Source organism: Saccopteryx bilineata, chromosome 3 (assembly GCF_036850765.1).
Source record: "Saccopteryx bilineata isolate mSacBil1 chromosome 3, mSacBil1_pri_phased_curated, whole genome shotgun sequence".
NCBI classification, from domain to species: Eukaryota; Metazoa; Chordata; class Mammalia; order Chiroptera; family Emballonuridae; genus Saccopteryx; species Saccopteryx bilineata.
In genome coordinates, this window is record NC_089492.1 from 43,786,295 (window position 1) to 43,930,473 (window position 144,179).

Sequence of the window (144,179 nt, forward strand, 5' to 3'; positions counted from 1 at the left end):
AAAAGGAGAGAGGAGGGAGAAGGAAGGGAAGAGAAGCAGATGTCACTTCTCTTGTGTGACCTGACCAGGAATCAAACCTGGAGCATCCAAATGTTTGCCTGATGCTCTATCCACTGAGCCTATAGGCCAGGGCTATGTTTATAAATTTTTACATATCTATTTGTACCATTTAATACTCTGAAACCATGAATTTTACTTTGCTTAATATTAACATTGCTACATTTATCTGGTATATACTTTTATATCCTTATTTTCTTCTAGTCTATATAATTTTATTTTAGATATATCTCTTACAAACAGCAAAATGCTGGGTTTTATGCTTTATTTGCTTGATTTACCCAAACATTTTTTTTTGAAAAGGTAACATATATGTAATTAAGTTCACATGATGCCAAAGGTACACTAAAAAGAAAGTTTCCATCCTATCCATGACCTCTGGTGTTCCAATTCTTCACTTCAGAGACAGCCAGTGTTATTGGATTTTATTTTTACACATTCTTCAGAAACATTACATGCATATATAAAATGTACATACATGAATCCTCCTCTTCACTTAACACACAAATAAAATGATAGGATATTCTACACACTGTTCTATAGCTTCTGCTTTTTGTTTGCTTAAATATGTGTTGGAGATCATTCAATAGTAGTACATGTGAAGATGCTTCATTCTTTTTTAAGTTCCAATAGTGGTCCTGAAAATGTATTGTTATAACATATTAAGCTTCTCCTTTACTGATGGGAATTTAAGCTGTTTTCAGTCTTTTACTTTAATAAATAATACTTAAACTTAATTTTTAATATATATGTACATTATATCTAGAACTAAAATTTCTAGAAATAAAAATATTAAACTATTATTAATAGATTTTAACTTCTTTTTATGTGAAGTATACATTCAAGAAGGGGGCACAAAAATATGTGTGCTTCTCAGTGAATTATTACTAATGGAATGACTATTAGGCACTGCTTGGGTCAAGAAGGAGTCTCTTGTCATTGTCTCAGAAGACCCCTTCTATTTCTCACATGTGCCCTTCCTTTATTTCCTTAACTTTAGTGCTTTAGTTTAGGTTTTCTTCTTTTGAGCTCTATATAATTGACATATACAGTACTATAGACTAAATATTTGTGTTCTCCCCAAATTCATATGTTGAAATGTGATGGTATTAGGAGGTGATTACTCATGAGGGCAGTGCCTTCATGAGTGGTGTTAGTGCCTTATAAAAGAGACCCCAGAAAGCTTCTTCACCTCTTTGGCCATGTAAGAACACAGTAAGAAGACTACCATCTGTTAACCAGAAAGAGGGCTATCACCAGACACTGAATGTGCCAGTGCCTTGATCTTGAGCAATATTTGTCATTTAAGCCACCCAGTCTATGGTATTCTGTTACAGCACACTGAATGGACTAAAACACAGTGTGCAATTTTTGTCACTGGCTTCTTTGATCATTGTTTGTGATAGTTGTCCATGTTGTTTCATGTAACTGTAAATATATCAGTTTTACTTGTGGATATTATCCATTAAATGGATATACCACCAATTATTTTTTTTTATTCTGCTGCTGGTGGACATTATGTTCTTTTCAAATTTGACTAATTTGAATAATGCTACTATACATATATTATTATTGGGGATATACTCTAAGAGTCAAGTTGTTAGATCATGGATTCTATATATGTTCAATTTGAATATATTCAAATGCCAAATGGTTTTCCAAATAAATGCCCATTTCAGCATGTATAAGAATTTACATTGCTCCACATTCTTACAAATAATTGATAATGTCTCTATTTTTTTTTTTTTGTATTTTTCTGAAGCTGGAAATGGAGAGAGACAGTCAGACTCCCGCATGCGCCCGACCGACCGGGATCCACCCGGCACGCCCACCAGGGGCGATGCTCTGCCCACCAGGGGGCGATGCTCTGCCCCTTTGGGCATCACTCTGCCCCGACCAGAGCCACTCGAGCGCCTGGGGCAGCGGCCAAGGAGCCATCCCCAGCGCCCGGGCCATCTTTGATCCAATGGAGCCTTGTCTGCGGGAGGGGAAGAGAGAGACAGAGAGGAAGGAGGGGGGGTGGAGAAGCAAATGGGCGCTTCTCCTGTATGCCCTGGCCGGGAATCGGACCCAGGTTCCCCGCACGCCAGGCCGACGCTCTACTGCTGAGCCAACCGGCCAGGGCCTCTATTTCTTTTTTTTAGACATTCTTATAACTGCATACTGGTATATCAAGGGGGTTTTAATGCATATTTTTCTAATTATTAAAATTGTTAAGTATGTTTTCTTATTTATTTCTGAGATACCTGTCAAAGTGTCTTGCCCATTTTTTCTTTTGAACTGTAAACGTTCCCAGAGCATTTATTATATTTTTATGCTTTGTAGAGTATGCACATACACATATGTACATATATAAAATATTCTTTTCCTAGTCTATGGTTTTTCTTTTAACTCTCTTAATCTTATCTTTTGATGAAAAAAGTCCTTAGTTTTAAAAAGTATATTTAAAATGAATTGGCATATAATATATTAGTTTCAGATGCAGAATACAGTGATTTTATATTTATATACCTTATGATTTCATCACCACACTAAATCTAGTAACCATTGGTCACAACACAAACTTGTCACAATATTATTTATATTTCCCTTTACCTTTCACCCATCCCCCTGGAAAGTATCAATTTGATCTCTGTTTCTATGAGTCTGTTTTTCTTTTGTTTTATTCATTTGTTTTCTTTCTTTTTTTTTAGATTTCACATATAAATAAAATCATATGGTATTTGTCTTTCTCTGACTTATTTAATTTGTATAATACACTCTAACTGTATTTATGTGGTTGCAAATGGCATGATTAACTTCTTTTTTATAGCTGAGGAGTATGCCATTGTGTGTTTATCACATTTTATAACATATATATCACATATAAATATCATATATCAATATGTACCTACCTATCCTATCTACCTATCATCTATCACATTTCTTTATCTATTCATCAAGTAATGGACACTTAGGTTGCATCTATATCTTTTTTTTTTTTTTAATAAGGTAAATTTTTTTTTTAATTTTTATTTTATTTATTCATTTTAGAGAGGAGAGAGAGAGAGAGAGAGAGAGAGAGAGAGAGAGAGAGAGAGAGACAGGGGGGAGGAGCTGGAAGCATCAACTCCCATATGTGCCTTGACCAGGCAAGCCCAGGGTTTTGAACCGGCGACCTCAGCATTTCCAGGTCGACGCTCTATCCACTGCACCACCACAGGTCAGGCCGGTTGCATCTATATCTTGACTATTGTAAATAAAACTTCAATTAACATAATGGTGCAAATATGTTTTATAAGTAGTGTTTTTATTTTCTTCAGTTAAATACTGAGAAGTGAACTTTCTGGGTCATATGATAGCTCAAATTTTAGTTCTTTGAAAACTCGCACTCCATATTGTTTTCCATAGTGGTTGCACCAATTTACACTCCCACCAACAATACACAAGGTTTCCCTTTTCTTCACATCCTTGACAACACTTATGTGTTGACTTTTTGATAATAGCCATTCTGAGAGATGTGAGGTGGTATCTCATGTAATTCTGATTTGCATTTTCCTGATAATTAGTGATGTTGAGAATCTGTTAATATGTTTGTTGGCCATCTGTATGTTTTCTCTGCAGAGGTGTCAATTGAAGTCCTCTGCCTATTTTTGATAAGATATTTTGTTGTTGTTATTAAGTTGCATAGGTTTTTCTGCACATATTGATATAATCATATAATTTTTTGTCCTGGATTTGTTAATTTTCTGAGTTGTAGAGAATCACCTATCTGATCTTGGACCCTCTATAACTTGGATTAAGAAACTTAAAAAGTCCTGAGTGTGAATGGTGATGTGAATGTAATCCCCTGCTATAAACATAGGGAAATAGGTTTCTTGGATGCAAACACCAAGAAACTGTATGAGTGAGTGACCTTTGTGAAAACACAAAGGAATGCATGTGAACGGTCTTTAGGAAATTAGCCTAGAGGTTTATAGATTGCCCCTCCCTTTGTGCTTGTTAATTAGCAAAAGAAAAAAATATACTGACTCAAACTACCCTTTTTTCAATACCAACAAGAAGTATATTAGTGATTTTTTCCCCCTTATCACCCAATCTCTCTCCCCCACAATCCTGTTCAATAAAAGTTGGGAAGAAGGAGACTCAGGAGATTAATCTCTCTTGACTGCCTCTCTTGACAACAGTTTGTGTTTTGAGCAGTTTTGTAACATGACACTGTTAGTTCCCAGCAGGCTGGAGGACTACACTGAATCATACTAATTATTTTGCAGATATTGAATCATTCAATCAAGGTGTATAATCCCACTTAATGATGTGTAATCCTTTTAATGTAATTTTTAAAATTTATTTTTAATTTATTAAGGTGACATGGCTTGTCAAAACATACAAGTTTCAAGTGTATAACTTGCTAGAGGTTTGTCAATTTTATTGATTCTTTTCATTGATATTTTCTATTGTTTGCTTATATTCTGTCATTAAATTCTACATATAAAAGATCATTTCAGGACATCAGAGTAATGGCAGCATAAGAGATACTCGTGATCTTTCTCCTTGAAATTTCAACAAATTGAACAGCTATAACCAGTGGTGGAATAAAAATAATTTAACAATTGGTTCTCTGCCCTAATAACCCTTTTAAGTATAAAAGATGATATAAAAAAGGTAGTTTATTATTTAATACTTTTAATACTTAAATAAGAACAATAAAAGAGGTACACAGAACTAGATTCTGTTATAAGAAAGGGTTTTAAAGTATTAATGAAAAAATATTAAATAACACTTGACAAAAAAACTATTAAGATATTTTCATATTATTTTTAGATTGGTATCCTCAGTTGAAATTTTCTTCACTTTTATCCAGATATTATTAGCTGTGTGATTTATACTTAACCATCTTTTCACTGTAGGAGTAGAATCCCATTCCCTTACCTATGAATAGAATGAACATTACTACAGGTGCTTAGAATATGCTGTTTTGCAGATGAATATTAAAGAAGAGTAAAGAATGTAAATTTGTCATTTCCACATTGAGTGGCTTCCCAGGCGCCCACCTTAGAGAGAACCCTGATTACAAGTGCCAATTTAACAACCAGTTTACTGAACTCAACAAAAAATTAGGTATCAGTTCTGCTGAACTGATGCGAACTGTCTGAATCCTACCACTGACTATATAATGCAGCTAAGTAAGCCTAGCTGGACTCGCAGGTTTGCCTGAAAGATCCATGCATCAAATAAACTAAAGGTGAAAAGAGTTGAAAAGGGGGGTGAAAGATAAGCATACTGGTTGTTGGCTATGCAGAGGAAGAGGACCAGACTGTTTAGGATTTCATCTGCTGCGGCTCCAGAGAGGAGGAAAGCCCAGAGTGACTAGGTTTTTCTTTTCTGCCAGGGTGATTAAGGGAAGGTAAGCTCAGACTATATGGATTTTTTCTTCCAGGGCTCTGGAGAGAAGTCTGGAGTGACTGGCTGTCCTTCTGCCAAGAGGAACATTGAAATTGTGAAGCAGAGGGGGAGATACTAAGCCAAAACAGTGGCAGAACGTAGGGTCATGGCCAATTTATCTGCAATCTGCTTGCAACCCACAATCAGTGCAGACAGAGAAACCCATGTTCAGCACCCCAGAATCCCAGATCCTGCCTCCATCACCTCATGGAGTACAAAATATGGTAGTGACAGAACCCACAACTAACTCTCCAGAGACCTCTCTCCCCTAAAGAACAGAGCTACTCTGTGTTTGGTCCCTGGCCTGTTGAGATGCAGAGAGAAGCACCCAGGTGCTAGAGATTATCATTGCTAAAGCCATAAAGCCATAAAGCTGTAAAACCCTAACAACATGCCCCACTCACCAACACAACTATGGCCCTGCCTGCAGCATTGTGACAGAAACATTTCTGTGGAGGTGAGCCACAGAAATTTCAAGGAGCAAAAACTTGTAACACAGCGACACCTACTGGAAGCAAACAGATAAGCTTTTCAAAATTGAAATTTTTTTCTTTTTCTTTTGAATTTGTTTTTTTATATGTTTATTCTTAATTTATGAGGGTATTTTATTTGTTTTTGATTCTTTCTTTTGCTTTTGCTCCTTGTTTTTTGTGGTTCTTATTTTTTACTTGCCATAAATTTTTAAATTTTTCACTTTCACCTTTCAATTTTTAGTTGTTTTTTTGGCTAGAGTACTTAACAATATTACACTCAAATGCCATCAAAGAAGAATAAATTTAATACCATAGCTACACAAGATAGAGATGTAGTTTATAAAGAAAATAAAAAATTCTAGAAAAAATCTCAATCATATGGGACCCTTGAAGATAAATGATAAAGAATTCAAAACTGAAATTTTGAAAATACTCAATGATATGTGAGAAAAAACCAATAGGCAACTTAATTAGCACAGGAAATAAAATGAATATCTGACCAAGAAGATTAAAACTTTAAAAAGGGAGATGAAGAACTCAATACATGAATTAAAAACTGAGGTAGCAGGTTTAGCTAACACAGTAGGCCAGATAAAGAAAAGAATCAGTGATATCAAAGACAAGCAAATAGAGATGCTACAAAAAGAACAGAGAGACTAACAAACCTAAAAAATGAGCCCTACAGGAATTGTCTGACTCCATCAGAAAGAGCAATATAAGAATAATGGGTATATCAGAAGAAGAAGAGAGGAAGAAGGAAATGGAGAGCCTATTCAAACAAATAATTAATGGACACTTTTCAAGCCTAAGGAAAGAGTTACAGCCTTGAACCCAAGAAGCAAACAGAACACTGAGTTACCACAACCCAAACGGACCTACTCACAACTCAAACAGACCTACTCACAACCCAAAAAGACCTACTCCAAGGCACATTGTAATAAAATTGTCAAAAATTGATGACAAAGAAAGAATTCTCAAGGCAGCTAGGGAAAAGAAAAACATAACTCATAAAGGAAAGCCCATCAGGTTATCATCAGACTTCTCAGCAGAAACTCTACAAGCCAGAAGAAAGTGGACAAAACATTTACAGTACTAAAAGAGAGAAATTAACAGCAAAGAGTATCCATCAAGTAATTCTTCAAATATAAAGAAGAAATAATAACTTTTACAGACATACAGAAGTTGAGGGAATTTATCACCAGAAATCTCCCACTTCTTAAAATACTCAAGGGGGTTATTTGACCAGACAAGAAACAAAACAAATCAAACCTACAAGTAAAGGCTCCAACAAGGTCACAATAAAAACAAGGATAATCTGTGACAACAATAACATAAAAGGGGAGAGGACATATATCTGCAGCAACAAAGGAGGATAGAGTATAGAAGTGCTCATAAAAGACTCTTGTATATATGAACATTTTTTTCTTAACATAATGGTAACCACCCACAAAAAGCCACCACTGAAACACAAAACGTAAAAAAAGAAGAAACAGGGAAAAAAGTATCGAATACTATCAAACTGACCAAACTGAAAAAGAGATGTACTATACAGGACACAGAGCTACCAGAAAACAAAACATAAAATGGCTATAGGAAATCTTCAAGTGGCAATAATTTCCCTAAATGTAAATGGACTGAACTCAACAATAAAGAAGCACATAGTAACAGATTGTATCAAAAAGCAAAACCCAACTGTATGATGCCTTTAAGAGACATCTAAGTTGTAAGAACAAAAGTAGATTCAAAGTAAAACATTGGAAAATGATTCTACAGGTAAATAATATCCAAAGAAAAGTAGGTATAGCCATACTTACATCTGACAATGCTATAAGGCAACAAAGGTAACCAGAAACAAAGATGGATATTTCATAATGATTTAGGATTATGAATATATCCTAAATATATATATACTGAGTCAGGGAGCACCAAAAAGTTTAAAATATCTACTAACTGATCTAAAAATAGAAGCAAATGAAAACACAATTATACTTGCAGATTTCAACACACTATTGTTGGCTTTAGATAGATCATCCAGACATCTCACAAAGAAATATTGGCCTTAAATGAAACATTGGACCAAGTGGATTTAATAGATATTTACAAGACATTTCATTCCCAAATGTGAGATTATAATCTTCAATGTGTATGAAACATTCTCAAGGATAGACCATATGTTGGATCACAAAACTAACATCAACAAATTCAGGAACATTGAAATTATACCAAGAATATTTCCTTACCATAAGGCTTTGACATTAGAATTCAACTGTAAAAAGGAAGTAAAACCCCCCACAAAAATGTAGAAATTAAACAACATACTTCTAAAACATGATTGTGTCAAAGAAGAAATAAAAGCAGAGATCAAAGTATATATACAGACAAATAAAAATGACAACATGACATGTCAAAATTTATGAGACTCAGTGAAAGTAATAATAAGAGGGAAGTTTACATCATTAGAGGCCTATATCAATAAACAAGAGTGATCCTTAGTAAATAACCTAATACCACACCCTAAGAAACTAGAAAAAGAAGAACAAAGGCAACCCAAAGTCAGCAGAAGAAAGGAAAGAGTAAAAATTATAGCAGAACTAAATAAAATAGAAAACAAAACAAAACAAATAATACAACAAAAAGCTGGTTCTTTGAAAAGATCAATAAAATCAACAAACCATGGCAGACTCACTAAGAAAAAAAGAGGAAGGACTCATGTAAACAAAATCCAAAATGAAAGGAGAGAAATTAACACAGACATTATACATATACAAAGGAGCATAATAGAATATTATGAAAGATTATATGCCACCAAATTTAACAACCTAGAAGAAATGGATAAATTCCCAGAACTATACAATCTTCCTAGACTGAGTCACAAAGAAGTGGAAAACCTAAATAGACCTATAAGCAAGGAGGAAATAGAAACAACTATCAAAAACCTCCCCCAAAACAAAAATCCAGGACCAGATGGCTATACTAGTGAATTCTACCAAACATTTAAAAAATATTTAGTACCTTTCCTTCTCTAAGTCTTCCAAAAAATAGAAGAAGCAATACTCCCCAACATATTTTTTTGTGTGTTTTTCTGAAGTGAGAATTGGGGAGGCAGACAGACAGACTCCTGAATGCACTGGACTGAGACCCACCCAGCATGCCCACTAGGGGATGATGTTCTACCCATCTGGGGCGTTGCTGGCAGGAGATACAGTGATGGAGACTGTAATATTCGAAAAGGCATGTGTTATTTATGGAGACTTGAAGAGGAAAGAACCATCAACCTCAAAAGAGGCAGCAGAATATATTTCTAAGGCAAGTCATGGCTGGTTTGAAAATTTCTAGAAGAGCTCTGGCATCCACTCGGTGGTGAGGCATGGTGAAGCTGCAAGTGCTGATGTTAAGGTAGCTGAGGAAGTACATCGCACGTTTTGCTGCGCTTATCGCAAAGGAAGGCTACATCCCCCAACAAGTGTTCAACTGTGACAAAACAGAATTGTTTTGGAAAAAAAATGCCCTGGAGGACTTTCATCATTGCAGAGGAGAAGAAGCTGCCAGGCCATGAACCCATGAAGAACCATCTGACCCTTGCATTGTGTGCAAATGCTAGCAGTGACTGTAAAGTAAAGCCACTGCAAGTGTATCATTCTGAAAATCCTTGAGCCTTTAAGACTCACAAGATTCTTAAAGAAAAACTGCAGGTTATGTGGTGCGCCAATGCTATGGCATAGGTTACGTGGCAGTTTTTTATTGAATGGGTAAATCTCGTCTTTGGTCCTGCAGTGAAGAAATATCTTCAAGAAAATAAACTCCCAAATGAAAGCATTACTAATCCTTGAAAATGCTCCAGCCCACTCACCTGGTCTTGAAAATGACATTCTCGATGAGTTCAAATTCATGAAAGTCCTCTACCTCCCACCCAACACAACTTCAATCTTGCAACCTATGGATCAGCAGGTCATTTCCAACTTTAAAAAGCTTTACACAAAGCACTTGTTCCACCGCTGCTTTGAGGTGACTGAGAATACAAATCTAACCCTTCGAGAGTTTTGGAAAGATTACTACAACATCGTGATATGTTTATGCATTATTGACTTGGCATGGCAAGAGGTTACAAGAAGAACCTTGAACTTGGCATGGAAAAAGTTATGGCCTGATGTTGTTGCAGACAGGGTCTTTGAAGGATTAAAACCAGAGACCGAGACTGAGGTAGAGAAGCATTGGAGGAGATTGTGTCCCTCGGAAAGTCGATGGGTCTGGAGGTAGAGCTCGTCAAGGAACATGAGGAGGAACTCTCAACTGAGGAGTTGAAGGAGCTACAGATGATGCAAGACACAAAGCTTCTGCAAGAGATTAGTAGTGAGGAGGAGGTAGAGTTCGAGGAAGTGATTTCTACAAGTTAAATTAAAGACATGCTGGTAATGTGGGAGAAGCTTTCAAGTTTCATTGAAAAGAAACACCCAGAAAAAGTTTCAACTGGTCATGATTTAGCACTTTTTAATGATACTTGTTTGTCACATTTCTGTAACATTTTAAAAGGCAGACAAAAGCAAACCTCTTTGGATAGATTTTTATTCAAAAGTCCTGCAAGTGAAAGTGCTGAAAGTGCAGCCCAAAAGGCAAAAACAGGTGATGATTAAATGAAAAATATTTAATGTTACGCTTAGGTTAATTTTAAAGTTAAGAAAGTGCATTTTTTTACAATTAACTTTTGTGGTTTCATTTTAAGTAAAGAAAGTGCAGTTTTAGTTTTGTTTAAAGTAAAGAAAGTGCAGTTTTAGTTTACATTTAGTGTTAAGAAAGTGTGGTTATTTCTACAGTGCCTGCATCCCTTCCTCCCTTCCTCCTCCTCTGCCATTCACTTCTGTTAGCTGTACTTGTCTGTCTCCAAAGTAAGGATACAGTATTAAATAACACTTTTTTCTTTTATTTCATATATTTTGTTATGCATTGGTAAAGTGTACATGTGTGTTTCTTAATTAAAAATGTCTTTTTTTCATAATTTAGGATGGTTTAGGGATGTTTCACAGAGCTGGAATGGATTAAATCTATTTCAGTTATTTTAAATGGGAGAAATTTGTTTGATATACCAGTTGACTGACTTACGAGCTCAGTTACAGAATGAATTAAACTCATATTTCAAGGTACCACTGTGTTGGATTTGGTACTTAGGAGCTCATTGGTGGCTTTTGTAGTAGATAGATTACAAGGTCTCTTCAAAAGGGTTAGCATGCACACAAATACTCTCCCACACCAAAATATATAATATAAATTTGATTTAAGACTATAGAATGCCTAAATTAGCATGTTTACTATACCTTGATCAGTAGGAACATAGTGTGGGTTCTCGGCACAAAGACAAATATGGCAAAAGTTGAAGAAGGGGGATATCTTTCTGTGCTTTGGCTATGATTTTAATCCTAACTCTCATTGTATGCTATAATCTTATACACTTCATCAGATTTTCAGAGCCTCACCTGCATGTCTTGTCAGCAGCTGCTAATGAGTTTGATTAGTCTTCTGTGGGCCTGTGTGATTTTGCTACCTGAAGTTGGCCAGATGCATTCCTGGGATCTCTGAATCCTCCAGCCATATCCAGGCTTGGATGCAGTAAGACTCTAGGGTGGGATTCCTCAGCAGCTGTCAAGAGAATTGTATGACATACTTAGAATTTTGAGGAAGAAACTCCCTGTGTGGTGAACCTGGGACACTGAAGATGGGAAACAGTTATGCAGAAAAATTCCTCTCCTTCCTCCTTAAAGGGACTGCTTTAAGCAGCTTCTCTGAACAGCCCATCTGGAGATATCCCAGGTGCTTGAGTGGCTATACCTGATGAGCAAACAGCTGTTTTTTGATGCTTATGGTAAAGCACTGGTCAGTGCAATGACATGCTGTGACTGTTCAATCTTCCCTGTCACAATTCTATTTTCATTAACTTGCATTGCCTTGGGATTTCACCTATCAAGTAAAGCACTCCTCCTCTGGCTCTGCTTTCAATGGAGCCCAGGCTGAGACATTTATTTATCTTGTATGTCCACTTAGGATGATGGTGACTGTAGCATTACCAACATCAAAGCCCAGACTTTTTCTAATTAATAGCTAACCTGTTTTCTCATTCCTAACTTGATGGCAAATGATAGAGCAAGGATGTCACATGACTTGAATGACATGAATAATTGATCAAGATTAATTTTGACCGACATCCTACCTATTCTTCAAAAGTTAAAAAATTTACTTGAATAAAGAAATTATTGTTTATTTGCAGGGGGGATGAGAACCTAAGATCCTCAAACCAGCTCATCACTAAGGCACCAAGCTTTGACTTTTATTGGCTGCACATGGCAGAAAATGAGGCCATTCAAACATCAGAAAGAAGGTAATTTTGTCAAGACTCCACCAGTCTGCTGAGTCTACCATCAGCTGGACCCCATCTGCACAGATGTGAAATTGTATTCCTAATGAAACAAGTGTCCTTTAGTTAAAAGTAGTAAATATTATCTTACTTAATTGAGAGGGTGTTAGGCTTTTGAAAACCTTCCAAGAGGAAAAGTGAATCCACATATCCTGAATGAGGGAGTAAGTTAAATGCTGGAATCTGGAGTAAATCTTTTAGCAGCTGGACAAGAGTTGGAAAGAGATTCTGAATAGCAATCCTATATAGGGCCATGGATTGGGGGCTGGAAATAAAATCAGAAAGTGCTAAATTCTATTTCTAGAAGTTTGGTTGTGAAAGTTTATATAAGATGATTGCTAGAGGCAGAAGTTAGGTCAAGGTTTTCATCTTTTTGCTTTTTACTTTTTCAATAGTGGGTAGGCATTTGCCTGTTTATACACTGATGTTCAGAATGAGTCATTCTTTGATGCAGAGAGAACCACAAAGAGAAAGAGGGTTTTTTTTTGTTACTCAGATGACTCTTGTGATCTCATGTGAATCCAGGAGTGTTATAGTTACTTTTCTCCTCTTGGCTTCAGTTTCCCTTTTTTTGTGTGAAATGAGGATGATCTCATTGTACTGGGTAATCTCCAAGGATGTGCTGAATGGAAGTTTCATGTCCATTCATTTAGCTGTGTAAAGGCTATGTTATGGAGCCTGTATTGACTTGTTTCAGGTCCCCACAGTTTCCTCTATCTCTGAATGCCAGAGAAAAAGTATGTATACCACTAACCATGTTTATTCGAATGTAAAACTTACCATTCTGAACATATAATATAAGTAGAACATTAGGGTGGAATAATTAACAACAACAACAACAACACACTACTAAAAAATGCTTTGATAGATTGGCTGCACAGATTCTGAAGTCCTCATGTGCCCAAGGAAGAAGGATGAAGTATAGAATGAACTAATGGCTAATCCCATAAAAATAAACAACAGAAAACTCCAGATTCTGTTTCCAGACGGGCCAAGTTACACTAACTCTCAGACCTCCCAGCTGTCTCTAAAGTTAAAATATTGTTATCAAGATCCAAACATTTTGTTATAAATGATCCGATGTCATCATTTCTTATGGCTGAGCAGTATTCCATAGTGTATATGTGTCACATCTTCTTTATCTATTCATCTATTGAAGGGCTTTTTGGTTGTTTCCATGTCTTGATTACTGTGAACAGTGCTTGATAACATTATATGGAGTGAAATAAGTAAATCAGAAAAAACCAAGAACTGCATGATTCCATACATAGGTGGGACATAAAAACGAGACTAAGAGAGATGGACAAGGGTGTAGTGGTTACTGGGGGGGGGGAGAGGGAGGGAGATGGGCACAAAGAAAAATAGATAGAAGGTGACAGAGGACTTTGGGTGATGGGTATGCAACATAATTGAATGACAAGATAACCTGGACATGTTCTCTTTGAACATATGTACCCTGATTTATTGATGTCACCCCATTAAAATTAATAAAAATTTATAAAAAAATAAAATTAAATTAAAATATCACACCTCTGTTTTTGTATCACACCTCTGTTTTGTCTCTCTGAAATTTAGTGGAATAGTTTTGCATAGTCAGACCCTTGTGATTTTTTCTTGGTTATTCTTCTTCATTGTCCTAAACACTTTCTGTGACTGTTAGCTAGCTAAGGTTGCAATAGCTAAGGACACAACTGAGAGGACCTCTCATATGGGGGAAAAGCACCTATGATTTAGATGAAGGGGACGTATAGGTGATAATATTTGCTGACAGCCTACAATATATGAAACATTGTGCTCTAAGCTGGTACACAGCAGTGAACAAGATCAATGGGTTTCCTGTGTTCATGGAGCTTCCATCCCCAGGCTTTCTCTTGAGGGTCTGATAAAATATTCTGTGTAATGTTAAATAAATCCTTTTCATGTTCACAGATAATTTAGAAAATGATGCAGATATTATTCATTCAACAAATGAATATTTATTGAAATATACTACATAGCAATGAATTTCTAGGTGTTGGGGATAAAATGTAGGCCAATGAAGACACTGTCACTACTTCTTTGAAGTTCATACTTTAGAGTGGAAAGCAGAGATTGAACAAAAATTATGTTATGTAAGTTGTACAGAACTACACAACACTGACAGATGCCTACAGTGTTGAATTAGAAGGTCAAAAAGCAGTTTCTGAAGAGGTCATGTTAAAAAAATATTAGCACTCATTCTCAGTGATTTGAGTTGGGAAAATTTAATGCAGGATCAAAATTTAATTTCTCATTTGATTTTCTACCTTTACCTAGTATGGATATGGGTTGTTTCCCTCTGTAAATTAGTGATGCTGCTAGAAAGCTGCACTTTTATTTAAATGTTAATATAAGCAAAACGTTATTAAGAAGGTAACTTTGATGCAGGTAAATACATAAATGGTTCTAAAAGCAAATACTAGTTATTTTTTTAAATACTAGTTATTTTTAAAGTAGCTGTTGTGTTTGATCTGTGCCACTTTTTATGAATATGGATGGTTGAGAACTGACAGTAAAATATTATTTCTAGCAGATAATTGATCTCTTCCACAGATCAATTTGTTTTATTATTTGTGTTTGATTCTTAAAAAACAGTTAATGTTTTTCTAATTATTTTGCTGTATATCAAATTAGCCTTATTGTATGATGTTCTATCAAAACATTTTTGAAATTCTAGCTTGAAATGCTAATGCTTCACTTTTGTGATCTTTAGCTGGCTGTGATCTTTTGCAGTGGCTAGAAACACAATTGAGAGAACCTCTTTAGTGGGGAAAAGCTCCTATGATGTGAGTAGTGGGGGTGGTGGGTCTACTAACCTGGATAAGACCTGATGCTTTGGGCTACCATTACCTTTTAGGCAGCAGCTAGAACAACCCTCACCTAATTCAACTGTGGACAATAAAGAAAGGCCAAGACTTTGGAAGTCCAGTATCCAGGAACTGAACATTAAGAAATCAACTCACTTGCATTACATTCATTTTCTCTTAAAACATAGGTTTAGAAAACATGTTTATCAAAATTCACTGGAAAGAGTTACCTCAATGAGCTACCAAGTTTTAGAAGATGGAAGTTTCTGTGGCCTGCAAAATGACATCTTAAACTTCAAAGTGAATTTCTATCTTTTCCAGACCTAAACCATAAATGTCCTGGAACCATGTTTAAAGGGCTTTTTAGAGCTTAGCACAATCTGTGTCCCACCTCACAGGTCTATTGTAGAATCAACAGGGTACTGACCAATACTACATCTGTAGAAGATATAAACCATTTCTAAAGCCAAACTCTTAAGATTTTTCTTGGTTTCCAGAAGTTTTTGATTTGAGAATAATTGTAACTTCTTTGTGTGTGACTTTGAGAAAAACTGTGTATTCTTTCTCTAGAAAAGGGTATATGTATGCATGTACATAAAATGTTGCTTTTTTTGTAAAGGAGCTGTGGACCTTAGGTTAAGAACTCTTGGCCAAAAGGTGGAATGGAGGCCAATCACTCAAATCATTTGTGGAGAGTTCATGTTCTACTTGATTCCCTTTGAAATGTATGATTTCTAGCCCTTTTTAGGTAATAGACATTTCCATAATCCCATTCAGCCCCAAATAACATAAAATAAATTCACCAAGTCTGGTGTAATAATAATAATAATAATAATAGTAATAATAATAAACCTTTGATCTTGATTTATTGTTCATCTCTTTACCTCAAAATGTAGAACTGGATCCTAGATCCCTTTCAGACTGGAAATCCAAAGTTTATGGTGAAGCAAGAATTTGGCTCTCTTTCTCTTTCCTGTACATATTCATTTATTTTCCATGGTCTTGCCATCTGTGATTTTTGAGCCCTTGAGGGTTGAAGCAAATTGTAAAAGATCTGATTGACAGTTACTATTGTGAGCTAACTATAAGTTTATGATACTATTGCTTCTTTACTTTTTTAAAGAACTTAGTAGACTCCATAAGAGTAAATCCAGATAAATTTTGGACAGCATATGCTCTACTAAAGGTTTGATGAGTTTTTATATACTGTGGTAGAGAATCAATAAGTTCAATGAAAACAAAAAAGAATCTTTACTGATGTCTCTAGTTTGCTTTGATACCAGTGAGACTTAATAATTATGAACATTTTTTAATGTTGCATTGTTTCTTTGAAAGAATGGCCATATTCAGATTTGACTTTTCTCAACATCAGTTTTCAACTCCTCAATTTTAGCCTAATAGTCATTTTCTGTGTCTATGTTAACCTGATATCCTCTCTCTCTTTCTCTCTTTCTCTGTATTTTACTATCTTTCTCTTTTCTCTCTCTGTTTCCATATATATATAAATATATATATCATACATATAAAGTATATTTATTACATATAATAATATTACCTACCTCCTCAGGACTATTGTGAGGAATGTATATATCCCTTGACATATTCCTGGCTACACTCTGCCTACTGAATGAAGGTGAACAAACACAGGGAGCCAATACTTGTAACTTCTAGCATTTGTAGATGGATAGGGAAAAACCTATAATGAGTGGAGGACCATAGTTTTTATATTCAAACTTACCTTTTTTTTCATCAAATGTGGGAACTTGAGACATTTATTATTTCAACAGTTTGCTAATTAGAAAAATGAGCATAATAGTAACCACTTTGTTGCCATATTGTAAAATTATATAATCAGAGATAATGTTTATTAAGTGTCCAACACTTAGTAGTCAGTCAATGAATGGTAGTTATTAAGATTAATTTGAAAATATGCCCTAAGTCTCTTTAGTGCAGAAGTGTATAAGCACAGCACATTCTCATCCTGTCTTGGTCTATATCAAATATGCCTTCAACACATTTACTTTTTTGAGAAGAAAAATAATATTCAACTTAAGGTTATTTTTCTCTTCCACATGTGCTTTCTCATAGTTCTACAGATGTGTGGTTTGATTCTTGGATTCCACTCAGTTATGAAACATTCTTATGTTCCAAAGATGCTGTGATGAAGAAAGAGGTACATTAAAACAGATATGAGTAACACAGAATCGAACCCATGGTGGTGGCAGGAGAAGAACTCCACTAGATGTTCCTCTGTGGACAAGTCCAGCTGGGGGTAAGGACAACAGAGATGCAAAGACCCGACTCCGGGGACCAGGTTCACTGATGCAGATCCACTTTATTCAGGAAGTAAACTAGCTTATATATGTGGGTTCAACCTATAGGGTGTTACAGCGTGTCCTTCATAGCCAGTGGCTGAAAGGATCAGGGAGCTGCGAGGTTGGTGCTAAGTCACTTCCTTATAGCGGGCGAGCTTCCTTCTTGGGTATGCCCAGGAGGCTTCTGGGAGCTGGAGTATTCTCACAGCATTGCATCAGCCGCAGCTGCTAGGAATGCACTCTGCGCTCCACCCACATCTCCCCCTTCTCTTTTAATTAAGGCCAATTGGACTTGATGAATGACAGCTTGCTGTTGTAGCTTTTGAATGCTACACATTATGCAACGGAACCCTAGTAGATCTAAAACAACTACAATACCTATTATACTATATGCTTATAAATTAGCTGGATTAAACAATGATGCAAGCTTCTGTAATGTTTGACTAGTTAGGAAATAGAATGGGGGTCTTAAACAGGGGATTCCTCCTAGGGGTTGGGATGTCATTTCCCTCCCTTTGTGGTACAAAGACCTTCTAGGTGCTGTTAAACACAGTTCCATTTTGATTGTAAAAAATGGACGTAGGTCCATGCACGCCCCCTTCCCACAAAGGTTCCATCATCCAAACACAGAACAGATGGCTTGCCACAGGCTGCATACTGCATATGGTTGCATTCCATCTCTCAGTTTCTGAAACTGGAGGGTTTGCAGATGTTGGAGGAGTTGTTGGTTGGGTTTTCCTGGGATCCAAATTGGATGCAGGCTATTTTCTGGAAAAACATAAGCATAACCTCTCCCTTGTGTTAGAAGGGGGTGCAGTCCCTGCCACTGAGCTGTGGCTGGGTCCTTTCAGCATACTAATGGCAGCAGGGTCGGTTGGCTATGAAGGCCTCCCCAACGTTTATAAGTGGGAGTTACTCCTTCAAAATAAAAAGTTAAATAATTGAGAGTGAATACAGCACTGAGGAGCACTTCTCCGAGTGAGACCCAGGGCATATCTCCCCTTTCTTTTTTGAATTTGAAGCTTAATGTCTCTGTGTTGCCATTCTACAATGGCTTGTCCTTGGGGATTATAAGGAATGCCAAGGTGGTGTGTGATTTGCCATTGGGAACAAAAGGCTTTAACCTTTGAGCTGGAAGGGCATGATTCATGGGAAATATCTCTTTGCTGACACATGGGGCCATATAGGCTGGCCCATGGTGGGGCATTGAGCTCTGGCAGGGAATGCGGAAGTAGCATCTTCTGCTTTTTCAGGTGGCCAAGCTGATGGCGCGGTTTCTAATGTATCTAGTTTTGTTTGTGCACGCTCAGCAGCAAGTCCATCAAACTCGGTGGCCTAACCCTTTTCTTCCTCTACAGAGGGAGGCAAATATGGAGGTAGGGGCTCCTCTGAGAGAGGAGTAGCCTGTAGGACCTTAGGGACTGGCAGAGGGTCCCCAGCAGGAGCACCAGTCAAACAGGCATGTTTTGCCAATAAGGCAGGAGTGAGGCCGAGAGGGAAGGCCCGTCCCTCATGTACCTTGGCCGAACAAACACGTTGGAGAGCTTGGGCCCAAGTATCCAGGTCCCAGAGTGGTGCATCCGCAATCCACGGATTGAGACCATTGAGAATCTCCCAGTAAGTACAGAGATCTTTTTTACAAACTTCAACTTACCTACTCTGCAATACGGCATGCAGGGCTCGAGCCTGCGGGGCTTGAGAGTGGGGGAGAAGGTTTCCCATTGCAGAGGGTCACTCACCCATCCCTTGGATGCTGGTTAGGTCCCTGCCTGACTTTGGGCACCAGTTGTGGGCAAGTCCTGCTGGAGGTGAGGACGACGGAGACGCAAAGACCCGACTCTGGGGGCCAGGTTCAGTGATGCAGATCTACTCTATTCAGGAAGTAAACTAGCTTATATATGTGGGTTCAACCTATAGGGTGTTACAGCATGTACTTCATAGCCAATGGCTGAAAAGATCAGGGAGCTGCGTGGTTGGTGCTAAGTCACTTTCTTATAGTGGGCGAGCTTCCTTCCTGGGTATGCCCAGGAGGCTTCTGGGAGCTGGAGTATTCTCACAGCATTGCATCAGCCACAGCTGCTAGGAATGTGCTCTGTGCTTCACCCACATTCCTCAACTTCCCATAGGCTGTGACTCAGAGGTGTCCCCTGGTGGCATGTGCAGCAGTTTGGGGGTAACCTGTTCTCCCAGCTGAGTTCTCCATCATGGTTAGGTCACAGCCCAGATTTATGAGCCCCTGGCAAGGTGGAGTGCTTAGGAGAAAATTTTAACTTTAGCTTTTGTGAGAAGATTAGGAAATACCTTTAGGAATTGTCAATGCCATGACTTATTAAAAGGTTTTATACTTCTGAACCTTTTCTCTTGTGAAGTTCACCTCTGCCACTATTTCCCATGCTGCCTTGCAATAATCTTTAACTATGCCCATAGATTGAGCCCTTTTTCTTGAAATCTTTAATATTTATTGGAAGCTTCTTTAATCTACTTTTCTGGATGGATTTGAAATTCCACATGGTCAAGTATATTTCTTATTAATGGCAGAACTCAGACGATGATATTGCATGACTCAGAGAACTTGCAAATAGAAGTTATTTTAGCTTTTTTTCCCTCAAAGGTCTTGACCATGGTCTTGTACCAAGTGGATTACACTACTTGGGTGTGCCTTTCAACGCTAATAAAATGTTTCTGGAATTTCTGACTTGCCATGTATTTTCTTTTGTCTTCTCCTCCCTCCCCTCCCCTTCTCTTCTCTTCTCTTCTCTTCTCTTCTCTTCTCTTCTCTTCTCTTCTCTTCTCTTTTTTCCTTTCCTTTCCTTTCCTTTCCTTTCCTTTCCTTTCCTTCCCTTTCCTTTCCTTTCCTTTCCTTTCCTTTCCTTTCCTTTCCTTTCCTTCCCTTTCCTTTCCGCCATGCATTTCTTTACCCTTGGTTTGGAGAAGGGAAGGAAATATAGAGAGAAAAAAATAGAGAATGAGAGAGAGACTTATTTTTAAATGAAAATAAAGTATTCTAAATAGTTTATAGAATGAAAAAAAAGCTCAGATTAGAAAGTAAAACTCACCACAAGATTCTTATACATCCTCTAGAAATGCTAACTTCTTTGGTGTATGACTTCCTAGCCTCTATTCCAGCAGTTGAAAATTTTGCAATGAATCTCCCCTTTAATTAATTAATTAAAATGTACATGGATGAGTTCAGCATATACTGTGTCAAAATTTTGACAAAAGCATGCATGTAAAAAAAATCAAGCATGTATAGAAAAATTAATTTCTTTTTGACTGTATTCAAATAATAATCAGAATGCTGTATATAAGAAACATACCTTTGCATATACAATGAATGTGTCATTTTTTAAGAGGGAGGCATGCTTTGGTTACTAGAATAAACATAACAACACTATAAGATCAAAAATAGAATAATACGTTTTGGGAAGAAGAACACTGTTCATAAATTCAAGAATTGGAATAACAGAGTTATTAGAGACTGAGAATAAGCAGAAACAAAAGCAGAAAATAGGTGCTACTTATATGAGATGGCTTTGCTGACTGAGAATGAGACAGTTGGGGAATAGAGAGAACATAAAGCCCACTTTCTGACATGCTCTAAGGCATGTGAGATGTTGGATAATGAGCACACTTATCTGAAAAGGCAACAAGGATGGTCTAATGAGAGAGCCAGATTTCAATGAAGATAGGCAGGGGAGCTGTGTTCAGTGAGAAAGATGAGGGTAGAAAGGTGTTTGTTAACATGAGTAGAGAGCTTCCAGAGGAAGCAGCTATGGGATACACTTGCTTTATTATTTGTTACATGCCACATGTCAATATATAATACAATATATATGTGAATATATATATGGGCAATATATGTTTGCATGCACATGCACATATGCCATATCATTATTATATTATCACTTTATTAAAAATAATTTCCAAAACCTCAAAATATTTGCAAAAGCTAGAAAATATTTTTATCAAGATAAAGTTTTTATCATAAATACCATTCAGTAGTTGAATTAAAACAAATAAACCAAAAAAGAAAAAAAATAACTGAACATGGTACAAGATACTCTGGAAAAATTTTGTACATGTATAGTTATGTATAAATTATATATATATAAATTTTCATATATGTATGATAATTCTGGACAAAAATTTTTTAAAAAGGTAGTCAGGAAGTAGATGAAACTGTACAACATCAATCTAGATTTTCAAGGTTGGGCAATTACATGCTTTCTACTTTTTCTAATCCTTAGTTTCCTGTGTCAATCAATGCTAATATCAAGGTCTCTCTGGGATATCTTGCTGCTATAAGGAGTTAGGAAGGGAGAAAAGGTGCATATTCCTGCCAGGATATTTAGGGTACAGCCTTGTCAGGTGTTATTTTGTCTTTTTCTTCTGCTTCTTTATATTGTTTTCCCTCGTTGAAAATGACACTGCTGACAGTGTTTCTTCTTGGCAGTCTACATTCTATAGAATATGCTGAAATTGTTGGGAGACTTACAGGATAAGGGTAATCATTCTGCCAGACAGTGGTCCTCCTGCACTTGCACTCGGCTCCAGGGCAGCAGCAGCATGAGTAGTGGCAGAGGCAGTAAGCAGGTCCTCACCCTGGGCTAAGGCTGCCAGTTCTGGACACTCACACTGCTCAGCAGCAAGCTTGGCCATTTACTTCCTACATGGGGGTGGACAGTAAGGATTTGGGAGGAAAATCTGGATACTGAGTCCTTCCTTGCCACTGTGATGTTTCATCCTAATATGCTGGTTCTTGGGAGTACATGAAGGCTTCTTTTATGAAGAGTAATGGGGCTATCTTACTGAGCAAGATGAGAAAATAGACCACTTAGCTCTCCAGCTAGGTAAGAACAGAAACTGAATCAAAACCACATAGTAGGAAGCACCTTTCATGTGTAGCACTAACTTCTATGTCTTGTGGAAGAATTTCAGAAACATAACAAAAATTTATTCCAAACAGGGAATGAAGTTGCTGCTTGAAACAGAGGCAGGTCATTAAATGTAAGAAGTATTTATTGGGTCTATTGAGTACTATCTTCCCAGACACACCTGAAGAAAGACTAGTACCTACTCTGAGAAACTGTCCTTAGAAAATGCACAAGAGACAAGCATTTATTTTCTATAGTTACAAAAATTATTTTCTCTAAGAATGAAGAGGAGGATTTGTTAGCTGAATGACATGAATTGGATGCCAGATCTGGAAGGAAAAGTAGGATTTACCCAGATGCAGAGAATGAAGGATTATGAAGCAGGCAAAGATTTAAAAAATTTCCAGTCTCTGTTAGATGTTTTTTTTCACTTAAGAACCAATGCTAAGTCAATCATGAGTGTTTTTCTCCAAAATAGAATGGGAAGAGGCTAGAGCTAGAAACTTGGGGAAGCATTATTAAATAATACATTTCCATTGACATGAAGGCAACTCAGATGTTAGAAACAAATATAAAATGAGAAAGGAAGGGGAGAATGAGATAGATGAGAGGATGGTGGCAATGAGGGGCTAATTGCTCTGAAAAGAAGAAATGAAGTCTTGTGATTTTGCATTGTTGTTAGAAGGCTTGAGAAAATGTTATACTAGTGTTTAACAGGTCTAATTTCATCTGCTTAATAGCTGGAAAGAATCCTGGCAAAGGAGTACCTGTCTGGACTGCAACTTGAAAGAAAGAAGGTAAAGAAAAGAGAAAATAAGAAAATTAGGTTTATTGTGAATAGTCTCATGGGTCCTTCCTCTTTCTTTCAAAGACTTTTTTTAAACTGCCTGTATATTGCTTTGTATTGGAATTTTCAAGTTATTGGAGCACTTTTTTTATTTTTTTTATTTATACTCATATGATTTTATTGGATAAAATTATTATAATTAGTTGGTTATAGTATTGTATTTTTTTTATTTATACTCATGATTTTATTGGATAAAATTATTATAATTAGTTGGTTATAGTATTGTATTTTTTTTTTTTTATAATTTTATTTTTTTAATGGGGTGACATCAATAAATCAGGATACATATATTCAAAGATAACAAGTCCAGGTTATCTTGTCGTTCAATTATGTTGCATACCCACCACCCAAAGTCAGATTGTCCTCCGTCACCCTCTATCTTGTTCTCTCTGTGCCCCTCCCCCTCCCCCTTTCCCTCCCCCATTCCCCCCTCCCCCCCGTAACCACCACACTCTTATCAATGTCTCTTAGTTTCACTATTATGTCCCACCTACGTATGGAATAATACAGTTCCTGTTTTTTTCTGATTTACTTATTTCGCTTCATATCATATTATCAAGATCCCACCATTTTGCTGTAAATGTTCCGATGTCATCATTTCTTATGGCTGAGTAGTATTCCATAGTGTATATGTGCCACATCTTCTTTATCCAGTCATCTATTGATGGGCTTTTTTGTTGTTTCCATGTCCTGGCCACTGTGAACAATGCTGCAATAAACATGGGGCTGCATGTGTCTTTACGTATCAATGTTTCTGAGTTTTGGGGATATATACCCAGTAGAGGAATTGCTGGGTCATAAGGTAGTTCTATTTTCAGTTTTTTGAGGAACCACCATACTTTCTTCCATAATGGTTGTACTACTTTACATTCCTACCAACAGTGTATGAGGGTTCCTTTTTCTCCACAGCCTCTCCAACATTTGCTATTACCTGACTTGCTAATAACAGCTAATCGAACAGGTGTGAGGTGGTATCTCATTGCCGTTTTGATTTGCATTTCTCTAATAGCTAAAGAAGATGAGCATCTTTTCATATATCTGTTGGCCATTTGTATTTCTTCCTGGGAGAAGTGTCTATTCATATCCTCTTCCCATTTTTTTATTGGATTGTTTGTTTGTTTGTTGTTGAGTTTTATGAGTTCTTTGTATATTTTGGATATTAAGCCCTTATCTGAGCTGTTGTTTGAAAATATCATTTCCCATTTAGTTGGCTTTCTGTTTATTTTGTTATCAGTTTCTCTTGCTGAGCAAAAACTTCTTAGTCTGATGTAGTCCCATTCATTAATTTTTGCCTTCACTTCTCTTGCCATTGGAGTCAAATTCATAAAATGCTCTTTAAAACCCAGGTCCATGAGTTGAGTACCTATGTCTTCTTCTATGTACTTAATTGTTTCAGGTCTTATGTTTAGATCTTTGATCCATTTTGAGTTAATTTTTGTACAGGGGGAGAGACTGTAGTCCAGTTTCATTCTTTTGCATGTGGCTTTCCAGTTTTCCCAGCACCATTTATTGAAGAGGCTTTCTTTTCTCCATTGTGTGTTGTTGGCCCCTTTATCAAAAATTATTTGACTATATATATGTGGTTTTATTTCTGGACTTTCTATTCTGTTCCATTGGTCTGAGTGTCTATTTTTCTGCCAATACCATGCTGTTTTGATTGTCGTGGCCCTATAATATAGTTTGAAGTCAGGTATTGTTATGCCCCCAGCTTCATTCTTTTTCTTTAGGATTGCTTTGGCTATTCGGGGTTTTTTATAGTTCCATATAAATCTGATGATTTTTTGCTCCATTTCTTTAAAAAATGTCATTGGAAGTTTGATGGGAATTGCATTAAATTTGTATATTGCTTTGGGTAATATAGCTATCTTGATTATATTTATTCTTCCTAGCCAAGAACAAGGTATATTCTTCCATCTCATTATATCTTTTTCAATTTCCCTTAACAATGGTTTATAGTTTTCATTATATAAGTCCTTTACATTCTTTGTTATGTTTATTCCTAAGTATTTTTTTTTTTTGTTGCAATCGTGAAGGGGATTATTCTTTTGAGTTCCTTCTCAGTTGTTTCATTGTTGGCATATAGAAAGGCTATTGACTTCTGTATGTTAATTTTGTATCCTGCGACCTTACTGTATTGGCTTATTGTTTCTAGTAGTCTTTTTGTGGATTCTTTGGGGTTTTCGATGTATAGGATCATATCATCTGCAAAAAGTGATACCTTTACTTCTTCTTTTCCGATATGGATGCCTTTTATTTCTTTGTCTTGTCTGATTGCTCTGGCTAGAACCTCTAGTACCACATTAAATAAGAGTGGAGAGAGTGGACAACCCTGTCTTGTTCCTGATTTAATGGGGAAAGCCTTCAGTTTAGTGCCATTTAATATGATGTTAGCTGATGGTTTATCATATATGGCTTTTATCATGTTGAGATATTTTCCTTCTATACCCATTTTGTTGAGAGTCTTAAACATAAAATTGTGTTGTATTTTATCAAAAGCCTTTTCTGCGTCTATTGATAAGATCATGTGGTTTTTGTTCTTTGTTTTGTTGATATGGTGTATTACATTAACCGTTTTACGTATGTTGAACCATCCTTGAGATTCTGGGATGAATCCCACTTGATCATGATGTATTATTTTTTTAATATGTTGTTGTATTCGATTTGCTAGTATTTTGTTTAGTATTTTAGCATCTTTATTCATTAGAGATATTGGTCTGTAGTTTTCTTTTTTTGTGCCATCCTTGCCTGGTTTTGGTATGAGGGTTATGTTGGCCTCATAAAATGTGATTGGAAGTATTGCTTCTTCTTCAATTTTTTGGAAGACTTTGAGTAGGATAGGAACCAAGTCTTCTTTGAATGTTTGATAAAATTCACTGGTATAGCCGTCAGGGCCTGGACTTTTATTTTTGGGGAGGTTTTTAATGGTTTTTTCCATTTCTTCTCTACTGATAGGTCTGTTTAGGCTTTCTGCTTCTTCTTGACTCAGTCTAGGAAGGTTGTATTTTTCTAGGAATTTATCCATTTCTTCTAGGTTGTTGAATTTAGTGGCATAAAGTTTTTCATAGTATTCTACAATAATTCTTTGTATAGCTACGGTGTCCGTGGTGATTTCTCCTCTTTCATTTTGTATTTTGTTTATATGAGTTCTTTCTCTTTTTTCCTTGGTAAGTCTTGCCAAGGGTTTGTCAATTTTGTTGATCTTTTCAAAGAACCAGCTCCTTGTTCTATTAATTTTTTCTATAGTTTTTCTGTTCTCTAATTCATTTATTTCTGCTCTGATTTTTATTATCTCCTTTCTTCGGCTGGTTTTGGGTTGTCTTTGTTCTTCTTTTTCTAGTTCCTTAAGGTGAGAAGTTAAGTGGTTCACTTGGGCTCTCTCTTGTTTGTTCATATATGCCTGAAGCGATATGAACTTCCCTCTTATCACTGCTTTTGCTGCATCCCATAGATTCTGATATGTCGTATTGTCATTTTCATTAGTCTGTATATATCTTTTGATCTCTGCACTTATTTCTTCTTTGACCCATTCATTTTTTAAAAGTATGTTGTTTAGTTTCCACATTTTTGTGGGATTTTTTCCCTCTTTTTTGCAGTTGAATTCTAGTTTCAAGGCTTTATGATCAGAAAATATGCTTGGTACAACTTCAATTTTTCTGAATTTGCTGATGTTGTTTTTGTGGCCCAACATATGGTCAATTCTTGAGAATGATCCATGTACACTGGAGAAAAATGTATACTCAGTCACTTTGGGATGAAATGTCCTGTAGATGTCTATCATATCCAGGTGCTCTAGTGTTTTGTTTAAGGCCACTATGTCTTTGTTGATTCTCTGTTTGGATGACCGATCTAGAGCCGTCAGCGGTGTATTGAGGTCTCCAAGTATGATTGTATTTTTGTCAGTTTTTGTTTTAAGATCAATAAGTAGCTGTCTTATATATTTTGGCGCTCCTTGGTTTGGTGCATATATATTAAGAATTGTTATGTCTTCTTGATTCAGTGTCCCCTTAGCCATTATGAAATGGCCATTTTTGTCTCTGAGTACTTTTCCTGTCTTGTAGTCAGCATTATCCGATATGAGTATTGCTACACCTGCTTTTTTTTGGATGTTATTTGCTTGGAGTATTGTTTTCCAGCCTTTCACTTTGAATTTGTTTTTATCCTTGTTACTTAGATGAGTTTCCTGTAGGCAGCATACAGTTGGATTTTCTTTTTTAATCCATTCTGCTACTCTGTGCCTTTTTATTGGTGAGTTTAATCCGTTTACATTTAGTGTAATTATTGATACTTGTGAGTTCCCTATTGCCATTTTATATCTTGCTTTCTGTTAGTTTTGTGTCTTGTTTGATCCTTCTCTTTCGTTTTTCTATCTTTTGTTTTTATTTGGTTGTATTCCATACATCTTTCCTCTGTTGCTATCTTTTTTATCTCATGTGCTTCTGTGGTGGTTTTTTCAATGGTGGTTACCTTTGAGTAATGAAAAGGGTCCCTACCCTGTTCATTGTAGCGAACTATTTTGTGAGTACTTTTGCACTCCATCGTCCTTTGCTACTGTTAATCTCCATCTTCTCCCCCTCTTTCTTTTTGTTGTTGTCACAGTTTAAATTTGGTTTTATTGTGTTCTTCTTGGAGCTTTTACTTGTGGCTCTGTTTTTTTTTGTTCTTTGTATCTGATTGGAGAACCCCCTTTAGTAATTCCTGGAGTGGGGGTTTTCTGATGATAAATTCCCTCATCTTTTCTGTATCTGTGAATGTTTTTATTTCTCCTTCGTATTTGAAGGATAGCTTTGATGGGTATAGTATTCGTGGCTGATAGTTCCTCTCTTTCAGGACTTTAAATATTGGGGTCCACTCTCTTCTACCTTGTAGAGTTTCTGCTGAGAAATCTGATGATAATCTAATGGGCCTTCCTTTATATGTTGTATTCTTCTTTTCCCTGGCTGCCTTGAGAATTTTTTCTTTGCTGTTTGTTTGTGTCAATTTCATTATGATATGCCTTGGAGTAGGTTTGTTGGTGTTAAGAAAACTCGGAGTTCTGTTTGCTTCTTGAACTTGAGGCTTTAGTTCTTTCCACAGGCTTGGGAAGTTCTCATCTATTATTTGTTTGAGTATGTTGTCCATTCCATTTTCTCTCTCTTCTCCCTCTGATATACCTATTATTCTTATGTTATTCTTTTTGATGGAGTCAGATAATTCTTGTAGGGCTATCTCATTTTTTTAAATTTTTGAGTCTCTTTCTTCTTCTCTCTGTTGTGCCTCAAGTTGCTTTTCTTCTATTTCACTAATCCTCTCTTCTATCTGACCTGTTCTATTAGCTAAGCTTGTTATTTCATTTTTCAGCTCGTGAATTGAGTTTTTCATCTGTTTGATTTGTTTTTATAGTTTCAATTTCCTTGGACATATATTCTTTGTGTTCATTGAGTTGTTTTCTGAGCTCCCTAAATTGCCTTTCTGTGTTTTCTAGTATATCTCAGAGGATTTTTAGGATTTCTATCTTGAATTCTCTGTCATTTAGCTCCAAGGTTTCCAATATATTAAATTTTTTCTCCATAGATTTTTACTCATCTAGCTGTGTTACCTCTCTTTCTTTTGTATCCATGATATTCGATTTTCTCTTCCTTAATGGCATCTGAGGGTGGTTTTGTTGATAGTATTAATGAGATTAATAAAGAATAAAAAGTTTAAAGAAATAACAATAAAAAAAATAAAAAATTGAAAAGAGTTGTTTTTTTTTAAAAAAAAATTAATAATGAAATAAAGAAAAATAAAATAAAAATTAAAGAAAAGGAAATTATTCCCCCCCTCTTTTTTTCCTCTCCTCTCCTCTCCCCTCTTTTTTGAGAAAATCTTGTGGTGGACTCTGAATTATAACAAACAATGCCTGTGATGGAGAGCCTGAATTGGGGAAAAGTAATAAAGGGGCAAAAAAAAAAAAAAGAAAAAAGAAAAAGGAAAGAAAAAAGAAAAAAAAGAGCGTATGGACCCACAAAAAGCAAATAAGGAAAAAATTTGGGTCAAGAATGAAATGATTTGCTTTTAGGTGTTGGTTGTCTAAGAATTATGATGAGAGGAATAAGAGGAAAATGGAAAAATAGGGGGACAAATTAAAAAATTACTATTGTATTTAGTGGAACAAGAACTAGATAATATGGAGAGCCGTGGATGAGAGCACTGCTAGTGAGTTAAAAAGGTGAAGTAAAAATGCCCCAAAATGCCACAAACATAGGTTTGAGTCCCAGATAAGATAATTTGTTTGTTATTGAGGTTTGAATGAGAGGAGATGTAAAGAGGAAAGGAAGAATCTAATATAGAGGGAGAAAAGAAAGAGAGAGAAAAAAAGAGGTAACCACTGAAAGAAGAAAAAAGAAAGGAGAGAGAGAGAGAGAGTTAAGGGTTTTGGAGTGCAACCCTCATAGAGAGAAAGGAAGAGAAGAGAAAAGATAATGGGAGATGTAACACTTATGGGTAGTGTAGTTCAAGGAGAGGAGAGAGTAAGACCGGTAGAGAGTTAATTGGCCAAATTGGAGGAGGAAAAAAAAGTATCAAGAATGAAGATAAGAGAAACAAACGAACAAATATAATAAAATGGGATAGGTTATAAAGTCTGCAGATTATTCTTGATTTTGAGAGGTTATCTTCTTGCTTTTTCTTTTCTCTCCCTCTTCCTGGTCGGTGACTCTGTACCCCGGGTTCTGCCCCTTTGGCACGCTCAGATAGAGGTTTGCAGTTGATAAGTCTCTATGGCAATGTCATGTATTGTGCTTTAGTCTCATTGGCAGTCGAAGCTCATTAGCATTTATAGGCTCCGACAGTGAGAGAGTCCGTGTTCCTGGAGCCTTTCTCCTAGTCTTTCCTTCCTTAATTAGTAGCCTGATAATCCAGCTATGGGGTTGCTGCTGCCTCTGCCTGGATAAGTAAGAGGCTCAAAGAGCTGGCAACTCCCCACTCTATTTCCACTCAGCACAGGGCTCTGGGTAAGGCTCAGTCAGTCAGAGCTGCTAGCATAATCAGGCGGGCTTTCTGCCCACTCAAAGACCTCTGGCTCTGCCACTCTGTCCGGTAACACAAGCGGGCGCCCACTTCCGGGGCGCTTGGAGGAAACTTTCACTCACTGTCTGCGACCAGGATATCCGGCCAGCAGTCTCACACTCTGAGTGAAACCCCCAACCGCAGGGAAAAGTTGTAGCGTTGGAATTGAGTCTCACTCCGTCCCCGTGCGCGGCTTTTGCAAGGCGCTGGGGCGGCTCGAGATTCCGCTTTGGCCCACACAAAGGCCCCTGACTCTGCCCCTCTGTGCGATAACACGGGCGCGCACTGCCGAGGCACTCGGAGGAATCGCTCACTCCTTATCTGCGCGCGCAAACCAGGATATGAGGCCGGCCGCGGTTCCCTCTGAGTGAAAAACCCTCCAGCACGGAAAATCTCCACCGTTGGAATTAGTTCTCACTCCCTCCCATGCGTGGCTTTCCCAGGAAGAAATTCTTGCCCACTAACTGCGCACCGACCAGGAGACCGGGTAAAATGGCCGCTCTGCTTTTCTTTCTTTGTTTGGGTTTGGCGCAAGTGTTAGCTTGTATTGCCCGGGTTGCAACAGGATCAGATTTTCCTCGGCTTGGATCTCTGTGCCATAGCCTGGTTCGGCCGTTTGTGCTGCGGCGGCCTGGATCTATTCACCCCCTTTGCCCGCCTCAGTTTCTATATTCACAGTTACCAGAGAAAGCCGCCCTGTTTAGGTTAGTGAGGAAGGCGGAGCATTTCTTACTCCCTATTTCCTTCGGGGTTTGGTTATATATTTAGCCAATTTTTCACTCAATCATACCTTTGGGTGTATTGCGAAGCATCTGGAAGCTCCAAATATAGGTTTTTCTTTTTCTGGTTGAAGATCTTGTTGAGTTTTGGGGGAGATTTATCAGTATCGCTTCCTACCCCGCCATTACTCTGACGTCATTTATTGGAGCACTTTATTGTTTTGTTGTATTAAAGAATACCTTTCACTCTTAAAATATGCTAGTGAATAGGCTGTATGGTGTAAAGCTACTATTGTTTTGTTAAAGAAATGTTCATTTCCAGGTCTCTGTTAAAGTAACAGGTACATGAAATCATTTGTGACAGATGGGAAGGTGTCCTTCCAATCCTCTAGTTTCCATGTTTTATTCTTTCCTCTCATTGTTCTGCATCTAATGAACTTTCCCATCTGACAGATACTTTTTTTGTAGTCTAACACACTTTTCTTCTCCTCTCTGTGTCCATGGCAATTATGCATACTGAAATCCCCCTGCCTTTCACCTGGACATTGGCATCATATCCTCATTCATTCCAACACCATTATTTGAGCATAAAAGTAAAAATTGGGATTACAGTTATGCATGAGACATTGTCCCTGTTTTTTAGTTTTTCTTAGTTTAGTTATGGAGCAATACAAGCAAATTGACAATGTAAGTAGTACTTTAAAGCAAAGAAGCTCAAACATTTTCAGCATACATGTATGGTATCTATCTCAGTCAGAGGCTTAGGGATGATTTTCTAGAAAATGAAAGGATGCCAAGCTAGTCATAAAAAGCATGGTTGGAAGGGAATGAACTATGCAATGATATGGAGGCATGAACAAGCATGGTACATTTAGGGAACGGGAAGAAGTTCAACATATCCCCAAGAAAAGGGATAATGATCACAGAGTAAGTAGTAAGTAAACCGAGTCAGGCTGTGATGAGTCTGTGTTTTATTTATTTGTCATTCAGTCATTCATCTGTTCATGGTTTTGAGTGTTAATCATGCACAAAATGATAGACTATGCACCAAATGTTTAAGGAAGCTGAAAATAATCCCAAAATTTTGTTGAAAGAGATCACAGGTGATATGTAGTTGGAACTGTATGCAGAGAAGAGAAAGGGTTGATGCCTGACTAATGTCTCTACCAGTGTTGTTCTCTGTCTCTGTTGTTCCCCAGACCCCAGCTGCAGAACACAGCTTGTTTACTTCACTCTTGCCTTGACTAAAAATGTAAGTGTAGGAAGGATGATGGGGCATTCAGCCGTCAGGATATGAATCAGGGACTAAGAAGCAAGATAGATGGTTGAACAATTTTTTTAAGCAGTAAATGAAAGGAAAAATCTTAAAAAGAAATAGAGTTTGACTTGACTTTATATGCAGAACTTATATAAAAATGTTGGGCAATGTGCACTCCAGCAGAACATTAGTGAGTTAGGAGTCATAACTTACAGTTTAGTTTCTGCAAAGTAACACCCACCCATCAAGAAATGAAAAATGGGGGTGTTCAATTTCTGCAGAATCTATTTTTGAAAAAAAATATAATGAATAATAGATGCAATAGAATAGAATAACTGAATAATACAATGAGAAGGAAGTAGGACCCAATAAAGAAAAAGGGAGTGCTCAAAGATAATCTGATCTATGGCAGAGGGTTATACACCACTATTTTTAGCAATAAAGGTTCTTTTGGGCCAGGGAAAAGAATAAGAAAAAAAAGTAACTCAATATGGAAAAACAGAGAAACATGAAGTATTAAAAACTTTGCCCATATAATATTGAAGACACAGAGCAAAATTAAAGTAATATAAAAAATTTGACAGTTTCCACTTTTTAAAAAACTTGGTTCCCACACTACTGCCACCTTCCCTGTGGCCCTTACTCAAAGCCCTTGGGATCACTAGTTTCTCCTTCACCTATCTCTTTAGGCAAATCAGTATTACCCTTTCTCTTCATCCACCACTCGAGCCACTCAGCTGGATGAGTTTTTGTTAAATTTCAGCTATTGCTCTGGCCTGGGAGGTGCTGGGGTAAAAGAGTGCTTGCACTTAGGAGAGGGAGACCAGGGTTCTAGGTCAAAGTGATGAAGTGCATCAATGAGAAAATGAACTCCAGAAAGAGATGGAACCCTCCTTTTCTGGAACCCGTGTTCTGGTGTAAAAATGTCCCTTTCTTTGAATTTTTTCTCTCAGAGGATTTCTCTGCCTCAGAAGTCTTGCACTTCCCAGAGCTTTAGCATCAGCATTACTTGAGAATTTCTTAAAAATTCAAACCCCATTCCAGACTTACTAAATCAGAAAATGATTCTGGGTGAAGCCAGAAATATGTGTTTGAAAGAGCCCCCCTGCTGATTTCTTATGTATATTCAAGTGTGACAACTCTTGTTCTGTTTTTTGATCCAGATTATCTTGGTTATTCATTCCTCACTGTAGCCCAGACAAGAACTAGACTCTTCACACACATGCTTTTCCTTAATACTCAAAACAACCCTATGGGATATTTCTTTGTTACTTACCATTTTTGCAAAAGACACACTAAGGCTCAACTTCATAAAAGTCCTTGGTCAAGGTTCAATTATAAGTGTAAGAGCTGAAATTTGAATCCAGGTCTGGTCAATTCTAACGTGTGTGCTTTTTTCCCCCACACATTTTCTCTGAGTATCACAACCTTGTCGAATTCACTTTTTCATACTTTCAATCAGTAGCTTCTCTTTTAGATCTACTATACCCTTTTTCAAAATATGTCTTTACTTGATCATTGTTTATTGCTTTTTCCTTATGAGAGAGAAGGAAGCTTGTTTCTAATTGTTATTCTTTGAATCCATGCTCTTCATCCTCTTCCTCACATTTTCTATCTTTCTTCTTCTTAATTTTCTTTGTATTAGCTCTTCTAATCTTTATCTTTTCCAAAGATTGCTTAGTCATCTCTTTCTTTCCCCCCTCCCCTTCTTTCACTTTTAACCATTAGACTTCCTATCTCTTCTTCTTGTTTCATATTATTGCACTGAGTATTTCATCTTCAGGATTTCCCTTTAGATGAAATTCAAATCTGAGTCTCCATTCTTGGCCTTTATCCTATTCTCTAGACCTGTGGGTCAAGCTTCTTGTTGAATATCTTTTTCAGCCTTAGCTCAATGTATCTAAAACAGAGCTATCTTCTCTCCAAATCTGTTTCCTATATGGTTAGTAGTAGTATTCTCCATCTAATCTGCCAGGAGAGAAAACCTTGTACTGTCTCCTCTCTTTCATACTTTGAATCAAATCAAATCCTATACATGAAGTTTTTTTTCTTTAAAATATCACTCAGATCTTATCCTCTTAGAAAAAATTTTCAACTAGATTACAAGCTCTTTGAGAATGGACAGTATCTTAATTCCTCTTATAGAAATAGAAAATACTCTAATGGTAAATTAAAATGATTAATTAAAAGCCAAGGTGACTGTTAAAATGCTTGCTAAATTATTGGTTCCAGAAGAGCAATAGGATAGAGACCTAAAAAACAGCAAATAATGAATCAAAGGATGGTCCATATAGCCTTCTGTTAAGAGTCAGAGATATTCAACATCTCAAGAATCAAGTACTACAATCCTTTATGAGACTGGAAAATCATTGTAGGTCTCATAAATTTTCTTTTCATTGTTTCAAAGGCTTAATTTAGGAAGAGTTACTCCATAAATATAGGCAAAGATAACTAATGATTATTATAACAATACCATAAATTATATAGTGCTTTTTTGTTGAGGAAAAGTTGTATCTAATTTATTCTCACAGTATTTCTCATTGGTTTCTAGGGCTGGGGATTATTATCCCCAGCTGCCTGGGCGTGGAAATGTGCCGATCTATTCACCTCATTGCCATGTCACACCCTATGGCTGCTTCTTCATGTTTAGTCAGGCTTACCTCCTACTGGATTCTTACTCCCTCCTCACCTTCTTCAATCTCCAAGTGTTGCTTAGTTTTCTTTTCCGTTTACTTGTTATACCACGTTCTCAACTTTATATAAGAATTTTTTTTAACTTACTCATTGTTTAACTCATTGCCCCAGACATTCAGAGAGCCTAAAAAAAGGAATAAAAAAGTTTAAAAAAAACTATGCAAAGTAAATTTGAGTTCAATTCTTGGTGATAATTATAATGCTAGCTAAATCCTCTCTCATGAAAGATCTTTAAAGTTACTGCAATGGCAGATTTCCTTTCATTTTATTTGGTATATTCATAGTCTAGCCTACTCTCTTCTATTGGTTGTTAACTCCAATAAAACAGAAAATAAGCATTTAAAATATATCCTCAATCACTATTTATCAAAATTTACAAGATGGATATTAAGCCATAGTTATTTACTAGGTGACTTGTTTTAAAGCACAGGTTTAATAATGCTGTAATCATAGTATTTGAGTCATTAAACATGAATCCATATATTTTTATACTCTTTATTATTTGATTCAGAAATCTATTATTTTGTAAAAGTATAACCAGAGCTTTAGAATATTTTCTTCAGTAAAAACCTATTGATGAGTTAATCTATTATTATAAGAATATAATGGCAAAAATAATGCCCTGGATTTAAAAAAATATTTCTTTATAAATTTATATGGCTTTGTGTATATAATTTCAAGTGACTTCATAAGATGGTAAAGAATACCAATATTCTTGTTTTGCCTTCCTAGATGAAGTTGATAATACTCTTCATTCACCCATTCATTTAGTCCACAAATATTTGTGAACTTCTAACTGTATGCCAGGAATAGTGAGTGCTGAGTACAGTATATAGTAATGAACATATCAAACCATCTTTTTACTTGAGGAGCATAGAGATTATATCAAGATGCAGACATAAAACAAAGAGACACATAAAGGGATTCATGTTTTCAGCTTATGATAATATTTTCAGTTTATGGTAAGTTACAATGAAGAATCTAAGAAAGCCTGTTTGAGAAAGAGACATTTGTTGTGGGATTGAAGGTAAGAGGTTGAGTGGCATGCAGATAAATTAATACCTGTGAATGACCAGAATGCTGCTGAGAACCTATAAAGAAGGAGGTATGTCCTGATGGCAGTAAGAGGGGAGAGTGTTACAAAATGAGGGAAAGGAAGGAGGCAGGGAGGGACCCTACCAGATGGTATGTCATGTTACTGTCCATGTGAAGGATTTGAGATGTTATTTTAAGTGAAGAGTTTTAAGCAGAGGAATAAATAGAAGCAAATTTTTGTTTTGAAAGAATCACTTTGCCTTGGCTGGTTGCTAAGTGGTTAGAGCATTGGCCCAGTGTATGAAACGTCCAGGGTTGATTCCCAGTCAGGGCACACAAGAGAAGTGACCACCAGCCTCTCTTCCCTTCCCTCTCTTTCTTTTCTTCCTCTTCCCCTTCCTTAGCCAGTGGCTCGATTGGTTTGAGTATAGGCCTTGGGCACTGAGGAAAATTAGGTTGGTTTGAGTGAATAAGCCTCAGGTGTTAAAGATAGATTGGTTGATTCCAGCATTAGGTTATCGGATGGATCCTGGTAAGGGCACATGTGGGAGTATGTCTTACTCTCTCCCCTCCTCTCACTTAAAAAGTAAGAAAAAAGAGAGAGAGAGAAAAAAAGAATAGAAAGAAAGAAAAAAAGAAAGAAAGAAAGAAAAAGAAAGAAAGAAAGAAAGAAAGAAAGAAAGAAAGAAAGAAAGAAAGAAAGAAAGAAAGAAAGAAAGAAAGAAAGAAAGAAAACCACTCTGACATTTTTTGTGGGAGCATAGGTTGGAGAAGTGTGTAAAGGGTCAATTAGAAAGTCCCTGAGTTAGTCCAGGTGAGCACATGTTAATGTGGTTACTGTAGAGGTAGACAAATTAAAAAAAATATTTAGAGTCAGATCAGGAGGACTTAATGATGGATTGGATAGAGCCAGGGTGAGGATTGAGGAGCATGAAATGCTCGAAGTCACTGAGGTTCTGTTAGAGCCAGAAGGAACCTTAAATGCTACCTGATTCAACTACAAATTTGAAAGAAAACAGATTCGAGGTTCCAAGAGTTAAAGTGATTTACCCACACAAATAGTTATTTTACTAGATAAAGAAACAAATGTTCAAGGCTAAAAGAATGAGCCAATAGAATTAGGTATAGTCTATTTATATTTAATTCTTACTGCTGAAAAAATACCTTGAATAACTATTATGGGAAACTTGCCATTTATTTTATAAATATTTGCAGTGGTTCTGAGCATGCAGGAAAGTTTCCAGTTCCTTTTCCTGTATACTTAAGTGACTCATTGGTTGAGAGAGTTAGCTTCTCATCTGGGTAGTTTCACAGTCTAATGAAACTGAAAATGATTCCTTGATATCCAGCCCCACTTTTCACTTGTCTAATGTTAGACATTACATTTTATATAAAAATATAATAAAGAACCTATATTTCCTGCCCTGCCCCTGAAAAGAAGACAAAGAGCTTTATTCTTTAAATGAAATATGTCCATACTTAAAATTTAAGAAAAACAATTTTATTTTTAATCATTCTCTTGAAAGAATGGGGCTTATACTTAATAATAATAATAATAATAATAATAATTATGTTTTAATAATGATAACTAACACATATGGAACAATTTTCTACGTGCTGGGCACTGTACCATTTAACATGCATTCATGCAGTCAATCGATGTGAAGCAGTTGTATGCCAGGACTTTTCCAAGAGCTGGAAGTGTAGTAGTGAACAAAGTAGACAACATTTCTGCTTTTATGAACTTATATTCTATTTTGTGGCAACAAAGAGTGAGATAATGAAGCCTAGTAAAGTATCTAGTGTGCTAGAATTGGTAAATTCTATGGAGAAATCTACATCTGAGTAAAAGGAGGTGTTGCAATTTTAAATAGGAAGGAGTCATCCGCAAGGTAACATTTGAGTGAAGACTTCAAGGATACCAGAGACTAAAAACTCTGTGGCTGTTTAAGGGAAGAACCTTCCAAGCAAAGGAAATAGCAATTCCAAGTCTTTTTTTTCAGAAGTTGCCTGGCATATTTGCGGACTAGCAGGGAAGCCAGTGTGGCAGCTGTGGTGGAATGAGGGTGATGGGTAGTAGATGCAGTTAGTGATAGCAAGCCGGATCATCTTGTAGAATTTTTCAAGCCAGAGTAAGTTTGTTTGTTTTAATGTATAAGCTATACAGTCATAAATCTTGCATAAGACTGTTATTGGTCATGCTATTATAAGGTAAAACTCATTCATATTGTGCTGGGTTTCCCCATGAATTGATAAATGACAGTGTTGCTGTCTGATCCACTCCACTTTGAGAATGTCTGATCCACTGAGGAAGTAGATCTGGTTAAGGAAGTCAGTTGTGAGGTTTTGGTAACCAGGAATCAGACGCGTTTGATTCAACTTTGCAACTATTCTGTAAATCCATGTAATTTTTAGTACTTTGGAGCTGTGTTTCTCAAACTTGATAGTGCATATTAACTACCTTGGAGATTATGTTAAAATCCGATTCTGAGTCATTGGGTTGGAGGTGAAAACCATAAACAGTTCTAACAACTTCACAGGTAAAGTCAGTGCTGCTATTCTGTGGTCTACACCTTGAAAAGCAGAGCTTTAGGATTTGAGGAACACTTTCCGATAATCATTTCATTTCAGTTTGGCTCTTCATCAAAACCTTGAGTTAATTGGTTCAGACAGTATCATCTTTATATACAAATAAAACACCTGAAGCCCAGGGTAAGATGACCTGGCAGAAGTCCTACGGCCAAATGACAGAAATGTGACTTGAATTTAGTTCCCTAGCTTCTAGGCAACAGCTACCCTGTTGGCTTTTAAGATCTAATAAATAAAAGCATGCTAATTAATGCTTTTGGCTGGTGCATGCATGGACACACACGCAAACACACACACATGAGCTTGCTGGGGGATGGGAGGTGGGAGGGAGGGGGGCGATAATAAAGTTCACTAAACCTGCAGCTGCCCAGAGGCCCGCCTTGGCACTGGTCTCTGGAAAGGATCCAATAATCACAACATGCCCTGGAAATGACTCTCTCTCTGTGCCTTTCTCCCATGCAATGCTGGCCCCCACCTCAGAGGGGAACATTTTCTTCTCATTTAATTTGCACATGAGCTAAACTTCATTTCATATTCCTCTGAGGTAATATGGTTCTTTGCTCTTGTCCAAGTCAGAAAGTTATTTACTGTCAAGCTGGAAAATACTGCTCTTCTCACCCAAGGAGAGCACTGTTCTCAAAGATGAAGCATATCACTTCATACTGAGCTCCAGCTTGCTGGGACAAGCAGAAATCTTTGAAGCATTTCCAACCAAATCCTTGGAGAGGTAAACATATTTTTCAGCTGCAGGAATCCAGGTTAAAAAAGTGTGTCCCCCACTTGTTTACAAAGCAGCACAGCAGCTGTTCAGAGGCCCCCACCCCCCTGGACAGATAAGCATTTGGAAGACAACCATGCCTACCAGTCTGCTCAGGCTGCCCCTTGAGGAGACCTCATCACTATCAGTCACTGGCAGTGCTGGAGCTCAGTACCAGAACGGCAGAGAAGACATGCCTGACTTTTCTGACTCAGTTCGTTGGGCTCTTTTTATTAATGGTAACAAATATTATACTGCCTCTCAAATTTGTCTGCAGATAATGGTTATAGAAAACTCCCACTTGTACCCTCTCTCCTGCTTCCTAACCCCTAGAAGAAACAGGGCTTCAGAGACACAGGCATGAATTTCTTGGGCTCCAATGTGAGACACACTTGACCCCCTTCCCTCTGCCTGGGTAGCCATGCTTACAAATAGCTCATTTCCTCTGTTCTTTCTGAATTCCTCCTGAGACACGCCAATTCACAGAGTTTGCTTGCTTTCTTAATTCCCAGTACAAAAAGTGTTTTCACTCCCCATGGATGTTTATCCTGTGTTGACCTTGATGGGTTTTTTTTAATTTTTATTTTTTATTAAGGAGATACAGGAAGGCAGACAGACAGACTCCTGCATGCACCCCGATACAGCCAGCAAACCCCATCCAGGGCGATGCTCTGCCCATATGGGGCCACTGCTCCTTTGCTTGGGAAACCAAGCTATTTTAGTGCTTGAGGTGAAGCCATGGAGCATTCTCAGTGCCCAGGGCCAACTTTGAACCATGTGAGCAATGGCTGTGGGAGGAGAATAGAGAGAAAGAGAGAGAAGGAGGGAGAAGCAGATGATCCTTCTCCTGTGTTCTCTGACTGGGATTTGAACCTGGGACTTCCACACACTGGGCTGACTCTCTACCACTGAGCCAACAGGCCAAGGCCACCCTCAATAATACCTATGATAACAATAGTTAATATGTAGAGTGTGTTTACTATTTATATTATACTGTGCTAGTGCTAAGCACTTTATATGGATTATCACTTTATTCTCAAAATGGATCTCAAAAGTTTGATTTTATTATCTCCATCTGAGATGTGAAAATTAAAGCATAGAGAAATTAAGATTGGAGTTTCCCCATGGTAATACAGCTCATAAATCAGAGTCCAGACTGGAACCAGGTATGTTTAGACACTTATTATCTTTAAATATGTAATGATAATGCCTTTCCTCTTATTAGGCTAGGTCACTAGCCAGTAAACTGTCTTGATGAATAGCAGTGTTTAATAAATACCCCTGTGGCCTGACCAGATGGAGGCACAGTGGATAAAGTGTCAGACTGGGATGCAGAGGACCCAAGTTTGAAACCCCAAGGTCCTCAGATTGAGCGCAGGCTCACCAGCTTTAGTGCAGGGTTGCTGGCTTGAGCATGGGATCATAGACTTGACCTCATGATCACTGGCTTTAATCCAAAGGTCACTAGCTTGAAGCCCAAGGTCACTGGTTTGAGGAAGGAGTCACTTGTTCTACTATAGCCCCCAGATCAAGGCACATATGAGAAAGTAATCAATTAATAATTAAGGAGCCGCAACGAAGAATTGATGCTTGTCATCACTCTCCCTTCCTGTCTGCCTGTCCCTCTCATAAATAAATAAATAAATAATAAATAAATATATTAAAAAATATATCCCTATGTTTCAGTAAAAAGTACTTTTAAAACTACCTTGCTATTGAGCACTTATAATGTGGCTAGTATAACTGAAAAACTGAATTTTAAATTTTATTTACTTGTTTTTGTGTGTGACAGAGACAGAGAGACAGAGAGACAGACAGAAAGGGACAGACAGACAGGAAGGGATAGAGATGAGAAGCATCAGTTCTTCACTGTGGCATCTTAGTTGGTCATTGAAATTTTTATTTGCTTTAAATTTAAATTTAAATAGCCATATGTTGCTAGTGGCTATCATATTGAGCAGCCAATATTTAGACCCTCTCTGCACTACATGAATCAATATGAAAACACTTGATAACTCCATTGTAGTAGGTAGAATAGTCAAAAATTATAACTTACTGGCTTTACTTCTGATGGATTCTCAGGAGTCTTTCCAGCTGTTTGTGCAAATCCAAAGCTGATGCTTTTTCTGATGTAGGGGACTCAGAGTGGGGAATAACTTACCTGAGTCTTCTAATGATAAATACTTTATAAGCTCTGGGAAATTACAGATGAAGAAACACTCTTCTACATTTTTTTTACAGAGACAGAGAGAGAGAGTAAGAGAGAGGAATAGACAAAGACAGACAGACAGAAAGGGAGAGAGATGAGAAGCATCAATCATTAGTTTTTTGTTGCGCATTGCGACACCTTAGTTGTTCATTGATTGCTTCTCATATGTGCCTTGACTGTGGGCCTTCAGCAGACCGAGTAACCCCTTGCTCGAGCCAGTGACCTTAGGTCCAAGCTGGTGAGCTTTGCTCAAACCAGATGAGCCCACGCTCAAGCTGGTTACGTCGGGGTCTCAAACCTGGGTCCTCGGCATCCCAGTCCAACGCTCTATCCACTGTGCCACTGCCTGGTCAGGCTCTGCTACATTTTTAACATTCTAAACCTACTCTGGTCTAGCCACCATGAGGCCTGGTATGAGACATAGCCTGGTATATCATTGTTGCTGGAACTCTATGATCTACATCATGCTAACACTTGTAGTGGAAAGGAATAAAGTAAAAGAAGCACAGCAATATTTATATTGCTCTTATTTGTCTCCCAAGTCTTCATCTAAGTTACCAGAAAGAAGGTAGAGACAAATTTTAAGATATGACTTAACTAGAAATTCATGTAATTGTCAAGAGCTTTTGAAATCAAGCAGATAAGATTCCATTACTTAGTATCATACATGTGAGACTACCATGGAGACATTTATGCTTTTTGAATAAGTTTTGAAATGGAAAGAATAGGGTCTATTTCATGGTGTTTTAGTATTAAGTAAGACAATACATGTGAAAGATGTAGCAGTATGCTTTACAAATATCCACTGTCAATACTTTTTTACACTATCATTGATATCCTTCAGGTAATGTTTTGAATAATAAAGAGTACAAAACAGGTTGATTCTCTAACAATTGTCCATATTAGGGCTCTTCACTAGCCTGCAGAATCTTTTCAGTTTGAAATTTAGTTGAAAGTCTGAATGAAGTTTCTCTCCACAAATTACTCAGTCTTAACACAGGTAAATTAAAAATGAAGATCCAGGTCAGAAAGGTTGGCATCTGCCTGGCATTGTTACTGGCTTTTCACTGCTTAGCAACTTTCCTTCCACATACATCAAGGGTTCTTGCTGGTGGGGTTTAAAATAGTTCTTGCTCTTCCTTTTCTGAAAGCTGAAACACTAAACACATTGACAGTGACATTAGGCAGTAGATCCCCTAAATCTCAGGTAAGGAGGCCATGCCCCTACCCAAGCCACCCACCTAGGTGCTGTTCAAAATAATTAGATTGGAGTTCAGGCACTGTGCCAGCCCCTGAGAATCAGTAATGAAAATAATAGATTCTACAGCTACCTTTATGGAGATTTAAAGTCTAAATTTGTTGCCTGGTGACTAAACCTGGGGAATGTTATAGTGCCTTGTTTTCAGGATATTGGTCATTTTCCAGAAATTGTGTTCTCTTTAGGATCATTGAAGCCTACAGGAATGTGTAAATGAATTGAGAAAATATTTTTTGATTAGATGCTGAATTAGATGCTGAAGCTTTTCTTGAGTTTCTTTTTTATTCTCATCATGCAAAAGGAAGTTTTCTGTGCTTATTTGAAATAATTTAATAGCTGGATTTATATGTAATGACACAATTCCATTTTTAGAGGAAGGAGGAGGCTTGTAAGGTCATATTTCACATATTTGGGTCCCCAAAACTATTAGATTATTTTATTTAGACTTTTCTATCATTCTTACTTTAAAATAGAATGGAAGCATTTCAGCATATAAGCATTGGGAAGCAGGTTCATTAGTATTGATTATCTCAATAGCTGGAGTATCCATTTAAAGTATCCATTATACACATACTAATGTAACCCATGTTATACCAGATGCTGGAAGGATTTTGGAAGAATTGAGTCTGCTCAATTTTCTTTTTTTATTTTATTTTTTTATTTTTGACAGAGACAGAGAGAGGGACAGATAGGGACATACAGGCAGGGAGGGAGAGAGATGAGAAGCATCAATTCTTTCTTGTGGCTCCTTAGTTGTTCAGTGATTGCTTTCTCATATGTTCCTTGACTGGGGGGGCAGGGGGACTACAGCTGAGTGAGTGACTCCTTGCTCAAATCAGCAACCTTGGGCTTCAGGCCAGCAATTTTTGGGCTCAAGCCAGCAACCATGGGGTCATGTCTATGATCCCATGCTCAAGCCAGCAACTGCGCGCTCAAGCTGAATGAGCCCACATTCAAGCTGATGACTCCAGTGATTGCAAAAAAAATATTTTAATGGAATCCTGTTTTTCATTTCCCAAAAATTCTGAGTTGATACTGCAGTAAAATATCAAAGAATCGATGGGCTTAGAAATTCAGGCTTCCATGTTTCCTGATCTGTTCTGACTTAATTCTATCATAAGATGATTGCAGTATGCTACTGCAATAACTCAACAGGGACAAACACAGGTTTCTCCATTCACCCTATTTACTTTAACAGACATTTATTGAGTCACATGTCTCATGAACACAGTAGTGTTCATTTACATGGATTATCTTATGTCCTTCTCACAATATTGCTCTATCTATAGGTAGAGACTAAATTTGTTGCCATTTTCCAGATGAGGTTAACGGGAATCAAAAGTTAAAATAACATGCCTAAGATGAGGCTGCAAGGAAATGATAGAGCTGAATTGCAGGTGGTTATATTTGACCCCAAGGCCCATTGTTTAACCCACTACACTTGAGAATATGATTTTGTTTTCAGCTGCTTTATCAATGTTTTGTTCATGGTTAAGTTCTCAATAAATACTGGTCAATTTTAAGTTTAGGGCTCTGTGGTAGAGTGAAAAATGAGAGAGTTGAGCTTTAATGCAAATTTCAAAGTACCTACTTGATCCCAACTGTAACCTTCCATATTTCTGTACCTTTGAAATTCAGATAAACTAGGTTGAAACCACCAACTCCAAGTTCTGGTCAAAATCTCTTTTGATTCCAAGCTTTCTTCTCATGCCTTCTCACAAGTTCTGTTTCTAGGTGATTTGAATTTACCCCCTAGAAGTTTCCATAAGACATCTAATCTCACAAGATCATGTTTTTTAGTACTTTTCCTGATGGTTTGGAGGTCACATTGCACAGTTAACAATATTTCACTAATATCCTGCTAGTGGTTGGCCTTCAAACTCACTTTCTTCTTCCACTGCTCCCTAGTTGCAGACACTCAAAATCACACACACACAATTCCTGAGTTTTCAAAAGTTCAGTTTGAGTCCCACCTTCTTCTTGCAGCTTCTTCTATGTTTTTCTTTCTTCAGAAATCCGGTGAACAAAGTCCTCTCCATTTCTACACTAATAGGTGCTTAACAATTTCACATGCATTGTCATTTTATCCTTAACAGTCACTTCATAAATTAGAATGGATTAGAGTTTTGTCCTCATTTTATGAAGAAAAAAAGAAGACTTAGAAACACCGTGATCATTGAAGGAGCTGTGTAGGAAACCTACGCGGTGAGGAAGAAAGAGTTCTTCCTTAGTTGGCCAGCCCTGTCAGTGTTTCTCAATGGAGTGCTATTGGCATTTTAGGTGGGATGATTTGCTGTAGGGAACTTCTCTGGGCATTTCAAGGTATCTGGCATCTCTGGTTTTACCCTTGAAATGCTGGTATTGTGCTCTGGTCATTGTTGCAAATGATGAAATGTCGCTATGCACACCTGAAGGTTACCTCCGGGGAGGGGTGCCAAAGGAGATGAACAAATAATCCCTAGAGATCAGTGGACTGATGAATCTTCATTTCTTACTAACCAATTAGTTGGAAAGCTGGTATGAACATTGCAGCCCCTATTAATACCAAGATGGCATCATGAACAAAATTGGTCAAGGAAAAAGAGAAGACAGTAGAAAAACAGCGATCCTTTCTGCTCCACCACCCCTCATCCTCCCATAAATCCCATGGAAGTCCCAAAATAACAGGGAAAACAAGACCAGGAAATGGTACTTTGGGAACCAGCAGAAAGAGAAGAACCAGCATTCAGTGATAGAGAAATCACTGGGCAAGGGGGAAGGATGCGTGGATCGAAGTCTTTGCCGGGTCACAAGTAACTGTGTAATCTTGAGCACTGTGCTCCTGACCTGCAGGATGAAAGGGTTGGATCGGGGAATGGCTAAGTTCTCTTAGTCATGCTTCTCAGTTTGTGGACCTGGGGGTGGGGAGTTGTCAGAAACTTTGCTCATTTTGTTTACTGAGAGTTCTTAATATTTTGGCTGTTGTGTACAGCTTAAATTGCTAATGATTTCCATATTTTTCAGCTGTACCATCCTGAATCATCTTTATGCTTTAGTAGGAAGGAAAGTCTAAGTCCATGATTTGATTCAGTTCATAAACCATAATCCTCAGGCACAGGCTCAGGGCCTGTGCTCTACTATTTTTTCCTGTTGGCAAGTCAAAAGTTCTGCATTAGGGAGTACATGATCTTAAATGTTAGCAGAGTCGAAAGACAATTTGACTTTGGGTGAGGGGTATGCAACATAATCAAATGTCAAAATAATCTGGAGATGTTTTCTCTGAACATATGTACCCTGATTTACCAACGTCACCCCATTAAAATTAATAAAAATAAAAATAAAATGTTAGCAGAGTCAGATGTGCTCAATGGAAAGTCTGACTAACTTACAACAGATTCTTAGCCCTCTTGGCTGTCCTCCAGAAGTCATGTCTGGTAGGATTTCTGCAACAGATCTGATAGTTACTGACTCAGAGAGCTTGTAAACTGTTTGTGAATTCATGGTGAATGGTCCTAATTCCAGACACAAATTTCTATTGACAGAAATAGCCTAGAATTTTACAGAAAAAATGCATTGAAAGTGTAAGTGAGAAAATGGGCTTCTATGGAAAGTAAGCTCACAGGGTGATCTGACCATAAATTCCTAATTGGGAAAATCATGGTGGGTAGTCAAGTTCCAGGCATATTACTTTTTATTAAAAGGTTTATCTTTGCCTTAAGCAAGTTCTATTCATTGTTTCTTTGCATCTAGGTTAAGACACTCTGAAATAAGCTGCAAGCACCCTCAAGAGAGCACGTAATCTTGTTAACTATTTTGTCATCTAATCCCCATGTTGCTTTCTTCCACCTTCCTGTAAACTTTCTTACATTCCTTCCTTAGTTTTAAATGCATAAAAGAAGCTGCAAAACTGTTAATTTTCAGAGCATTTGAGATTTTGCTCCCCCACATATGCCTTCAGTTTGGCTCTAATAAACTTATAAAAATTCTCTACAGGTCTGGCAGTTTCTTACATTGACAAAGGCTTATTTGTGGAGTTTGTGTGTGTGTGTGTGTATGTGTGTGTGTGTGTGTGTGTGTGAGAGAGAGAGAGAGAGAGAGAGAGAGAGAGAGAGAGAATGGAAAATAAATTTAGGTTGGTAGAAGCTGAAATATTTTATAAAGATGGCTATGCTGGGAAGGAAGGAAGTTAGGCTAGAAGCATGAGCTCTAATGATTTTCCTAGCACAGAACATTACTTGCCTGCATATGATATAACCAAAACATAACACACTTTACCAAAAGGCTAGTTTATAACTTTTGATAATTAATAAAAACAGGGTAGGTAGACATAGTAAAATTGATAAAATTTACCAGAATTCACAGCTTGGTTTCATTTACTTTGTGTTATAGAACATTAGGTAAGCAATTTTAGTAGATGACCTAATTATTTTCTAAGAATATTTTACTTTCTGAAGCACTGATGATTTTTGTGGGTTTTTAAATTTAATATATATTTCATAAAGCCTGATTCTCTCCCAGATACCATGTTTGCACTATTTTCAGGTTTACAAGTTTGTGCATGTGTGTGTGGTGCAGATGGTAATTTGTGGAGTTAGGAGGATAGATGGGAACTTGTTATTTTAATATCTTTTGCAGATTTGTTACTTATTTGCTTAAGTGACAAGTCCAAAAGAACAGAGGAAAAATGATATTAATGGCCAATAATTGATTGTGTGACCTATCATTCATTGGTCAATTTTCTGTCATTAGCTTTTCTTTGGAAACAATTCAGGGTGAGCAAATGCATGCATATATTGAATAGTTGTGTGTGTAAGTACATCATTGCTTGTTTGAAAAGATATCTTAATTCTTAGTATGAGTCTAGAGAAATGAAGTAGTGAGAGTTAGTTACCTCTTAGATTTGTGATGTTGGTAAGCTCATTTTGGAGAACTAGGGCTTACCTCAGTTTGCTAGCAGAACATCTCTTCCCAGCTTTTTTTACCTAAAGAATATGTTAGGAACATTTAGAAGTGTGTTAGTGCTTTCAGATGATAGCTTAGTAGTGTACACATTTATGTAGACTAAGTTAATAACATCTAAATAAAAATTTAATAGCCTGAAAGAGCTAAAATAACTTCTTATATTGTTCAATCGACAGATTTGTTATACACAGACAGGCTACTCTTGAGTCAGTAGAAGAAAAAAAGTGCAGTAAATAAAAACAAGAATAACAAATCAGGAATCAAATCATTTGTTTGAGTGTCTTAATATTTGTTCTGGTTATCTAATGTTTTGTACCGACCATTCCTAAATGTAGTGGATTAGGATAATCTATTATTATTATTTTTTTCAGTGTTCTGTGGGTTGACTGGGCTCAGTTAGATGATTTGCTGGTAAGTTTTTCCCATCTAAAGATTTGACCAGTTTGACTCACTCATGTTGATAGTGGCCATTTGCTGGGCATGTAGCTTGGATTGTTGACTGGAACACCTATACCTATTCTAGTAGCCTCTTCATGTTTCTTGAGCTTGTTATTGCCATGGGAGTTGGATTCCTAATAGAAGCATCCCCATATCCAGCATTTCAAGACACAGTGCTGCAAGTCCTTCTTATTTTTTTTCTTAAATCTCAAACTCTCACTTTTGCTGCATCATATTGGTCAAAGGCAAGTCAGTAAGGCCAGTCTAAGTGTAAGGGGAGGAAAATTAGCTTCCACACCATGTTCGGAGAGTGGCAAGGTCACACTGCAGAAGAACAGGTGCAATGGAGAATATGGTTGTGGGCCTCTATGGAAAATATAGCTTGTCATAACAGTTGTAAGTTCGTACTCAAATTGTTTTATACATATGAATAAAATCTTTGTTCCCAGAAAATCACAGTATCATTATTAAAATCTGCTTGGGGTGAAAATGGTAAGAAGATGTAATCTAGCAATATAAAAGCAAAATGTTGTAGTGCTGTGGCATATTTCTGACTTGTTTTTGAATTGTAATTTCACTTCCCAAAGACCTGTGGATGTTGGTCAAGACCAGCTAAAATTTGAGGGTTCTAGTGCAAAATAAACTATTTTTAGTAAGAATTTTAAGATGGTAGCATCAGATCATGAAACTAAGCTTTTTTTTTTTTTTTTTTTTTTTTTTTTAAATTGTAGGTTCCTGTATGACTGACTGCACAGGTTGCATCTATGATTCACTTTAGTTGCTCATTGATTGCTTCTTGTATGTGCTCTGACCCGGCACACTTGGGGTTTCAAACAGGCGACCTCAGCGTTCCATGTCAAAGCTCCATCCTCTGGGCCATCACAGGTCAGACACAGGTTGCATCTATAAGGCACCCCCCCACCCCACCCCAAGCCTCAATGATAACTTCAAATTGGGAATAATATATACTATCTGCCATGTAGGGTTCTTGTAAAAAATATCCTTGAAACTATGTTTTATGACAGTGTTTATTAAACTTCTCAGTATGCTTACTAAGCTTATTAAGCCCACATAAGTTTCTTAATAAATAACAATATTAAGAGGTAGTAGTAGTAAATTTAATTAGTATATAAATAAGAAGTCATTTAGGGAACTTATATAGAGAGTCTTTTTTTTTTTTGGTGGGGGCTACTATTTTGCTAAATCATCTTCTTTTTCTCTTGATTTTTCTTTGCAAATTAATAGGGTTCTCAGTATCTTGTTAAAAGAAATAAGAGCTGTTGCAGGCCAATGTGTGACATAAATCTATTTCTGGGTAAAAATACATGAAATTTAAGGAAATGCTTGACTTCTATGCTCAGTCATTAATTGTATAATATTTTTAATAATACTTTCAAACTGGACTAGAATTTCTTTCACTGAGTGCCATAGATAAGCAAGGTTCAATGTTTCAAATTTAGACACTTTAGTTACTTGTGCTATTAAAAATGAAGTTTTATACCAAAAGCAAAATTGTATATTTCTTTTTAATATATAATAACCTAAATAATTTAAGTGCAAAATTCATCTACAAACTCTCAAAACACCTTTGGCAAGAAATAAAGACTTTTAATTTCTAAAGAACATTTTAAAAAGTTGTGAGTTAATGAAAAATAAGACAATTTTTTTTTTTTACAGAGACAAAGTCAGAGAGAGGGATAGATAGGGACTGATAGGAACAGAGAGAGATGAGAAGCATCAATCATCAGTTTTTCATTGCAACATCTGAGTTGTTCATTGATTGCTTTCTCATATGTGCCTTGACTGTGGGCCTTCAGCAGACCGAGTAACCCCTTGCTCAAGCCAGAGACCTTGGGTGTAAGCTGGTGAGCTTTGCTCAAACCAGATGAGCTCATGCTCAAGCCAGTGACCTCGGGGTCTCAAACATGGGTCCTCCGCATTTCAGTCCGATGCTCTATCCACTGCGCCACCACCTGGTCAGGCTGAAGACAATTTCTTTGACATGTTTTTCTTACCTAAAAAACAGTTGTTGAGAAGTCATAGTTTGAAGGTGAGATATCTGTTAAATCTACATTTTCTTTTCTTTTTTTTTTTTTAATTTTTTTTTTTTCTGTATCTTTTCTAAAGCTGGAAACGGGGAGAGACAGTCAGACAGACTCCCGCATGCGCCCGACCAGGATCCACCCGGCAAGCCCACCAGGGGCGATGCTCTGCCCACCAGGGGGCGATACTCTGCCCCCTCCGGGGCGTTGCTCTGCTGCGACCAGAGCCACTCCAGCGCTTGGGGCAGAGGCCAAGGAGCCATCCCCAGCGCCCGGGCCATCTTTGCTCCAATGGAGCCTTGGCTGCGGGAGGGGAAGAGAGAGACAGAGGGGAAGGAGGGGAGGGGTGGAGAAGCAAATGGGCGCTTCTCCTATGTGCCCTGGCCGGGAATCGAACCCGGGTCCCCCGCACGCCAGGCCGATGCTCTACCACTGAGCCAACCAGCCAGGGCCAAATCTACATTTTCTTAGTGAGTTATCAAGACAATGTATCAGACAAAATAGCTAAAAATCTACTATACTATTAAAATTTAGTTACTAAGAATGGAAGGGGGAAATCTTATGAGGTGACTGTATTTTCTTTTCTTTATTGCAAAGTTGTTATCTCCATCTCCCTTCCCTCCCCCACACCTGCCCTTGTAATTTAAAGTTTCTAAATTATCTCCAGATTAAGAATACTAAATGTTTCTATGGCAATGTCACCCTTAATTAATAATGGTACTGTCAAAAACTGGTCAAAAATCCACATATTAGTCTTCTGCCCTCTGCCCATTAAGGCCCACAGGATAAATACTTCCATAAAGTGAATTGTGAAGATTTTGAAGGAACTTCTTACCTAGTTCATGGAGGACCAAATGCTCCTAGTAAAATGCCCAATCCCCAGAGGCACAAACCCTATGGGTTCTGGAGAGATAAGGATGAGCTGCATTTCATGCAGGGTTGGATGTTTATGACTAACCATCCCTATAAGGGTTTGACTGAAAAAAGATCTGAGGGAAACTAAAATATAGTATATTAAAATTAAAAAGATTCTGGTATCTTTATGTATTACTTCAGAACCTAGCTCTAAGCTATTTACTGATGCTGTCTGGGACTCCAAAGTTGTCTTTCCAGTTGGTGACTCTCCATTTTGTTATCTGCTTTCATTTGAGCTAAGCTAGAGGTTTTTGCCCACTCACACTTGGCCTTGCCTGTGGACATTATTCCCATATCCGTTTGACATATCTGGCAAGCTTCGCCTCAAACTAGATCCTACCAACCTGATCTCCCTTCACTGGAGCAATATCTGGCCATTTCTCTTCGGAATAGAGAGAACTTGTTATTGCCATTATACACTGGCCATCTAGATGGATTCCTCAAAGGGCCTATTATAAGTTGGATTGCATTTCCCTCCAAATTCATATGCTCAAGTCCTCATCCCTGATAACTTAGAATGTGACCTTATTTGCAGATAAAGTCATTATAGAGATAATCAACTTAGAATGAGATCATTAGGGTGAACTCTTATCTAATATGACTAATGTCACTTAAAAGAAGGGGGAATTTGGAGATAGACTCATATATAAGGAGAACACCATGTGTACATGAAGATGGTCTTCTACAAGCTGAGGAGAGAGGTGAGGAGGAAATTCTTCTCTCACAGCTTTTAGAAGGACCAAACCTGTGAACTCCTTGATTTCAGACTTCTAGCCTCCAGAACTGTGAGCCAATACATTCCTGTTGCTTAAACCATCCAGTCTGTGGCACTTTGTTATGGTGGCCCTAGCAAATGAAAAGAAGGCCCTTCTAAGACAGCTCTCAACTCCTTTTCTTGGTTCTTCAGTAGGATTCAAAGGTTCAAAAAGATTCGAAACCTGTGTGATAACAATTACTCTTTCTATGTCTATAAGCGTGTTGCCTTCCGTGTGGGAAGGTTTACTTCCATGTCCATAGCTTTTGAAATGTTTGACCTGTGCCTCTCAGGTGTCTTTGTTTTCTTGAAACCACATTTCTAAAGCGACTCTTGGACTGATGTCCACATCTCTAGTTATTTGTCCAACCTGGGTTTTCTTTGAGTGTAAGTATTCAAGTAATGTCTGCAGACCATTGTTTCTTCCCTTCACCTGCTTTCTCCTAACTGGGGTGAGTGGAAAGCGAGTCAGCCCTAAATACCATCCAGCGAGGACAATTGCCAGTGTCTGGATCTGCTGCTTTATTACAAAGGGTGACAGTAGAGCCACTCATGTCATCAGGGCCACAAATCAAACATAGGTGATTTCTTGCAGTCAGATACAATATTGTTACCTCTGCCCTCCCTATGAGGCAGTGGTCAGAGTCATAATTACTTCTGATGGCAGGTGGCAGGTCTACATTACCTCTTGACATTAGCTTTTAGTTTTTTTTTTTTATAGCTGCCAGTATGCTCAGTCAAATACTTGTCTGTCATCGCAACCAGACAGGTCTTAATGTCTCTGCATTACAGAGGAGGACCTCAGCTCTATTCTAGCCTGTTTATTATGGTCTCAGTGAAGCATTTTATCATACATCCCTTACGCATAGCCTCCTCTCCACCACCACTGAAATCTTCCAAGTTGGCAGCTTTAGTGTCTAGTGCCATTAATCTTCACTAGGCTGGGATCACAGGGCAAGGGATGATTTATTGCAATTACCTGTTGTAGTGCAGAGCTCAGGTGAGCTGGGCTCACATGCATTTACTGGGCTCCCTTCCATTCTCCCATAGCCAAGAAGAAAAATGTGTCTGCTTTGTTTCTTTGTCTATCTTCTTGCTATTAGTCCACTAAATATTAATTAATAAAAGTGGAAAATAGGTTTGATAGCATTAAGGTTTTGTATAGACATCGTAAAGCCTGGCTATTCAAAGCCAGAACTGTCACTGACATTTGGCAGCCCTTTACTTTCTTTGTTTGTTCCTGCATTTTAAAAAAACATATAAAGAAAATTCAAAATAGCATTTACTTGCCACTTTCTGCATTATGTGTTCCAAGCAATTAAAACCAACCTGTATACAGTGTGTTTCTTTTCCAATTTCTGGCTTCCTGGGATGGCAAGAGGAAGGGCATAATGTGAGGATAATGTGAGCTTGGGTTTTCATAGTTATGGGGAAATAAAGGATGGGGTGGAATAAAAAGCAAAGAGTTCCATGATCAGCTCTTTGCAGCAGAAACAAATATGTTTCTAAAACTGGCTCATCAATTTTCCACTACCAGCTTTCATGGCAGCTTCTTGTCTTCTCTAAATTAAATAGGCCAAATACACTTAAGTCCTTGACATAGTGGAAAGTGACAATTTTCAGGATAGATTAATGGAATTTTAAAGGGTTTTTTTTTCTTCTTTTTTTGCTATTGTATCTGTGATCTGATTCACCTGCAAGTTGGATATACTCTGTAGGAGACACTATATGATGTCTTTGTTATGAACAGTAATTCATTTGTTTCATAGTGGAGTGGCACTATGTATGGATTTGACCAAAACAACCTCTCTCTCTCTTCTGCTCCCTCTCTTCCTTTTCTTCTTTCTCTCTCTTTCCCTCATTTTACCCTTTCTTCTCCCCTTCTTTCTCTCTCTCTGATGAAAAAGCCAGCTGCTATGTGTAAGTCACCTTATGGAGAGGTTCACATGGCAAGAAACTGAGGGTGCCTTCTGGCCAATAGCCAAGGAGGAACTGAGGCCCTCTGACCAAAGCCTGTAAAAAACTGAATCCTGCCAACAACGTGAGCTTGAGAACAGTCTTGTGTTGTATTTTGTAATGACTGCAGCCCTAGCTGGTATCATGATTACAGTGTTGTGGAAAAACTGAGCTAGAGCATCCAGCTAAATCCCCAACTCACAGAAACTGTAATATAATAAGGATTTTTTGTTTGTTTGTTTTGGGGTTTTTTGGGTTTTTTTGGTATTTTTCTGAAGTTAGAAGCAGAGATGCAGTCAGACTCCTCCATGCACCAGACTGGGATCCACCCAGCATGCCCACCAGAGGGCGATGCTCTGTCCATCTGGGGCATTGCTGCAGCAGGAGCCATTCTAGCGCCTTAGGTGGAGGCCATGAAGCCGTCCTCAGTGTCCTGGCCAACTTTGCTCCAATGGAGCCTTGGCTGCAGGAGGGGGAACAGAGAGAGAGAAAAGAGAGGGGGAAGGGTGGTGAAGCAGATAAGTGCTTCTGCTGTGTGCCCTGACCAGGAATCAAACCTGGGACTTCCACACACCGAGCCGACGCTCTACTGCTGAGCCAGTAAATGTTGTTTTAACCCATTATATTTTGGAGCATATATTACTAGTATAACATGGAAAACTCAAACATACAGGAATCTTTCTATAATTCTGCTTGCTACTGAGAAAAATTTGGGGAAAAGGTGCATTTGTTTTGGAATCCTGTAAAGAGTACTAAATCAGGGCAATGAAGAAGTAATGATAAAAATGTTTAATGAACCTGGGTGGCACAGACACCATGCAGTGAGAAAGTAGCCTTGTCACTGAGCAGCATACTAGAGGCATGCAGTGGTGCCAGGGCCACAGTGCCCTTAGTTGCTGAATTTTGAGGGCTCCAGGTCTCATTCTGGGAGGAAAAGTTGGGGCAACATACAGATGCTAGTGGGGTTTAGGGAAGAGGTGAATTATCAATAAGTATGTCCATCTTTTAACAATCAGCATATGCATTAGTACCTTCCACCTGGATATCAGCACTAGGCCAGTTCAGAGGAGCTCATTTCAAGTACTAGAATATAAATGAGAAGGCACAACAAACCTTGCAGTGAGAGTGGGAAGGTGGACTTTGTTCTTCCCTGTGACTTACTGAAAAGACAGTCATGAGTTCAAGGCTCAAATGGCCACAATCAGCTGCCTTTTCCATGTGCTTATCACTAAGTGGTGTATTACAAGTTCAAAGGTTTTAGAGAACATACCATCTCACAACTGGAAGCCTAGGTTTGCTCTGACATTTTTTTTTTCGTAGTTTTCATGTAATAGTGAATGCAACTCTACAGTATGCAGCCTGGGCAAAGACAGACCTTTTAAACATTCAGCTGCACGCTGGAACTAGGGAAATCACAGCTGCTCTTCACTTTTGATAATGCCAGGGAAATTAGTAATAAAAAAATAACCAAAGCCTAGGGTTCATTTACCAAATGCCCCAATATGTGCGAGCAGGCTACATCAAGCACATCAAGGAAAAATATAAGCATAGTTTAGTAATAATACGGTTTCCTGCAACTTCCTGCTTAACTCAAGTGTTAAGTTAAAAGAGGTAAAGCAAGGGTTTTGAAATAATATTTAATATTTAGTTTTCTTTTTCTTTCCTTAAAAAAAACCCAAAAAAACAAAACAAGATCTGGTGCCACTTCCTATGTTAGCAGGATCTGGCACATTTCTTTCCTATGAAAGGAGAGACTTTATAAATAATTCTAACAATTATTCTTTATTGAATATTAAACTAGGGAATCTCTCCTCATGTAAAATGATGGCCCATGTTTAAAGTGTTTGCAAGTATTTGAGGAACTTCATGTTCCTGATGTGAGGGATTGATTTTCAGTTAGAGTGTGGAAGAAACAGTGTGGAGCTCATGCCTTAACCAAGGAAATTAATTTGAGACACATGTACTGGATTAGCAAGAGAGATACAGTGTCCTCTGGGCCTCCTTCCAAATTTTCTATTATTCCCAGGGACATGTCAGTCTCTGGCCACCTGATGTCAGAAAGCAGACATCATAGAGATGGCAGTGGGAGTGCCCATGGTCAGCGTTTATTTCTTCATAATCAGCCACGGCTGGGGCACTCTTCCTTTTGTCATGTTGTACTGCTTACTGTCCTCCAGCTTCTCAACATCAGCGGAGCAATTTTTCCCATCTTGGTAAGTGTTCCTCGGTTCATTATTTTCCAGCTTTGTGGCCTGATCTCTCCCTTAGCGTCTATCTGCTAACACTGGCCTCCCCTTGGGCATCAGCCCCATTTCCCCTGACTTCTTACTACCTGGTCTCCATCTGGGTGCTGTGCCTTTTCACTTCTAGGATACTGCATGGGTCAACATTTAGAACTGTTACTTCTGCACCTCCTCCTAACTAAAATGATATTTTCCTCTCTATCATATCCTTCATTTAATGCACCAGCTTTATGGAGACACATGGGCACTGGAGTTGGGCTGTCTGGGTTTAAATGCTGACTTTCCTATTTATTAGCTGTGTGATTTCAGGCAAATCACTGGGATTTGCTAAGCCTTGAGTTACCACGGTTAAACTGGAAATTTCTCCAAACTTCAACTGTTTTCCTTAAGTAGGAAATCAGTAATCCCAAACTTACAGGATTTTTGTGAGGATTAAATAGTATAACATGTGTAAAATGTTTACATGTTGATTGGGCACAATAATTGATATGTACATGCGTGCTTTAATACTACTTTGCTATCACTGATGTTTCTTTGATTAGATAACTTTATCCTCTTACCCTCCCTGCTAGTTGAGTGCCATTATTATCTCTTTTGCACAATAAGGGTTAAATAACTTGCCCAAACTCATACATCTGTTGAGAGAAGTCTGAATCTAGAAACTATTTCCAGGTTCTCTTAAAATGATGAATGATTTTCTTTCTTTTATCATTTTGGCCAAGAGCTGATGAAGTGTTTGTGCTTCAAATGGTTTACTCACACAAAGGAATAGAGCTGAGAAGTCAACACAGGTGTAATTAGGCAGATCATCTGCTGTTAATAGTAACTCTCCCAGATGTCAACAAGACAGACTCTTAAATAAAGTGAATGCTGGTAATAAACTTGAAAGTAAGCCATGCCTTGGAAAATCAAAACTTGTTGCTAATGGAAGAGAATAACAGCATAATTAATTCAACACATGGATAGTAATTTAGATTTTATTTAGAATTTATCTGACACCCATAGTGAAAATGTCTAACACTCCAACTAATTGGAGACATCATCCCATTAGGATCACATCTATCGCATCCCGCTACCACCTTCATGCCAGAGGCAATGTTACACTTTTACCGTAGGGAGGCTTCCAGAAATTTTATGTCTTCCCCATACCTTCTTGGTGAACCCCCATATTTACTTGGTGAATTTTAAGTAAAGAAAGAAAATTCAGGTTTTTTTTCTCTTAATATGCATCTGAAGTGACTGCTCAGGGGGTATGATGACACCCTCAGTGTGTTCTCACATGCAGTGTAATGGATTGGGCATCATGAGGCTCCACTGGTTAAGTTGCTTTTGCCCTCAGTTTTGCCATAGAACAAAATGAGGAAATTCTAAATTCATTTGTTTAATTTCTAGATTATGCTGGGTCACAGAAGGAATGTACAAACTAACAAAGGACAATGAAAATAAATAGTGCTTCAAGTAGTGTCTTTCTGAACAAAAAAGTCAACATTCAGAGTTAAGAAAAAGTTGTGTGCAGATCAGAAGTTCCCTGGGTCACATGTGAGACTTGCAAATCAGAAACACATAGATATTAATTAACATATTATAGATGAGGAAACTGAGAAAATGATAGCATTAGTGGTTGCTCACATCACACAGCTGGCAGTTGAGGAATTGCTGGGTCACATGATAGTTCTATTCTCAATTTTTTGAGTATAATGACTATAGCAGTTTACATTCCCACCATCAGTAAATGAAGGTTGCATGTGGTGTGGCCTTTCAATTTTCCCAGCACCATTTATTAAAGAGGCTTTCTTTTCTCCATTGTGTGTTTTTGGCTTTTTGTCAAAGATTATTTGTCCATATATATGTGGCTTGATTTGTGGGCTCTTGATTTCATTCCATTGGTCTGTATGTCTGTTTTACTGCCAATACCATGCTGTTTTAATTATCGTGGCTCTGGAGTATAATTTGAAATCAGGTAGTGTAATACCTCTGACTTCATTCTTTTTTTCTCAGGATTGCTTTGACTATTTGGGTTTTTTTGTGGTTCCATACAAACCTGGTGATTTTTGTTCTATTTCTTTAAAAAATGACATTGGGATTTTGATGGGGATTGCATTAAATTTGTATATTTCTTTGGTAATATGGCCATTTTAACTGTGGATTCTTCCAATCTATGAACATGGAATATGTTTCTATTTCATTGTGTCTTTCTCAATTTCTTTCAATAATGCTTTGTAGTTTTCAGTATAAAGGTCCTTTACATCCTTGTTAAGTTTGTTGCTAAGATTTTATTTTTTGTTGCAATTGTAAAAGTAATTGTTTTTTTACTAGTTCCTTTTCTGAAGTTTTATCATTAGTATAGAGAAAAGCAATAGAGTTTGTATATTGATTTTGTATTCTGCTACTTTACTATATTGGTTTATTTTTTCTAATAGTTTTTTAGTAGATTCTTTGGGGTTTTCTATATGCAGGATCATGTATCTGCAAAAAGTGATACCTTTACTTCTTCTTTCCCAATATGGATGCCTCTTATTTCTTTCTCTTGCCTGATTGCTCTGGCTAAAACTTCTAGAACTATGTTGAATAAGAGTGGAGAAGGTGAGCATCCTTGTTTTATTTCTGATTTTAGAGGAAAAGTTTTCATTTTCTTAGCATTTAGTATAATATTAGCTGATGGTTTGTCATATATGGCCTGTATTATGTGGATGTATTTTCCTTCTATACCCATTTTATTGAGCGTTTTAAACATAAAGGGATGTTGTATCTTATCAAATGCTCGCTTTTTAATCACTACCTGCTCTTCCCTCCTGCTGATCAGGAAAGAGGAATCAGTAGTAGCTTCATGGCACTTCAGGCAGTCTTTTCAGGAGAAAAATTTGTGAAGAGTGAAATGCTTATCAAGTATAATAACTATTAGCATATCCTATGTAAAGGTAAAAACCATCAATACATATGCCTCCTCTGGTAAGTTAGATGGCGCATAAGCCTTGCAGGACCTGGCAAGAACAGGTAGACACATCAACTGAGTATCCAGATGCTTTCTGCATAAACATCAACAGTAAACCTCTAGAGAAGATTGAAGCAATATGTGCCTGAGTCCTCATGGGACTCTAATTTTCTACTACTGTCTTGTGTTTATTGGTGTTTTGTGGAGGACAATTTGTCCATCTCTGCCATGATATTTTCTGGTAATGCTGGTGTTTGCAGCTGCCCTGACATTGCTTATTAGAGAACAATTACACTTCAGTGGACAGTGTACTATCTCTCCATGCCTTTTTTTTTTTAATTTACTTCAGGCCATAGTACTAATCATGCTAATAGATGGCTTTTTAGATAGAAACTTAACAACTATTGCCCTGTGTCCTGCTATGAATGTAGAAGGCCTCAAACACTGTGTTGCTGCACTAGGAACTAGGTTATAATTGTGATTAAGAACATGACCTCAGACCCTGACCTGTTGCACAGCAGTTAAAATCTTGGCCAGCCTGCAGAAGTCCCGGGTTTAATCCCCAGTCAGGGCACACATGAGAAGAGACCATTGGCTTCTCTTTCTCACCCACTCCTTCTTTCTCTCTTCGACTCTCACAGACAGTGACTCAATTGGTTTGAGTGTCGGCCTGGATGCTGAGGATAGCTCAGTTGATTCGAGAATTGGCCCTAGGCAGGGCTTGCCATGTGGACTCTAGTTGGGTGCATGTAGGAGTCTGTCTCTCTTTCTTCCCTATTTCCACTTAAAAAAAAGAGATAGATAGATGATGATAGATAGATAGATAGATAGATAGATAGAGAAAAGAACACGACCTCAGTGTTAGATGGACCTGTGTTTGAATCCCATCTTTAAAATTTAATAGTTGTGTGACTTTGGGCTTATTAATGAAACTTTCTGAGTATCAGTTTCACCATTTATAAAATAAGAGCCTATGTAATAACCCACTCTATAGTATTATCATGATGATGATTAAATATAAGATGGTTTTTAAAAATTACTCAGTACAATATCTAGGTATAAGTAAATACTCTATTGGTAAAATTTTCATTTTAAGTATGAGTAAGGGCAGATGGAAAAAATTTGTGGATCTCTTTTACTTGGCATTGTTATGGGAGCTTTTAAACAACACTTCTTTGATTCCAAGTCACCTTGGATTGTAACATCTTCAAATTCATAATTTTTAGGGAGACAAAGACATACTAATGTACTGTACCTCTTATAAAAATATTTGGATTTCAGGTATAAAGCTATAAACATTTTTTAAAATCATGTAAACATGATTTATCAGATATACCCAGAATAATATCCAAAGAAACTGAGCTTAGCTAAAGACTTTGACCTTGTTTCTCTCACGAAGTCTTTGATGTGCCCTTGTCCATTCTGTTTTACACACTGTGCTGTAGCAGAAAAAATCATGAGCCCTTCCTGTTGATGGGTTCTTTCTTTTGATGGGCCTCAGTTTTCCTATCCATAAAATGGGATACTACCCATCTCATATGATTGTTGTGAAGATTAATTAAATGACACAATATAAACAAGTTTTATAACCTAATTCCTTATACAGAAAAATAGCTCCATATAATCTTGTCTGCTTTTCTCGCTTTCACACAGAAGACTGTGCGCTACATGTATAATATTAGAGGTAAATGACTTGTTCCTTAGGGAAATGGCATGGGATGACTTGAATGCTTTTGAATTTTAAAACATTTAGAATGTTGAAAATTCTTAGCATGCATTTAGCCAGCACTACTGTGTAAAGAATACAGATGGGATAAGCTGGCTGCAAAGCCCCCAAATTAATGATGCTAGTTAATAGGAAATAGCCTAGAGAATGTGTTTTTGGAAGGAACAAGCTGGGATCAGCAGAAAAGAGGTCCATCTGCTGAAGTGATGATTTTATAAAGGCTCTGAGAGGTCAAAGAAAGCATGAGAAATGGCACTCTGGCTCTTCCCAAAGGGTCAGACTTTTTATTCATTTGTCCAACTGTTTTTTTTTTTAAAGTACTGCCTTTGAACTATTCTACTGGGTTGGATATATACTGGTGAATAACAGAGACATGTAGCTCTTGCCCTGTGGACCTTTCTTTAGACTTAGAGTCTAAAAAAGAAGATAGGCAAGGAACAAGAGACAAGTCAACATAGAATTGTAAATTGGGATAACTGCCATAAAAGAAGAGAGCCAGACACAGGGAGTAATAGGAAAATGTGAGATGATCAAAGAAAGCCTCTCTGTGACATCTAACTGGAAAAAACCGACAACAAAACACATAGGTTCTAGGCTGAGGGAACAATGTATGTGAAGTCTCTGAGGCAGGAGAGAGCTTGGCATGCTTTAGATCCTAAAAGAGGTCATTGAAAAAGAGCACAGTGACCGAAGGGCTAGTCTGTTCTCAAACTACTGATTTGTTTATTACTTCAGTAATATGTTGAGATGAATCTAAAAGAGTAATTGTAATCTGGCCAAAATACTTGAACTTCCATGGAGAACATGCAGGAATAGGATATGTAAGGAATACACAGAGGGACTAGGCATCTTTTTCTTTTTTCTTATGACACTGTATTTTAACAATTCCTGCCTGTGTCAGCTATGCCTCTCCAGACGTGGAGATCCAGAGTGGTAAAAGGGCTCATGGGATTTAGTTTCTCCTGCTGATAGTTATTTCATTACAGCTGCTCATACTGTCACTGGCTGCTGGTATTGTACCAAATCATCCTGGAAGCAGGGAGTTAAGAGCCCAGCAGAGTATGAGAATTTTATTTCCCCATTAGCAGGGTATTTAAAAAATTTTTTTAAAGATTTTTCATTGATGAATCTGCTCATAGAACAGTGCGTTTCTAATAGATGCTATGATCTGAATTTTTGTGTCCTCCTAAATTCATATGTGAAATCTTAATGCATAATGTGATAGTATTGGAGATAGGGACTTTGAAAGTTATTTAAATCGTAAGGTTGGAGGCTTCATAAATGGGATTAGTGCCCTTTTAAAAGACATCCCATGGAATTGTTGGCCCCTTCCCCCATGTGGGGACACCAAGAAAAGACACCAGGTGTGAATCAGGAAGAGGGTGCTCACTACAGCTTGATCATGCTGGTACATTGATCTCGGACTTCTCAGAATCCAAAACTATGAGATATAAATTTCTGTTGTGTATAAGCTAACCAGTTTTTGGTGTTTTCTTATAGCAATTCAAATGGACTAAGATGATAAGTATTAGATAAAAAGATCTATTAGGAATTAGTTTGGGAATTGTTGGGGGTAGGGGTGGTAAATAATGTAAATTACTTTATTTCAGGGCTTCCTGGAGCCTTTCATAGAGTTCTGTTTCCTCAAATAATTGTATATTTATGTATTTGTTAGGGTAGATATCAAGTAAAAAAAATGTTTAAAATTTTCTTTAAAATGAGATATTGAGAAAAGGCCCAAATTACTTAACATGTGCCAGAATCAAAATCGATAGCATTAGACAATTTGGAGTGCAAAGCAATTATATTCTATAATATAGGAAATTAATGAAATGAAATTTAAGCTGAGACATATAAGACAACTGTATTTATATAAATTTTAAGTTAATTCCCTTCAGAAATAAACTACATAAGTCATGGTCAGCAATATACATCCCAATTATTTGTGTGAATGTAAAGAGACTGCTCATGTAACTGGAATTATGGAAACATTTGTGAGAATAGGTACATTGAAGGAGATTCTATAAACAAATGCACTCCATAAAAATAAGATGAGTTGGACAGTAAAGGAAATAGAATTATTAAGAGAGAGGGTGGAGTTGAGCCTCGCCATATGGTCAGTGCCACAACCAGGCAAGCCTGTCAGGGGTAGGCACAATTAAAATGCAGGGGAAAGAGAATTGTCCTGAAAGAACCACACATATTCTGCCACAAGGAAATTAGGACAGAGGGCTGTGGGCAAGAATCTGCCCAGTGACTGACACTTGTGCTGATCAGAGCCAACACTGGATGTTGAATCATGTCTACACAAAGTTGATTAGGATGGATGGAGCCTTCTAATGCCCTAAAAACATTCCATTCAGGGAAAACCATACAATCAAAAATGCCATATAAAAATTTTGCTTGTTTTGCTGTGTATGTAACTAAATTATATTCAATTGTTTAAAGACATATAAATAGAACTTCTAAGAAATTCTTTCCAAATGTCTCCCTATAGTTACCATTTAAAAAAAAAAAAGGTTGGTTATATTAAAATTTCAAGCTCTCTGGATTAGGTAAAACACAATGTTAACTTGTGATATGTGACTTTGTTTAGGCAGACCCTGAATCTTGTTGCTATGAATACGTTAGGATTTGGTAACAATATTGATGAAAATACATTGTTTGCCATTAGCTTCCGAATCCATTGGCAGGACACGAGCATGGTGTCACTATAGAGTTTGTAGTTAACCCTGCCTCCAATCTCTGCCATGCTGTCTTTCTGCATGGAAAGGTGCTGGAAATGCCACCAGATATCTGGAAAACTATAAATGGCATAATTTGGTTTTCCAAACTAAGCTGTTGGAGAAATAAATGCATATTAATTTTGATGCCATCCATTTAAAGTTCTAACGTGAAAAGCAGAAAAAAGATTCTAGATCCTTTAAGTTTTGCTTTGCCTCCTACATTTCCATCCCTACTTACTGTTCTAAACATGGTCCATTCATGACAAATCACCTAACCTCCAAGATTTTCAAGCCAACCTAATAGGCTTAGTATCAGTGAATTAGTCACTCTTACTCACACATACTTGCACATAATCACACACATATATTATAATATTTTAATATTCTGCTAGAAGGATTACTTAAACATTTTGCACAAAACAATAATTTTCATAGTTATGGCTGTATTGTGATATACACAAATGACCTTAATGTCATGTAGAAATGTATATCCCTAGGAAAATTCTTGTTTCAAACCACAATTGCAAAATTGATATTATAAAAAAAGGTATTTTATTACATAATAATGAATTAATTTCCTCACAACATCCTATAATCAGTTACTAAAATCATCCTTTAACTAATAATAGTGTTTTAAAATATCCTACCTAGAAATATTTTGTTGTATTAGAGGATCTAATATCTGGCATAGTTTCCTAGAGATTTGAATCATTTTCTTTTATACACAGGTAGCAATAAAAAACTTTTTTACAACAAAATATAGCCCTTCTTGCATTTAGAATTTTGACATTTGTGGTGTTCAGGAGGTAGAGCATGTTATTATATTATATTTTTCTTTTCTGATGTCTAAGATGTCTTCTTTGCAGAACACCCAAGGAAGGGAATAGTTTGGTATGATGCAAAGTACCCAAAATAGGCTTGGCTAACGCTCATATAATTTAAGATAATAAATTGTGTTCTGGTGTTTGGATAAGATGCCAGAGCACTCTTGGGTGGTGAAAATGTGTCTCTTCTGTCTTAGTTGCCTATACATTTTTTTTTTTTTTTTTTTTGCTGTTCAGGAAGCTGTCTCCCATATTTTCTTGTTTATAAAGTCCTTCTGGTTCTTTGTTGCTTTGACTTTAGTAGGCTTTACCCAATTTACTTAACTATTCAAATATATGCCTGTGTCTGAATAAAAATATTAAAAGCTCAGCAATGTAAAGCAGGTTCAGGCATGTATATTACTTAATCAGTACATAGCCACATATAAAAGTCTGAGATTCCCATTTAAGTCTATATAATTCCCTGACTCTAAAAGGTAAAAAAACAAAAACAAACAAACAAACAAACAAAAACTTATTCTGAGACTGGTACCTGATTTGCATGTCATTGAACCCAGTACTTTCTTTACATTGTTGAGGGCCCTAAAAGTATACACAACAATTACAGTATTGATAAAACTTTTGAGAGGATGCTCCAGGAAGTTTTAGAAAAGTTTAGCTCTCTTCTAAGTTATTAAAGCTATATTTTGTTCATTATGCATTTCTAACATAGACAGCTAAGATTTTTGGTCTTGCATGCCCCATTAAACATGCTTTTCTTTCTGGCTTTATAAAAGTGCCTGACAAGAACAATAATAATTAAGGTTGGGGTTCTCTACTTATTCCTTATTTCCAACCTGAAATCTAAAAGTTTATTGCTGCTTTAATTTGAATTATTCAATTCAAAGGCATTCAAACTTGGTTGCTGGAAATGTACAGTAAAGTTAGAAGGCAAGACACAATAAACAACCAAGAGATCATTATATTATTATGGTGGTGCTAACCCATAATATAGTGACTTTAGTCCTTCAAGTGAGAAACATGGACCAGCAGCATCAGCATTCCTTGGGAATTTACTAGAAATGCAATCTGTATTTTAATAAGATCTGTGCATTAAAGTTTAAGAAATTTTTTTTATTATTATTTTTATTTATTTATTTATTCATTTTTAGAGAGGAGAGAGACAGAGAGGGAGAGAGAGGAGAGAGAGACAGAGAGAGAGAAGGGGGGAGGAGCTGGAAGCATCAACTCCCATATGTGCCTTGACCAGGCAAGCCCAGGGTTTCGAACCGGCAACCTCAGCATTTCCAGGTCGACGCTTTATCCACTGCGCCACCACAGGTCAGGCCAAGAAATTTTTATATAAACAGTAAGCACCAGGGAAAGCTAGCTGTGAGTGTCTTTAGTGTAGACTAAAGTTGTGAGGAAAGGCTTTATAGAGTACAACAGTGGTGCTTGGAATGAGGGTAGAATCTGGGTAATGTAGTTAAGTATGCCTTAAAGTATCACTTGCATGAAAGTCATTCCCCAAGTGACCTTGTTTAATTAAAATCCAAATTCCTGAAACTTTCTTCTCGCCACTTACTGAGTGGACCCTAAAAAAATGTGTTTTTAAGAAGCTACACAGAAAACTTTCTAAACTAAATTTAAGATTCAAAGATTTTTGTGTGTGTGTGTGTGTGTGTGTGACAGAGAGAGAGAGAGAGAGAGAGAGAGAGAGAGAGAGAGACGGAGAGAGCGACAGACAGGAACAGACAGAAAGGAAGAGAGATGAGAAGCATCAGTTCTTTGTTACAGCTCCTTAGTTGTTCATTGATTGCTTTCTCATATGTGCCTTGACTGGGGTGGGGGGGCTCCAGCAGAGCGAGTGACCCCTTGCTCAAGCCAGCGACCTTGGGCTCAAACCAGGGACCTTAGACTTCATGCCAGTGATCTTTGAGCTCAAGCCAGCGATCATGGGATCATGTCTTTGTTCTCATGCTCAAGCCAGTGACTCTGCCTTCAAGTTGGATAAGCCCGTGTTCAAGCCGGTGACCTCGGGGTTTCGAATCTGGGTTCTCCATGTCCCCGTCTAATGCTTTATCCACTGTGCAACCCCTTGGTCAGGTTCAGAGATTTAAGATAGGGAAAATTTGTATGTTGAAGCCATACCAGTTTTGTTGTCTATGTTCTTTCCCTACTGCCCTCACCACATCATTTCTTCATTTTAGTTTATCTTCCTATCTTCCTACTGTTACTGAGTGAATCATCTGAAAACAGCTCAGCACACATCTTTCCAATTGCAAAATCCTGCTATTCCCTAATAGATTCTTAGTGTGGCAGAGAGGACTCTTTAAATACTGGCCCTGCCTTGTTCCGCCTTCTCATCTCCTAGCATTTCACCCCTGTAATCTAAAGTCCAAGCAAAATGAACTTTCATCCTTCCACAACACACTGGGCACTTTCACACCTGAAGACATTTCTTTGTAAGGCACTTCTATTTCTTCTATCTGGTAAACTTTTCCTCCCTCTTTCTCAATAGTATTTCTGGCAGAGACAAAAATAAGTTGTCTTTCTGCATAGCTGTTTCCTTTCCATATCCTAAGGAAGCCAACTGAATTCAGCTTTGGAGAAGTTGGTGCTTCTCTTTGAAGGAGAAGAATTTAATGGGCTGTTGATTATGCAAAGGCTAGGTATATTTTGTAGGGGAGAGTTGGGACCAGGGGTGGGATTCAAATAATTTAACAACCATTTTTCTGCCCTAATGACCATTTTAAGTATTAAAAAAGATATACTGAAAGGTAGTTTATTATTTCATGCATTTAACACTTAAATAAGACCAATAAAAGAAGTTCACAAAACAAGATTGTGTTATAAGAAAAAGTTTTAAAATGTTAATGAAAAATATTAAATAATACATGACAAAAATCGATAAAACTGTTATTTACGATGTTTCCATATTTATTGATTGGTGTACTCACTTGCATTTTTTTTTTTTTACCTACGGTTGTAATGAACATCACTACAGGTGCTTAGAGTATGCTATTTCACAGATAAATGTTAAAAAAGAGTAAGGAATGTAAATTGTCATTTCCACATTGGGAGGTTGCCCAGGCACCCACCTTAGAGAGAACTCTGATTACAAGTGCCATTTTAACAACCAGTTCATCAAACTCAACAAAAAATTAGGTATTGGTTCTGCCGAACTGGTGCAAATCGGCTGAATCACACCACTCGGTGGGACCATGAGAAACTAAGCTGCTTTTTATAACCAAGTACAGCAAGTCTTCAAATAATGTTTCATTTAACATTGGTTTGTTATAACATTGATGAGATACCTTATGAACTTGACTCTTGTTCATATCAATTAGCCCATGGTAAAATTTGTTGTATTATATGCTGTTTCACTTAAAGAAGCAGAACCTATCATTGATGTGAGGATTGACTGTATGAGCATCTTTTTAGAAATGAGAGATTGTTACCTTACCTTTTATATATATAAGTGTGTTTGTGTGTTTGTTAATTTCCTCTACCATGGCAGGGGAAGCTGGTAAAATGGGCCTGGGTAAGGAGATAGGAAAAAAAGAATATTCTGGCCTCCCAGTAATACTGTGGCAAGCCATTGATAAATACAGAGAGAGTCATCTGGGGATTCCCTGTGTGGAGTATAGATGGGGTTCCTCAGTGATAATTTGTTAGTGAGTTTTAATTTTGTCTCTTCCAATTATGATTCCTGCATGTTGTCCTCAAGTCTTGAGTTGGTTAGCTATAAGTGCTCCCTTTTGGTGTTAAGATTGCGGCAGTACCTAGAGGAACAAAAGGACCAGCTAAAAATTAAGGAAAAGTGGACCAGCTATCTCCATACTTTGGAGCTGCAGCAACATGAAGAGAGACTAAAGAGTTAGCAGACTTAATTGAGACAAAACTCTGAGTGTGAGACATAAAACTAATGGAGTAGCATAGCATATACACACTGTCATGAGTCTTCAGTCATTCAGTAAACCAGGGGTCCCCAAACTATGACCCGCGGGCCACATGTGGCCCCCTGAGGCCATTCATCCGGCCCCCGCTGCACTTCCGGAAGGGGCACCTCTTTCATTGGTGGTCAGTGAGAGGAGCATATTGACCATCTCATTAGCCAAAAGCAGGCCCATAGTTCCCATTGAAATACTGGTCAGTTTGTTGATTTAAATTTAATTGTTCTTTATTTTAAATATTGTATTTGTTACCGTTTTGTTTTTTTACTTTAAAATAAGATATGTGCAGTGTGCATAGGGATTTTTTTATAGTTTTTTTTTTTATAGTCCGGCCCTCCAATGATCTGAGGGACAGTGAACTGGCCCCCTGTGTAAAAAGTTTGGGGACCCCTGCAGAAAACATTTACTGAGCACCTACTGTGTATTAGGAACTAGTCAGCTCTCTTCCTCACTTCAGTGAGGTTTGTATAGAAAATTACATAATTTTTTAAATAGTTTACATACTTGGGACTTGATACTTAGCAAATCTTTTAGTTATCTCTGAGTGGCTCAAAATTTCAATCCCTATATAGCAGTTCAAAAATTTCGTAATTCTCATAAGCTACCTATTTCTTTGATCCTTGCCTTGTACTTCACCAAAATACAGTCATGTGCCACTTAATGCAATAGACCAAATATATGAAAGTGATATACCATATAGTCCAGGTGTATGGTAGGCTATACTATCTAGGTTTGTGTAAATGCAATCTGTGATGAACATATCCCCATCATTAAGTAGAGCAAGTCTATATAGAGAATTGCTGCTGATTCCTGCCTTCTGCTCCAGTATTTTTCTATATCTTTTCCCATCTTTATTTCCTCTTTGTAGCTTATGCCTTTAAGTTAATAGTAATGCAATCAACAAGGAAGAATGAACAGTTCAGCAAAGTGCTGAGGTTTTGTGTGTAATTTCTGGATTAAGCTTTCATTGCTGGTAAGAGCCTCTCCAGCATGCCCCTTTCTCTGCCAAAATGTTCCAGATAATGGTTACTCTGTCAGCCAGGATTCTTGGTTCTTAAGGACAAATGGCATATAGATCATTGCCTTTTTTTCTCTTTTTGTTTTTAAATAATATTTTTTTATTTTATTTTACATGCCCTGACTGGGGACCGAACCCATAAGCTTGGCATATTGGGACAATGTTCGAATCAACTGAGCTACTTGGCCAGGGTTAATTTATATAACCGGATAAACTAGAAAAGATTGCTAGATCTAGTGTACATAAAGCAATGTGAATGACCCACTAGGGCTGGGAGTAACAATTCATTTCTGAGTGGTTTGGCTGCTAGTAACATTGCAGAACACTCTTTATGTAAGTACACATACAGCTATTTATAATACTTAAAGTTCAGAAAGAACCCTTTATTAACACAGTATTTGAATTGGTTGCTACTTTCAGTTTTTATTCTAGTTTTTAATGATCAATTATTAGCTTTGTTTCTTCATATCAGTTTAATTAGTTGTGGCTTACTTAACCATAAAGTTTATGGGATACATTTATATTGCAACAATATTTTTGGTTTATAAATTTCTAATAATTTGATTTTAAAGCATAGTGATATTATAGTTCAGATGTAAATAATATGTATATATTTCTTTTTTTTTAATGATTTTTTTTTTAAGTGAGAGGAGGGGAGATAGACAGATTCCACCAAGCGGCCTGACTGGAATCCACCTTGCAACCCCTGTCTGGGCTGAGGCTCAACTCAGCAGAGCTATTCTCAGTGCTTGAGGCCAATGTTCAGACCAACTGAGCTATCCTCAGCTCCTGGGTCTGAAGCTCAAACCAGTTGAGCCTCTGGCTGCAAGAAGGGGAGAGAGAGAAGAGGGGAGAGGCTGGCAAAGAGAAGTAGGTGGTCACGACTTCTCATGTGTGCCCAGACTAAGGATTTAACCTGGGACATTAGCATGCTGGGCTGATACTTTATCTACCTAGCCAACTGGCCTGGGCCCTGTATGTATTTCTTAAAGAAAATGTACACATATCTATTGAAAATTCGCTTGCATAATAACAGCTCATTGGTTATATGCTGTTATAAATTTGTACAACTTAAAATACTTACAAACAAAAGAAGATCACCAGGCTATTTTAAATTTATAGTGCATTTAAAACACACTTGACTTTATTTAATGCTGCCAATGATTCTAAAAGACAAGTATTCACATTTTTAGAAATGTCTACAGAGACAGAGGATGAAATTTTTACATGTAATATACTTTCTCCATGGAATAAAAATTATGCTGTTAGTAATGCATGTTTATTTACATCTTTAAATTTTTGACCCTCTGTAATTGTTTTTTATTACTAAGTTCTGGATAGGACAAAGGGTTGGTAATACAAGTCACAAGATCCTTGGCCCTGAATTGTGGGCTGGAGTAAAAATGTTTGAGAGTCATTGACAGAAGGCCTCTTTAGTGGCCTGAAAAAAGGTTCAGTCTTTGGTATAATCTTGTTCAAAACATCATCAAGCTTTAAGAGTGTGAAGAGGCAGAAAAGGAGGAGAAAATTTAGATTTCTTTTATATGGCCCCAGAGTAAGATTACAAACTAAAGTTACAGCTGTGACCTAGTAGGCAAGTAGTGTGTACATAGATAGTTGAGTGGCAGACAGTAGAGATTGCTGGAGATTGTGAAGAAAGTATGATCCATTAAAAAGCATCAAACACACACACATACACAAGATTTATAACACAGAAAAACCAGACTGGAGGCAGAATTCAGTGCATAGACCCACAGTTAGCACTTTCTGTAGTAGAAGGCAGATAACCCTCTCCGTAAAGGGAGAGTGGATCCTAGAAATGTTGGTTTTAGTTCAACATTAAGACTCAGTTTCTAGTAACTGCATGAAGTTGGGAAGGGGATATATGTGATCTTGCTGGAGGGGCATGCAAAGATTTATGACATAGGTTTTGAATTTCTAGGACTCTAAAAACAATATATAAGGTCTACCAGAAAGTTCTGTCCATTTCTATTACAACAAGTTTCGACATGTAAGCACATGTTTATTTAGCGCATGCGTGCCTCTCTATTTTTTATCACTTAATGTATACATACTGATGTAGCAAATTAACTAAAACAAAGTTGATTCACCTTAGTCTTATGTGTGAAACGATAGTGTACCCATAGCTACTGATAAAGTTCATTTACACCACTATATTTTTATGAATTTCAACAAGAAAGAAATGCTACAGAAGCATGTAGAAATTTATTGAAAGTGTTTGGTGAAGGTATGGTTTCTGATAGGACATGCAGAAGATGATTTGAAAAATTTGAAACAGGTGATTTTGACCTTTCTGATAAGCCACATTCTAGGCGACCATCTTTGATCGATGACGATGTTGTTAAGACCATATTGGAGCAAGATCCTTTTCTGACAACATTGGAGATCGCAGAAAGGCTTAATTCAGCTCAGCAAACCATTTCAGACCATATTCGGAAGATAGGATTGGTGCGGAAATATTCAAGATGGGTGCCACATAAATTAAGTCAGAAGAATTTGTATTTTGTTTTATTCCAAAAACGGACAGAACTTTCCAGTAGACCTTATATTTTATTTTTTCATGAAAGAATAAATATTGATATACTAACTTAGCTTTTTTTGCTCAATAATTTCTGTTATCTGTGGCTTGTCTCCCTAATGGTAGTTCAACCAGGAACATTTGAAACCTCTGGTGAGGTAGGACATATCTTGAAATGCTTACTTGGATTTTGGGGAAAACAATTGCTTGACTATTTTTTTTTCTATTTTTGATTTCTCTTGGATTATTAGCAGCAATTCTGCAATTCCATCAGCAAGTTATTGAAAATGAAATATATCTGGGATCGAAGACTTTAGTCTAAAGCAGTTACAGATTATCTTTATTTACCATAAGCAACTCAACACTTGCAGTTTGGAGATTATTTTCCTTGGAGAGAAAATGTAAATAAAATTGGCAATGAGTTATTCTGCCTTTACTCTGTCATCCTCAAATTAATTCTCCCATTCCAAACAATGGGTTAATCCATTCCTTTCTATTTCTTTCCTCCACAAATGTTTAATGCTATTTCTGTGATCCATGATATACTTCACAATCTCCACCTTGTTCTGTAATTAGCCAAATGAATATCAAGACTTCTGTTTTTTGCCATTTATTCATAATTTGATAACTTATACATTTTGATCAAGATCTTTTAGAACCCAATTTCATCTAAAAATCCCTTTGTAGTCACACCTATTTCTTTTTTGCCTTCTTCTGTTTCCCCCTTTGACCATATTTAACTTTATTGTCAGAAATTTAATTATAGCCTCACATCCTTATACTCCAATGTCTATCATAACAGATCTAGCATTGCTTCCTCCCAACATCTGACCAAATATTGTAATCTTTTCCCTTAAAATCAAAGATATGTTGAAATCTATCTGCTCATCCATAATCAAGGATACTTTTATAATTATGTTCTTTTTATTATGAATGTTTTAGTATATATATATTTAAATTAAGTCAGTTCTTTTCATTGTAATTCAAACTTATTGTCAACATGGCATTTTCTTTCAGCATTCACTTTACTGTTGACAAGTTCTCTAGAATGAGGTGCACACTCAGTAGGAGGCAGTTATTAAGGTGACCAATCGTCCTCCTTTAGAGAGGACAGTCCTTCTTTAGTAAGTTCTGTCCTCCCTTGAAAAGTATCCTCCTACACGTCCTCCTTTTTGATATTGGAAGACTAATCTGTAAATGTCCGTATTCGATCAATGCAGAGTCGATCCATTGTGTGTGATGTGATAAATTTGTATTTGACATGATGCTTCATCAAGGATCAGTACAGTGTGGCAAGATATGATTATGAGAGGCATGCGCTCCCCATGGGAGACCTTAAGAGAGTGTGTGATACACTGAGTGCACAAATGGCTTTGTGTACTTCTTCCTGAAACACACCATGGCACATATAACACTGTAGACTCATGATTATTTCTTTCTCAGTGAATATTCAATCATAGACAGGTAAGCACTATTCACATTTTATTAATTCATTATCTATTTGATAATTTCCAAATACGTATAATTTTACTTATAAATATTTTCCCAAAATTTGAGTTTTAAAGTGAAAATCTAACCTAAAACTATATCTATTAATAATGCATTTTAATTAAATAGTTGCATAAAACAAATGTTTTTTTAATTAGAAAATGATAAATACACCCAAATATTACTCCAAATTAGTGGTTTTGTTAGATATTTAGTTTTGTTAATTTAGCTTCTGGAAAATTCATCTACTACAATGTAATATTTTCAACTCCTAATGTGCTTGCATCATTTGTGTAGCTCTATATTTTATTTTTAATTTTTAATTTCATTTAAGGGATGGAAAAATCAAAACAGAGAAAATGCCATTTCAACGATAAATTGAAAAAGGAATTTTCCTTCCTCATATCAAAGAAAGAAACCATTGTTTTCTGCGATATTTGCAGCAGAGAACTTTGTATTGCAGTTGGGGGGAAGAGCAGCCATAACAAAACACTTGACCACCAACAAACATAAGCAATCATTAGACGCATCAGCTTCCAGTTGTAAAGTAACAAGTTTTTTAAAAACTTCAAATTATTCTGAAGATGAAAAAGAGTTGGCTGCAATGGAAGGAACATTGTATTTCATACCATAATTCACAAAGTTTTCATAGTATGGATTGTACAACTAAATTATTGAAAAGGTTTCACAATGCAAAATTTTCATGTGCCAGGACAAAATGCGAGGCTATTTTGAAATCAGTATTTAAAAATTACTGTGACAAAATACTTACAGAGGACTTGGAAACTGCAGGATTTGTACTGATTTTATCTGATGCATCAAATCATAATGAAATTAAATTGTATCCAAATAGTAAGATATTTTAATGTTACCACGAACATTTAAGTAAAAATTTTAAATTTAGAATCCATTGAGGGCAAAACTTCTGAAATTTTATCAAACCTTCTAAACAGAGTAATAAATGAAAATAATTTGAAATCCAAAGTTGTTGCACTAACGGCCGATAATACAAATACAAATTTTGGTGAGAAAGATCCAAAGGTGTGAATAATGTGTATGTAAAATTATAAGCGTAACTCCAAAAGGAGTAGGTTATAATGCACATATTTTGTCAAATGCAATCAACACAGCATCATGTGCCCTGCCAATTGATGTAGAAGTAATAATAACTACAATTTATTTGCATTTTAGTTGTTTTACCATTTGTGTTGCTACTTGAAAATAATTTTGGGAAGAAGCATACGTTGAATTCAGACAACTTTTAGGATATTCGAAAGTTAGATGGCTTGCTCTAACACCTGCTATAGAGTGTGTTCTACAATTATGTGAGCCTCTCTGTTCATATTTTTAAAGTTTAGACAGATGTCCTAAAATCCTGGAATCTTTTTTCAATAATAAATATCTAAGATATTAATGTATTTTGTACATAATCAAGCATCTATTTTTTCACAAAATGATTCAAAAGATTGAAGGTAAAGACATGGAAGTAAGTCTTATTTAGAATTACTTTATCCTTTAATATAAATCTCATTTTGAAGAAAAATTTCTTCCTTCAATTATAAAAAGAAAATTGTCAGACTTAGAGGAATCAAATCTGGCATAACAGAAAAGTTTATCAAAGAAGTGCAGAATTTTTACCAGACATATTTTTAATATATCAAAGAATAGTATGAAACAAACATCATGGGATAGAACAGTTTTCAATGCTGTTTTTTTACTTCATTGCAAGTATATTGGACAGATATTGAATCTTGTCTTGAATTTTGATCTAAAGAAATGCCAGACATCAAAATAGATGGCAATGGTCTCTTTGAAGAAATTAGAAGACTGCATGTATATTTACATTCTGAAAAATTAATATAATAAGAAAATTAACACATAGAAATTGATAAAAGATGAGTGGAAATATTCAGCCATTTTAAAATGAACATATTCCATGTAAAAATTTATTTATTCTTGTTCAATTTACATTGTGCTGCCCTGGAATTAATGCAGCAGTTGAAAGAGTTTTTTTAATTGCTAATGAGTTTTGGACAAGTGAGAACTCGAGATTGAATGTTGATACTCTAGCTGCAGCACTTGCTGTAAAACACAATATAAAGAATATTTCTTGTTCAGATATTTCCAATATATTGTTACAAGGTGATACATTGACAAAAAATATTCATACAATGGAAAAGTACTCATTTAGAGAAAAGATAATATTATCTAAGTGAGTACTTTTTTCTTACAATTATTATTAAAAATTAATAGGCATGTAAACATAATTACAATATAAAATATTACAAGTGTTTTTATTATGCATTTATCATATAATAGTGTATTATTGTTACAATGAATAAAATGTTTCTTTTATTTACGATATTGTTTTCTTCAATTTATTTTTGTCTTTATTTCATTGTAAAAAAGTTGATCACCTTACAGTTAGCTATGTGGGAAACAACAGGCTCTGCCTCTAATAATCTGTGTAATCTCTCTCAGCCTCAGTAATGTTGCTGATTTATAAAATGCAGACAGTACCTACCTTGTAGGTTTTTTTGGTGGTAACTTCATGAAAAATGCTTTTGTAGAAGAATGCCTGTTATGATATAGGATTTCTGTAAAAGGCAGCTAATAACTTCTTTTAAGACAAAAATCTTTTAGCAGAGTAACTTAGTTTATCATATGCTTTACTTTTAGCAGGAAGAAAAAAGAAGAAATAAAGGTATCATTCTTGCATAGGAGATGAACCTGTATATAGAAAACCCCAATTACTCAATCAAAAACTATTAGAAACAATAAACCAATACAGTAAAGTTACAGGATACAAAGTCAATATACACATATCTATTACTGCTTGACCAGGAGGTGGAGCAGTGGATAGAGCTTTGGACTGGGACACGGAGGACCCAGGTTTAAAACCCCCGAGGTCGCTGGCTTGAATGTGGGCTCATCCAGATAGAGCAGGGGGCTCACCAGCTTGAGCATGGGGTCTCTGGCTTGAGCATAGGATCATAGACATGACCCCATGGTCGCTGGCTTGAGCCCAAAGGTCACTGGCCTGAAGCCCAAGATTGCTGGCTTGAATTCAAGGTTGCTGACTTGAGCAAGGGGTCACTTGCTCAGCTCTAGTTCCCTGGTCAAGGAACATATGAGAAAGCAATCAATGAACAAATAAAGAGTCACAACAAAGAATTGATGCTCCTCATCTCTCTCCCTTTCTGCCTGTCTGTCTCTATCTGTTCCTCTATCTGTCTATCTGTCACACACAGACACACACACAAAAAAGGTTATTGCTTTCCTATACTCCAATGATTATCTTTGGAAAATGAACTAAAGAAAAGAATTCCTTTTGTAATTGCAACAACAACAACAAAAATACCTAGAAATAAACTTAACAAAGGATGTAAAGGATATTTATACTGAAAACTACAAAACATTAGTGAAGGAAATTGAAAAAGACACAATGAAATGGAAACATATTCCATGTTTATGGATTGGAAGAATTGACATAGTTAAAATGCCCATATTACCCAAAGCAATATATTAATTCAATGAAATTCCCATTAAAATCCCAATGACCCCATGTTTATTGCAGCATTGTTCACAGTGGCCAGGACATGGAAACAACCAAAAAGCCCATCAATAGATGACTGGATAAAGAAGATGTGGCACATATACACTATGGAATACTACTCAGCCATAAGAAATGATGACATTGGAACATTTACAGCAAAATGGTGGGATCTTGATAACATGATACGAAGCGAAATAAGTAAATCAGAAAAAAACAGGAACTGTATTATTCCATACGTAGGTGGGACATAATAGTGAAACTAAGAGACACTGATAAGAGTGTGGTGGTTACGGGGGGGAGGGGGGAATGGGAGAGGGATAGGGGGTGGGGAGGGGCACAAAGAAAACAAGATAGAAGGTGACAGAGGACAATCTGACTTTGGGTGGTGGGTATGCAACATAATTGAACGACAAGATAACCTGGACTTGTTATCTTTGAATATATGTATCCTGATTTATTGATGTCACCCCATTAAAAAAATAAAATTATTAAAAAAAATCCCAATGACATTTTAAAAAGAAATAGAACAAAAAATCACGAGGTTTGTATGGAACCATAAAAATACTCCAAATAGCCAAAGCAATCCTGAGAAAAAGGAATGAAGCCAGAGGCAGCACGACCTAATTTCAAATTATACTACAGAGCCATGATAATCAAAACAGCATGGCATTGGCAGAAAAACAGACATACAGAGCAATGGAATGGAATCATGAGTCTACAAATAAAACCACATGTATATAGAAAAATAATTTCTGACAAAAAAACAATAACACACAATGGAGAAAAGAAAGACTCTTTAATAAATAGTGCTAGGAAAATTGGAAAGTGACCTGCAATAGAATGAAACTTGACTACAGTTTGTCCCCCTGCACAAAAATTAGTTCAAAATGAATCAAAGACCTAAATATAAGATCTGAAACAATAAATTACATAAAAAAACATAGGTACTAAAATCATGGACTTTTGCGGAAGAGGACAATTTATAAATCGGACCCAAAGACAAGGAAGGAAAAAATAAATGAATGGGACTATATAAAATTAAAAAGCTTCTGCACAGCAAAAGAAATTGACAACAAAACAAATAGGTGGCCAGGTTAATGGGAGATGATATTTGCAAACAAAAGCTTTGATAAAGGGTCCATATCCAAAATATGCAAAGAACTCACAAAGCTAGCAACAAACAAACAATCCAATTAAAGAATGGAGGAAGGACCTGAACAAACACTTCTCCCAAAAGGACATACAAATACCTGACAGATATATGGAAAAATGTTTATCTTAATTAGATATTCATGAAATGCAAATCAAAACTACAATGAGATACTACCTCACAGCTGTTAGATTGGCTATTATCAATAAGACAGGTAATATAAGTATTGAAAAGGTTGAGAGTAAAAGGAATCCTCATTCACTGATGGTAGGAATGCAAATTAGTACAACCATTATAGAAGAAAGTATGGTCGTTCCTCAAAAATTAAGAATTGAACTATCATATGACTCAGCAATTCCTCTACTGGGTATCTAACACCACAACTTGAAAACATTGGTATGTAAAGACACATGCACCCTCATGTTCATCGCTGCATTATTCACAGTGACCAAAACATGAAAATAACCAAAGTGTCCCTTGAAGAGGATTGTATAAAGAAGATGTGGTTCATATATACAATGAAGTACTGCTCAGCCATAAGAAATGATGACATAGTGTCACATATGACAACATGGATGGATCTTCAGGACATTATTTTGAATGAAATAAGTAAATCAGAAAAGCTAAGAAATGTATAATTTCACACATAGGTGGGATATAAAACTGAGACTCATGGACATAGATAAAAGTGAAGTGGTTACCAGGGAGAAGGGGATGTGGGAGAGGGCATGGGAGTAAGGGTGTAAAGAGGAACAAATATAAGGTGACAGAAAATGATTTGACTTGGGTGATGGATATACAACAAAATAAACAGTTCAAATTCTACAGAAGAAATACTTACTTGAAACTTATGTGCTCTTATTGATCAATGGCACCCTGTTAGATTTAATTTTCTAAATTAAATAATAAGAAACCCTATTTACAATTAGTTGACCTTAAGTAAAGTATGTTACCTTACATAATGTGGGTTGGCCTCATCTAATCAGTTTAAATCCTTAAGAGAAAAGACTGAGATTTCCAAACAAGAAATTCTGCCTTCAGCCTGCAACATAAAAATCTGAGTTTCCAGCCTTAGGCTCAAGACTCCAGTGTGAAATCTTACCTGGTTCACTAGTATGCTGTCTTGCCCTACAGATTTAGAACTTAACAGCCCCAACAATTGCATAAGCCAATTCTTTAAAATCAATTTTATCTTCTCTCTCTGTCTGGAGAGATAGAAATTCTAATATTTAGGTTAGCTTTCTGGAGATAAATAGAGCTAGAGCTAGAGCCAGAGCTAAAGCTAGAGCAAAAGCAAGAGCGAGAGAGTGAATGAAAGATATGTTTTATCTTATTTGTTTTGTTTCTCTTGAGAATCTTAATACAGTAGCAATATCTCAAATATGGTATATTAAGTGGAAGTTTTTATATATGAGGAGAGGTTTGGGTTGTTCAATTGAGATGCTATGAGAAATATTAGAATTTAGAATTTCTAGCTATAGATCTTTTAAATCTGAAGATATAAAAAAAGTTCTGCTTCACTAATGTTTAATATGCAGATTGAAACCAGCACCTTCCCTGGATTCACATATTAGATGATCACATTTCATGTATAACTCCTGAAGGTTCATGGGGAAGAAGTGACATTCCACAAAGCAGAGAGCTTGCCAGACCTAACATGGGGACATGGAGAAGACAATGGAACAAAAGACTTGATCTCAATTCCAACATTTATTGGCTTTTAGTGTATTTGGACTCTTTACAATTATCTATAAGTACATTGAGATAAATATATTTATGGATAATATCATTTAATTGTAGATAAACCAACCCTGACACAATAGAAAAATGGTTTCAGATGACATTTGAAAAAATACATTGGTATGAAATAAATGATAATAATACAAGCATACATGAACAAGGAAAATAGAACAGCAGATATTTTTCATGCTCCTACTATAAGAGTTTCTTCATCACTATTTCAAGGTAAAGAAGAAAAATCTGAGACATTCCAATCAGATATGGCAAAAAGGCTGCCAAAAAGTTTTTCTAATTCTCAAGAAGACTATTAGAAATACGGATTTTTAGTCACATTTTAGCTTGTTTGCTTTACTATTTAGTTGCTTTCTGCGTATTCTAAGCAAAATAGTTAAAATATATATATATATATATATATATATATATAAAAATATTTCCTGGTCTAATTCTGTTGTCTACTTCCTTTATTCTTTAATATATAAACAGAAGGAGAGAAGAATTCTGAGATGATTTTAAAGGTTTAATCTTTGGCAAAGAGATGAGGTGTAATGTGGAAAGTTGAGAACTGCCACAACCCATGCGATGAGTATATCCCAGGGTCCCGAGTGGGAATGGTATGGATTTAATGAAAAATAAACAAAGAATTAAAGACATATAAAAGATGGGTTTCAGCAGGGCTTTACAGCTCCCTGTCAGCAGTAACTCCCGCCCTGGCAGAGTCGCAAAAACATGGCCACCCGCCCCCCCCAAACTACACCTGTCTTTATTTACAGGGCAAAGTGGAAATTAGCAAATTAATGACGTTTCCAAAGCAACCCAAGAACTCCACCAGGTGCAGAAAACCCCCCACCAATACTTAACATACACAACCTTACACAGAGAACTAACTTCCTTCCAGTCCTTCCTGGGAACATGGAGGCAGGAGGAGCATCACAGCTTTTGCAACTTAATCAGGCAGGTGAGGTGGGGGGTTGGGCAGACTGTCAGTTTATAGCTCCCAGTACCTCTGTCCCCCAGATGACCAAACTATAAAAATCCTCTTGGCTTTTCGGTCCCTGTCAGAGAACTAAAGGATGGATGATGTTTTTTGGACAAGTTAAGCCTGAAGTCAGAAGGCATCTAAGAAAAAACTAATTAACACACACACACAAACAGACACACACAGACACGATAATAGTACATAGTATAAAGATAAATACTTAACAACAGAGTTCCATTTTGAAGAACTTGAAAACTTTGTAAATTCAAATTTCTGTAAATGGAAATGCATTACCACAGTATGTTGAAGTAATGTTCTGTATTCACCTTTTAAGCTAAGCTGCATGTATTTCATGACCTTGTAAAGTCTGAGCCTGCTTGAAGCTGAGATCAAGTCCTTTGTTCTTTTGACCTCTCCATGCTTCTTGCCTTTCCCCTGCCAAGATTTCTCTCCTGGCCACACAGGTGTCTACTGATTGCTGAAGAGCTGAACAGCTAGCAAAGGAAAATGAGTTCTGACTCAATCTGAGGTGAAGGTTTTTGGCCCCCTGAAAGTTAAGTGGTCTGAGTTTATCTTCCTCATTTAGCTCGGTCAAAATCTGCAAATGTCTTATGGCAGCGGTGAGGGTCTAGTGTCCTGTGTAGCATATGTGTAGCACGCATCCTGAAAGCACTGATTGTACAGATCTAGTTTTTAAAGGAAGAAAAAGGAAAAAGAAAAACATCTCAAATCACACAGTAGTACAAGGCAAAATATCTGATTACAGAGTCTAAAATTGCTTTGTGTATGTAATTTTTGAAGAGAAAAAAATTACAAGCCATCAGCAATGAAGTGCTTAGTGCAAGATTTCAGTTTCCAACCTTACAGCTATTACATTTCAATCTGAGCAGCAGGAAGATTCTGCTGATCCTAAGCTAACGAATGGCAAGAAGGAAATGGCTTTCTTTCTTCTTTTAGCAGGTGGTTATTGTTTTAAAAATGAAGAGCCTCAATCCTGGCTGGCATCCAAGACATGTCACATAATTCTGATCTAGAGATATGCAGTGAGAATTCCCAGCCCCCAAATATTTGATTAGAGTATATGTAAATCACCCTGTTTTCTTTGCTTGGGCTGAATCAGGAATGACAATATGGGTTATAATGTTCTTTACAATCAAGGTTATTATTATTATATTTTTTCTTAAAAGAAGTAACACTTGTTTATTCAAGAGATTTGATGTTCTTGCTATGGCAGATAATTTCTGCTGATATTTAATAAGGAAACTAAACAATGAATATAACAGTTCATGACATTCTATAAATATAACTGACTTCTTGAATAGTTAATAGCATAGCTAACACTGAAATATGTAGTCACTCAAAGAACTCTCAGCAATTTTCTTTATTGACCCCAATTTCTGAAAGCTATAATAACTGAACCTGAGCCCCAAATCAGAAAATTACATTTCAAAGCCTCCCCTATGTATCAAAATCATTTAGAAACAGTATAGCAGCCAAAATGAGACACTTTTCTTATTATATAATTAGTTGACAAGAAATTTCAGCATTTTGTTTAATATGTGTATAGAATAGTGTCTGAAGAAGTCCCTTCAGAATTCTGAATTAGCTTCAGAAATAATTAAATTATTAAACTAAGAGTGTTTCTTACTTATGAGAATTAAAACGGGGAAGCGATAGAAACAGAGCAGACACGCACCAGTCTTGCCTGGAGGTAGAAACGTATGCAATGCCTCAGAACAGACAATAGAAAACTAATGAGGTAAAAAGTCTGGCATGATTGTGATCTGATTTTTATAGATTAAACTAATGTCAATGAGGAGAAGAGTGAATGAGCCTATGGCTTTGAGACGCCTGCAAATAATTGTATTTCCAGCAAAATAGTGTTTAGGCATTGTTTTATATGGCAATTTACAACAGAAAGAATATAACAGGGATTTAGAAATAGGTGGTACTGTGCTCTTTCCTCACAATCCCTCTGCACTCCAAATATGCACTCCCTCATAAGCCCTTTGGCAACAATGACCCAGGAAGGAGTTGTCTGCTGATTCCTATGCCTGTTTTATAAGATATAATTTTTTGATAAGAAAATAAAAGAACTGAGCTGGAAGCTGCACCCCAATTTTTTAAAAAAGAAGATCTCTAGTAACTAACATTTTACAGTACAAATGTGCTGTTTTTGGCAGAAATCTGGGGGCTTTTTTCATTCATTTATTTTATTCTCTCTATTTTGCATCTTTGAGCTGATATTTCTGGGTACATATTTTATTCAGAATTCAATTCAAATGACTTTTTGTAGCCAATAGGAAATTTTAACTGACAGCTCCATATACTGGGACTTGCCCCATTTCTGTGGGCAACACCTATTAAACCATTCTCTAATGGCTAGATGAAGATGGAGGAGACATAAAATATATATAACTATGCTTAAGAATTGAAATATTTTGCTATCATTTAGGAAACAATAAAAATAAAATGGTAATAATTATAGACAAATACAGTATATGAATGCCTAGTAATTAATAATGAATGTAGTAAATATGAAAACTTTATTTCAAAGTTTAACCATATTCAATTAACTATCTGATTAGCTTAATAGGATCATCTTGACAGAAAGTAATACAACTTGATATTAAAGGAAAAACTCAAATGGAAGTTTGTAGAAAAACAAACTCACGTTGATTTTTTAACTCTTCAAAAAAATTTTATTGAATTTATTGGGGTGACATTGGTTAATAAAATTATCCAGGTTTCATGTGTACAATTCTATAATATCATCTGTATATTACATTGTGTGTTTACCACCCCAAGTCAAGTCTCCCTACATTATTGTCTATCCCTTTTTTTCTCTTTTAATGTCAGGTTTATAGAGATATAATTTACATATAGTAAAATTCCCCTTTTGTAGTGAGAGCTTTGACAAACACATGCAATCATATAACTGCCACAATCAAGATATGGCACAGTTCTCTTACCTGCAATTTTTCTCCTGTCCCTTCGTATCCACTGCCTCTCTTTCACCCAAGCCCATGGCAACTGCTGTTCTGTTTTGCATTTTCTCTCATGTCTTATCAATGGAATTACCCAATATGTAGCCTTGTGAGTTTGGGTTCTTTCATTTAGTATAAATATATTTGACATTTATCTATGTTGTTGTGTGCATATCAGTAGTTTCTTTTTATTGTTAATAATATTCTATATGGTTGCACTTACAAAATAGAGAAAAAAATTGGTGGCTATTCCTTCTATTTTTGTTATAGTGCAGTCAAAGGCAGACAGAGCCTCTATCTGGTAGCAATGGGACTCTCTCTTCAAATTTGCCAGTGAAAACCTATTGGACTACACCTTGTAGCCTAGGAAAACCCAAATCAATGAAACCAAATAAGCTTGGTGGTTATATATATATAAACTGTGTTCTCATACCATTTGAGAGACAATTCTGATGTAAGAAAAGTGACCGGGACTGAAGGAAACGCCAAACTAAAGTTTCAGTGGTACTAGGGATTGTTTTTTGATTTTTTAAAAATAAATCTGTGTAGATCAACAACTCCAACATTTATGGCTTACTGGGAAAAAAGAAAAAAGAAAGAAAGAACCTAAGAGAAATCATTGGGAGAAAGTCTTAAAACATGATTACACCGCTCACTGATTAAGATATTACTTTTCAAAGTAACAATGTATATATTTTTCTAGCACTTTCTAGTATTTAAAGCACTCATCACACATGCTGTATCATTTGATTTCCACAGTGACTACTGAGACCTGCAGGGGGATGTTGTTAGCCATAATTTACAGAGGAAGAAACTGAGTCCAAGAACACAGTGGCTGCTCAAGGTCAAATAGTGGGTAATTGTCAACAGTGGCTTAAAAACCTGAGATTTCTGACTCCTTACTTAGTGGAAACCAACAGTATATAATTCTGAGTAATGAATTTAAGCAAGAGTAAATATTGTCAGAGGTCAGTATGTAGGAAGGTTGTAGGCAAAAATCATGAAAATTCAGTTTGCAAATTTCTTGTTAGTTCATGAAAAATTGAAATTTTTTTTAAAAAGTACAATCTCGCTATGTTATTAGGTTAAACATGTCTAAAACAAATAAGCAAACAACAATGTAATATACATTAGACCATTATGGAATTCATGCAGTTTAAATGGTTGAGTTATTTTATATTAGGGAAGTGACTATATAATATTCATCAGCTAATTTTCATGATTATTTTTAACACATTGGGCCAAATTATTCTCAGAGATGCCTGCAGAATTTTAATTAATTTAATAGGTCTAATTATAGTTATTTATATAGTGGCTTCCTTTTGATTCAGGGAGATGTTAAGATTATAATTCCCCTTTGTAAAGGAAGAAAATCAATCTCTGAAGGATGAGTTACACACCTACAGTCTCACCATGAAATGTAGACGAGTCCATCATTGGTGTGGGTTTTATGAAGGTAAAGTTTCTGGACTAATAATTTAGCCAATGGTGCTAAAATAGGTGACATATACATTTATCTCACTGGGTGGCTTAGTGATTGCTATGTTACTCATTCTAGTTTTTTTTTTTTTTTGTCTTGTTGAGGTGTAAGAATCATGAAAAGAACAAAGATCTGAGTATATTAAATAAACTTACTAAAATATCAACTAGAAAATATTGTAATACCAAAACTTTTATTGTTTATATGTATACAGATGTGTTTCACCAAAGCTTTACAAAGACTTTAACATAAATTGTCACCATTCTCTTCAGAGGTAAGTAGTGGTATTTATAAGCCAATGGGTTTATTTAAATTTAATTTTTAATATTCATACAATTTTTACTCAAAGGAGCTTGATGACAAAAGTAACACACCATAAAAAATAATCCATCCTGTGTTGTTTTGATGTCTAAGGGTTTTAAGGTTTGAGCATAAATGTATAGCAGCTCACAAACTGCATTTAGATTTTGAAACTCCCAGAGAAAAAGGTCACTTTTAACATCTCAGAGCTATTATCACTTATGTGGATCTGTAGTTTAAGAACAATATATATTATCAGGAGCTAGGGAGAACTAGATAATTAACACAAGCAACTGTTAATTATAAAACGACAGTCATTTGTGTTTTGTTAAAAATCTTGATATGGCTTTCAAAGACTTTCTGGCAAGACATTAAACCTCTTTCATCTTTGCATCTTATTTCTGCATTTGCTACCTTCCCACCCCCAGAGAATGCCTACTCTTGCTTCAGAGCACTATCAAGGCCCATAAAACCAATAAAATACTTTTTTGGAGTAAGCCAAAATGTATTAGAAGGAATTAGGGTTGATCTGGGAGACACAGTGCTGGTGTTATAATAAATTAGTTCTGTTAAATATGAGTAGGATGAGTGTTCTTCTGTATATTGTTCTGCAATAAAATACATGGTCATGTGTAATCATGCATGCAACTGCAGTGCACGTATATAGAAAGTTGCTTGCACACATTAGTAGGTGTTTAATCACAGTAATGCTGCAACAAAAATAAAAGATAGATTAAGAAAAATAGATTTTACTGTAGAAGTTGTAGACACCAGTATAACAGAAGATATATTTCTCATATTCAAGCCTGTCTTTTGTTTACACAACAGTTATTATGCTAATTATATGGTAATATCCTGCCCCTGAGGACTTTCTATGTTGATAGAATCTACTTCAGAATGCATATTTGGAGCCAAAATGTGATTATTACTATTTCAAAATGATATGATCAGAATGACAGTTTTTCCTTCTAAGGGAATCCTCACTAGGCTAGTGCTGGGTGTGAAGTTTAATAAGAAGAAAAATCCAGAAGAATTTGAAGGATTTATTTTAATGCTATTTTAAAAGAATATGGGATGCACAATATTTTGCACTAAAAAGTCAAGTCTAAGACTGTGTGTTTGCACACACGCACAGATAGGTGGGAGTTCACACTCATATGTGTGCAGCCTCACTAGGGGGAGCTCTTGGCTGGCTGTTCAGAGGCTTGGCCATTGTCTGTAAAAGACAATTTTTCTTTGTTTGAAAATTTACAAATTATCAATGAAAATGCCACAGATATGGCAGAAACTTTGGGGCTAAGTCACTGGCTTCTATTTCTACCTTCAGGAGGAATGGTGGTGGTGATGTGTTTGTCCCCTCTGTCCATTCATTGCCCAGCGATTATTTTGTATCCTCCCATCAACTAACAGATTTCAGAGTTACTGTAAGATTTTTTTTTTCCACCCCAAAATAGAGCTGCTTTGCAGCCCCTTCCCTCTGAGAAGCTCTTCATTACAGCTTGGAGGTAATAGTAAAATCACATACATTTACAAAAGCCGTTTTTATCAAACTGAACTCAGATCAATTAATTAAACAATGATAGCAGCATAATTGCCATGAAAGACATCAAAATGCTGGTTTAAAAATTGAGAACTTTGTGATTATCGGTGCACCTGATTAAGAGAGTCATGAAGGGGCGGGGATGATCAACTGAAAAGACAGAAAATTTACTTGAAAATCTTTATAATTAATTTAGTCACTTTTGTAAGAAAAAGGGGAAATACCAGTCCTAAGGTAATGGTGACATTGGCTTGGAAAATTTTAGGATAATTTTATTCTCATTATTCTTCAAATGTTCTCCTCCTACCCCTCACCAGTTCCTTTCTTTTTTCCTTTTTAAATTACAGAGGAAAAAGAAATAAAGCAAAATGCTTCTTTCCCTACCATGTTCCTTTCTTTTTTTCTCCACTCTAATGACATTTGGCAGGCTCGGCTGTGTCATGCTTGACTGGTTTTATTGTTGTCGGTTCCCAGTGGGGAATAGTTGACACTGCTCTCTGTTTTCAATTGATATCCATTTTCAACAATATTGCTTTCTATTAGATTCCTGCACAGTTTGTGCCAAGCAAACTGAATATTTACTGGGCTGACCGCTAATCCTTCTAATCAACAAACACAAGAATAAGCAAAATAATACATTTTTACGATCAAATGTTTTCAAATGTTCCTTTCAAAATTATTATTTTTAAACGTATTGGGAACTGCAGATTAAAAGATGCTATATTAGCCACTTTTGTTAGCCCATTTTATTTATTTACCAAGCACTTGGCATACATATTATTTACCCCTCAAAACACCACACTCTGAACTTTTTATTTTATTACTTCTTAAAAAATATGTGTATTGCAGCTGAAACAAACCAGAGTCTTTAATGATTGCATGCCATTTGATACATCTTACCTAAAAAAATATGGTCAAGACGAGATTGTGCAGGCCTGGAAAAACAGTGTCCTGAGTCTGATACAGGGAATGGTTTGGGGAAACTTTCTTACTCAGTTTCACTTTTCATCATCTGTGTTTCAGTTTTTCTATTTTTATACCAGTAATAATTAAAACTGCCCACTGGACATTTTGTAGTCATGTTGGGATAAGCAAGTGGCTTGTCAGTGGAGTGCAAAGCACATTCCTAGCAGCTGTGGCTGATGCAATGCCGTGAGAATACTCCAGCTCCCAGAAGCCTCCTGGGCATACCCAGGAAGGGAGCTCGCCCGCTATAAGGAAGTGACTTAGCGCCAACCACGCAGCTCCCTGATCTTTTCAGCCATTGGCTATGAAGGACACGCTGTTACACCCTATAGGTTGAACCCATGTATATAAGCTAGCTTACTTCCTGAATAAAGTGTATCTGCATCACTGAACCTGGTCCCCACAGTCGGGTCTTTGCGTCTCCATCATCCTCACTCCTGGCAGGACTTATCCACAGTGGCTACCGACTTTCCTTAGCTCATTGAAAGAGAAATCTGATAAGAAATTCAAAGCAGGAGACTTTAATGAAAGACATTTGATCCATTTACATTTAAACCTCCATTTTTTTTTTTTGCAATTAAATGTAGCATTCTTTGGCTCAAACACAAAGCACAATTAATCAATAGGATCTCAATTAAAAATATAATTTTTATGGATTCTAAGGAATGCCTGGAAGATCATGACCAGCATGAAGTATAATAGGCTGATGTGAGCTGGGTGTTCTGGATGAGTATTCAACATATTTAGATTTCAATCCAATGTTGTCACTAACCAGTTATATCAAACTTGGCAAAGGATTTTTCTCTCTCAGCTACCTTACTTGCAAAAATAATGTACTATTCAACTGCCTCCCAGAATTGTAGAAGGAATAATAATAATGAATGTATAAAAATATTTAGGATAATATAAAACATATTATGTATGTAATATGTGCTATTGGTGATTTTTGAAAATGGGATCGAATAGTCCCTTTTTTCTTCAGCTAGTTGCAGTCAATGTAATACAGATTCATTTAATGAATCAAGAATCCCATCTTCCCCATTATTTTCTATCCAGCTTCTTTTATTTTTCCTATTAAATTTTGATTGTTTTTCTGGTTGAGTATTGAGGAGGCAACAGAGAGCTATTCCTCCCAGTACTTTGTTCCTGAAAAAATTTTCAGATGGAAGATATGTTTTACTCTTAATAGAAAATGTTCATGACTTGTAACTCAAGAGTAGTTTCAGTCATGAACCTTGTCCACCAATCTCCAGATACAATACACAGTGTGCTTGCTGCACAAGTTATTTTCTTAGTGTTCCTTGTACCATCATAACATTCTCACAGCTATGATTATATTTTCCAAGTGATTTCAGAATTCAATTAGGATTTACTGGATTCTTCCCCTTTCCAATTGTGAATGATTGTTTATCAAAGCAATGAGTTACAAATAACAAAAAAGAGATTGATTTCATTGTGATAAATTACTTTTGAGAATATTTTGTTTAAATTGGATTAGTAAGATAAAACTTGCATTTTCATGGGAAGAAAGCCATCCTTTAGAAGTAAACTTGAAGCAAGGTTACCTGAGAAAGTTAGTGGCCCAAGGTATCTGAGATAATTTTGGTGATAGATATTGTAGATGTAGATTCAGGGTGTAGGTTATTGAGAAAATAGAAGAAATGTATTATGCAAGGAAATAGACAGTGGAAGAAATCTCAGTGTGTTCTGGAGTATACCATCGTGTAATAAAATGCGCTGTAGCCCAGAGAGAATGGAAAACAGTGATAGAAGTAGCAACACATAAAGGTAGTGGTTGTGGAGATGTCATAGTGCAGGCTCTGAATGTATCTCTACACTCTGGTGGTGGCAAATGTTAGAGTGAAATCAGGAGGTTGAGAAATTCGCAAGGAGGAAGAAACATGAAACTAGCTTGAACTGATCTCTCACTTGTATGTTATGCTAACTAAGATGAGTAACTTAGTTGTCAAAAGCTCAGGTTCTACATCTCTAAAGAGAGACTTAAAAGAGAAGGGTGACCTTCAGAAAAGTTTAGAATAACAAATTATATAAAATATGTAAAAGCATTTTGTCAAAATCATCAAATAATGTGCTAACATAAAGTCCTTTTAAGATTGAATGTGAAGTTGGTACAACTAAAGATGTAGAAAAGGTAGCTTGACAGGGTCATCTAAAGTATGCAGTCATGGCACCCTTCCTCTATCCTTAGTCAATAGGTTAATTTGTGGGCAGTGTGCCATTGGTGTCTGGGTTTCCCATCCTGGCATTATGTCAGTGAGTGCTGACCCTGAGGAACTCCCATGTATTAAGAAGAGAGGATTGTCAGCACCTGATTCATTAAAAAAAAAAAATGCTTAGGAATAGAGCTTTAGAAATTGAACCTCAGAACTTTAGCTTCAGGAAAGCAATCCAGCTAAGTACACCACCCATGAATTAACTTGAGAAAGAGGTCATCAATAAAATGTTTATACAAGAAAAAAAATATTGTCAACCCAGGCTGAATTTCATAAAATGGAGAAAATGAAACTAGAGGCCTGTTAGTGGAGTTACTTTGCCTGCTACCCAGGCAAAGTAGCGGGATACAAAATTAATATTCAGAAGTCAGTGGTATTTTTATACATTAATATTGAACTATCAGAAACAGAAATCAAAGAAACTATCCATTTTCTATTGCAACAACAAAAATTAAAATACTTAGCAATAAATTCAACCCAAGAAGTAAAGACCTGTACTCAGAAAATTACAGAACATTGAAAAAAGAAATTGAGGGAGATATAAAGAAGTTGAAGCATATCTTGTGTGCATAGATAAGAAGAATTAACTTTATTGAAATGTTTATACTACCAAAAACATTCTATACTCAATGCAAATCCTATTAAAATACCAAGGACATACTTCTCAGACTAGACCTAATATTCCAAAAATTTATATGGAACCTAAAAGAACCTGAATAGCCTGAACAATCTTGAAAATGAAGAAGAAAGTGAGAGGTATCACACTTTCTGACCTAAAGCTATACTACAAGACTATTTTAATCAAAATAGCCAATATTGGCATAAAAACAGGCATGTAGATCAATGGAACAGAAAAGAGAACCCAGAAATAAATCCACACCTTTATGGTCAATTAATATTTGACAAAGGAGGCAAGAGTATACAGTAGAGTCAAGAACTTCTTTTTAATAAATTGTGTTGGGAAAATTGGATAGATATATGCTAAAAAATGAAACGAAACCACCAATTTACACCATACACAGAATAAATTCAAAATGAATAAAAGACTTAAATGTAAGTCACAAAAACATGAAAATCCCAGAAGAAAACATTGACAGTAGAATCTCAGACATCTTTCACAGTAATATTTTTGCTGATATATTTCCCAAAGCAAATAAAACAAATAAAAAAATAAACAAATGGGACTACATCAAACTAAAAAGCTTTTGCACAGCAAAAGAAACAATATACAAAATGAAAAGACAACCACTGTATAAAAGAACATGTTCACTGATACATCTGGTAAGGGGTTAATAATCATAATCTATAAAAAACTTTTAAAACTCAAAAATCAGGAAGACAAACAATCCAGTTAAAAAATGGGCAATTCACCTGAATAGACACTTCTCCAAAGAGGACAGATAGTCAAAAAGCATATGAAAAAATGTTCAATGTCACTAATCATCAGAGAGACACAAATTAAAACCACAATGAGATATTAACTCACACCTGTCAGTATGGCTATCATCAACAAATCAACAAGTAGTAAGTGCTGGTGAGGATGTGGAGAAAAGGGAACCCTTGTGCACTGCTGGTAGGAATATAGACACATACAGCCACTGCAGAAAACAGTATGGAGCTTCCTCAAAAAATTAAAAGTGTGGGTGAGGGGTATGCAACCTAATCAAATGTCAAAATAGTCTGGAGATGTTTTCTCTGAACATATGTACCCTGATTTATCAATGTCACTGCATTAAAATTAATAAAAAAATATTTTCATGGACCGGCCTTTAGGGTAGGACAGATAAATGTATCATGTGACCAAGACAAGTGTCAAGAGTGAGTCTTAGATGGATGTAACAGAGGGAATCTGGTCACTTTTAAAAAATAAAATTGTTCAGACTTAAATATATATATAAAAAATTAAAAGTGGATCTGCTTTTTGACACAGCTATTCCAGTTCTAGGAATATATCCTAAGAATTCTAAAACACTACTTCCAAAGAAGATATGTACCTCCTTGTTCATTGCAGCATTATTTACAATAGCCAAGATCTGGAAACAGCCCAAGTGTCCCTCATGAATGAGCAGATAAAAAAAGCTGTGGTACATTTACACAGTGGAACATGATGTAGCCATAAAAAAGAAGGGAATCTTACCTTTTGCAATGACATGGATGAACCTTGAGATTTTATGCTAACCAGATAAGGCAGACAGAGAAAGACAAATACCATATCTCATTTATATGTGGAATGTAGTGAACACAATAAACTGAGGGACAAAATAGAAATGAAGGCCTGGAGACAAGGAAGAGATGGACAGTCATCAGAAGGGAGGAGGGTGAGGTAACTGGATCAGAGAAGGTGAAGGGATTAGCCAAAAAACATGTACAGAACACAGAGATACTGACAACAGAGTGGCAATAGCCACAGGGAAAGTGTGAATGGTGGTAGGGAGAGGAGTCCAAATGGGGGTAGGGGGGAAGGTGGGTAGAAAGAAACTTTGTTTATTAGGGGAGAGGGAAGGCTTGATGTGGTGTAGAATGTTCAAGGCAGTGGTGCACTTGGAACCAATATGGCTTGGTGAACCATGTCAGCCTGTATGGCCAGTTGCCACGGCCACCATATCAGCCATCTGGCCCATGAAGGTTCACATTTGATTCAGACAGATGGTATTGAAACAACAAAACCAAGAACTGGTGGGCCATTACTTTTAATTCTACGTCACACCCAGTGGGCGAGAAATACACAGTGGGAAAATGTCTATCAAATAAGTTTGCAAATATGATATATATGTTTGCTCGCTTATAGTTTGCATTGGGTGTGGGGGACAGGGTGTAATCAGGCAGGGTCCTTATAGCCTAAGGCTTAGTAGCCTTCCCACCCTTTTAATACTAAGATCTAGCATTTTCCTACACCCTTGACTGTTGCATGATGTGGGGTGGTGCACTCTCATGAGGAATCCCATTATGCCTCAGATAAGTGACTTTGTATCAGAGACTTCCTTGTTTGTATATTGGATTAAAGGTTTTAATTTCTACACTATACAGTGAGGCAGAGGAGCTCATGCAGGAGGAGAGCAGAGAAAGACCACGTGGAGGAGATGAGAAGTAACCAGTATGGCAGAGTGCTGAAGGAGAAGCCAGTTTGTGCAGAGAGAAGGAGATGGGGAACAGAGGTGAATAAGGCTGGTAAGGTAGAAACCTTTGATTCTAGGAAACTCGGATAAGTCAGTGGCTTTGGGAGCCCTGAATGGAAAGGGAAATGATTTTTCACTGTGTGTATTTCTTGCCCATGGAGTGCAAGCTAGGATTAAAGCTAATGGCCCACCAGTCCTTGGCTCCATTGTTTCATACCATCTGTCCAAATCAAATGCAAACCTGCACAGGCCAGGTAGCTGTGATGGTGGCCATGGCTACTTGTCTTACAGAAAACACTTCATGTTTTATAGCATGAGAACCAGAGAGGTAAAGATATATATATATATATTTCTATTCATTAAGGAAGAAATACTAATAAGTACTACAATCCTATTTTCTGCAACTGGTTACAAAATTACAGCTAATATTTAGAATTTCCATCTTCTGGTAACCATGTCATAATCTCTTTTCCCTAAGTAAGTACCTCAAGTCATCATGGTTCTTGCCTGATGGTGGGACAGGGAATAACCCTTCACTACTGAAGGGTCTGTGCTATTAGCAGTTTCACTTATACTGGGTTATTATAGTTTTTTTATTGACTTTTATCACAGAGCATGAGGATGTTAAAAAAAACTTCCACTCCCATCATGTAGTAGTATAATATAATAAGAAAAAATATTTGGTCTTTATCTCAGTTTGGCACAGAGCTCCTGAGCTTTTGAAATTTCCTGAGTGATAGAGATGATAGGAGTATCTTTTGTCCTAATGAAGAGCCACTTGGTGGGACCCTATATATATCCAGGATGGGGTCTGGTCACCAGAGGATGCAACCATATGGTTAGAGAATTGGAACATTCAGCCCCGCCCCCAACCACAACCACAACCTCTGGGGAATGGAGTTCCATGGGAAAAGAGACTCTTGCATTCAGGATTCTTCTGAACATTGCCATATGAGCCTTTTCCTTTGCTGTTAATTTTTATAATAAACTGTAATAGTAAGTATAATGTTTTCCTGAGTTCTGTGACCTTTTCTAGAAAATTATTAAAACTGAGAGGGGGATTGTGGGAACCCTTGATTTTGTAGCCAAGTTGGACAAAAGTGTGGGAAACCCGGGACCCAATAGTTGGATACTTGGAAATGGCACCTGAAATGAGAGCACTTTTGTGGGGCTAAGCCCTTAAAGCTGTGAAGTTTAACACTAACTCAGTGGCAGAATTGAATTGCAGGACACTCAAAAGGTATTATAATTTGTTGATGGGAAGAAAAAAAATCCTCTCAAGTAGTAACCCCTTTCTTTGACTATTGGCTTACTGACATAAAGAGCCCAAATAGCCAGAGTCTCCAAGTTTAATGAAGTTATTATTATTATTTTTTGTGCTCTTGGATACATTCATCCTTAGGAATAAAATCTTAGAAACCAGCAGAGCCAAATATTGTGAGACCAGAAAGTAAAAATTCCACTAGTAGGTGGTTAGAGTTAATAAAAGAGGACCTCATTTATAGCTGGACCAGATACAGTTCCTGAGATATTGGACTTTGAGTTTGATGAAACATTGGCATCCTTGAAAGAGAATGAATTCACTTGACATGTAGGAGGAATAAAAATAAGTATAGCCACTGAATGACTTTGGTAGATTAAATATGGCCAAAAATTCATTGTGCTTCATCTCATAAAGAGATAGAGTTGGTTTCTCCACCTCTTGAATTGTGGCTAGCTCATGACTTGATTTGACCATCAGAATGAAGCAGTATAATAAATTGTAGCCTCTTTCTGTGTTTACCCTCTTGGAATATTCCTGTGGAGAAAAACCATCTAGCCAACACAAACTTGCCAGCTGTCCCAGCTGAAGCCCTAGATATTAGAATAAGCTCATCAGACACTATGTATGGCAGAGATAAAATGTTTCATTTGAACCAAATTTAAATCACAAATCCACAGAATCATAAACAAATAAATGATTTTTTTAAACCATGAAGTTTTGGCATGGTTTGTTACCTAGTACAATCCAGTTGAAACATACCTTCATTTGCAGCTTCATATATAAATATTCTGTCTTTCTACTAAGATTGTAAAAACCTTTAGGGCACTGACTTTATTTTGCAACTTTTGTGACTTCTACAACACTTATCTGAGAGTTGGATTCAGATTGATGCTGTATGAATATTTTTTATGTACCTGAAACTCTTATTTCTCTAGAAAAATAATTTGAAAACAAAAGAACATTAGAAGAAAAACTTAGGAGTAGCTTAGGCACATCATAGGGTCCACTACTTCCTCTAACCTTTTTTTTTCCACCAATGCAGGAGGAGTTTTGGTCTTTAACTGGTCTTAAGAAAGAGGAAACATTTTTTTTTAATTTTGTTTTGCTGTTGAAGTCTCAATGGGGAGTAAAGAAGTACCTATTACTTAAAGAGTTAACAATTTAAAAAATAGATAAAGAAAACAAGAGTTTTTGAAAGCAGAGAATATTGGCTCCATCTCTGAACCTTTCAGCCACTACTCATGTCAATCAGTGGGCCTAAGAACTAAAGTGCATGAGTCACTGAAGCCAATGAAAGTCAGAACAATTGTCTGGAATCATCTTAATGGCTTCCCGATCTGATTCTGTTTTGTTCCTATTTCCTCCTGGATTCTGACCTCTGATTTTACTTCCCCTCTGCAATCTACTCTTTCTTTTCAACTTGGCATTATTATTAAGTTTTCCTGGCTTGGACTCTTAGCAATTTGGACATATGTTGGCTTAGACTCACCCTTTGGTATCTTCTTTCAGAGTTGTCATAAATAGGATGCCTTGACCTAATTTTAGCTCCATATAGCATAGACTTACCACATGGTCAGGATTTCCCCCAGTGAGAGGAATTTAGATTATCAATAGTTTTTGAAGACAAAACGATGGCCAGTAGTGGTAACAGGAAGAGGAAATGAGATAGAATAGGGAGTGATGAGGAAGGCTCTGTTCATATCTGTGGGCTTTGACAAGGAACTGCATTATTTACCGACAACCCTAGGGAAATCACTTCAAGGAAAATTCTTGAAGCTGGACTGGTACAGAAGAGGATTCTCTTTTAAATACATATTCTGCTTGACCAGGCGGAAATGCAGTGTATAGAGTGTCAAACTGGGATACGAAGGACCCAAGTTCAAGACCCTGAGTTCGCCAGCTTGAGCGCAGGCTCATCTGGTTTGAGCAAAGCTCACAAGCTTGGACCCAAGGTTGCTGGCTTGAGCAAGGGGTTACTCAGTCTGCTGTAGCCCCATGGTCAAGGCACATATGAGAAAGCAATCAATGAACAACTAAAGTGCCACAAGAAAAAACTGATGATTGATGCATCTCATCTTTCTTCATTCCTGTCTGTCTGTCCTTATCTATCCCTCTCTCTGTTTCTGTAAAAAAATAAAATAAAATAAAATAACTATTCTAACTCTCTTTCCCAAGGGCTATTCAAATTCTAAAAGAAGAGAGGTCCCTTCCAGATCCATCTTGCTTATTCTATAAGATCCTTAATACATGATGCAAGAGGGAGCTGATATGAGGGCGATTACCTCATGGGAATTGATTTCATGTCAACTACTATATACACCATGCTATAGGGTCTTGGAGGCAGTTGGTTCAAGTCAAGTCTGGCAAAAAAAGGCAAAGGGAAAGAAATAAGATATTCTGCTAAAATTTAAAAACTAGAAATGTAAAATTTCCTACATGAACTTGTTGTATAACATTTACAATGATTTTTCTCTTGTTGGAGATCAGAAACATGTTCTCAGGCTATACACACAGGCTGAGCAGCAGGTGTCTGCAGAGCTGTGCCAAGGACTTCTGCCCCATTCGCAACCAGGCAGTCTTGATTCAATGGCTTTAAATGTGGGTGATGTATAAAAAGACCCTGTATTAATATTTCACTGACTTGGAGAACTCAGTGTAACCTTTATATATCAGTTCATATCATCTTTACTTTTTAAGCCCAGTACAAGAGGTCATCATAAGAAACTTATTAAGTGAATGTTAGTTGACTGACTGACTGAATGTCTCCTCAATATAAAAACAACAAAGTGCCTGACCTGTGGTGGCGCAGTGGATAAAGCATCGACCTGGAAATGCTGAGGTCGCTGGTTCAAAATCCTGGGCTTGCCTGGTCAAGGCACATATGGGAGTTGATGCTTCCAGCTCCTCCCCCTTTCTCTCTCTCCTCTCTCTCCCTCTCTCTCTCCTCTCTAAAAATGAATAATAAAAAAAAAACAACAAAGTTAGAGGAGCGGCAAGATGGCGATGGAATAGGTGCACGTTCCAACTTCTGTTTCCCAGAACCAAAGTGGATTACAACTTAATTTTAAGAACAGTCATCTAGAAAAACCAACTTTGAGATAAACCAAGAGGAATCTATAACCAAAGATCACCGAAGAAGCCACACTGAGACTGGTAGAATAGCGGAAACGCGGAGAAGGTTGCCCAGCTTCCAGGAGCGAGCAACAACCTGGAGGGACTCGTGTGGCATGGAGGGGGTTCATGGAGAGGGGAGGGTCCTGGGCCCCAGGACCAAAGGCTCAGCCTGCAGCCTTGGAGCCAAGAAGAGGCATTAGGATAGTATTTAGCTGCAAAACAAGCCAGGGTACTGTTTGTGAGAAAGAGACAGATTTCTCAGACCCAGGATCAATCTTAAAGGGACCGCAAAGAAAACCTCTTTCACAACCACCCACCCAGGTCTCCGGGGGATGGGGAGAGCAGAGAGGACCAGAGTAGCAAGAAGAGAGTGTAATCTAGGAGGCATAGGGAGAAACACTTTGAGGGACAGCCACCCTAACCCCTGGGCTGAGTCACTCCCCAAATATAAAGTGAATATTTTTCCTGGAACCAGCAATAGCAGCAAAGGGAAGCAGGTCACCAGCCAAACGGAAGCTCTCCTGTAACAGTCAGAGCAAAGAGTCACTTAGAAGCAGGGAGCCATCAGGGATACAGTGTTAAGTGCTGAGATCTGAGCTACATTGCCACCTCCACACTACTGAGTGCTCACCAGAGGCTGGGCAGCAGCAGGACTCCGAAGTGAGGTCTCATCCACTGGTCGGAAGCCGGGGGTCAGCTGAGGCTTGTGGCCAGGTGCCTGAATGCAGTTCCGCCATGAAGCGAAGGCCAGGGGCCAGCCACGAATGTGGACATGGTGTGCAAAAGCTATCAGCTTGTGGCTGCAGGCTGGTCACGCGAGCGTGGTCCCACCTCCAGTCCTGCCCGCAGAGGTGAGGTGGAGGCTGGGGAACTGGCTGAGGCTTGTGGCTTCAGTGTGTGAGCGCAGTACTGCCCGCGGAGGGAGAGTAGAGACCTGGGGCTGGCCAACGCTTGTGCCCAGAGCGAGAACATAGTCCCACCCCTGGTGTGGGGCGGAGACCAGGGGCTGGCCATGGCAGAGGCCCAGGCACGCGCCTGCAGTCCCACCCATTGAGGCAAGATGGAAGCCACAGTGACAGCAGAGGCAAGATGGCGCAGGTAACGCCATTACCCAAATGACCGGAGTAGCCGCAGCAGTGATGGCGGGCCTGCGGTCAGACCACACCTTGGGAACACAGAGGCCACACCCATTGGACTCTTGTGGCCACACTGTTCTGAGGGCTAAAAAATAAGAAAAATATAAAAGAAAAGAAAAGAAAAAAAGAAGGCTGGATAGAACGATACCTGAGTCTAAGGGGCAAGCCACATCCAATACCTTACATAACCCCTGATTTATAGTCCTGAGCCCAACAAGTAGCCACCAATAAGAGGTGGCAAAAAGCAAATCTCAGTGGAACCTGAACATTTAGATGAACATCCTTCAGGTCAAAAGTAGATAAAAATCTAGCCTAACTTGATATTAACAATGGCAACTGGGCTCAGCAGAGGCAGCCACAGGATCTGGATAGGCTGTTGCTCAAAAAAAGTAGATATGGGCCAGTCATAGGCAACAACCCCTACTGGTCTGCACCAGGCTCCAGCCAGAAAGTCCAGGAAGGGCACATCCAGAGGCCAGATATGGAGTGCATCAGTTCAGAACCTAACAACCCTTGTTAGAGTGATATCTTAAGGAAGGGCTCCTCATACCTGACCCAGTTAAGATATAGAAGATGCCAATACAAATAGCAAAAAGAACAGTGACCAAATAGTCCACAGCAGTTTACAAACAGGAGCTGATGCCAACCCAAAAAGTTCTAGAGAAAACAGAACTAGAAACTGGAGGCAGACAGTACCAACCCTAGACTCAGCAAGCTACACAAATAACTCATTCAAAGGAGGAGTCTAGCCTGACCAGATGGTTGTGCAGTGGATACAGTGTCAGACTGGGATGCGGAGGACACAGGTTCAAGAGGTCGCCAGCTTGAGCACGGGCTCATCTGGTTTGAGCAAATCTCACCAGCTTGGGCCAAAGGTCACTGGATTGAGCAAGGGGTTACTCAGTGTGCTGTAGCTCCACGGTCAAGGCACATATGAGAAAAACAATCAATGAACAACTAAAGTGCCACAATGAAGACTTGATGCTTCTCATCTCTCTCCATTCCTGTCCCTATCTATCCCTCTCTCTGACTCTGTCAAAAAACAAAAAACAAACAAACAAAGAAAAAAACAATGGAGGAGTCTACACACAGATAAAATGGGAAGGCAGAGAAATGCAACCCAAATAAATCAACAAGAAAAATCCCCAGAAAAAGACCTGAATAAGATGGAAATAATCAAATTACTGAATGCAGAGTTTAAAATAATGATTGTTAGGATGCTCAAAGATCTTAGAGCAACAATGGATGGACATAATGAACACCTAAATAAAGAGATAGCAAGCATCAAAAAGGACATAGAAATCATAAAAAAGAACCAGTCAGAAATGACAAATACAATATCAGAAATGAAGACCACATTATGAAAAATTAAAAGCAGGATGGATGAATCTGAAGATCAAATCAGTGATTTAAGGGATAAGATAAACAAAAGCACAGAAGCAGAGCATCAAAAAGAAAAGAGGCTCAAAAAGTCTGAGGAATCTCTAAGAGAGCTCTGTGACAACATGAAGGGAAACAACATCCACAAATAGGGGTTCCTGAAGGAGAAGAGAAAGAACAAGGGATAGATAATTTGATTGAAGAAATCATACTTGAAAACTTCCTTAAATTGATGAAGAAAAAAGTCACACAAGTTCAAGAAGCACAGAGAGTCCAATTAAGGAAGAACCCAAAGAGACCTACACCAAAACACATCATAATTAAAACACAAAAAGTAAGAGATAAAGATAAAATACTAAAAGCTGCAAGAGAAAAGCAGTTAATTACCTACAGAGGAGCCCCCATAAGGATGCCATCTGACTTTTCAACAGAAACACTTGAGGCCAGAAGGAAATGTCAATAAATATTCAAAGTAATGCAAAACAAGAGCCTACAACCAAGACTTCTTTATCCAGCAAATCTATCATTTAAAATTGAAGGAGAAATAAAAAGCTTCCCAGACCAAAAAAACAAAACAAAACAAAAAACAAAAAACCTCAAAGAATTTATTACAATTAAACCAATGCTACAAGAAATGATAAGGAACCTGCTTGAAACAGAACAAGGGGAAAATCTAGTAAAAGAGAAATGTAGAATTAAAGAATAAAATGGCAATAAACAATTGCATATCAACAATAACCTTAAATGTAAGTGGGTTAAATGCTCCAATCAAAAGACATAGGGTAGCTGCGTGGATAAGAAAACAGGACTCACACATATGCTGTTTATAAGAGACACACCTCAAAACAAAAGATACACATAGACTGAAAGTAAAGGCATGGAAAAAATAGTTCATGCAAATTGAAATAAAAGAAAACCAAAACTCTGGGGTAGCAATACTTATATCTGACAAAATAGAGTTTTAAAACAAAGGCTATATAGTAAGGGATAAAGAAGGTCACTACATAACAATAAAGGGAGCAATCCAACAGGAAGATATAACCATTATAAATATCTATGCACCTAATATAGGAGCACCTAAATGTATAAAGCAGATTTTGATAGACATAAAGGGAAAGATCAACATCAACATTATAATAGTAGGAGATTTCAATACCCATTAACATCACTGGATAGATCCTCAAGAAAGAAAATTAACAAAGAAACTGCAGACTTAAAGAACACACTAGATCAACTCGATTTAATAGATATCTTCAGAACTTTTCACCCTAAAGCAGCAGAATATACATTTCTTTCAAGTGCTCATGATACATTCTCTAGGATAGACCACATGTTAGGACACAAAACGAGTTTCAACACATTTAAGATGATTGAAATCATATCAAGCATCTTTTCAGATCACAGTGACATGAAACTAGAAATTAACTACAGTAGAGAAACTAAAAAACACTCAAAGTCTTGGAAACTAAATAGCATGTTGTTAAATAACAAATGGGTTAACAATGAGATCATGGTAGAAATAAAAAATTTTCTTGAAACAAATGAAAATAAACATACAACAACTCAAAATTTATGGGACACAGCAAAAGCAGTCCTGAGAGGAAAATTCATAGGATTACAGGCATGCCTTAAGAAGTTAGAGAAAGCTCAAATAACCAATTTAACCCTGCATCTAGAAGAACTAGACAGAGGAAGTAGATGGAAGAAAATAATAAAGATCAGAGAGGAAATTAATGACATAGAGGCTGAAAAAACAATACAGAAGATTAATAAAGCCAGAAGCTGGTTCTTTGAAAAGGTAAACAGATTGACAAATCTTTAACCAGGCTCACCAAGAAAAAAAAAGGGAGTGAACTCAAATAAATAAAATTAGAAATGAGAAGTAAAAACTGACAGTAGAAATATCAATACAAAGGATTGTAAAATATATTATAAAGAACTGAATGCCATAAAATTAGACAACCTAAGCAAAATGGACAAATTCCTAGAAACATATAATCTTTCAAAAATCAATATAGAAGAATCAGAAACCTAAACAGACTGATTTCATCAAATGAGATTGAAACAGTTATCAAAATACTCCCAACAAACAAAAGTCCTGGGCCAGATGGCCTCACAGACCAATTTAATCATATATTCAAAGAAGAACTAACTCCTATCCTTCTCAAGCTATTTCAAAAAATTCAAGAGGAGGGAAGATTTCCAATCTTCTTTTATGAGGCAAGTATTATTCTGATCCCAAAACCAGGCAAAGACAATACAAAAAAAGAAAACTATAGATCTATATCCCTGATGAACTTACATGCTAAAATTTTCAACAAAATATTAGCAAACTGGATCCAGCAATATATGAAAAAAATTATACATTATGATCTGCTGGGATTTATATTCTGGGGAGGCAAGGCTGGTACAATATTTGCAAATCAATCAATGTGATTCAACACAAATAAAAAAAAGGATAAAAATCATAGGATAATATCAATATATGCAGAAAAAACATTCGATAAAATACAGCGCCCATTTATGATCAGAACTCTCAGCAAAGTGGGAATACAGGAATCATATCTCAACATGATAAAGGCCATCTATGACAAACCCATAGCTGACATCATAATCAATGGGCAAAAGTTAAAAGAATTCCCCTTAAGATAAGGAACAAGGTAGGGGTGCCCCCTTTCACCACTCTTATTCAACATAGTTCTGGAAGTCCTAGCCACAGCATTCAGATGAGAAGAAGAGATAAAAGGCATCCAAATTGAAAAAGAAGTAGTAAAACTATCATTATTTGCTGATGATATGATACTGTACACAGCAAACCCTGAAGTCTCAGTCAAAAAACTACTGGACCTGATTAATGAATTCAGCAAGGTGGCAGGATATAAAATCAATATTCAGAAATCAGTGGCATTTTTAACACCAACAATGAACTGTCTGAAAGAGAAATTAAGAAAACAATCCCCTTCACTATTGCAACAAAAAAATTAAGTACTTAGGAATAAATTTAATCAAAGAGGTTAAAGACTTGTACTTAGAAAATTATAAAACATTGATAAAGGAAATCAAGAAAGATACGAACAAATGGAAGCATATACTGCATTCATGGATAGGAAGAATAAACATCATTAAAATGTCTATATTACCCAAAGCAATCTATAAATTAAATGCAGTTCCTATTAAAATACCAATGATATAATTCAAAGATGTAGAACAAATATTCCAGAAATTTATATGAACCAAAAAAGAACACAAATAGCCTCAGCAATCCTGAAAAAGAAGAATAAAGTGGGGGGTATTACACTTACTGACATCAAGTTATACTACAAGGCCATCGTACTCAAAACAGCTTGGTACCGGCATAAGAACAGGTATACAGATCAATGGACTAGAACAGAAAACCCAGAAATAATTCCACACCTATATGGACTATTGATATTTGACAAAGGAGGTAAGAGCATACAATGGAGACAAGACAATTTCTTTTACAAATGGTGTTGGGAAAATTGGACAGCTATCTGACAAAAAATGAAACTAGACCAACTTACACCATTCACAAAAATAAACTCAAAATGGATAAAAGACTTAAATGTAAGTCTTGAAACTATAAGCATCTTAGAAAACATAAGCAGTAAGCTCTCTGACATTCCTCGTAGCAATACATTTGCTGATACATATCCATGGGCAAGTGAAATAAAGGACAGGATGAACAAATGGGACTGTATCAAACTTAAAAGCTTTTGCACAGCCAAAGACACCATTAACAAAATGAAAAGATGGCCTGACCTGTGGTGACGCAGTGGATAAAGCGTCGACCTGGAATGCTGAGGTCACCGGTTCAAAACCCTGGGCTTGCCTGGTCAAGGCACATATGGGAGTTGATGCTTCCTGCTCCTCCCTCCCCCTTCTCTCTCTCTCTCTCTCTCTCTCTCTCTCTCTCTCCTCTCCAAAAATTAATAAAAGTAAAAAAAAATCAAATTGAAAAGACAACCCACACAATGGAAAAATATATTCGCCAATACGTATGATAAGGGATTAATAACCAAAATTTATAAAGAACCTGTAAAACTCAACACCAGGGAAGTAAACAGTCTAATCAAAAAAGAGACAAAAGAAATGAGTAGACATTTCTCTAAAGAGGACATACAGATGGCCAAAAAGCATATGAAAAAATGCTCAACATCACTAATCATTAGAGAAATGCAAATTAAAACCACAATGAGATGTCACCTCACACCAGTCAGAATGGCGCTCATCAACAAAACAACACAGAATAAGTGCTGGCGAGGATATGGATAAAAAGGAACCCTCCTGCACTGCTGGTGGGAATGTAGACTGGTGCAGCCACTGTGGAAAACAGTATGAAGATTCCTCAAAAACTTAAAAATGAAATTGCCCTTTGACCCAGCAATCCCACTTTTAGGAATATATCCTATGAATACCAAATCACCGATTGAAAAGAAGAAATATACCCCCATGTTTATTGCATCATTGTTTACAATAGCAAAGATCTATAAACAGTCCAAGTGTCCTTAAGTGGACAAGTGGATTAAAAAGCAGTGGTACAGAGCGTCGGCCTAGCGTGCGGAGGACCCGGGTTCGATTCCCGGCCAGGGCACACAGGAGAAGCGCCCATTTGCTTCTCCACCCCTCCGCCGCGCTTTCCCTCTCTGTCTCTCTCTTCCCCTCCTGCAGCCAAGGCTCCATTGGAGCAAAGATGGCCCGGGCGCTGGGGATGGCTCCTTGGCCTCTGCCCCAGGTGCTAGAGTGGCTCTGGTCGCAACATGGCGACGCCCAGGATGGGCAGAGCATCACCCCCTGGTGGGCAGAGCGTCGCCCCTGGTGGGCGTGCTGGGTGGATCCCGGTCGGGCGCATGTGGGAGTCTGTCTGACTGTTTCTCCCTGTTTCTAGCTTCAGAAAAATGAAAAAGAAAAAAAAAAAGGTTTAAAAAGCAGTGGTACATATACACAATGGAATACTACGCGGCCATGAAAAAGAAGGAAATCTTACCTTTTGCGACAACATGGATGGACCTTAAAACTATCATGCTATGTGAAATAAGCCAGGCAGAGAAAGAAAAATATCATATGACCTTACTCATTTGAGGAATCCAATGAACAATGTGAACTGAGGAATGAACAGAGGCAGAGGTGGGATCAAAGGGATCAGAGCAAAAGTGGTCAGAGGGAAAGTGGAAGAGAAGATGGGATCAGAGACAGCAAGTCCTGGAGGGAAGGAGAGGAGGCACTGGGGGCAGGGAGCAAAGGGGGGGTTGAGGGCAACAGAGGGGTGGGGGAGATATATTCTGTGGGACATTTGAATTTATGTAAACACAATAAATTAAAATTATTAAAAAAATCCCCAACAAAGTTAAAGGCCATGCTATAACCTTTAACTTTGCAGTAGGTTCAGAATGTGATATTTTTCCTTCATAGTTATTTGAAGAGTCACACATGAATCTTTTTTAATTGTTATTTTATTATTTTTATTTTTATTATTTTTAATTTAGAAATTAAATTTAGCCCTGGCTAGATGGCTCTATTGGTTGGAGCATTGTCCCAAAGCAAAGAGGCTGTCGGTTTAATCCCCAGTCAGGAGACATTCAGGAACAGATTGATGTTCCTGTCTCTCTTTTCCTTTCTCTCTCATAAAAACTTATAAACAGCCTGACCAGGCAGTGGCGCAGTGGATAGAGCGTCGGACTGGGATGCAGAGGACCCAGGTTTGAGACCCCGAGGTCGCCAGTTTGAGCGCGGGCTCATCAGGCTTGAGCAAAAAGCTCACCAGCTTAAACCCAAGGTCGCTGGCTTGAGCAAAGGGTTACTCAGTCTGCTGAAGGCCCGCAGTCAAGGCACATATGAGAAAGCAGTCAATGAACAACTAAGGTGTCGCAACAAAATACTGATGATTGATGCTACTCATCTCTCTCCGTTCCTGTCTGTCCCTATCTATCCCTCTCTCTGACTCTCTCTCTGTCCCTGTAAAAACAAAACAAAAAAACATAAACAAAAATGAAATAAAAAGAAATTAAATTCAATTGGCTGGCATTGGTCTATAAGAATACATAGTTTTCCGATGAATACCTCTATAACATTTGAAATGTTGATTGCATTGTGTGCCCATCACCCAAACTCAAATCATTTTCTGTCACCATATATTTGTCTTTTTTACTCCATTCCCTCCAGCCACCTCCCCTTGGTAACCACTTCATTTTTATCTATTTCCATGAGTCTCAGTTTTATATCTCTGTTATTTTTGAAGTCATATAGATTTTAGCTCTTTCTGATTTACTTATTTCACTTAGTATAATCTTCTCAAGATTCATTCATGTTGTCATAAATGGCAATATGTCATTATTTCTTATGACTGAGTAGTATTCTGTTGTATATATGTATCCCATATGCTTTACCCAATCCTCTATTGATGGACACTTTGATTGTTCCCATGCCTTGGCTACTGTGAATCACGCTGCGATGAGCATGGGAGTGTATGTGTCTTTGTGTGCCCATGTTTTTTAGTATTTTTTGGTAGATACCCAGTAAAGAGATTGCTGGATTATATGGTAGTTTTATTCTTAATTTTTTGAGAAACCAGCATATCTTCTTCCATAATGGCTGTACCAGTTTAAATTCCCACCAGCAGTGAATGAGTGTTTCTTTTTCTCCACAGCCTCTCTAACATTTATTATTTGTCTTGTTGATAATAGTCAATCCAACAGATGTGACATGGTATCTCACTGTAGTTTTAATTTGCATTTCTTTAATTTCTAGCACAGATGAACATCTTTTCAACTATCTGTTGGTGTTTTGTATGTCTTCTTGGGAGAACTGTCTGTACAGGTCACTCCTCAGTTTTTAATTGGATTGTTTGCTTATTTGTGGCTGAACATTCTGAGTTATTTTGGATATTATCTCCTTACCAGAGCTATTGTTTGTGAATATCATCTCCCATTTGCTTGGCAGCCTTTTTGTTTTGTTGATTTCTTTTGCTGTGAAGAAGCTTATTAGTTTGATATCATCTCAATCATTTATTTTTGCATTTAGTTCCCTTGTCATTGGGGTCAAATTCATAAACTGTTCTTTATGGCCAAGGTCCATAAGTATAGTACCTATGTTTTATTTTATTAATTTGTTGTTTCAAATCTTATATATAGGTCTTTGATTAATTTTGAATTCATTTTTGTTCAGGGGGACAAATTGTAGTCAAGTTTCATTCTTTTGCATGTGGCTTTTCAAATTTCCAGCACCATTTATTCAAGAGGCTTTCTTTACTCCATTGTATGTTTTTGGCTCCTTTGTCAAAGATTACTTGTTCATACATATATGCTTTTATTTCTGGGCTTCTGATTCTGCTCTATTGGCCTGTATGTTTTTCTGACAATAACATGCTGTTTTGATTATCATGGCTCTACAGCATAGTTTAAAGTCAGGTAAAATGATACATCTGGCTTCATTCTTTTTTTCAGGATGGCTTTGGATATTTAGGGTTTTTTTTATGGTTTCATACAAACCTAATGACTTTTTGTTCTATTTATTTAAAAATGTCATTGAGATTTATTTTTTTGTGTGTATTTTTTTGAAGTGAAAAGTAGGAAGGCAGAGAGACTCCTGCATGCACCCAATCAGGATCCACCTGGCATGCCCACTAGGGGCAATGCTCTGCCCATCTGGAGCATTGCTCCATTACAACCAGTGCCATTCTAGCACCTGAGACGGAGGCCACGGAGCCATCCTCAGTGCTCAGGTCAACGTTGCTCCAGTGGAGCCTTGACTACGGGAGAGGAAGAGAGAGGTAGAGAGAAAGGAGAGGGGGAAGGATGGAAAAGCAAATGGGCACTTCTCCTGTGTGCCCTGATTGGGAATTGAACTTGGGACATCCACACATGGGGCTGATGCTCTACCACTAAGCAACTGGCCAGGGCCAAAAAGTCTCATTGGGATTTTAATGGGTATTGCATTAAATTTGTATATTTCCTTGGGTAATATGGTCATTTTAAGTATGTTGATTTTTCCAATTCATAAACATGGAATATTTTTTCTTTTCATTGTATCTTTCTCAATTTTTTTCAATAATGCTTTGTAGTTTTCCGTACATAAGTCCTTCACTTCCTTAGTTAAGTTTATTCCTAGGTATTTTATATTTTTTGTTTTAATTGTAAAAGAAATTGTTTTTTTAAATTTATTTTCTGAAGTTTTATTGTTGATGTATATGATGAAGTATACTTTTGTATATTGATTTTGTATCTTGCAACTTTACTGTATTATTGTTTATTGTTTCTAATAGTTTTTCAGTGGAGTCTTTTGGGTTTTCTATATATAACTTCAGGTCATCTGCAAAAAGTGATACCTTTACTTCTTTCCTGAAATTGATGCCTTTTATTTCTCTCTCTTGCCTAATTGCTCTGGCTAGGACTTCCAGTACTATGTTGAATAATAGTAGAGAGAGTGGGTAGCCTTGTCTTGTTCCTGATTTTAGGAAAAAAAGTCTTCAGTTTTTCACCATTGAGTATTATATTGGCTGATGATTTGTCATATGTCTTTCATTATGTGGATGAGCTTTGCTTCTATACTCATTTTATTGAGAGTTTTAAACATAAAGTATGTTGTATCTTATCAAAGGTCTTTTCTGCACCTATTAATAGGATGATATGGTTTTTGTCCTTTGTATTGTTGATGTAGTTTATTACATTGATCTATTTGCATATGTTGAACCATCCTCATCCACCTGAAATGAATCCTACTTGATTATTATGTATTATTTTTTTAATGTATTGTTGTATTTGATTGGCCAGTATTTTTTTTAGGATTTTTGCATCTGTGTTTATTATAAATATATTGATGTGTAGGGTTTTTGTTTGTGTGTGTGTGTGTGTGTGTTTTGTATTGTCTTTGCCAGGTGGGTATCAGGGTTATATTGACCTCTTAAAAATTGTTAGAGAGCGCCCTGGCCGGTTGGCTCAGTGGTAGAGCATCGGCCTGGTGTGCAGAAGTCCCGGGTTCAATTCCCGGCCAGGACACACAGGAGAGGCGCCCATCTGCTTCTCCACCCCTCCTCCTCTCTTTCCTCTCTGTCTCTCTCTTCCCCTCCCGCAGCCGAGGCTCCATTGGAGCAAAAGATGGCCCGGGTGCTGGGGATGGCTCCTTGGCCTCTGCCCCAAGCGCTAGAGTGGCTCTGGTAGCGACAGAGTGATGCCCCGGATGGGCAGAGCAACACCCCCTGGTGGGCATGCCAGGTGGATCCCGGTGGGGCGCATGCAGGAGTCTGTCTGATTGCCTCTCCGTTTCCAGCTTCAGAAAAATACAAAAAAAAAATTGTTAGAGAGCATTCATTTTTCTATTTTTGTAAGACTTTGAGAAGGGTAAGTACCATATCTCTTTGAATTTTTGATAGAGTTTACTAGTGTACACATCTGGTCCAGGATTTTTATTTTGGGGGAGGTTTTTGATAGCTTTTTCTATTTCCTCTCTGCATATGGGTCTATTTAGGTTTTCCACTTTTTTGTGACTCAGTCTAGGAAGATTGTATAATTCTAGTAATTTATCCATTTCTTCTAGATTGTTGATTTCGGTGGCATACACTCTTTCATAGTATTCTAGTATGATCCTTTGTATAATTATGATGTCTGTGAAAATTTCTCCTGTTTTGATATGAATTTTGTTTATATGAGTCATTTTTCATTTTTCTTCAATGAGTCTAGCCAGGCATTTGTCAATTTTATTAGTCTTCTCAAAGAACCAGTACTTTGTTGTATTAATTTTTTCTGTAGTTACTTTTTGTTCTCTATTTCATTTAGTTCTGCTCTAGTATTTACTATTTCCTTTATTCTACTGACTTTGGGTTGCCTTTGTTCTTTTTTTGTTTGATTTTTTTTCCCCCAATGTAATGTTAGATTGTTTACCTGGGATGTCTCTTGTATCTTGATATAAGCTTGTAATGATATAAACTTTCCTTTGATTAATATTTTTACTGCATTCCAGAAATATTGATATTTTGTGTTGTCATTCTCATTTGTTTGTATATATCTTTTATCTCTGTTTTTATTTCTTCTTTGACCCAGTCATATTTTACAAGTATGTTGTTTAATTTCCACAATTTATGGATTTCTTTAATTCTTTTTTGCAGTTGAATTCTAATTTCAAAACCTTATGGTCAGAGAATATGTTTGGTATTATTTTAGTCTTCCTGAATTTGTTGACTTTAGTTTTGTGGTCCAACATATGGTATATTCTTGAGAATGTTCCATGCACACTGGAAAAGTTTATATTCTGATGATCTGGGATAAAATGTTCTATAAATACCTATTATGTCCATTTGGTTTAGTGTGTTATTTAAGACCAATATTTCTTTTTGATTTTTGTTTGGATGATCTATCCAAAGCTGGTGTGTTGAGATCTCCAACTATGGTTGTGTTTTTATCTGTTTCTATTTTCAGATCTGTTAGTAAATGTCTTATATGTTTTTGTGCTCTCTGATTCAGTGCATATATATAAAAATTGATATGTCTTCTTGATATAGTGTCCCATTTATCTTTATAAAATGCTTGTCTTTGTCTCTTGTTATCTTTGTTATGATGATGTGAGCATTGTCATACGAGTATGGCCACACCTGCTTTTATTTGGGTTTTATTTGTTTGGGAAATGGTTTTCCAATCTATCACTTTTGTCTTTGCAGCTTTGATGCGTCTCCTGAAGGCAGCATAAGGTTGGGCTTTGCTTTTTGATTCAATCTGCTACTCTGTGTCTTTCTGTTGGTGAGTTGCTTCATTTACATTTAGGGTAATTATTCACACTTGAGGTTTTCCTTTAGCCATTTTATGTTTTGTTTTCTGATAGCTCTGTATCTCCTTTGGCTTTTCTTTCTTGTGTTTCTATCAGTTGTTTTTGTTTCGTGGTATTTCATACTTCTTTTCTCTGTTTACTCAATTTTTTAAGCTATGTCTTATAGTATTGGTTTTTTGATGGGTGTTTACCATTAAGTTAGTAAAAGAAAAATTTTCATATATACAGAATTCCTTTGTTTTAACAGTGTTTCTGCATTCCATCCTCCTTTCTTCTGATCTTTATCCTCTCCTCTTTTATATTATTGTAGTCACAGATTATCCTTGTTTATATTGTAACCTTGTTGGAGCTTATACTTGTATTTTTGTTTTCTTTGTTCTTTGTATATGGTAGAAAAACTTCTTTTGTATATAGTAGAATAACTCCTAGTTAGCTTCTACAATGAGGGTTTTCTGGTGATAAATTCCCTCAGCTTCTGTATGTCTGCAAAAGTTTTTATTTCTCCTTCAAATTTGAAGGATATCTTTAATAGATGTGATATTCTGGATGGTAATTCCTCTCTTTCCATATTTTGAATGTTTGGGTCCACCATCTTCTGGCTTGTAGAGTTTTGCTGACATATCTGATGATAACCTAACGGGCCTTCTTTTATATGTTATGTTCTTTTCTTTAGCTGCTTTGAGGATTCTTTCTTTATCTTTGCTTTTGTACAGTTTTATTATAATGTGCCTTGAAGAAGGTCTGTTTAGATTGAAGTAACTCAGCATTCTGTTGCATCTTGGATTCAAGAATCCAATTCTTTCCATGGGTTTGGGATATTCTCATCAATTATTTATTTCAATAGGCTTTCAATTCCTTTCTCCCTTTCTTCTTTCAATATAACCATTTTTCTTATATTTCTTATTGTGATGAAGTCAGACAATTCTTGTAGAACTCTTTTTTTTAAATTTGTGAGTCTCTCTCTTCTCTCTGTAGCATCTCTAGTTGCTTGTCTTTGATGTCACTGATTCTCTCTTCCATCTAGCTTGTTCTATTAGCTAAACCTGCTAGCCCATTTTTCAATTTATTTATTCAGTTCCTCATCTCTGTTCTTAAAATTTCAATATCCTTGGCAAAATGCCTTTTTGTTGTTCATTAATTTGTTTTCTGAGCTCACGAAATTGTGTATCAGTGTTTTCTTGCAACTCATTGCATATTCAATTTTGAATTCTCTATCATTTAACTGCAAGGTTTCCATGTGATTGATATTGCTTTCTTTAGATTTTTCATATTTTTTCTGAACGTGTCTTTTTTTTGTTGTTTAGCCATGGTACTCATTTTATTCTTTCTTGATTGCATTTGAGAGTGGTATTGTTGAGAAAGCAAACAAAAAACAACTTCATAAAAGTAATAAATAAAAAAATACAGTAAAAATAAAAAAATTAAAAATAATAAGAAGTAAAAGAGTAAACCACAAAAAACAAAACCCAAAAACCAATAATCAATAATACGACACTCACAAAAAAATAAATAGAAATTAAAGAACAAGAAAATTCAAAAGAGAAAAGGAGAAAAATAAAAATATTTTAAAGTCTAAGAGGTTTCTTTTTTGTTTGTTTTTCCAGTAAGTAGTGCTGGATTACATGTTTTAGCTCTGTGAAATTCCAGGGATGATGTCCACTGAGATGTTGGTATGTAGTGATGAAGGCTGGGCTGCTATCTTTATTATTATTATTATAATTATAATAATTATTATTATATTTATTATTATGTAGAGGTGGGGAGGCAGAAAGACAGACTACTTCATGTACTCCAACTGGATCCACTCGGCAAACCCCTTAATTGGGTTTGCTCTGCCCATTTGGGACCGTTGTTTTATTTCTCAGCAACTGAACTATTTTAGTGCCTAAAGCACGGCCATGGTGCCATTCTCAGAACCCTGGGGACAACTTGCTTAAATGTACCATGGCTGTGGGAAGGGGGGAGAGAGAGAGAGAGAAAAGGGGGAGGTATGGAGAAGCAGATAGTTGTTTCTTCTGTGTGCCCTGACCAGGTATTGAACCCAGGACTTCCACACACTGGCTGGCCAATGTTTTACTACTGAGCCAAGCAGGCAGGGTTGCTAGGCTGCTGTCTTGATGATGGGGTGAGTAGTGAGGGCTTTACAGCTTTAGCAATGGTAACCTCAGTCCTTCCAGTGATCCTTTCCACATATCAACAGACTAGGGGACCAGACACAGAGCACATCTGTTCTTCAGGAGAAAGAGTAATCCTGTAGGTCTAGCTGTGGGGTATGTCTCTGTCACTCTCAGTACCCTACAAGAACAAGGAAGTAGGATCTTGGAGACTAGGTGGCCACACTTTGTTTTTCTCTGTCTCTGTGTAAGATAGGCTGCCAGCAGACCACAGGAACACTGGAAGTGATCCCTTGTTCTCTCATTACTTTGGTTTATTATCTCCCCTACTGCCTCCCAATCTCTCCACTCCTCCCAGTAGAAAAGGATTCGGTCACTCTGAGATTCTTGACCATAGGTATGTTTTCTCTTCTGCCTCCCTCCTCAACTCTTCCCACCTTTAGACAATTCTACAATTGTATATTTTCAGGCAAGCCTGCAAGCCCAGTGAGAGTTCTTTTGTTGTGGTATAGCTTTTCAATTTGTGGAAGTTTCAAGGGGACAGATCAAGGATGTCTCTCATGCTGCCATCATTCTGATGACATCCTATGAATCTATAAGTAATAATTACTAAAAATGTGGGTGGGCAAAATCAGCAAATGACATTATTGCCTTTCTATATATGAGGCTTCATTAATACTTTAACATTTTTCTAAAGACAGACTAGTGTGTGTCTTCCAATCCCTTTGCCTTCCATTAGTTCTTGCCTGATTAATGCAGGTGTGCAAAGGCTTTTTACATGTGAAGCCACATGTCTCTGCATGGAGCTTGGGGTTTAGTAGTGCATTTATCAAATGCATGCCAGTTCCTGCAAGACTCTGAAAAAATTGTAGCACACCTGCATACTAGTGGTTTTTATTGTTAAAATTATTTTATTGCACAATCAAAAGCCTGAAATTATATCATAAAAACATGCTACATGACTCTAAAAATAGAAATTGACTCTGAACTTCAATGCTGACATTTAATTTCTTGTAATTAAACTTTCTTTTCTTTTTCACTTATTTTATCCCATAAACAGAAAAAGAAAATCAAACATAAGGATGTAACTGGGATGTTGCGTTTTACTCCATGTTTTGATATTTTTAGCTTTTCCCAATAAACCAAAATGCCTGAAATTTGTATTGGAAGTATATAAAAAATAAATTAATTAATTTAGGAATATTGAAGATCTGACTATATATATCTATATTTATTTTGTTTTATTTTTTAAAGACTTTGTTTATTTATTCATTTTAGAGAGGAGAGAGAGAGAGAGAGGAAGAGAGAGAGAGAGAGATAGAGAAGGGAGGGGCAGGAAGCATCAACTCCCATATGTGCCTTGACCAGGCAAGCCCAGGCTTTTGAACTGGCGACCTCAGCATTCCAGGTCGATGCTTTATCCACTGAGCCACCACAGGTCAGGCTATATATCTATATTTAGATTGGAAACTTTATTATTTCCTAGGCTTGCAGAAATTAACAGACCACAATTATTTGTATTTTCTTTCTTCTTTGAAATCACTTCAACTCTAAAGACCATGAACCTGAACTGAAAAAATGACTTTCCTGCTGGTGTGAGACAATTCAGCCTCCATGTCTTAATCCTGGGTCTCTCTTAATTGACTTCTGTGTTGAATTGTAGCTTCTAAGAGTTGCAATGTGAATTGCAATTTACAGGCACTGAAATTGTTTCTTATCCTCAAATCAGTTTTGAACTATACTTTTAAAAGTTTTCAAAAAATATCTTTATCTTTCTGGCTATCTTACCACCTCATGTGAAACTTTCTCCCTGTTTCAGAATGGGCGTTTGCCTTTGAACAATTGATTAGGTACAGTAAGAAAAATGCATTAGAGCTGCCAATTTTGTCTTAATAAAGATCTTTCACATGGCCTATCTTGTCTAGGGTAAGTGGAAAACAAACTCCTAATGCTTTTATATTTTTATGAGGTACAGTGATAACTTTGAAACCCTCTTTTGTAGGAAACCCAAAATAGAGCATGAATCACCTTCTTTTTTCTTGTGAATTTTTGTGAAATTTTTTTATGAATTAAGTGTTCTAGATTTGAGCAGCCGGGAAAGACAATAGGAAGTTATTTCTTTTATGGCCCTTTATGGTCATTTAACATTTATTTCTACTTACATTACTTAGTTTCTTCCTTTTTAATTTAGGAACCCAATTTAAAAAGCCATGATATACACACACATACACACAAGAGGGTATAGATACTCTTTTAACTCTTAGGATAAATAAAATATGATAAGAGTGCTAAAGAATTCATAGTTCAAAAGAGAGATAGATATATAAATGATAGTAATGATGAAATTTAAGAAGATTTAAGTGAAGAGTATTTATGAGATCATAAAGGAGAGGTAACTGTCGCTGGGGCTAGGAAAGTAAAAGTTAGATTTCTGTAGGAAATGGGGATTAAATAAACTCTTTAAGAATGTGGCAGAATTAGCCAGAGAAATGATGTTGAGTTAAGTTTAGGGAGAGGGAATCAATGAGAAAAACATAGGAAGGAGAAATATGTTGTGTATGCAGAAATCACAATCATATGTCATCAAGGAATGGAGTCAGAGAGGTAAGGAGATAGTTAAGTATCAGGAGGTAGGTAAGAGCTAGTTATGAGTAGCTTACATGCCATGTCAATGAGCTTGGACTTCATCAAGTAGAAGATGAAGAGGATCTGAAGCAGGAAATAAAAATGATCAGATTTATGTTTTATATATATAATTCAGGCAGCTGGGCACAGAGTGAATTCAAGCACAGGAGAACTAAAGCTAGAGGTCAGATAGGAGGCTATATGGTTGCCTAGAACAAAGCCCTGAAGGTTGGCTATAGCAAGATATTAAGGGATTAAGATTAAGAAGTAACTAATAGGTCAAATTGTAAGGAGTTAAACTGATTAAGTGCATAAATGGTAACTTAGAAAATCAGTAAGCCTACAAAATTGCCACAGAAGGTACTCTGGCTTCAAAGAGACTGGATCCTCCATGATCTGAAAACCCCTCATCATGCAAGGCTGATTATATGCCTATAATGACATTGTGAGGCTGGTGGGGCTAGCATTACCTAACCAGGGGTTATGAGTGGGCATTCAGGCATGCAATTATAGGGTTGATGCTGGACATGGTTCTTTTCCCTCCCTAGCCACATATACACATAACATATATACGAGTATTTATTTTCAGTGGCTAGCACAGTGCTTACTTAGCAAATGGTTTTAAATGAATGTGTGTAGATATTTCTTTTGTTCTTTATTAGACTCAGATTGCCAGGGATTAACAAATCAAAAGAATAATTTAAAACATCCAGAAATAGCAACCCTTAAAAAAACAAAATATGTTTCAAAAACATAAAATTTATCAAACTATTATTATTTTTAATAAAATCAAAATATTAGTTTAATAAATGCCATGTTTATTTACTTCTTCATTCAGCTAATATTCTCTGATAAAAATCCATGAGCAAAGCACATACAGAACAGGTAGGGCATGATTAAGTGTGTTATCTGTCTGAAGGAGGACTAAAAACTCAAGTAAAATAATATTAATTGTTACACTGGCCTCTGTATATTGTAGAGGCTGGGGTGGTGAAACCTGAGACTTTAACAAGCTATTGACCTGAGTAAAATTTTCATCTATAAAGTCTAGGTAATGGTACATATCTCCTGGGTTGTTGCATAATTCAGTTAGAGAATCAAAGCTAATGTGGGTGTGGGTACACCTGGCACCAGGGTAAAGTTTATAAGTGTGCAATCTGTATAGTTGCACAGGGTCCTGTCCTTGGTTTAATGCTCTGCTCTTGTTATCTTTAAATTCTTCATAATTATTGAACAAGAGACATTATAATTTTATTTTTCTCTGGACTATTAAATTATGTAGCCAGTTCTGCCTAAGAAATAATAGGCACATATTAGTTCTCTCAAAAGAGCCTTCAGTTCTCAACTTGGGATTACAAGGGCCAATGAGAGACCATTTCTAATGAATGTCTATGAGAATATTTTCACTTGGTTCTTCCACTGAAGGTGAACTGTTGCTCCTTCTTCTGTTCCTATATTGACTTCCTATAGAATATATAAATTTTTAATTCTGACATCCACTCTATCTCATTTATTTTAAAATTCTATACTAAGATAATTATTTTATCATACATACTATTTTTATCCCCTGTCCTCTTCTCCCATTTCCTACCAAGCTGTATTTAAAAAGCAAACAATAACTGCAATAAATAAATAAATAAATAAAACTAAACAAAAACACCCCCAATTTTTTTTATTTCATCAGGTCTTGAGTTGCAGGGTTTTTTCTTAATGTTATTAAAATACTTTTAAAAATGTAACTGATTTAAAAAAATCAAATTACTGAGAGAGTGTATTTTGCCATTTACCACACAACTTTAAAATGTTAATATTTGTTTTTTCATAAATTGACTATGAGTTTTGCCCTGGAAAGCTACTCTGGGTTGAAATCTTATGCCACAGTAATCCTTATAGAGTAGAGTATGCTGAAGCACAACCAGGGGAAATAGAAGGCTTCTTTTAAATCACTGAGCCAACAAATGGGGTCATTTGATGCTGAGTGACTGTAGCCTTCCCCAAAAGGGCTAGCTCACCAGTTACATTAAACTGGTTTGGGCTGATCTATCTCTTACTTAGTTGTGGAAATACTAGGGTTTATTTTTCTATCAATCCCCTTTTTTATAGTAGTTTTCCAAATTATAAGCTGTAAGATAAACTAAAAGATCGTTGAATCTCTACAAGGCTAAAACTTAGTCAACATTTGTATAGACTTTTTTCTGTTAAATTTTTTCTCTAAATGAATTTAAAATGGCAATCTGTTAGGCATTCTAAATGTGGAAGATTTCATTGACCATTTCTAAATAACAGTTCAGAAAAACTTACTTTGCATCCCCCCAAATGCTCTGAGATGGAAAACTGAATGAAAAGAAAAATGAGAAAACCAATTGAAATCATTCCTGGCTTGTTTATTTTAGGAAATCTCTTAACACTCATTTTAATCAATTAAAAAGAGATAGTTCATCAGATCCTAGAATTTTATAGCTTAAAGGAGTCTCCGAGATAATTTCATATAACTCTCATTTTATGGATGAGGATAATGGGACTCAGTGAGGTGAAAAAGCCTTTCTAGCATCCCATGGCTAATTAGCTGCTGGGCAGAGAGCCGAGGTCTCCGAAGGCCAGCCTGGTGTCCTTTTCAGTCTGGATGGTTGCCTCATTTTCCTACTAAATTAAAGTCTTTATATATCTTCAAATTAAAAATGGCTTATAAAGTAACCCAGTGAGCAGAAGAAGAGTATTTTTTTAATCATATGAGAGCTTTCAAGTATGTTTCTGAATATTGACTGGCACTGGATGTGAAGCTATTTTGCATATAGTAAACAATAAATATTAACAGATTGATAGAACTGCTTAGAAAAGTTAACTTATTTAAACAAATCCTAAATACATGTCTAACATTGCATAAGAAAAAATATTTATATCTAATATCAAAAAAAAAATTATTCCCTGAAGAAAATAAAATCCTAAATGCAATTTCAGATACCTTTCCAAAAAAATAAGAGGAAACCTAAGTGGTGAGATATTCGTAGACTTTACTGAGGTTGCTTATCAATAGGGGTAGACCATATAATTGATTATCAAAACTGGGTCATTCTTGAGTGTGAAAGCAGAAATTACAAATATTTTTGTTAAGGCTACATTTTGTTAACTGGGACATTCCAGGGCAACTAGGACATTTGGACCACCTTACACATAAAATGATAAAATCTTTACGTTAACTGAGTATTTATTTTGTGTTAACCAAGACCTTACGGATTTCCATACTGTACTCTTTTTTATTGGTTAGGCAGGTAAAGTCTTTAGTGACATTTAATTATAAGAGGTTCAAATATTAAAAAGTCAGAGGTGTGAGATCTTATACTTTTTATTACTAAGAAAGCTCCAGAAATATTTTCTATTTTTTTTTTAGGTAGGTAGCAATGAAGACTGTCTGCTTGTCTCCCTTCCACTCTTTATCACCCCTCCCAGTGCTATTTCTTTCACAAGTCCTTCTTTCTAAGACTTCTAGGAGTGGCAAAATTCAAATAGATTTATTCGGTATTGAATATTTCTCTGACAACAGCTTCTTAGTGAAGAAGTTTCTTTGTCCTGACAGGGTAAGTTGCTGCTGAATTTGCTTTTCTCACTTTTAGTTTGTTTTATAATGAGGTTATTGAAAGCAACTAATGATTTAAAAAAATACCTTTGGTGCTGTGAAATAGAAATCATGGCCCTGGCCGGTTGGCTCAGTGGTAGAGCGTCGGTCTGGTGTGCAGAAGTCCCGGGTTCGATTCCCAGCCAGGGCACATAGGAGAAACGCCCATCTGCTTCTCCACCCCTCCCCTTCTCCTTCCTCTCTGTCTCTCTCTTCCCCTCCCGCAGCCGAGGCTCCACTGGAGCAAAGATGGCCGGGGCGCTGGGGATGGCTCCTTGGCCTCTGCCCCAGGCACTAGAGTGGCTCTGGTCGCGACAGAGCAATGCCCCGGAGTGGCAGAGCATTGCCCCCTGGTGGGCAGAGCGTCCCCCCCCCCCCCCCGTAGGTGTGCCAGGTGGATCCCGGTGGGGCGCATGCGGGAGTCTGTCTGACTGTCTCTCCCCGTTTCCGGCTTCAGAAAAATACAGAAAAAGAAGAAAAAAAAGAAATAGGAATCATTTCCAAAGCTTGCTTTTATTTATTTATTTATTTATTTATTTATTTATTTATTTATTTATTTATTTATGTGTGTGAGAGGCAGGGAGGCAGAGAAACAGACTCCTGCTTATGCTCCCACTGGGATCCACCTAACAACCCTCTATGGCAGGGGTCTCAAACTCGCGGCCCGCCGAACAATTTTGTGCGGCCCGCAGACTAATCCACGAAGTTCAAAATATTTTGGATAAAATTAAGTAAGCCTAGGGGCCTACTTGTATTTTTCATTTCTCTAGCATCCTAGCTAGATATTAGCTTAGTTAACAGCAGTTGTGATGCGAACTACAGTTTCTGGTCGTTTTGTGACACTGAGTAAACTGCATGTACGATTGTGCTTGTTGTACTGATTTTTTTTTGTTTTCAACTGCAGTGAGAAAAGTGTTGCATAACAGTTGTCTTTTGTAGACCTAGTGCGGCCCGCCGAATGGCTGTGATCTTGCTCTGCGGCCCACGTGCTGAGTTGAGTTTGAGACCCCTGCCTATGGGGTAATGCTCTGCCCATCTGGGGCCACTGCTACATTGCTCTGCAAATGAGCTCTTTTAGTGCTTGAGGCAAGGCCATGGACCCATTCTCAGCACCTGTGCCAGCTTGCTCGAACCATTCAAGCTATGGTTGCATGAGGGGATGAGAAAGAGAGAAAGGAGGGGGAGAGAAAGAGAGAGAGAGAGTAATGGAAGGGGTGGAGAAGCAGATGGTCACTTCTTCTGTGTGCTTAACTGGGAATCAAACCCAGGAGTTCTACATGCCTGGCCAAAGCTCTGAGCCAACCAGCCAGGGCCTCCAAAGTTTATTTAACTCTGATTATGTTAGCAATTCCTCAGATCTATTATATTAGCTTTGTAATTTGCTTCCCTGACCAACATAATATATTGACTCAAGCAGTGACTTTTTTGATTAAAGGAAGAGAAAATAACCTATCTCTCTTTGGAAAATCCAAGCATGGAAGAACTTAGAAACAATAGATCTCTAGATAAGCTGGAAGGTAAGAGCTAGTTCTACCCAACTTGCTTGTGATTGTTTGCAGTGTCTCTGCAGAGAGCTGGGAAGAGTATCTAGATAGCTATTATGAGTTTTAAACAATATTTTAATACCTGCAGGCTGTGTTACTAGAAGTTTCTTTTTTGTATAAAAAGAGATAACCTTTACATTTTGCAAGAGCTAATATGTTTATTAAACCTAGAACATGTGCCCAGCCTTTTATACAAATGCTTTCCTTATATTTTCTCACTTTAGCTTTACTACAGCAGTTTTATGAAAAATGTAAACCATAATTTACCCCAGTGGGCATGAGAGATGACCAAGGTTGAGAAAAGTGATTTTCAGGCAGTTTTATCCATTTCCCAGGGCCTACATTTGGCTCTTAACTAACCACTCTGCTAGGCGATCTTTGAAGATTCTCTTGAATTTGTCTCAATATTAAATGGATTTTCTCCATGGAAGGCCAAGCGCCCAATTATGAAAGCCAGAACATTTACATACTGTTGTGGGTTTAATCAAGTTCCCCCAAAATGTATGTTGAAGGTTTAACTCCTAATAACCTCAGAACATGACCTTATATGAAAATAAGGTCTTATCAGGGGCTATCAAGTTCAATGAGGTCATTTGTGCAGGTCCTATGTTGATATGATTGGTGTCCTCATTAAGAGGGAAAATTTAGACACAAACAGAGGGAAGACAAAGTAAAAAAGCACCAGAAGAAGATAACTATAAGCCAAAGCTACAAATTATATACAAGGGGAGAGGCCTAGAAAGATTCCCACTTGTCCTTCAGAAGGAAGATGGATGGTTCTGCCTTCTTGTTGATTTTAGAGTCCTGGCCTCCAGGAGTGTAAAAATAAATTTCTGTTGTTCTAGGTCACCCAGTTTATGGTACTTTGTTGCAGCAAAGTAATATACATGCTCTCCCTCATTTCAGTAGGTGGGTACTTACTCTTTGGTGACTAGCTATATATTCTACTCTCTTCTATAACTGTGTTAGTGTAAGGAGCCATCCAGTACAGACCATACAGGCCTGAAGTCTCTGAGATGGAACAAAGCCATTTGAACTCATATCTAGGCTTCATGACTGAGATAGACCCTGGAATGAGATAGACCCTGGGATAAAGTAGACCTGAGGGCAATGGAACCAGGGAGGGGAGGTGACCTATGAGGTCACTCTGATATTTTACTTCTCAGATACAAACAATACTTCCAAGAAGAGTGCTTTTTCTTCCTTTCCCATCCTCAGTGGTTTCTAATACTCACTCTAGTGGCATTAATTGATGGGAGAATAATCTGTGATAGCTCTTGAATAATGTGCATGTTGATGATTTCTTGATAACTTAAAAGCCATTATGATAGGGTAAGGAGAAGGAAGAAAATATGTTTCATCTTCTGCAAAAGGGAGACAAAAGCTTTCATTCAATTAATTTGTAGGAAGCTCCCTAAAACTTGCTCCCTAAAACCTGCTCAGCAATTTCTAGGGGGAAGTAAACTGTTTTTATTAAACTCACCACTACCTCTAGTGCAACCAGAAACTCTACTCTACTATTAGCTAGAAATAACAAAATACCCAATAAACTAAAAATTACAAAGGCCAGGCTAGGAAACCCTCAAATTCTTATGTTTATACTCTACCTGGCAAGTATTTTTACAGTAAGTATAAAATTTGCCTTTTTAAATAGAATAGAATTGGTAGCACAACATATTTTCTACCCTTTAAGCCATATATCAGAGTTTGCAGAGTTTAGAAACTCTTTACAACCCTTTGCTATAATATAAAAATTTAGAATAAAAAGAAGAGTTTGACAAGCTGTGGAGGTCAAAACAAACAGGTTCTATTTTGTCTGAAGAAGAGAATGCTGAGAGAAAACTAAGTGTTATAACAATAAGCCCAGGAGAAAAAAAGGAAAACTTGGGTTAGATAAATTTTATCTTCTCTTCGATTTGTACTACAGAGTTGAGGGAAATCTTTTAAAGAAGGCAAATGTCAAATAATGTGTTTAAGTAGTGATAACCTATGTTTGTCAGTATTTCATCATACTGATATGGCTATGCCAGGTGGAGCTTACTCTAGCCTCTCTCTCTCAGTTTGTATTTCTGTCATAGACTTGTCCTATTTTGTGAGACTTTTAAAATTCTGAGATACTCCACACTCATGCCAAGCCACTCTGCATTTCATCTTTTGCCACTTTCTTCTTGGCCAACTTCCAACTTCTTCACAAAGTTTTCAGTTATATTCAGTGACCCTTGAAACAATCTGGCCATCCATCAGTAACCAAATTCCTCTCACTTTCCTCTCTGGAGTCCTACTGGTCTCTTTCCAATAATGATATTTATTTTCCTGAAACACTTGGTTGCAGGTTGGGTCCCAGGTAACAAACTTCTGAGATAGAGCCTGGTAAGTGCAATCAGGGTCACCCCCTGGGGGAAGTTAATGAAGCAAGATGGGGGAAATGGTGAAGTTCTCAGTAATGCAGTCATGACAAAGGCCTCAGCTGACTCCATGCGGAACCCTTCAGAGTTGTCCCAAATTGAAGTAAGGAAGCTGGGTCTTTGTAAGCCAACATCAAACGGTACTAGAGGCTTGTTGTCCTGGGGAAAGACATGACCTTGGTTAAGGCAACTCTCTGTGACTGAGGGCATCTCTCTCCTGCTGAGGGATGCAGCTGAGAGCCTTCAGTGGCCAATATGCCAGGAGCTGGGAAAATGAGCATTTGGTCTTGCAAAGCTTGATCTTTGTGAGCACCACTGCATCCACTGTACCTCACTGTAGAATTCCCATTTGCAGAAAACAAGACCTTATAGAGAAATAAAGGTTACAGGCAAAGTTAAAAGGAATCTCTTATCTATATTTTATCAATATAAAAACAAAACACACTTTATCAATGCTATTTTATATGATCTTAAATCAATAATAATATACTCTACAATTAATTTATTATTTATCTCTTATAAGATCTCCCTCCTCCATAAGCTTTAATAAGATACTAATGTGTTTTTTGTTACAAATAACATAATAATGCCATTAATTGAGCACATGCTATATTACAGCTATTTATTATTTTATTTAACAATTGTAAGACCCTATAAGAAACAATCATTATCCTCATTATAAAGAAGGAAAGTAAAGTTTAAAGGGAACAAATTATTTTTTCAATTCACAAATAAATGGCAGAACTGTGGGTCTGAATTGAGTGAATCCTGGAAACTCTTTTAAAACTATTATTTTATATTAACAAATAGTTAATTTCCCTTTTTGGTCCTCTTTTCAAATATCCAGTACATCTATGATTTGTGTTTGACTTCCAAATTTATAGAAGTTCATTTCTGAAATCTGACTGTAGTCCTAGAAATAAAGACATGGGAGAGATAGTGGGAACCTGTACTTAACCTAGGACTAGCTTGGTGGGTGGTTTTCAGAGAGCCCTTCCTTCCTAGCCCTCCTAGGCTGGAGAACTGGTTGTGTGCCCTGATGACATCTGACCCCTTCTCCATCCACTGATGTAGGGCAGCCACCTTTGGCTTTTCCTCATCCCCTGAAACTAAATTTCACCACAACAACCTTAATCCATACTCTATCATTCTTTCCCTTTCCCAATCTCCAAACCTTTCTTCTAATTATTAGTATGAATGACTACTGATGTCTACAAATTAGATCTAAAACTTTCATAACAGAGAGAAAATAAATAGCTACATTCATACATGCTAGTATTTCAAGAACAGGGAAGAGTGATTTAGAAGGGACTACGGTATATACAATGACTTGAAGAGCTGCATTATTGTGTTTTTTTTACTAGCATTTTCATATATAAAACTTAGTTTGGTCAAGACTAAGTTCTTAAAGGTGACATTTCTGGTAAAAAATAAATAAAAAGAAAAACTAACAAACAAAAAATACCTACTTAATCAATTCAGACAGTTTAAATTGAATGGAGCCAAATTTCTCTCTCTCTCTCTCTTTATCTATCTTTTTAATTTGTAAAATTATAACAAAAAGAATCTCATCCAGCTGGCTCTATCTCAAATTAAGCTATACCATGTGGACTTTAGAGATGGAATTAGGATGAGGTACTTAGCTGAGGTCTTTTTTACACTAAAATGACAGAATTAAAATCTGATATTTTGAAATAAAGAAAGATTTTTATCTAAGATAATTTACTATAACCTTCCTGGAGGCAGGAGGAAATAGAGGGAGTAATTCTTCTAGTCATCTCTAGTTCTATGATTATATTTTTAGAGGAAGAGAATAAAGATTCCTGCTGCTTCACACATTGTTATACATTTTGAAGAAGATTCAGGTTTAATATTTGTTATTCATTCACACTCTAATTTTACATTTAATTAGCCAAGAAATTTAAGTTAGAAAACCATTCTTGATTTGCCAAATTCCCATACATATTTTAATTCGACAAACATTTATTTTCTTTCTAGATGTGTGGCACTTTTGTTAGGGAATGGGAAAGAGGCTGAAGGAGGAGATAACAGGCCAGTCTTTACATATTTAGAGTCCAGTGAGGAGACAGGACACATTCACAGCTAACTAGAATGAGTTGCTAAATTGGCAGGATTGATAATTCAGTTCTCTGAATTCTGTTGGAGATGAGGGAAGCATTGGGGAAAGTTTGACAAGGAGCTGAAGTTGAAACTCGATCAAGGATAAACAAAACCTCACTCAGGGCATAGGAATAAAGAAAAGAAGAAGGAAGGAAGGAAAGAAAGAAGAAAGGAAGACAGCAAGAGAGGGAGGGAGGGAAGGAAGGAGGAAGTAGATTCCTACTGAGAATGCTCTCCTCCCAAAACTTTGTTTTCCTAATCACACAAAAAAACAAAACCCCAAACAAACAAAAAAAAAACCAATAGTACTATTTCTCTCAAAACTGTTATTCTCAGAAAGACAAATCTCCCCTCACACACTTGCCTTATTTTTCAGGATATTGTTAAAAATATCTTTATATAGACTGATCAGGCAGTGGCACAATGGATAGTGTTGGACTGGGATGCAGAGGACCCAGGTTCAAAACCCTGAGGTTGCCGGTTTGAGCACGGTGTCCCTGGCTTGAACATGGGATCACAGACATGACCCCATGGTCACTGGCTTGAACCCAAAGTTGCTAGCTTGAGCAAGGGGTCACTTGCTCTGCTGTAGCCCCCTGTTTAAGGCACATATGAGAAAGAAATCAATGAACAAATAAGGTGCAGCAACAAAGAATTGATGTTTCTCATCTCTCTCCCTTCCTGTCTGTCACTATCTGTCCCTGTCTCTCTCTGTTTCTGTCACAAAAAATAAAATCTTTTTGTAAATAGCAAACAGTGTTTACTTTTCCCTTTCACAGGCTTGACTTTCATAGACATTATACAGACACAAAAAATTAGTGCTTTGTGGTTTTTGTTGCCAACAACCGTATGATCACAGCCCCATACTTAAGGCCAGCACAAGTCTCCATGTGAAGGCAGTAAACTTGGACTTCCATGCACTTTACTCTCTTTTGCTTTCCTAGCCACTCACAAACTTCCCTGGTGCTCAGATTACTCCTCTTGTCCTCAACTAGTTGTCAACTAATTTCTCTAAATCATAAATCTTTTAACTAAAGATGTTGCAACTCCATAGGGGCACATCTTCATGGTGGAATCACAGTAGCAACCTTGTAGTGAAGGACCTGATGGCCACATATCAAAGAAGCCAAAGAGCTGCTGGGACTACTCTAAGCGGAACCTAAGCTGAAACTTTACAAAAGTGGTAGAAGCTGCCTTTTTTGTACCCACATTTTCTCTCAAAAATGTTTGGACTTCCTAACTTCTAGGTACTAAAGATTGGTAGCCTGTTTGACCCTGTGAATTAATCCTGTCCTCCACCTTTTCTGGCTCTCCAGATATATAAGCATATAAGTCACTGCTTCTTACTCAGAGTAAGTAGAGGCTCATCAGCGATGAATTTCTCACCAATCTGTTTCCCCATTTTGAAATGCCAGTCTCTGCATACACCTGAACATTTCTCCTGCTCTTCTGCATCCTCATACCCAAAGAAAGCCTGTTTCCCTGTGTTCTACATTTTACCTTGTACCTTTCTGGAGTCTTGTTGCATTGATTTCTCTCACGTTCTTACTTAAATCTTCAAAATATCCCTCTTTTTTTCCCCATGTGGCTTTTTCCTATCAACCAATGTACAAATTCTTTCCCCCTAAACTTGTGCTTTCTTTCTCTTCAACTTATTGAAAGTTGATATTCTTCTCCAGTCTGTTCTAACTCTTCTTAATACCACCAATGATTCCTTAATAGTCAACTTCCATGAGCATGCTCAATCATCTTACTTGGTTATCCTGAGCTATTTACCACTGCTGACCTCGCCATCTTTCTTAAACTTTTCTTCCTATATTTTTATTGAGCTCCTGTGCCTCTCTTTGCCTTCTTTCTAGATGTCTCTTTTTCCATAACTTCCGTAAATATTATTTATTTAAATACAGTGATCCTTTGTCTATTGCAGGGGTTAGGTTCCAGAACTCCCCGCCCCTCCATGATAAGTGAAAATCCGTGAAGTAGCGACCTTATATTTATTTTATTATTTATATATTTTTTAAGGCTTTATTTTGATTTAATATTCTTTTAATATGTTTTAATTAATATTTTTATATTGTTTTCAATTTTTTAGGTTAGAAAATGCTTACTTTACTGCAAAAATAATTAAAATAATAAATATATAAAAATGCCTATATACCACAAAATCCCACAATATGCTGAAATATCCACAATATAAAATTAGATATATACAATTTAAAAGTCTGTGATTCAGTGAGACTGTGAAAAGTGAACTGCGATATAGTGAAGGACGACTGTATTGATATCATGAATCTTCCATCAGCCTATTATTTTCTTCAGTTCTCTTGAGCTATCTCATTTACTCTGATAGTTTAATATGCATCTTTACGTATGCACTCTGAGCCCATATCTCCCATGCAGGCCTCTCTTTTATGCCTCCGACATGGGTTCATGGATGTTCAAGTGTTTAGTGGGCATTTGTACCAAACTAGTCCAAACACCCCAAATTTGTTCCATTCCAAATGATATCTTCCCCTTTCAGCTCCCTTATCTTTATTTCCTCCCCTACATTTCTTAAGAAGTACCTAATACCACTGTACACCCATGGTCCTTCTAAATTTTTTTCCTCTCCTTCACCCTACATAGCTAATGGAGTAACATATCTCATCGATTCTACCATACCAAGACCATTTTTTTTCATGTACTCTTTTACTTCCTATGGCCACTCCCTTGATTTAGGTACCTATTACTTATATGAACTATTTTTGCTGCTTTCTGCTCCTAATCTTGCCCCTCACTATCCATCTACTACAAACACCATTTATTCACAACAGATTTGATTGTTGTCCCATCAGAAATCTCCAAATCCTCTCATTGCTTTGAACAGGAAAATTTATGGGCTCTGGGCCAAATCTGGCCCATCATGTTTTTGTACAAATGAAACTCTGGCCCATCATGTTTTTGTACAAATGAAACTCAGCTCTTCCATTATGTGAAAGTATGCATAAACAATGAAAAGTTGAGTATTAGTGAAAGAGAATTCAGGGCCTGCAAAACTTAAAATACTTACTGATGATTTTTAAAAAATATTCTGGCCTCTGGTTTAGAGGATTAACTCAACCTTATTAGCATCGCACAAAAGGCCCTCTAACATATGTTCTCTGTCTTTCTAAATTAATGCTTTTTAACTCCCTCTTTAATAGAAAGCAATATTAGATTTTTCCCCTTTAATATGTGAGGCTATTTAACATTGCATTTAAAAGTAGAATATATAACCAGGATAGCTAGGTTGAATCTGGACCCTACCACTAATTAGTGTATGACCTTGGACAAATTACTTACCCTCTTCATGATTTAGTTTCCCAATATATAAAATGGAATGTGCTAATTTAAACTTTTCCTAATTCATAAGACCTTTAGAACAGATTGGCATAGAGTCTAATTTTATTTATCTATAATATAGTGCTCATAAAATTCTTCTGGGTGGTAGTTGGTGGTAAGGCATACCAAAATGTAGGGTTTTTTTGTATTTTTCTGAAGCTGGAAATGGGGAGGCAGCAAAGATGAAGAGAGGGCTGGCCCTTGCACCCAGGTGTGGTTGCTAAGAAGCTGGAAGGATATCTCAGTTGCAAAAGTTCCCCCTGAAGAGTGTAGGGTCCTCCCCACATACTAAAACCCCCAATCCATAGCACAAAGCAAGGAAGAGGCACCTGTATAGCATCTGGTAGCAAAAATCATCAGGGACTTTATCCACTAAAAAAAGTAGGGAGACACCTGGAATCCAAATCACTCTCCTAAAGGACCAAAGCACAGGGGCTTGTTCTTAGACAGTCGCCCAGGGTTCTGGTAGAGGGAAAGCAAGTCAAGGCATACAGAAGCCATAAAAAAAAGATCTGGGTGGAGGATTAGTTACTGAAGTCCCAGTATTGAGTCAATATCCCATACCACCCTAAGGTATCATCTCCCAGATTGGACACTTCTATTCTTACAGTACCAGCCTGTGGAGTACACTAACCCAGTCCTCCAAATATTGGCAACACTACCCTGCCAAGCTCCAGTCTGGCAGAAAAGACTGTTGGTTTCACCCAACAGGGACCCATGGTGTGTTCTTATGTTCTTTTTCTGTAGAAACTATAGGCAGACATTCAGACAATCATTGAACTGTGTGGCTTTGAAACAGGGTCCAATCTTTTCCCCTTCCTACAGGTTTGGAATGCACTAACCCCAACAGAAGACTCCCTTGATCTGTTTCCTAAGTCTCACTGATGTATCCTGCTGAGCTTAGTGCTGCAGGGGGAAAGCAATACTACTTTGAGCTGGGACATTTGGAGCATGTTTCCTTTAGAAGCCTTAGTCTGGAACCTAAGCAAGCATGGCTACAGAGCTAAGGGGAGAAGTGCAACTCACCCCTCTCTTATGGCCCAGCTAGTGGTATCCCTAACAAAAAACTTTTATGATTTGTTTGCCCAAGTCATGGTGGTCCTACTTTGCTGAGCTTGTTCTTGAAATGGAAACAGCTGGCTGTACCCAACCTGAATCTGTGTTGTTCTCCTCCCTGGGGAGCTAGAGTAAAAGACTGTAGCAGAAACTGAGTGATATGGTTCTGGAATAGGGGCCACATTCTCCCCATTAAGTGCCTGACCACAATGCCTCCAAATAGGGGTCCCATCAGCTCTATTTTTTCAACATAATGAGTTTGAGCCCTGTGGAAGGGAAAGTGAGATGCAGCCCACTCTACAGCCTTTTTTCATAAGACACTGGAGGAAGTCCAGGCAACCTCAGGTTGTAATAGGATAGTTGACTGAGCTATTTATCTCAGGAAGCCTTGGATCTTTAATTGACCTGCCCTCAGCTCAAAGCTGCCAGAAGTCAATCCTCCTACACAGCCTGGTCTTTCCCATACACACCCAGACCCATAGACACAACCACAAATAGGGGATAACATTGTAGCTCCACACAGGTAGCTTAAGTCTGGTTACACAAAACATCTGATATCAACCTGCACCAGAACCCAGCCAAGAAAACCCCAACCCAACACAACCAGTGGTGGGCTTCAAATGACACCAGAGCTTGACCCAACTAACCAACAAGTAGAACACAATAGGGAACTCTGGCAGGCACCAGATCCTGCTAGGCCCAACTTCACCACAAGAGGCAGCCCCCAAACAAGACTCATATAAAAAGAATAAGGTATATCCTTATAATTAGCTAGCCTAAAAGTTAATGAATGGGCTAAGGGCATTCAAGACTCATCTGCAATAGGAGGAAACACACAAGAAATATTTTTGGAGCACCTAGCTCAGGTTATCTAAGAGACCGTGGTTCTAAGACCCATAAAACAACTGCATCATAAAATCCTCATAGCAAGCTTGGAAGTCATAACATATCTATTTAATACATAGAGTCAAACCCTAATGTCAGGCGAAATGGAGAAACAAAAAAATATACCTAAAATGAAAAACAAGAAAAATCTCCCCCAAAATAATTGAATGAAATGAAAGTAACCAAGAAACCAGATGCAGTTTAAAATAATGGTTATAATGATGCTCAAGGACCCTAAGGGAAGAAAGGATGATCTTAGTGAGAATGTAAACAAAGATAGTAGCATTAAAATTGACACAGAAACCATGAAAAATAACCACTCAGAAATGAAGACTATACTATCTGATATGAAAAGTATACTAAGAAGGTTCAACAATAGGTAAGATGAAGTAAAGGATAAAATTGGTAATTTAGAACAAAAAAATAACAGCAAGTACCCAGAGCAACAACAACCAAAAAAGAGGAAAAAAACCCTGAAAAGTCTATGGGGCCTCTGGGAACAAATCAAGTGTAACAATCTCCACATCACAGGGGTACCAGAGAAAGAAAAAAGTAAACAAAGAATTGAGAACCTATTTGAGGAAATAATGACTAAAAGCTTCCCCAACCTGAAAAACGTCACAAAAGTTCATGAACCACAGAAAGTCTCTATCAAGATGAATCAAACAAGACCCACTCCAAGACACATCATAATTACTGTATTTTCCCAGGTATAAGATCTTCCCATGTTTAAGATGCACCTTGATTTTGGGGCCCAAATTCAAAAAAATATTTATTACATAAAGTTATTAAACTCAAATTTTATTCATCATAAAATTCATATAACTTCTCATCACTGTCAAAACTCCCATCCATTAGCTTGTCCTCATCTGTGTATTATGACAAATCACTGTCTTCAACAATGATTACAAAAACAAGCTCAAGTAAAAAAATCTACAATCACTGTATCAGACATACCCAGTTTTTAGACCTCACGTTTTTTGGAAAAAGGTGTGTCTTACACATGGGGAAATAGGGCAAAATGGCAAAAGTTAAAGACAAAGAGAGAATTTTTTTTTAATTTTTTATTTATTTATTCATTTTTTAGAGAGGAGAGGGAGAGACAGAGGGGAGAGAGAGAGAGGAGAGACAGAGAGAAGGGGGGAGGAGCTGGAAGCATCAACTCCCATATGTGCCTTGACCAGGCAAGCCCAGGGTTTCGAACCGGCGACCTCAGCATTTCCAGGTCGACGCTTTATCCACTGCGCCACCACAGGTCAGGCCAAAGAGAGAATTTTAAAAGCAGCAAGAAAAAGTTTTCTGTGAGGCAGCTCCCATAAGGCTACTAGCAATTTCTCAACAGACACACTTCATGCCAGAAGTAATTGGCATGAAATATTTAAAGTGATAAAAAGCAAGTACCTACTACCAAGACTACTTTATACAGCAAGACTATAATTTAAAATAAAGAGTTTCTCAGACCAAAAAAAAAAAAAATGCTAAACGTGTTTGTTGCCACCAAACCCATATAGCAAGAAATGTTAAAAGGCATGCTTTAAGGAGAAGAAAGATAAAAAAATAAATATATAGAGAATAGAGGTTCAAAGAATAAAATGGGTATAAATAAGTACTTATCACAACAAAATTTATTTATTTATTTATTTATTTATTTATTTATTTATTTATTTTTCCTAAGTTAGAAGTGGGGAGGCAGTCAGACAGACTCCTGCATGTGCCCAAACAGGATTCACCCAGTATGCATACTAGGGGCCGATACTCTGCCCATCTGGGGCATTGTTCCATTGTGGCCAGAGCCACCCTAGTGTCTGAAGCAGAGGTCATGAAGCCTTCCTCAGCTCCCGGGCCAACTGTGCTCCAATGGAGCCTTGGTTGCAAGAGGGGAAGAGAGAGATAGAGAAGAAGGAGAAGGGGGAGGGTAGAGAAGCTGATGGGCACTTCTCCTGTGTGCCCTGGTAGGGAATCAAACCTGGGACTTCCACATGCTGGGCTGATGCTCTACTACTAAGCCAACCAGCTAGGACCTCACAACTAAATTTAAATGTGAGTGAATTAATGTTCTAATTAAAAGACAAAGGGTAGCTGAATGGCTAAGAAAACATGACCTAAATATACATGCGGTCTACAGGAAATCTATCAGAACAAAAGATAAACACAGACTGAAAGTGAAAGGCTGAAAAAAATATTTCATGCAAGTGAAAACAAAAATATAACTGGGATAACAATACTTATATTGAACAAAATAGATTTTAAAAAGTTTATAACAAGAGGCAAGAACATTATATAATATTAAAAATATTAATATAATAAAAATATATTACACTTGTAAACATATACGCACCCAACATAAGAGCACCTAAGTGTATAAAGAAAATCTTGGTGAACATTAAGGGAGAGATTGACAACAGTCAGTCATAGTAGGGGATTTTGATACCCATTAACATCAATGGAGAGATCCTCCAAACAGAAAATCAATAAGAAAAGAGTGGCCTTAAGTGACACTCTAGATTAGATAGATTTAATTGATACCTTCAGAACATTTTACCCCAAAGCAACAGAATATACATCCTTTTCAAGTGCACATGGAAATATTTTCTAAGATAGACCATATGTTAGGACACAAAACAAATCTCAATAAATTTTAAAAAGATTAAAATCACATCAAGCAACTTCTGTGAATATGATGGCATAAAATTAGAATTTAATCACTAGAAAAATACTGAAAAAAACTCAAACACATGGAGGCTAAATAACATTATTTAACAATAAGTGGGTTAACAATGAAATTAAGAATGATATCAAAAGCCACCTGGAGACAAATAAAAACAAACATACAACAACCCCAAATCTTTGGGACACAGAAAAAGTAGTGCTAGATGGAAATTTATGGCATTACAGGCATATATCAAGAAACAAAAACAAAACAAAACAAAAAAACAAAAAACAAAACAAAACTCAAACAATCTAACATTACACCTCAAAGATCTAGATAATGAACAACAGACAAAGCCCAGAGTAAGTATAAGGAAAGGAATAAGAAAGATCAGAGCAAAAATAAATTATATAGACATTAAAAAATACAAAAGATTAATATAAACAAGAGCTGGTTGGCCCTGACCAATTGGCTCAGTGGATAGAACATTGGACCAGTTTATGAACCTCCCAGATTTGATTCTTAGGGAACACAGAAGAAGTGACCACCAGCTTCTCTTTTCCTCCCTCTCCCCCTTCTATTTCTGTTTTTTTTTCCCTGTAGCCAGTGGCTTGCTTGGTTTGAGCACCAACCCTGGGTGCTGAGGATAGGTCAACTGGTCCTAGCATCAGCCCCAGATGGGGGTTTCTGGGTGGATCTCAGTCAGGGCTTGTGCAGGAATATATCTCTTTATCTCCTCTCCTCTCAGTTAAACAACAACAACAACAACAAAAATCCCTAACACAAATAAAAAATAATAATAAACAAGAGCTGGTTGTTTGAAAAGATAAACAAAGTTGACAAACCTTTAACCAAAATTATGAAGAATAAAAGAGGACACAAATAAATAAAATCAGAAATAAAAGAGGACAAGTAACAATTAACACCACAAAAATACAAAAGATTGTAAGATAATATATGAACAACTATATGCCAACAAATTGAACAACGACAACCTGGGTAAAAAGGATAAGTTTCTAGAAATATACTCTTCCAAAGCTGAATCAAGAAGAATCAGAAAAACTGAATAGACTGGTTACAACTATTGAAATTGAAGCAATAATTAAAAAAAAACTTCTCAGCAAACAAAAGTTATAAACCAGATGGCTTCAGAAAGGAAACTTGCCAAATGTTCAAAGAATTAATACCTAAATATCTTAAACCATTCCAAAAACTTCAAGGGAATGGAAGAATACTGGCCTCATTGTATGAGGCCAGTATTCCTAATTCCAAAACCAAATGAAGACACTTCTAAGAAAGAAAATTATAGACCAATATTTCCATGAACATAGTTGTTAAAATTCTCAACAAAATATTGCCAAACCAGATCCAGCAATACAATAAAAAGATCATACAACATGATCAAGTGTAATTTATTTTAGGGATGAACATTGGTACAATCTTTACAAGTTAATAAATATGATATATCGCCTGAACTAAATGAAAGATAAAATCACATGATTATATCAATAGATTTAAAAATAAACATTCAAAAAATTCTAGCACCCATTTATGATACGAACTCTCAGCAAAGTAGAAATAGAAGAATCTTAACCTCAGCATAACAGAAGCCATATATGACAAACCCATAGCCAACATTATACTCAATAAGAAAAACATAAAACACTTTCCCTAAGATTAGGAACAAGACAGGGATGTCTGCTATCATTATTTTGACTCAATCTAGTACTGAAAGTTCTAGCCAAAGCAATCAGACAAGAAAAAGAAATAAGTGACATTTAAATTGGAAAAGAGGAAGTAGAATTGTCATTATATGCAGATGATAAGATACTGTACATAGAAAACCTTAAAATGTCTATCAAAAAACTACTAGAACTAATAAATAAATTTGATAAAGTAGCAGGACACAAAATTAATATTCAGTGTTCAGTGGAATTTTTATAAACCATGAGAATTATCAGAAAGAAAAATATCTCAGTTACTATTGCAGTAAATAAAACAAGGTACTGATGAATAAATATAGCAAAAAGATAAAAGACTTGTACTCGGAAAATTATAAGACACTGAAGAAAGAAATTAAAGAAGATACAAATAACTGAAAACATATACTATATTCATGGATTGGAAGAATGCACATCATTAAAATGTCCACACACCTAAAGCAATTGATACATTTAACAGAATTCCTATTAAAATTTAATGGTATATTTCACAGATGAAGAATAAATATTCCAAAAATGTATATGGAACCAAAAAAGATCCTGAATAGCTTAACTACTAAAGGTGGGAAGGATTGAGGAAGGAGGATCAGAGATAAAATGCACTCACAGCTCTGGAGAAAGGAGAGGCCTGGGCTTTCTGGATTTTGTCTGCAGGGGCTCTGGAGAGGTAAAAAGCTCAGAGTGACTTTTTTTTCTCTCCTGCTGGAGCTGTGGAGAGGAGGGAAGGTCAGACTGTCTGGGTTTTGGTCTGTAGGGGCTTTGGAGAAGAGAAAAGCCTAGACTGTCTAGGTTTTTCTCTGGGAAGGGGGCTAAAGAGAAGAGAGAAGCCCAGAGTGATGGGCTCTTATGTGGGGAGGAGCAGAGTTTGAGGGGCAGAGGCAGAGATAATAAACCAAAGTGGTGGAAGAATGAGGAGTCATGGCCAGTGTTTTCTGTGGTCTTCTCATAGCCTGCACTTGGTGCAGAGACAGAGAAAACTAAAGTATAGCCCACTAGCCTCCCAGATTCCACCTCCCCCACCTCACAGGGTATGGAGAGTGGCAGAGACAGACCCCACAGCTAACTCTCTCTCCTGAAGAACAGAGGTGCTCTCTGTCTGTCTTTTTGTCTGTTAAGATATAGAGAGTAGTGCCCAGAGGCCTGAGATCATCATTGCTAAAGCCATAAAGCAGTAAAATTCTCAAAACATGCCTACCCACCTATGCTACTGCAGCCCTGCCAACATCATTGTGACAACATCTCAGCTGAGGTCAGCCCAAGAATATCACAGAGCTAAAACTCCTAATAAAGTGCCACCTACCTAAAGAACACAGAACAACTTCTCAAAACTAAAAATTTTTTTGGTGGGGTTAATTTTTTTAATTTTTATATTCTTTATTTTTATTTTTGAGGGTGTTTTGATTGTTTCTGATCATTTTTGTTCATTTTTTTTGTAGTTTCATTTTTTTACCTGCCTTTATTTTTTAAATATTTATTTTTTCATTGTATTTCTTAATTTTATTTTTAATTGCTTTTTGTTTGAGTTCTTAAAAAAAAAAACTACTCTCAATTGCCATCAAGAAAGAACAAATCAAATACCATGACTATGCAAGACAGAGATGTAGTTCACAAAGAAAATGAAAAATATCCGGAAAATAATCTCAATCACATGAAAACCTTGGAGTTAAACAATAGTGATTTCAAGTTGAAGTTCTGAGAATACTGAAAGAGATATGAGAAAACACTGATAAGCAATTTAAAGAGCTCAACAAACAATTTAGTAAACAAAATGAGTACTACACCAATGTGATTACAACTTTAAAAAATAACAAAACAGAGATGAAAAACTCAATACATAAAAAATTGCGATTTGAAAAATGTGATAGAAAGTTTAGCTAATAGAATAGGCCAGATAGAAGAGAGAATCAGTGACAGCAAAGACAGGAAACTAGAAATGCTACAGAGAGAAGGAGAGACCATGAATTAAAAATAAAAAGAGAGAGAGCTCTACAAACATTTTCTGGCTCCATCAGAAAGAGCAGTATAAGAATAATATGTATATCAGAAGAAGAAGAGAAAAAGAAGGAAATGAAGAGCCTAGTCATATAAATAATTTATGAGAACTTCCCAAGCCTATGGAAAGAGTTAGAAATAATAAATCAATACAGTAAAGTTGCAGAATACAAAATCAACACACTGTATAAAAAAGTTCACTGTTTTCTTAGATGACAACAATGAAACTTTGGAAAATGAACTAAAAAAAACCCAATTCCTTTTACAATTGCAAATAAATATATAAATAAATACACCTAGGAATAAATTTGACAAAAGATGGGAGGGACCTATATACTGAGAACTACAAAACATTATTGAAAGAAATTGAAAATGACACAATAAAATGGAAAAGTATTGCATGTTCATGTATTGGAAGAATCAACATAGTTAAAGTGGCCATATTACCCAAAACAATATATAAATTTAATGCAATCCCTATCAAAATCCCAATGTCATTTCTAGTGAAATAAAATAAAAAATTATAAAGTTTGTATAAAACATAAGGAACCCAGAATAGTCAAAACAATCCTGAGAAAAAAGAATGAAGCCAGTAATATCACACTACCTGACTTCAAGTTATATTATAGAGTCATGATAACCAAAACAGTATGGTACTGGCAGAAAAACAGACATTCAGACCAATGGAATAGAATTGAGAGCCCACAAATAAAACCATATGTATATATGGAGAAATCATCTTAGACAAAGGATCCAAAAACACACAATGCAGAAAAGAAAGCCTTTTTAATAAATGGTGCTGGGAAAATGGGAAAGCCACATGCAAAAGAATAAAACCTGATTACAGTTTGTCTCCCTGAACAAAAATTAATTCAAAATGGATCAAAGACCTAAATATAAGATCGGAAACAATAAATTACATAAAAGAAAACGTAGGTACTAAACTTATGGACCTTGGCCATAGAGAATATTTTTATAAATTTGATGCCAAAGGCAAGGGAGGAAATGACAAAAATGAATGATAGGGACTATACCAAACTAAAATATTTCTGTAGAGCAAAGAAACTGACAACAAAACAAATAGATAGCCAACAAAATGGGAGATGATATTTGCAAATGACAGCTCTGATAAGGAATTAAAATAAAAAAATATTTAAAAAACCCACAAAACTTAGCAAGAAACACACACAAAATCCAATTTAAAAATGAGGATAGGACTTGAACAAACACTTCTTCCAATATAACATACAAACAACCTATAGATATGTGAAAAAATGCTCATCTTTATTAGCTATTAGAGAGATGCAAATCAAAACTATAATGAGATACCACTTCACACCTTTTAGATTGACTGTTATCAAGAAGACAGGTAATAAGTGTTGGAAGGTTGTAGAAAAAAAGGAACCCTTGTTCACTGCTGGTGGGAATGTAAACTGGTATAGCCATTGTAGAAGAAACTATGATGGTTTCTCAAAAAACTAAGAAGAGAACTGCCATATGACCCAGCAATTCCTTTCCTGGGTATCTACTTAAAAACTTGAAAACATTAATATGTAAAGACACATGCACCCCCATGTTTATCCCAGCATTATTCACTGTAGCCAAGACATGGAAACAACCAATGTGTCTTTTAATAGAGGGCTGGATAAGAAAGATGTGGTACATATATACAATGGAATACTACTCAGCCATAAGAAATTATAACATATTGCCATTTACAACAACATGTATGAAGCTTGAAAATATTATATTGAATGAAATAAGTAAATGAAAAAAAGCTAAGAACTATATGATTTTAGACATAGGTGGGATATAAAACTGAGAATCATAGACATAGATAAAATTAAAGTGACTACTGGGGGAAGGAGTAGTAAAGGAAGAGGTTGTGGGAGGGGAGTAAAGAAGGGTAAATATGTGGTGACAGAGAGATTTGACTTTGGATGATGGGCACACAACACAACAAACAGTTCAAATGTTGTAGAGATGTTTACCTGAAACCTATGTACTCTTATTATTGATCAATGCCACCTTGTTAAATTTAATTATCTAAAATAAAATAAATGAAAAGGCAATCTAATGAATGGAAAAAATATATTTTCAGACTGTATATCAGATAAGATGTTAATTTCCAAACTATATAAAATACTTATACAACTCAACACCAAGAAAACAAACAACACAATTAAAAAATGGGCATTGAGAGATCCAAGATGGTGCCAGAGTAAGTGACTGTTCCTCCCAGGATCAAACTGAAGTTACAACTAAATTTGTCACAGGCAGCATATTACATCGGCCTGCACCAAGTATCCTTTTAAAAGACCAAGAACCAACACACAATAATCCTGAGTAATCAACTCTTAGCTAAAAAAGATGAGTCTTACAATCAAGGTTCACAGAAAAACCACATTGAGATTTGTAGAAAAAAGAGACACAGAAAAGGCTGGCCCCATTGCCATGAGTAGCATCTGACATCTCAGAGGTAGGAACTCCTCCTGAGAAGTGTGTGAACTAAATCCCATACCAGGCTTTGCAGCGCTAAGCACCAGATCTAGGAAGGGAAACCCACATAACCTTCAGTTGGGAAAAGATGCAAAGTTTTTATCTGCCAGCAAGACACAGGCGTCCCCAAAGGTATATGCAAATGTACATAATCTTATTGGGAGCCATTTACTGTAGGCTACAGCAGGGGAAGGGCTGAGTAGACTAGAGTCACATGAGAAGAGTCTGGATTGTGAGAGTCTGAGGAGAAACACGATAGGAACAGCCACCAAGATTCCTTCTTAGATAATCCAGTGTCCATATTATTCGGGTAGTGTACTCCCCTCTGAACAGCATCAACCTGGGAGAAAGCAATTTCCCCAAACTTGGGACTTCCTCTCACACAGAGATTAGGCCCTGCTGAGGAGTAAGCAGCCTTGCCTAGGGGGGATACATCTGGAGAGACTCAGGGAGTAATAGTTACTCAGTTGTCTGGTTTTGATGCAGAGGCCATTCTCCCCACTTTTCCATGGCTCTGGCACTTCCTGCTCACAGGAGTTTCAGTAGAAGCAATCTGTTGGCTGCCTGAAGACCCACCAACTGTGTTCAAGAGACCCCACTCAGCCAACTCATAGTGGCTCTACCTTGCTGAGATTCTGAAAAAATCTAGGATAGACTGAGATCTGTGGCTTTGGGATGTGAGCTGTACTCACCACCTTCCCTGAAGTCTGACTGGCACTTCCCCTTCAGGGAAGATTCACTAACACCATCCCTTTGATATTACCAGGGGCTATTTCAATGACTGAGCCTAACAAACAGACCTAGTGGTGCCTTGGAACTTCTGAGGACCTGTCCCTGTGCTTGGTGCTGATAAGAGCAAGCCTTAGTGTATAACTTGGTCCTTTCCGTGAGCACCTAAACCTAACAGAGGAAGCAACACAACTGTGGATTGCTTGTAGCTTCAAACAGGTTGCTGAGGGTTTGTCACAGGCAGCATATTACATCGGCCTGCACCAAGTATCCTTTCAAAAGACCAAGAACCAACACATTCAGTGGCCATCTTTAGACAACATCTAAGCAAGATCCAATTAACTTCACAAGCAGCATATTGGAAGGCAGGTTATATCAGACATTAAACCCAGCTGAGGCTAATTTTACTTCCTGTGTTCAGCACCAGCACAGCAGCTTGAACAACTTGGTTGAGGTAGAACCTCACAATCAGCAAGTCTAAGAGCTGATCCCATGCTGTTACATCTGGACAGCGAGGAAACAAATGTTTTGCCACACAATTAAGTAGTCAAATTAAGGAGTCTTTAATTTAATGCCGGTGACCATGAGTGGATTTACATCCTAAAGAACTTGCGGCCTCAAACAAACTTAGGGATTTGCTTTTATAAGCCTAAAGAAGAGGGGGTGGTGGCGGTGAGCACCTAACCAAAGTAGTTTTACAGAAGCAAACCAGGCTTTTGGTTATCGTTAGGACAATGAAGGGGAAGAGTGCTCAGCAAAGCATTTTACAAAAAGCAAAAGAATGTGCTCGGTTATCTTGGCCTTTTACAGAGGTCATTAAGGTAGCATCCTGAGGGCTTTCCAGAATCTAGACATTAGTGAACATTTATGGCTTTTACAGAACTCTTTTCATTTACTCATCTGCAAATTTGCAAAACTTATTCTATGGTCAGGGATATGGAATATCTACATTTCAATGCCAATAGCAATCAATACTAAATTACAACAGAAGGGCTCACATAAGGCACAGAAGGGACATTCTTGGAGAACCCATCCCAAGTGATCAAACAGCATCACTGGACCCAAAAGAACAACTACTATATAAGGCCACCCCACGAAGACTGGGAATTATAGCAGATGTATCTAATACGTAGAAATAAACACAAACAGGCAGCTAAAAATAAAAAAAGAGAAAGAAACAGGCCCCAAAAGCCAGAACAGGAAAAATCTCCAGAAATAAAGCTAAATAAAATGGAGATAGGCAACTTATTATATATAAGTTCAAAGAGATGCTAATGCTAAGAGAACAACATGAGAAGTTCAACAAAAAGATAGCAAGCATAGAAAATGGCATAGAAAACATTAAAAGGAACCAGTCAGAAATGAAGAATACGGTATCAGACAATAATAAAATACTGAAAGGAATAAAGAGTATGTTGGATGATGCAGAGAATCAAATCAGTGATTTGGAAAAAAAGTAGAAAAAATATCCAATCAGAGCATCAACAGTAATAATAATAATAAAAGAAAGAGAATAATTTAAGGGACCTTTTAGACAACTTAAAGCATAACAACATCTGTATCATACCGGTAACAGAAAAAGAAGGAAGAGAGCAAGGAATTGAGAATCTATTTTAAAAAGTAATGACTAAGTGACGTCACGGAAATGGCGCCGTGAGAAGCGCGTCCGACAGCTCTCCCCTAAATCACAACAAATTTATCAACTAGAAACAGAAAAATTTATCCTCGGAGCATTCCGGAGTTCCACACAAACTGAAAGCAAAAGGACTGTTATCACTTGAATCTGAGAGACGAGGGTGTGGAGGAATCTACCACAGCGACGCTCATTCAAGCCGCCAGGGAGTGCGCCTGCGTGCTATCAATAAGACTACCCTCAGATGCCGATAAGAAAGAGGAAATCGAATATTATGGATACAAAAGAAAGAGAGGTAACACAAATAGATGTGGAAAAATCTATGGAGAAAAGACTTAACATATTGGAAGCCTTGGAGCTAAATGACAGAGAATTTAAAATAGAAATCTTAAAAATACTCAGAGATATACAAGAAAACACAGAAAGGCAATATAGGGAGATCAGAAAACAACTCAATGAACACAAAGAATATATTACCAAGGAAATTGAAACTATAAAAACAAATCAAACAGAAATGAAAAACTCAATTCACGAGCTGAAAAACGAGGTAACAAGCTTAGCTAACAGAACAGCCCAGATTGAAGATAGGATTAGTGAAATAGAAGACAAACAACTTGAGGCACAACAGAGAGAAGAAGAAAGAGACTCAAAAATAATAAAAAACGAGAAAGCCCTACAGGAATTGTCTGACTCCATCAGAAAGAATAACATAAGAATAATAGGTATATCAGAGGGAGAAGAGAAAGAAAATGGAATGGAGAATATACTCAAACAAATAATAGACGAGAACTTCCCAAGCCTGTGGAAGGAACTAAAGCCTCAAATTCAAGAAGCAAACAGAACACCAAGTTTTCTTAACCCCAACAAACCCACTCCAAGGCACATCATAATAAAGATGACACAAACCAATGACAAAGAAAAAATTCTCAAGGCAGCCAGGGAAAAGAAGAGTACAACATATAAAGGAAGGCCTATTAGATTATCATCAGATTTCTCAGCAGAAACTCTACAAGCTAGAAGAGAGTGGACCCCAATATTTAAAGCCCTGAAAGAGAGGAACTTTCAGCCAAGAATACTATACCCATCAAAGCTATCCTTCAAGTATGAAGGAGATATAAAAACATTCACAAATACAGAAAAGATGAGAGAATTTATCAACAGAAAGCCCCCACTCCAGGAAATACTAAGGGGGGTTTTCCAACCAGATTCAAAGAACAAAAGAAAACAACACCACAAGTAACAGCTCCACCAAGAACACAATAAAACCAAACTTAAACTGTGACAACAAAGGAAAAAAAGGGGGGAGAGGATGGAGATTAACAGTAGCAAAGGACGATGAAGTGCAGAAATACTTATAAGATAGGGTACTACAATGAATATGGTAGGTACCCTTTTCATTACTTAATGGTAACCACCCTTAAAAAAACCACCACAAAAACACTTGACTTAAAAAAGGTAGCAACAGAGGAAAGAAGTATGGAACACAAACAAACAAAAACAAATGATAGAAAAACAAAAGAGAAGAATCAAACTAGATACAAAACTAACAGAAAGCAATTTATAAAATGGCAGTAGGGAACCCACAAGTATCAATAATTACACTAAATGTAAATGGATTAAACTTACCAATAAAAAGACACAGAGTAGCAGAATGGATTAAAAAAGAAAATCCAACTATATGCTGCCTACAAGAAACACATCTAAGCAACAAGGATAAAAACAAATTCAAAGTGAAATAATAAAAATCAGAGCAGAAATAAATGAAATAGAGAACAGAAAAACTATAGAAAAAATCAATAAAACAAGGAGCTGGTTCTTTGAAAAGATCAACAAAATTGACAAACCCTTGGCAAGACTCACCAAGGAAAAAAGACACAGGACTCAAATAAATAAAATCCAAAATGAAAGAGGAGAGATCACCACAGACATCATAGAAATACAAAGAATTATTGTAGAATACTATGAAAAATTATATGCCACCAAATACAACAATCTAGAAGAAATGGATAAATTCCTAGAACAATACAACCTTCCTAGACTGAGTCATGAAGAAGCAGAAAGCCTAAACAGACCAATCAGCAGGGAGGAAATAGAAAAAACTATTAAAAACCTCCCCAAAAATAAAAGTCCAGGCCCAGACGGTTATACTAGTGAATTCTATCAAACATTCAAAGAAGACTTGGTTCCTATTCTACTCAAAGTCTTCCAAAAAATTGAAGAAGAAGCAATACTTCCAAACACATTTTATGAGGCCAACATAACCCTCATACCAAAACCTGG